Source organism: Onychomys torridus, chromosome 4, assembly GCF_903995425.1.
Source record: "Onychomys torridus chromosome 4, mOncTor1.1, whole genome shotgun sequence".
Classification (NCBI taxonomy): domain Eukaryota; kingdom Metazoa; phylum Chordata; class Mammalia; order Rodentia; family Cricetidae; genus Onychomys; species Onychomys torridus.
The window spans coordinates 131,772,052-131,915,924 of NC_050446.1; the positions used below are offsets into that span (position 1 = coordinate 131,772,052).

Below are 143,873 nucleotides of genomic sequence, written 5' to 3' on the forward strand. Positions count from 1 at the left end.
GAGAGCTCTGACCATGCTTTTGTTTGAAGGAATATGGACCTTGGGACTGTGGATTAGAAAGCAGTAGAATGCTTTAAGTGGAGCTTAATGGACCATTCTAGTAGGAGTAGGAAGACAGTGGTACTGAATGTGATCTGATGAACTGTGGGGTCTGGCTCAAGAGGTTTCAGAGGAGAAGAACATTTGTATGTGGCCTAGAGATCATTCTTAGGATATTTTGGTGATATTTTGATTTTTGCCCATTTCCAAAAAGTCTGCCTGAGGGTAAAGTGAAAAGCTTTGGATTAATCTCAAAACAGCCTAGTATTGACTGTTGTGTGGTTATTAGTGGTCACTCTTATGAAGATCTGTAATGAAAAGGAGCAAGCTGAGCAAGGAAAAGTACAAGTTGTGAAATGGAGCTAAATCATGTGTTCAAGGAGATAAACAGATTAAAGAAAAGCCTGGTGTTAAATAAAATAAAGGGAGTGGTGACCTCAGGCCAAGACCCCACCCAGCTAAGATTTCACTTTATGAGAGTGAATTAAAGGAAGCATAGAGCCAGGTGTAGTGGCGCACCACCTTTAATCCCAGCACTCCTGATGCAGAGACAGGAGAATCTCTGAGTCTGAGGTCAGTCTGGTTTACAGAAGGAGTTACCAGGATAGACAAGCTTGTTGGTAATATAAGTTAGGATAGAAAGTGAATTAGATACATTTTGAACTCACCAAAATAGGATAGATAGTGGAATATTTTCTCTGAATTTGTCAAATGCAAATGGACTAGACATTGTTGATGTATTTATTGCTTGTATATATTGTATATAGTTATTGTACTTACTTTATATAGTTTTTTACATTAATTATAACTTCAAATTTTTTTATTTTTATTAGACAGAAAAGGGGAAATGTGGTGATATTTTATTTGTGCTTTAATAAATAAAGTTTGTCTGGAGATCAGAGGAAATAGCAAGCCATTTTAAGTAAACAAAGAAGTTAGACAGCATACACCCTTAATCCTATCACTTAGCAGGCAGGATCTCTGTGTGTTCAAGGTCACACTAGGGAACACAGCCAAGTGTGGTGACACACACCTTTAATCCCAATACCAACCATAGAGGCCTGGAGGTCTGTACAGACTGACAGAAAGTGACAGAACTCTGTAGGAAGAGGAAGTGACGTAGCTGGGCTAAGAGAGCCAATGAGAGGACAGAACAGCAAGGCAATAAAAGCATGGGTAGACAGGAAGTAACTCTCATTTGGAAGCTGCAGAGTTGGTGAGGTAAGGTTGGCTGGTGGCTTTTCCTATTTCCCTGATCTAAGGCTTTCACCCCTACATTTGGCTCTGTGTTTTTATTTAATCAGACCATTTAGAAATTTGTCTACACAAGCTTAGACAGGGAAGGAAACCATCAAAAACAGAAAGCTGGTGAAGATGTAATTGAATGAGGGGGTCCATGTTCTGGAACCAACAAGCAGCAGGACTTGGCAGCTTCAGCCATGTGCTTCTGACTTTAGAGTCAAGGGTAGAAGAATGGGGTTATGGAATCTCCATCTATGACTAAGGCAAGCTGCTGAGGCCAGGCATGTGGCAGGGTATCCCTCCATGGAGGCCCAGAGAGGCCATTGTGTGAAGCTGTGAAAGTGAAGCCTGGATTGCCTTGGAGAACCCAAGATGTTGGAGATGCCAGAGCCATGGGATACCTGGCCAGGAGAGCTCCTAACAGGGAGTGGAACCAGCCCAAAAGAAAGAAATGTGTTTAAATCAATAAAACTGATAGGAGTTGGAGATCTGAAGAACATTTTGACATCAGACATGGAGTTGCAGAATTTGGAGTTTACCCAGCTGGCTTTTGGTCTTCCTTTGGGCCAATATTTCCTTACTCTGCTTCCTTCCCACCCTTTGTAATGGAGATGTATATTCTGTGCCATTGTATGTTAGAAGTATGTGATCTGTTTTTTTAAATTTTATTTTACAGGGGCATTACAGTTAAGAGATTGCATGAATCTCAGAAGAAACTTTGAATTTTTAAACATTGTTGAGACTGCGATAGACTATGGGAACTTTTGGGGTTGGACTAGATGCATTTTGCATTATGATACAGCTATGAATCTACGGGGGCCAGAGAGTGGAATGTGTCTCAGTCTCTTCCTGCTGCCTTTGGATCTGGACACAGAACTCTAAGCTCCTTCTCCAGCACCACATCTGCCTGTGTGCAGCCATGCTTTGCACCACAATGACAATGGACTGAACCTCAGAACTGTAGGCCAGCCCCAGTTAAATGTTTTCCTTTATAAGGGCTGCTGTGGTCATGGTGTCTCTTCACAGCAATAGAAACCCTAACTCATACAATGCCCAAGAGTGGTATAGCTGAATCTTGAGCTAGATCTGTTCCCAGCTTCCTGAGGAACCACCACACTGATTTCCACGGTGGCTGTACCAGTTTGCACTTCCACTAGCAAAGGATCCCTACATCTTCAACATAAGCTTTTATATGTTTTGTTGATCTTGGTCATTCTGATGGCTTTAAGATTAAATCTTAAGGTAGTTTTGATTTGCATTTCCATGATGGTAAGGATTTTGAACACGTTTTAATTGTCAGCCGCATGTTTAAGTTTTTGAGAATTCTCTGTTTAGATCTGTACCCTATTTTTTTTTTTTTTGGGTTTTTTGAGACAGGGTTTCTCTGTGTAGTTTTGGTACCTGTCCTGGATCTCACTCTGTAGACCTGGCTGGCCTCAACTAACAGAGATCTGCCTGGCTCTGCCTCCCAAGTGCTGGGATTAAAGCCATGTGCCACCACCACCTGGCTATATACCCCATTTTAAATTGGAGTATTTGTTTTGTTTTTTGATGTCTAACTTCTTGAGTTCTTTATATATTTTGGATATTAGTCCTGTATCAGATGTGTAGCCACGCTGTAGGCTGCTGCTTTGTCCAAATGGTGGTGTCCTTTGGTGTGAAGGACCTCAGTCTCATGAGGTCTCATTTATTAACTGTTGATCTTAGCACTTGTGTTATGGTGTCCTGTTGAGAAAGTCTTCTCCTGTGCTAGTGAGTTCAGGGCTATTCCCTACTTCCTCTATTATGTTTTGTGTTGAAGTCTTTGATCCATTTGGACTTGACTCTAGGCAAACATGGGTTTATTTGCATTCTTCTACATGCAGCACCCTGCTTGACTATTTGTTGAAGATACTTTCTTTCTTTTTTCCAGTGTGTATTTTTTGTTTCTGTGTCAAAAGTCAGATGTCCATAGGTGTGTGTACTTCTGTCTGGTTCTTCAATTCAGTCCCATTGATCAGCATGTCTATATGTCAATACCATGCTGCTTTTCTTATTGTAGCTTTGCAGTACGATTTGAGCTCAGGATGATGATACCTCTATCAGTTGTTTTGTTATTCAGGATTGTTTTAGCTATCCTGGGTATTTTGTGTTTCCATATGAAGTTGAGTATTGGTCTTTCAAAGTCTGCAAAGAACTGTGTTGGAATTTTAATGCGGATTGCATTGAATCTGTACATTGCTTTTGGTAAGATGGTAATTTTTACTGTATTAATCCTACCAATCTATGAGCATGGGAGATCTTTCCATCTTCAGATATCTTCTTCAACTTCTTTCTTCAAAGACTTGTAGTTTTTATCATACAAGTCTTCCACTTGGTTGATTGGAGTTACATTGAGATAATTTATATTATTTGACACTATTTTGAAAGGTGTTGTTTCCTTGATTTCTTTCTCAGTCCATTTATCTCTTGTATATAGGAAGGATACTAATTTTTATGTGGTAATTTTGTATCCCACTATTTTGCTGGAAGTATTTATCAGCTGTACAAGTTTTCTGGTGGGATTTTTATGGTCATTTAAGTATAAAGTCATGTCATCTGCAAATAAAGGGAGGCAGAGGCAGGTGAATACCTGTGTGTTCAAGACCAGCCTGGTCTACAAAGTGAGAAATAAGACAATTGAAAGAGATCAAGATACAATTAGAAGAGGAGGAAGTCAACGTCCCTTTAATTTTCTTACCTCTCTAGCTAAGACTTTGGGTACTGCATTGACTGGATGTGGAGAGAGTGGGCAGCCTTGCCTGGTCCCTGATTTTAGTTTCATTGCTTTGAGTTGCTCTCCATTGAAGTTGATGTCGGCTGTGCCCTTGCTCTAAATCACCTTTATTATGTTGAGCTCTGTGTTTTCCTTGCTTTGTTGGGTCTTAGTGTGGTTTAGGTATCAGGGTAATTATGGTCTCTTAAAACAAAGTAGGCAGTGTCTCTTCTGTTTTTATTATAATTTGAAGAGTATTGGGATTAAATCTTCCTTGAAGGTCTGATAGAACTCTGTGCTGAATCTATCTGGCCCTGGGCTTTTTTTTAATTACTGCTTCTATTTCTTATCTAATCTTGATTTAACTTTGGTAGGTCATTTATATCAAGAAATTTATGCATTTCTTTTAGGTTTTGTGGAGGACAATTTGGTGGAGGACAGGTTTTTAAAGTATGTCCTATGATTCTAAGGATTTTCCCAGTGTCTGTTATTATGTCTCCCTTTTCATCTCTAATTTTATTAATTTGGATCTCTCTACCTTTTAGTTAATGTGGCTAAGAGTTTATCAGTATTATTGATTTTCTCAAACAACCAACTCTGTTTCATTGATTCTTTGTATTTTTGTTATTGTTTCTATTTTATTGATTGCAACCTTGCATTTGATTATTTCTTTCATCCACTCCTTTTGTTTGTTATTTCTGCTTTATTCTAGATCTTTCAGGTGTGTTGTCAAGTTACTAGTATGATACTCTCTCTGACTCTGTATCTCTCTGTCTCTCTCTCAGTGTGGGCAGTTGGTGCTCTGAACTTGTCTTGTAGAACTGCCTTCATTGTGCCACACACATTTTGGTGTGTTGGGTTTTCATTTTCATTCAACTCTAATTTTTTTCTTTTTAATTTTTATCTTGACTCATTTTTCATTCAGTAGTGAATTGTTTGGTTTCCATGAATTTATATATTTCTGTTATTCTTGATATCCAGCTTTAATTCATGGAAGTCAGATAAGATGCAGGGTGTTATTTTAATTTTCTTGTATCTCTTGATACTTTATTTGTGTCTAAGTATGTGATTAATTTAGGAGAAAGTTCATGAGGTGCAGAGAAGAAGGTATATTATGTTCTTTTTTGTTTGAGTGAAATGTTCTGTAAATATATCCTAGATGCATTTGATTTATAATGTTATTTAGCTCCAGCATTCTGTTTAGTTTTTGTCTGGATGACCTGTCCATTGGTGAGAGTTGGGTATTGAAGTCTCCCACTATTACTGTGTGAGGGTCAATAAGTGATTTTAGCTGTAGTAGTGTTTCTTTCTTGTGTTCATTGCATAAGTGTTAGAATTGTGAAATCTTCTTTGTGGATTTTCCCTTTGCTGAGTATGTTGTGTCCTTTCCCATCTCTTCTGCCCAGCTCTGTCTTGAAGTCTGTTTTTCAGATATTAAAATAGCTACACCTGCTTGCTTCTTGGCTCTACTTGCTTGGAATATCTTCTCCCATCCTTCTATCCTGAGGTAATGTCTGTCATTTCTGATTAAGATGTGTTTCTGGGATGCAGAAGAAAGATGGATGTTCTTTTCTGACCCAATCTGTTAGTTTGTGTCCTTTTATTGGGGGAATTGAGGCCATTAGCATTGAGAGTTATCAATGAATAGTATTTATTGATTCCTGTTATTTTGTTGTTTATTGTGCCTCCCTCCTTTGATTTGCTGGTCTAGCATTATTTATTCTTTGTGTTTTCTTGGGTGTGGTTAACTTGTTCAAATTGAACCTTCTCTTCTATTGCCTTCTGTTGAGCTGGATTGGTAGACAGATACTGCTTAAATGTGGTTTCATCGCGGAATGCTTTTCTTTCTCTGTCTATTGTGATTGATAGTTTTGCTGGGTACAATAGTCTGAGTTGGCAACTGTGGTCTTCCAGAGTTTGTATAACATCTGTCTAGGCCCTTTGGATTTTTAGAGTTTTCATTGAGAATTTAAGTGTTATTCTAATGGGTCTGCCTTTACATGTTATTTGGTCTTTTCCCCTTACAGCTTTTAATGTTCTTTGTTTTTTGTTTGTGTTTTATTATGTGCCATAGGGAATTTCTTTTCTGATTCAGTCTATTTGGTGTTCCATATGCTTCTTGTACCTTGATAGCTGTCCCCTTCTTTAGGTTAGGGAAATTTTCTTCTATGATTTTGTTGAAACTGTTTTTTTTTTCTTGTATGTCTTAATTTCACCCCTTTCCTCTATTCCTTTTATCCATAGATTTAGTCTTTTCATAGTGTCCTAGATTTTATGTTTAACATTTTCTTTGTCTGAGGTATCCATTTATTCTATCTTGTCTTCAACACTTGAGATTCTTTCTTTCATATCCTTGTACTCTATTGGTGAGGCTTACCTCTGAAGTTTTTGTTTGACTTCTTAAAATTTTCATCTCTAGTTTTACCTTGGCTTGAGTTTTCTTTGGTTGAATTTCCATTTCTATTTTCATGTGTTGAATCATTTTTATAATTTCATTCTACTCCTTGATGTGTTTTCACAGACTTCATTAAAGAATTTATTCATGTCCTCTTTAAGGTCTTTGATCATTTCATAAGAGCTATTTTGAAGACCTTGTATTGGGTTTCAGCTAGATTGCATTTCTCAGTAGGGTTGCTGGGCTCTAGTGGATGCATAGTGTCCTGGCTGTTGTTGATTGTGTTTTTATGCTAGTTGAAAGGTGTCTAGGCATCTGGGGTTGGAATGATTGAGATCATTTTAGGTGTTGACATCTGGTCTTGTTTTTGTTGAGTGGCTGTTCCATTCCTTGGTTTCTGTTGCATTCTCTGGATATTAGGAAAGTGTGAGGTGGTGGGTTGCCTGGTAGGGGGCATTCTGCAGGCTGATGGGTGGCAGAGAGGAATAGTAGGAGTAGGCAATAAGCCTGAGAGGGGCTCCAGGAAGAGCTAAGGGGACCATCTGCACACCTAGAAGCAGGATCCCTAGGGAGCTGGAGGCATGGTGGGAAGAGGGGATCCTGCCAGTATGTTGCAGTAAGGCAATGAATTATTTGGGGAGACAGGAATGAAAGGGCTAGGGGACCCTGGGTCTGAACCAAGAGTTGTAGTCTCCAGGGAATGGAGTTGAGGTGGGGAAGGGGCTCCTGTAATCAGGCCATTCTTGGGCTGAGGGCAGGAATGGAGAAATGTGATAGAGGACAGGAAGGACAGTGTGAGTCATTGACCTGAGTCCCTGCCAAGTGTGGCCACTGAGGATCCCAGGTAGAAAGTGTTTCTAGGTATTGGTGGTTGACACCAAGTATTGGGGGTGAGAAGCTAGGTCCCCCAAGCCACGATAGGAGGAGTCCCCAGGGAATGGCAGTATGGAGGGTGGAGAGGCCCCTGCAGCAGGCTGCTACAGAAGTCAGGAGGAGACTGAGCAAAGTAAAACGGTGAACATGGAGGAGAGGGGAATCACTTTGCTACCTGCAGGGCAGAATACTTAGGTGGAAGCCCCATTTTAGCCCCACTTCTCTCTCTGCCCTGGCTGTGCCCTTGAGAAAGCCCGCCAAGTAGGAATCCACCCCTGGAGTGCATTGAAGGCCCAGTCCACAGACTTCTCTGTAGACAAAACTCTAAACAGTCTTAGTAAATAAGAAACACAGAGCCAAATACAAAGGTAAACAGCCAAATAGATCAGAGCAGTAGCCATGACTAACTTCAGCTCACCACCAGAAGTAGCTTCCCCAGAGACCTCTTTTCTTCCTGTCTCACTTGTCTTTTTATTGACTTTCTGTCCTGCCTTCTCATTGGCTCTAAAGCCAACCACATGACTTCCTCATCACTGCCTGTCTATACAGACCTCCAGGTCTCTATGGTTGGTACTGGAATTAAAAGTTCGTGTCACCACACTTGGCTGTGTCCTTGACCACACAGAGACTCTGCCTGCCATGTGATTGGATTAAGGGCGTGTGCCACCACCACCTGCTTATGGCTCACTATGACCTCTGATCTCCAGGCAAACTATTATTATTTATTTATTAACATACAAATAAAATCACATTTCAGCACAAATAAAATATCACCATATTTCCCCTTTCTATTCTAATAAAAAGAAAAAAGGAAAAAAGTTATTACTAATATAAGTAAAACTATATATAAGTACAATAACTATATATAGTATATACAAGCAATAAATACCTAAACAATGTTTAGTCTATTTGCATTTGACAAACTCAGAGAGAAAATATTCCATTATCTATCCTATTTTGGTAACTCTAAAATGTACCTGATTCACTTTCTATCCTAACATATTACTAACAGAACTATCTTATAATATCTTTTAAATTTATACACTTACACCTCTCTAGTGAGTTTCTTTTCTGAAATTCTTAACAAGGAAAACTATAAATATAACTATCTAATCTTCAACTAACTATAACTATCTAAATTTTCAACTAACTATAACCATAACTATCTAATCTTTAACTCCCTCAGAGACCCAAGAAGGAAATAATATTACCTAAAAAAAAAACAAAAACAAAAACAAAAAACCAGGAAGTGCATGCAAGCGGCTTCCAAAAAAAAAGTGAGTTGACAGAAACAGCCAGCTGCCTGGACAGTCATCTGAGGTTTCCCTGCAGTGTTGGGGCATCATCTTCAGCCTATAGGCTTAGTGTATCTGACAGACTCATTTGTGAAGTAGGGTGTACACAAAGCCTATAGTCGGACCTCACATTTGGTGAGAGCAGTCAATGTACCAGAAACACCTGAATTCCACTAGTGTCCTGTCATGATTCAGGATTTTAAATTCTGGAAATTGTTGTTTTTGGAATTCAGCTGTTCATTCCTCTTGGCTTGTGGCTGGCTTCATCTTGGCATCCCGTTCTTCTCTGCATCCCTTTCTTCTTGGCTTGTGGGTGGCTTCATCTCTTTTATTAAATGCCAGTCTACCATTGAGAGGTTAGGCTCCATCAGCTTAGTTACTCTTTCAAGAATAACTGTTTCAGCTATTGTTCCACAGCACACCAGAAGCCATCGGTCCACTGTCTGTTCAGCTGCCTTCAAAGAAAGGGGTACTGTACCTTTTCTGGATTGCAAAGGCCACTTCAGGGATGGTGCCATATTGTCCTGGCCTCAGAGGATACCTGTTGCTAAAGCCACAACCACATTTATCTTGGCAAGAATTGGCAATTCTTTGTTTCGTATCCTGTCTGTCCATTTTGTCCTGTTTGTTAGCAGTTGATTTGAGGACATCGATTTGTTGTCTAGTGGCTAACTTTTGCCACAATGAAAGTTAACTCCATATGCAGTTTCTTCAATGCCCATATCTTCTCTAAAGTAGATTGGTGCTGCCAGGAGCCGGCATGTCTCATAGTCATAAAAAAAGAAAAAGTTTCTAAGTTATTAAAACATTTAAAATGCCATATTCTGTAGATCTCTGAAAGATTTAAAGATGACCTGTCTCTCCAAAATATATCTGCATGACCTTGAAAACATACCTAATATGACTACATGTTTGGTTGTAATGTCTAACTACAAACTTCATTTCTTTGTATTCTAATAGTTGGTAATAATAACACTCAAGGATTAGCAAATTGCATTACATTGTTAAATGAACTATATAAGTACAATATCTTGAACAAGATTAGAAATATATATACAGCATTTTCTAACAATCTCAATATATATAATTTGTATACAACATACAAAAATCCAATCCAATGTAAAGTATTTAAAACCAATAATTGTCTTTTAAAAGTACATTTAATAATCTATCTTTTTATCTATATTGTATCTATATCTTCTCTTTACTTTTCAGAGTAGATTCAATAATCTACCCTCTATTCTATCATTTCTATATATCATTTTTAAAACAAGAACTTTAAATCTAATCTCCTTTGCTTAACCCTTTTCCTAACCCTTAACAACAACTTGTAACCAACCCTCCTAAACAATGAAAACTCATTGAAAGAAAAAACCATCTGCCCCACACCACCACTTTGGGAATGTGGGCATCATGATCTTAAAATTGCTTCCTGCTGGTTGTGGGTGAAGGCCTCTTTATTCTGAAAAGACAAATTTTGGGTTAATTGTCAAATTCTAGGAAAGGTAGCTATATCCTTTGTTGTCCAGTCTCTGCATGATGCCAAAGTTCAGGGCTTATCTCAAGTTCTTGTTCAAATAGTCTGTGAAACTGGATCATCTAAGCTAGCCATCTCAAAATTGCACTGAGCAGTTTGTAGTCCAAAGCTGATCTGTAGATGATGTTTTTCAGCTTAGTGGTATTATTATTGTCCATGTGGAATCGTTGCTGTGGGGCCCCATCAGCTTTTGGAGATTTCAAGTTTGATGTTAGGCCTGGTTGTGATTCCCTGCAGAGAACTGGTAAAGACTCAAACATAAAAACATGTATAGGCAGCTAGTTGAAGCCTTTTTTTCTAGAATTAGTTAGTATTCTATATGACCATTAATATCTTAACAAAGTTTAAAATATACATATATATTAAATTTTATATCAAAATTTGTACTTTAAGAAAAGTTTAAGAATCAGAATAGAATCAAAGAATTGAGATTAGTAGCAATAGAATAGTCTTTTAATTTTTTTGTTTGTTTTCTCCTGTCCCATATCAGAAGATGGCTCTTTCTTCTGGCATGATACAAAGAGTTTTCATTTTCCTTTTAACAACATGCTTGAGTTTAAAAAAGGAGAGAGCAATTCTTCAACTCCAAAGTCAGCTTTAAATTTTAATTGAATTGGGACTACATTTGTGTTAAATGTCTTTAGAGAAGAGCAGAAACAAACATTTAGGAAGACTTATGAAATTTTATATGTGATATACCAATAGGCCAATTTACTCTTTTTCTTGGGACATTTTTTTTTTCTAGATGATTTTTCCTTTTTCATCAAATGTCTCATTTGTCCAGTGTTCTTCAGATTCCTTAGCCTTCATTCTCCTAAAAGACAAAAACAAAAACCTTTCCCCAAGATTAACTTTGGGGAGGTTCCCTTTTGGCAAGTTATATCTGACTAAAGAAAAGGCATGTGTTAATGGTATAAGTAAGTTTAAATTGAATGGTCATGCTGGTTGATGAACTATCATCTCTTCTAATTAAGAGGTCTCTTTTATTCAAATAAAACCTTTATCAATTTTGATGGTATCCACAGCTTATCTTCTCCTGTAGAAACAAAAGCAAAACCTCATCCCCAACATAACACATTATCTTGGATTCCATTCTGAAGTCAGCACATCCTTAAAATATATAGGCTGATTTAGTTCTGTATTTTTTTCTGTTATTCAATGTCTCTCTGCTGCTGTTGTTCCTTTCTCATTAGCACTGAGAAAATTCAAAGTTAATAGAGCATTGTGCAATCTATTTCTGGGGGAGGGGTTGTTACCCCTTTCTGTTTATTTTGCATATCCTTTAGAGTTCTGTTTGATCTTTCTATAACTGTTTAGCTTGTAGGATTATGTGGTATACCTGTAATATGCTGTATATTATAATAAGAAAAAAAAAAGGTTTCATTTTACCAGAGACATTGGCTGGAGCATTGTCAGTTTTAATTTGTGCAGGTATTCCCATGATGGCCATAACTTCAAGCAAATGAGCGATTACAGAATCAGCTTTTTCAGAACTCAAAGCAGTTGCCCATTGAAATCCTGAATAAGTATCAATGGTATGGTGTACAAATTTCAATTTTCCAAATTCCGCAAAGTGAAACATGTCCATCTGCCAGATTTCATTCCTCTGAGTACCCTTTGGGTTACATCCTGCTGGTAATGAAGTCTGATTGTAAAAGGAACAAGTAGAACATCTCCTTACAATTTCCTTGGCTTGTTGCCAGGCTATGGAAAAATCCTTTTTTAAACCTTTACTATTTACATGATTTTTTAATGAAATTCTGAGTCTCCAGCACATTTCCTATCAATAATTTATCAATCTCATCATTACCTTGTGCTAGAGGGCCTGGCAGACCAGTATGGGATCAGATGTGAGTTATATATAAGGGATGACTCCTTTCCCTGATTGTATCTTGTAATTGAATAAATAGTGAAGTTAATTCTGAAGCATCAGGGATAAATTCTGCAGTCTCAATATGTAATACCACTCTTTCAGCATACTGAGAGTCAGTAACTATGTTGAGAGGTTCTGAAAAATCCATTAATACCAAGAGAATAGCACACAGTTCCAATTTTTGAACTGAATTATAAGGACTTTGAACAACTTTACTTAAATTTTCTGATTTGTAACCTGCCTTTCCTTGTTTGTTGGCATCTGTATAAAATGTACGAACTCCAGATGTGGGTGTTCCCCATACAATGCGAGGCAAAATCCCATCAGCTCTCTTTATAAGTTCAATTCTATTGCTTTTGGGATATTTGCTGCTAATCCCTCCCCCAAAATTATTGCAAGCTCTTTGCCGAGGTTCACTTTCTGCCCATAATTTTTCAGTGTCCTCCTTAGTTAAAGGTACAACAATTTCTGCTGGGTCTATTCCTGCTAATTGATGAAGTCTCAATTTTCCTTTCAAAATCAAGTCAGAGATTTTTTTCCACATAAGTTTTAAATTTTTTTATTGGTTTATTTGGTTAAAATATTCATTCCAATATAATATCTTCCCTCTGCATTAATATTCCTATAGGAGAATGCCTAGAGGGTAAAATAATCAAAATGTAATTCAGCTTTGGATCAGCATGTTCCATGTGTCCTTCCTGTACTTTCTTTTCTATCAAGGCCAATTCTTTCTCAGCTTCAGGTGATAATTCTCTTGGACTATTTAAGTCCTTGTCACCTTCTAAGGTTTTTAAATAATTACTCAGTTCATCATTTTTTACCTCAGCAATAGTTCATAGATGAGAAATGTCTCCAAATAATCTTTGAAAGTCATTAAGAGCCTGTAGTCAATTTCTCCTAATTTGTATCTTTTGGGGTCTAATTTTTTGTAGACCTATTTTATATCCTAAATAATTTATAGAGTCTCCTCTTTGTATCTTTTCAGGAGCAATTTGTAATCCCCAGCAAGGCAAAATTTTCTTTACTTCTTCAAACATTCTTTCTAAAGTATCTGCATTTGAGTCATCTAGTAAAATATCATCCATATAAGGATAAATTATAGATTTAGGAAATTTTTTACATATCACTTCCAATGACTGTTGTACAAAATATTGGCACAGGGTTGGGCTATTCAACATTCCCTGTGGGAGAACCCTCCACTGATATTTCTTAACTGGTTGAGAATTATTATAAGTAGGCACTGTGAAGGCAAATCTTTTTCTTTCTTTTTCTTGTAAGGGTATTGAAAAGAAACAGTATTTTAAATAGATAACTATAAGAGGCCATCCTTTAGGTAACAGAGTAGGCAAAGGAATTCTGGATTGTAGAGAGCCCATTGGCTCAATTACTTTGTTAATTGCTCTGAGGCCTGTTACCATTCTCCATTTACCAGATTTCTTTTTAATAACAAATACAGGAGAATTCCAAGGGCTGGTTAATTCTTCAATATGCTGAGCATTTAACTGCTCTTGTACCAGCTCTTCTAGAGACTAGAGTTTCTTTGTTGTTAAAGGCCATTGCCGAACCCACACAGGCTTGTCTGTTAATCATTTTAAAGGTAGATCTCTTAGTGTCTTTGGAAGATCATCAGTTGTTGTGTCCTGTTCTTGTACAATCTGGATGGCTGGTGTCCACTCATTAGAATAATACCTTCTAATATTTCTCCCAGAAATATGTGCTAGTTTATGATTTGTTTCTGAGGTTGGAGGGATGTTAATCTGAGTATTCCATTGTTGTAATAGATCTCGGCCCCATAAATTCATAGCTATGTTAGCCATATATGGCTTTAAATTTCTACTGTGTCCTTCTGGACCTATACATTCAAGCCATCTTGCACCCTGTTTCACTTGAGGTAATGTTCCAATCCCTGACAGCTGAACATTTATCTACTGAAGAGGCCAAGTTGGCTGCCAAAATTCTGGTGCAATTATTGTCATGTCTGCACCTGTATCTACAAAGCCAGATAACAAAACATCATTTATTCATATTGTTAATTTTGGTCTTTGTTCATTTATAGAAATTTGCCAAAAAAATGCTTTATGGTTTCTCCTGAATTTTCTATTCTCTCTGCCTCAGCTGTCCTATCACCCCGAGCATCCTGGTTTATTGCAATAGGCATTTGGTTATTTAATTGCTCTGAATAGGGTTTTTGTTTTTATGATGACAGGAAAGATCTGAACTGGATTTGCTGTCAGGTTCTGCCTGAGGCCCCTCTGGGAGTTTCCCGAGGACAGAGGCTATGGATCACCCTGTCTGTCCCTTGTTGATCTACATTCATTGGTCCAATATTTACCCTCACCCTACCTTCTGCATACTCCAGAAGGGAGGGGCATTCTGTTGCCATTGCTCCTTGAAGAAACACTGTTTCTAGGAAATTACTTCTCCTATCCACATATCATCATGGCCATGAGACTCAACATTAATTGTGTCCCTGATCCAATCCTCTAAGGGTGCATATCTTGCCTTTAACAGCCTGATTATTCTCTTGCATGCTGCATTCGTGTTCTCAAAAGTCAAAGATTTGATTATTATCTGGCTAGCTTCTGAATTTGGGACCATTTTATTTACTGCTGAAGTCAGTCTTTGTAAGAAATCCATGAAGGATTCTTTTGGGCCCTGTATAAGTTTTGCGAATGACTCAATTTTCTTTCCTGTTTCTTCAATTCTGTCCCATGCATTCATGGCTGCCATGAGGCATAGAATTAAGGTTTTGTTATCATATAAACATTGTCTTTGTATTTCAGCATTTTGGCCTTCTCCAAGATGCTGATCCTGGGATATTTCCACACCTCCAGCTCTCCATTGACTCTCTATGTTCTTAGCCTGCACCACTGCAGCTGTGCTCCAGGTTCCAGAACAGCAGTTACTAATTCTTTCCAGTCTTGAGGGATGATCCTATTACAAGTTGACCAGGAGTTCAACATTTGCTTTACAAATGGGGAATGCATGCCATAAAATGCTGTTGCCTCCTTAAACCTTCTTAAATCTAACATTTCAATTGGAGTCCAATTAGTTTGTACATGCCCTTGCTCAGGTAGTTGATGTATGGTTACTGGATAAATTAAGTTTGATTGTGTGAAGGCAGGCTGTCTTTCTGTAACCTTATAATCCAATCCTAAAATAATTTCACCTTTAAATTCTTCTGTCTGAGTCTTAATTTCTCTATAATTCATTTTAACAGGTTTTTCTAAAGCTTTTAACTTGGCACTTAAATTGACCATCTTTTTAAATTATAAAATAAGGATAAACAAACAAACACGTCTAATTGATGTTACATACATCCCATCAACATTAGTCCTGTCATATAATTGTTCCATTTTCAGACTGCCTGATGTGTTATCAAAGACCAATTTCTACTATCGTAAAGATATTTCCCATTTTTTTAATGTGGGAAAAATTTTCCACGTTTAAGTAGTTTCTCTCTTTATGATATCTGATATCTTAATTGACTTACCAAGTCTGCATCAAACAGTAGAAGTCCGAGGGCTTTCAAAATAGCTACCTAGTGTCCAAGAGAGACAGAGAGAGACAGAGAGAGGGAGAGAGGAGAGAGGAGAGAGGAGAGAGGGAGAGAGGAGAGAGGGAGACAGAGAGAGGGAGAGAGAGAGAGAGGAGAGAGGGAGACAGAGAGAGGGAGAGAGAGAGAGAGAGAAGAGAGAGGGAGAGAGAGACAGAGAGAGGGAGAGAGAAAGTGCAGTCACACAGTCACACATTCTGGCTAAAAGCTAAAATCCAGTCACGGTCTCCTGCTTGAGCTGATTTGGACCTGAGCTGCTAGTAGTACTGGCCCCTTTAAGCCTGAGCCACTTGAGTTAGCGATCTGGCTGCAGGTCGCTCTGCTGCATGTAACTGCTTGTAGATACCATTGAGTGCAGCTTTGACTGCATGCAGCTGGACCAGTAGCTCCAGCTGGGGCTGGGGCCTGTAACCCCTGGCCTGTAAGGCCACCAATGGTTTTTTAATGAAATTTTGCCATGTGGGTACCAAATGTAGATGAAATTTTAAATTTACTAAATTTCTTAGTAAATAAGAAACACAGAGCCAAATACAGAGTTAACAGCCAAAGAGATCAGAGCAGTAGCCATGACTCACTTCAGCTCACCACCAGCAGTAGCTTCCCCAGAGAGTGCTTTTCTTCCTGTCTCACTTGTCTTTTTATTGCCTTTTTGTCCTGCCTTCTCATTGGCTCTAAAGCCAACCACATGACTTCCTCATCACTGCCTGTCTGTACAGACCTCCAGGTCTCTATGGTTGGTACTGGAATTAAAGGTTCATGTCACCACACTTGGCTGTGTCCTTGACCACACAGAGACTCTGCCTGCCATGTGATTGGATTAAGGGCGTGTGCCACCACCACCTGCTTATGGCTCACTATGACCTCTGATCTCCAGGCAAACTTTATTTATTAACATACAAATAAAATCGCCATGCTTCCCCTCATGGTTTCCTCTCATGGCTTCTCCTCTCCCCCTGGCACCATCTGGGAATGCCTTGCTCAGTTTAAATCTGGGCTTATTAATTTGGCCTGATCTGACTTATTACATAGGTGGATTTATTCACTGCCAGGGGATTTTTACTTATCACAGAACTCTGTGGTTAGAGGGTCTCTATGTAGCACCTGAGAAAGCTGTTAAGCTACACCAAGAGACAAGTCCCCTTCCCCAACAAAAAATCAACAATCAAACAAACGAAAACACTGGCAAAAAGCTCTTCTTTGTGTCTTACTCCAAAGTTCCACCCACTGGGTAGCACTCTGATTTATTTTGTTTGGGTTTTTGGTTTTTCAAGACAGGGCTTCTCTGTAGCTCTGGCTGTCCTGGAACTCACTCTGTAGACCAGGCTGGCCTCAAACTCACAGAGATCCGCCTGCCTCTGCCTCCTGAGTTCTGGGATTAAAGGTGTGCACGCCACCACCGCCTGCCTCTAACTTGTTTTTTATCAAGTGCCTGGGTGTAGTTCAGAAATTCTTGATTGGGGTGGGCAAGATGGCTTCACAAGTAAAGGGGCATGCTACAAACTTGACAACCTGAATTTGATCCCTGGGACCCACAAATTGTGCTCTTGACCTGCACATGTGTGTTCCCCAGAACAAAATACCTAAAATGTGATTTAAACATTTTAAATTCTACCACTCCTGCCAGGGAAGCAGGTTGGGAGACTGCAGATCTTCACCTCCCCCCTCTGTGCCCTGACCCAGTGCCAGCCTCATCCCCAGCTCTGCAAGAGGACACCTATGCCATACTTCCTGCTCCATCTCCTGTGGATGCCACAGACTTTCCCTTCTAACCTTCTTCCCAGCAGGGCACCCCCTGCTAACTCACAGGCCCCTCCTGCCAGGGAAGCAGGTAGGCTGAGTGCAGATCCCTTCCTCTCCTTTTGCTCCTTCAGACACAATCCCCCAGTCTCATCCCTAGCTCTGTAGCAGAACATCTGCTGTGGTCTCCTTTTTCTATCTGACCCCATCCCCAGGGGATCATAAATATCTTCTCCTTCAACCTTCCTTCCCCCAACTCATCCCATTACCCCAGCCTCCAACATCATCAGGTATTATCTGGGAACACACCAACTGAATAGTCCAGGGAAACAGGTCCATAGAACATTTCCTACCAGGAAACACAGATATCACACTCTCCTAAAATCCAGAAAGGAAACAGACACCAAGGAACAAAACACCCACCTCTTAATAGTCTGCCCCACCCCTTGGAAACCAATGTTTTTAGTATTCTGACCCGCCCCTTGGCACTCCTGCATCCTGACGTAAAAGCTTCATTTTAAGGAAAAACCTTTCTCCTTCCTCTCCCTCTTCTGCCTTTCTTCCCACGGGGTGTGCACCCCCACCCCTCTTTCCCTCTTCCCCTCTCTTTCATCTCTTCTCCCCCTCTTTCCGATCTTTCTCTTCATCTCTCTATTATAAAAAACTATTTCCACATGGATGCAGTGTCTGGGTCATGGATGCCTGTCCACCATTGCCCTACCTCCATGCCCACATGGTGTGGGTTGCCCGCCAGCCTGCCACTGAATCTGCTCAGCATGCCAGCATGGTTCCTTAAATTTACCCTTCTCAGATTTGATGGTGTTTGATGACTAGGATGTATCAGTTTAACAGCCCCAATAAGCTCCAATGCAAAGATTACAAGCAGCTTGATAGCTCATTAATAAGTTTCCTGTTAAATTACAGACAGGTATGCCTCATTCACAGACTTCATGGTACAGGATAGACTGGTTTCAGATATAACTCCAGAGGTTCAAAGTTTTAATACTGATAAATGCAGCTTTGATAAACTGATAGAACATTGACTACAAAGAGTTCTTAAGAGTCCTTACATTTCTATGGATTTTTAACCCTTTTGCTATGATAAAAATCTGTTCCAGCGGTTTTACAGATACCTACAGGCTCCTGGGGAAAGTTCTGCTACTGTATCAAGAAACTTGGTCTAATGAAAACTAGCACTCTCCAGAACCCATTTTTTTTTTTTACCTCACTCATTTTCAAGCATATTTTGCATTTTTCCTCCTCCTTCCTGGGCCAAGGGGCTCTCCAGATACTCCAGCCCCTGCACCAGCTCCGAGGATGCCAACTGGGATGGATGCACCCCCACCTCCAGAGAAATAGCAGATGTGGTGGCTCCTGCACTCCTAAAGGACACATCACCCCTCAATTCACTGCTGGTACCACCTGTCCAGGCTCAGGCGGGCACCTGCCCAGCAACTGGAACCTGGTTTCCAAGATGTCCCAACAAAGGGCATATTCACTCTCATGTCTCACTCATTCACCCATGCCTCTTCTGTACAACCAGGGCACTTCTCTGTTCCATTCTTCCTGGCAGTGATCACTCTTCCCATGGCTGGCCAAGCTCATAAGGCCAATGATAACAATCTATTTTTTCTCCTAGCAACCTCAAGGAACAGATATCCACAATGACAGCCAATTAATGCTTCTTCACTCCCACATCCCGCTGTGTGTGACTCCCAACTTTCCCCTCCCCACTTTGCCCCTTGTCAGCTTGAAGCCGTCTCGGGAATTCAGTGTCCCTTTCCCCACCACACTATCCACAATTCATCTTTTTATAATAATCGAAGCAGAGGAACGTTAGTATTCTGACCCACTCCTTGGAAACCAATGTTAGTATTGTGACCCACTCCTTGGCGCCACCCTGAGTCCTGATGTAAAAGCCTCTCCTTTCTCTCTCTCTTCTGCTTTTCCTCCCTTGAGGTGTGTACCTTCAACCCCCTCTCTCTTTCTTCCTCTCTCTTTCTCTCTCTTCTCTCCCTCTTTCCTATCTTTCTCTTCATCTTTCTACTATAATAAACCATTTCTGTGCAGATGCAGCATCTGGGTCATGAATGACTGTCTGCTGCTGCCCTGCCCCCATGCCTGTATGGCGTAGGTTGCCTGCCAGCCCACCACTGCATCTGCCCAGCATGCTAGCATGTTCCCCTGCACACACAGGATACCCTGACCAGCTGGGGTCCTCCACATGTGTATATCATAACACCTCCCTACAAAGACAAAACCAGATATCATATCTGTGGTAGTTTGAATGTAATTGGGCCCTATAAACTCATAGGGAGTGGCACTATTGGGAGGTGTAGCCTTGTGGAAGGAGGTGTGTCACTGTGGGGGCAGGCTTTGAGGTCTCTTTTGCCTTGCCAGCACCATGTCTGTCTGCACATTGACATGCCTCCCCTCAACATGATGATAATGGACTTAACCTCTGAACTGTAAGCAAGCCACCCCAATTAAATGTTTTTCTTTATAAGAGTTGCCATGGTCATGGTGTCTCTACAGCAATAGAAACCCTAACTAAGACAAGTACCTAGACCTATAATCATCCCAATCCCAGATGCATAGATGCCAGGGTAAAAACACAATCAATAACAAACAGGCAGGACAATATGTCTCCACTAGAGCCCAGCAACCCAGCAGGCCCTGAGTATTCCAACATAACTGAACACAAGAAAAAGACCTTAAGACAGCCTGTATGAAGATGATGGAGGCCCTTAAAGAGGAAATGGGTAAATTGCTTAAAGAAAGCCAGGAAAACACAATGTGAAGAAATGAATAAAGTCCTGAAAACAGAAATAGAATCAATAAAGAAAAACCAAACTGAAAGAAATCTAGAAGTGAAAAATTTAGGAATTTGAACAGGACCTACAGAGGCAAGCTTCACCAACAGAATACAAGAGATAGAAGAGAGAATCTTAGATGTTGAAGATACAAGGAAAAATGGACATACTGTTCAAAGAAAATGTTAAATCTAAAAAACTTATGACATAAAACATCTAGGAAATCTTGAACACTATGAAAAGACCAAATCTAAGGATAATAGCAACAGAGGAAGGAGAAGAAACCCAACTCAAAGGCCCAACAAATATTTTCAACAGAAGAAAATTTCCCTAAACTAAAGAAGGAGGCACCTATCAAGGTATAAGAAGCACACAGAATACCAAATAGATTGGGCCTGAAAAAAAAGGCCCCTCAGCATATAATAATCAAACCACTAAAAACATACAGAACAAAAAGAGTATTAAAAGCCGCAGGGGAAAAAGACCAAGTAACATATAAGGGTAGACCTATTCGAACTATCTGACTTCTCAATGGAGACTCTAAAAGTCACAAGGGCCCAGAGAGATGTGCTGCAGACCCTACAAGACAATAGATGCCAGCCCAGACTACTCTATTCAGCAAAACTTTGAATTACCAAATAGGATATTCCATGATAAAACCGAATTTAAGCAATATTTATTTACAAATTGAGCCCTACAGAAGGTGCTAGAAGGAAAATTCCAACTTAAGGAGGTTAACTATGCCCATGAAAACACAGGGAATAAATAATCTCAGACCAGCAAAATAAAAAGAAGGAAAGCATACACACTCACACACACACACACACACACACACACCACATGCTCATCACCACTAACACCACTAATAGTAACAATAAAATAATAATAATCAACAATCATTGATTATTGGTATTTCTCAACATCAATGATCTTAATTCCCCAATAAAAAGACACAGGCTAACAGAATGGATATGAAAACAGGATCCATCCTTCTGCTGCATATAAGAAACAAGACTCAACATCACAGGTAGACATCACCTTGGAGTAAAGGGTTGCAAAACGATATTTGAAACAAATGGACCAAAGAAGCAAGCTGATATAGCCATTTTAATTTCTAACAAAATAGACTTCAAACAAAAAACCAAATTAAAAGAGATGGAAAGGAAACCACATAATCATCAAAGGAAAAAAACTCCAAGATGACATTTCAGTTCTTAACATCTATGCCCCAAACACAAGGGCACCCAAGTTTGTAAAAGAAACATTACTGCAGCTTAATTCACATATTGACCCTCACACACTGATAGTGGGAGATTTCAAATAGCCAATAGACTTTCACCAGTAGACAGGTCATCCAGACAAAAACTAAATCATCAACTAAATGGAGCTAACAGATATTTATAGGACATTTCACCCAAAGAATATACATTCTTCTCTGTACCTCATGGAACTTTCTCCAAAATTGACCACATACTTGGACATAAAGCAAGTCTCAAGAGATACAAGAAAATTGAAATAAGTCCTTACATCCTATCAGACCACCATTGATTAAAGCTGGATATCAACAGCAACAGAAATCTTACAAACTCATGGAAACCAAACAACTCTCCACTGAGTAAAAAATTGGTCAAGAAAGAAATAAGAAAAAAATGAAAGACTTTCTAGAATTCAATGAAAATGAAAACACAACATACCTAGACTTATGGCACACAATGAAATTGGTTCTAAGATGCACTTTCATAGCACTAAGTGTTTACACAAAAAACTGGAGAGATATTAGTAAGTTAGCAGCATATCTGAAAGATCTAGAACAAAAAGAAAAAAATAATCACACCCAAGAGGAGTAGATGGCAAGAAATAATCAACCACAGAGCTAAAATCAGTAGAATAGAAACAAAGAGAACAATACAAAGAATCAATGAAACAAAGAGTTGATTCTTTGAGAAAATCAATAAGTTACACAAACCCGTATCCAAATTAACTAAAAGGCAGGGGGAGAATATCCAAATTAACAAAATCAGAAATGAAAAAAGGGACATAACAGCAAATACTGAGGAAATCCAGAAAATCATAAAAATATACTTTTAAAAACTTGTACTCCACCAAATTGGAAAAAAAATCTAAAAGAAATGGATTATTTTCTCCATAGGTACAACTTACCAAAGTTAAATCAAGATCAGATATATACACACACCTATGATCCCTAGTGAAATAGAAGCAGTCATTTAAAGTCTCACAACCAAAAATGTTCCAGGGCCAGATGTTTTTTTGTTTTGTTTTGTTTTTGTGCAGAATTCTACCAGACTCTCAATGAAGAGTTAATGCCAATACTCCTCAAATTATTCCACAAAATGGAAACAGAAGGAACATTGTCCAACTCATTTTATGAATCCCAGTTACCCTGAAACTCAAACCACATAAAATCTCTACAAAGAAACAGAATTACAGACCAAATTTTCTTATGAACATAGATACAAAAATATTCAATAAAATACTTGCAAACAGAACCCAAGAATGCATCAAAAAGATTATCTACCATGATCAAGTAGGCTTCATCCAAGAGATGCAGGGATGGTTCAATATGCAAAAATCAATAAATATGATCCACCATATAAATAAACTGAAAAAAAAAAACCTCCATCTGATCATCTCATTAGATACAGAAAAGGCCTTTGACAAATGTACACCCTTTCATGACAAAAGTCTTGGAGAGACTATGGATATAAGGGACATGACCCAACACAATAAAGACAATTTACAGTAAGCCAATAGCCAACATAAAATTAAATGGAAAAAAAAAAACCTCAAAGCGATTTCACTAAAATCAGGAACAAGATAAGGTTATCCATTCTCTTCATATCTATTCTATATAGCACTTGAAGTCTTAACTAGAGAATCAAGACGACTGAAGGGGATCAAGAGGATACAGATTGGAAAGGAAGAAGTCAAAGTCTGTTTATTTGCAGGTGATATGATGGTATATATAGTGTCCCTATAATTTCCACAGGGAACCCCTAAGCTGATTAACGCTTTCAGCAAAGTAGCTGAATATAAATTAACAAAAATCAATAGCCCTCCTACAAATGACAAATGGACTGAGAACAAAATCAGGGAAACAAACACCATTTACAATAGCCTCAAATAATAGAATATATCTTGGGACAACTCTAACCAAACAAAAAACTTGTATGACAAGAACTTCAAGTCTTTGAAGAAAAAAATTGAAGAAGACATCAGAAATTGGAAAGATCTCCATGCTCATGGATGGGTAGGGTTAACATAGTAAAAATTGCCATTCTACCAAAAGCAGTCTACAGATTCAATGAAATCCCCATCAAGATTCCAAAACAATTTTTATCAGAACTTGAAAGGATAAGTCTTACTTTCACATGGGGAAAAATCCCCAAACAAGCCCAGGTTACTTAAAACAATCCTGAATAATAAAAGAACTGATGGAGGTCTCACCATTCCCAATTTCAAGTTGTACTACAGAGTTATAGTAATAAAAACAGCATGATATTGTCATAAAAACAGACATGTTGATCAATGGAATTGAATAGGAGACCAAGACCTAAATCTACACACCCATGGACAACTGGTCTTTGATAAAGAAGCCAGAAATACACACTGGAAAAAAGACAGCATCTTCAACAAATGGTGCTGGTCAAATTGGTTGTTTACATGTAGAGGAATTCAAATAGATCCATACTTATCACCCTGCACAACAACTCAACTCCAATGGATCAAAGACCTCATAAAACCAGATATACTGAACTTGATAGAAGAGTGTTAGGGTTCTATTGCTGTGAAGAGGCACCATGACCACAGCAATTCTTATAAAGAAAAACATGATTGGAGTTAGCTTACAGTTCCAAGGTTTAGTCCATTGTTATCATGGCAGGAAGCATGGTGGAATACAGGCAGACATGGTGCTGGAGAGGAGCTGAGAGTTCTTCATCTGGATCCACAGGCAGCAGAAAGAGACAATGACACACTGGCATGCTTAAGCATCTGAAACTTCAAAGCCTGCTCCCAGTGACACACTGCCTCCAACAAAACCACACCTACTCCAGCAAGGTCAAACCTCCTAATAGTGCCACTCCTTGTGACCCTATGGGGCCATTTTCTTTCAAACCTCCACAAAGATAAAGTGGGGAATAACCTTGAACTCACTGGCACAGGAAAGACTTTTTGAACAGGACACCAATATTGCAGGCACTAAGATCAACAATTAATAAATGGGACCACCTGAAACTGAAAAGCTTTTGTAAGGTGAAGGACATCACCATTTGGACAAAGCAGCAGCCTGAAGCATGATCATAATTAGTCTTATCAATAAAAACCCAGAGTAAGAAAAGATTATTACCAATTCCACATCTGATAGAGGACTAGTATCTAAAATACATAAAACTCAAGAAATTAGATATCAAAAAATATTAAATAATCCAAGTAAAAATGGAGTACAAATATAAAAAAAGAATTCTCAATAGAGGAAATCTAAATGGCTGAGAAACACTTAAAGAAATGTTCAATATCTATAACCATCAGGGAAATTCAAATCAAAATTACTTTGAGATTCCATCTTACACCTTTCAGAATGGCCTAAGACCAATAACACAAATGATAGCTCATGCTGATGGTGATGTAGGGGTAAGGGGTACACTCTTCCATTGCTAATGGGTGTGTAAACTTGTATAGCCACCATGGAAATCAGTATGACAGTTTCTCAAAAAGATAGGAATCAATTTACCTCAAGATCCAGTTAGAGCACTCTTGAGCATGTATCAAAAAGATGCTTCATCCTACTGCAAGGACACTTGCTCAACCATGTGCATTGCTGCTCTATTCATAGTAGCCAGAAATGGAAACAACCTAGATGGCCCTCAATAGAAGAATGGGTAAAGAAAATGCGGTACATTTGCTCAATGGAGTATTACTTAGCTGTTGAAAAAAAGGCCTCATAAAATTTGCAGCCAAATGGATGGAACTAGAAAAAAAAACCATCCTTTATCAGCTTAGGAGTTTCCTGGTGGAAATTATAGGGACATTATATATACCATCATATTATCTGCAAGTAAACAGACTTAGACTTTTCCTTTCCAATTTGTATCACCTTAATCTTCTTCAGTTGTCTTGTTGCTCTAGCTAAGACTTCAAGTACTATATAGAATAGATATGAAGAGAATGGACAGTTACACATAAGTAATCACTTTTATATAGATGTTAGCCATTACATAAATGATAACCAAGTTATAATCCATAGACCCAGAGAGGTTAGTCATAGAGGAAGGAACTATGGAGGACACATGGATTTCCCTGGGAGGAAGAACTAGAATAGATTTCAGGGGTGGACTGCTGTGGGATGTCTTTCTGTACACTGTGAATATGTGTTGCTACCATTAATTAATAAAGAAGCTGCTCTGGCCTATGGCAATGCAAGTTATAGCCAGGTGGGAAATCCAAAGAAAGATACAGAGGGAAGAAGGGTGGAATCAGGGCAGATGCCAGCCCACTGCCCAAAGGAGCAACATGCCAGCAGACCAATAATACCACAGCCACGTGGAAATACATAGATTAATAGAAATAGATTAATTTAAGACTAAAGAGCTAGCTAGCAAGAAGCCTGAGTTATAGACCAAACAGTTTGTAATTAATATTGAGCCTCTGACTCAATTTGGGTCAGTATTTGAGTACTGGTGGGCGGGAAAGATTTATCCAGCTACAGTGGACTAGGGGTGGAGTAGGAAGGGGAGGATCAGTTGCGGAGAAGGGGAAATGGGGTTCAGGGAGGGAATTGAGGAGCGACAGCTAGAGTTGAGGGTCATTTGAGGGGTGTTATGGAAACCTAGTGCAGTGGAAACTTTCAAAAATATATGAAGGGATTACTGAGCAACCTTCAATGAAACATCACAATATTTAGAGCTGCCAGCTTGGGTCACGCTGGGATCAAGAATAATGGGTCTCACATTTGTGTTCCTGGAGTTACATCCATGCCAATGAATACCCACATGCTCCAGAAGAGAATTTGACATTGCTGCTGCCATTGTTGCTGGTATAACAGTGGCAACTACTGCTATACTGTTTCAGGGATTGCCATTTCATAATTGGTTACTACAGCTAGCATAGTGAGGACCCTGGCAGCAAAAGTAGCTACCACAGTTAATTAATCTTTCATTCTATTAGGCATGACAAATTGAAATCAATAGTTATATACATTTCAATTGGTTTTGAAAGCTATAAATTTACAAACTCAAGTTCCACTTGCTCTCAGGACACCATCTTACAAGGTCTCTAATTTGCAGTAAAACTTGTTAAGGAAAGGAATGGCTCAGTTGCCTTTAACCTACCGGCTATGGGTGGATTAAGACTTCTGTTAGTCTTTTCTGTGTCAAACACACAGATTGCAAGCCCAGTGCCACTTAGAGATCTTTGGCAACAGTCAACTCTGCAGCTCTCACATAATTGAGCCTGTATGATAATGAGTATTCAGAGATGGGTAATGTCTGGGGGGCGCTCACCAACCTAAGATAGAACACCTGTGTGGCCTGGACAGGTGTCTCCATGACGGGTAAGGTGACCTGCTGACGTCCTATGCAACCTAAGTCAGAAGCTCATTTTTCAGTAAAAGGGGGGGGGGACCTGTAAGTCCCTGGCCCCCGTTTTGGGTAACTGTTGCCTTGCTTGCTGACCTTGACTTGATATGACCTCCCTATGCTAATTTCCTGTGAGAGTCCACGCCCCTGAATGCTTAAGGGAAGCTCCTCGTCTGTGAATCCACCATATTGGGTGTTAACTGCTTAGATGCAAGATTGTAAAACATCAGGAGCGGGGGTGCAGATTTAGCTCAATCATAGAGCACTTGCCTAGCAAGTGCAAGGCCTGAGGTTCGATCAGCTCAAAAAACAAAACAAAACAAAACAAAAACAAAAACAAAAAAAACATCAGAAGCAAACTTCTGCCAACCAGGGTTCCCCCATTGTGCTGTAAGTCTGTATTTAAGACCTCCTCCCTCCTTCAATAAATGATGTTCAACATTCCAAAAAAAAGAAGGGGGTCAAGATCATGATGGGGAAACCCACAGAGACAGCTGACCAGTGCTAGTTGGAGTCCACTGACTCTGGACTAACAGCTCAGGAAACTACATGGGACCTAACTAGGCCCGCTGAATGTGGGTGACAGTTGTGTGGCTTGATCTGTTTGTGAGGTTCCTGGCAGCAGGACTTATCCCAGATGCATGAACTGACTTTTTGGAGCCCATTCCCTGTGGTGGGCTACCTTGCTCAGCCTTGATACAATGGAGAGGGGCTAGGCTCTCCTTCAACTTGATATGCCAGACTTTGTTGACTACCATGGGAGGCCTTACCCACTCCGAGGAGTGGTTGGGGGTAGAGTGGGAGGGAGGTGAGGAGACGGGAGAAGGGGAGAGAGGGGGAACTGGGGTTGGTATGTAAAATGGAAAAAAAGTTTTAATAAATAAACATATTTAATAATAAAAAACATTATGAAAAATAGAAAAGGGGAAATATAGTGATATTTTATATATATTGAAATGTGATTTTATTTGTATGTTAATAAAGTTGCTTTGGGGTCAGAGCAAGCCATAGCAGAAGCTGGGCAGTGGTGGTGCATGCCTTTAATCCCAGAACTTGGGAGGCAGAGCTTGGAGGATCTCTGTGTGTTCAAGGGGATACAGCCAGCATGGCAACACATGTCTTTAATCTTAATACCAACCATAGAAGACCTGGAGGTCTGTACAGATAGGCAGTGACGAGGAGGTCATGTGGCTGGGTTTACAACCAATGAGAAAGCAGAACAGAAAGTCTATAAAAAAGAAAAAACACACAGAAGTAGGTCTCTTGCAGAGAGGAAAGACAGCAAAAGCAGTGAAGGGTATGTTTTCAGCTCTCAGCTATTGCTCTGACCTCTTGGCTTTTAACTCTGAAAAAATATATATGAAGGGGATCCAGATGAAGTCTCGAGATAACGAGGGAGACAGAGTCCCAAATGGCCATCTCTTGTCACCAAATGAAGCTTCCAGCATTGTGACAGGGTAACATCCAATTGGGTTGTTGGCCATAGGAATCCCATGAATTCCCAAACAACCTAGGCTGTTGCCAATACCATAGGTTGCTCTCCACAATTGACAGCAAGGCCCCATTGCTGAAGACAACACCCACACAACTCATTGAACATGGAGCAGTTGAGCTGGTGCCTACACGGAACCCTTACCCTCATGTTCTAGTGTCTTTGGTGTGAGAAAGTAACTCTGCACCTACCAAAAGAGAGACATAAACAGAAACCTAGACACAAAACCTTTGACCTACAATCTGACCTTGTGCTAGGGCAATAGTGGCACAGCATTTCTGATAACCAACCAATGTCTGATTTGACTTAAGGCCCATTCAACGAGATGGAATTCATACCCAACACTCCTTGGATGACCAAGAATCAGAGACTAGATATCCCAGAGACCTAGGGTAAAGCCAAATACTACTTGTCTTTAAAAAAAAAGTAACAATAAAATGACTCCTAATGACATTCTGCTATGTTCACAGATCAGTGCCTGATTCAGCCATCATCAGAGAAATTTCCTCCTGCAGCAGATGGGAACAAATACAGAGACCCATAGCTAGACATTACATAGTGAGAGAGACCTTGGGATACACAGCTCTAAATGAGGTGTCTGCATCAAATCCCTCCCCTCAGAGCTCAAAGGACCCTGCAGAAGAGGTATAAAGACTGCAAGAGCCAGAGGGGATGGAGAACACCACAAGAACAAGGTCCTCTACATCAACTAAGCAAAGCTCATATAAACTCACAGAGACTGAGGCAGTAGGCACAGGGCCTGCATGGGTCTGTGCTAGGTCCTCTGCCTATATATTATGGCTTTCAGTTTAGTATTTTTATGGGACTCCTGAGTGTGTAAATGAGTGGGTCTCTGATTCTTGTGCTTATAGTAGAATATTATTTTAAGGTGTATTACTTTTGTTTATGTTGCATTTGTTTAACTTTGTGAATCCTGTCTAAAACATCTGATGGTCTAATAAAGAACTGAATGGCCAATAGCAAGGCAGGAGAAAGGATAGGCAGGGCTGGCAGGCAGAGAGAATATATAGAAGGAGAAATCTGGGAGAAGGAAAGAAAGAAGTAGCCAGAGAAGGAGGAGAACATCAGGGGTCAGCCACCCAGCTACACAGCCAACCATTTACAGAAGTAAGAGAACAGAAAAGCCCAAAGGCAAAAGATAGATGGGATAATTTAAGTTAAGAAAAGTTGGCTAGAAATTAAGTTGGCTAAGGCCAGGCATTCGTATGTAAGAATAAGCCTCGTGTGTGTGTGTGTGTGTGTGTGTGTGTGTGTGTGTGTGTGTGTGTAATAATTTATTTGGGAGTTGGGTGGGGCGGGCCCCCCAAAGGGCCAAAAAACAAATAACAACATATGCTTCTCTGGGGACCCCTTTCCTTCTGTTGGTTTGCCTTGTGCAACCTCAGTGTGATGGTTTTTGTTTTATCTTATTATATTTTATTTTGTTAAAAAATAAACACATATACAAAAACAAACAAACAAAACTCTTGGTTTCCATTTCCCTGCTTGAAACATGGAGAAAGCTTCTGCCTTAGTTTGCTTTCTGTTTCTGTGATAAAGACCATGACATCCAACAATCTAAGGGGGAACTGGTTATTTCAGTTCACATGTAACAGTTCATTACCTGGGGAAGTTGAGGCAGGAACTTAAGGCAGGAACCTGGTGGCAGGAGCTGAAGCAGAGGCCATGGAGGGGTGCTGGTTGTTCTCTATGGCTTGTTCAGCTGCTTTCCTGTACACTCCAGGCCCACCTGCCAAGGCCAGATCCTCTCACGTTACTCATCCATTAAGAGAATGACCAGCAGGCTTTCCTACAAGCCAGTCTGGTGGAGGCAATTCCTCAGTGGAGATTTCCTCTTCCCAGGTGACTCCTGTTTATGTTAAGCTGACAGAAAATGGCCAGCACAGTTTCTGTTACACATTCACCCTGTTCAACCGCTTTTCTGTCTTCCCACATGGCACCTTCCTTCTGTTCCAGGTTCTTCCTGGGACAGGAGCACAGGAGAGCAGCTCCCAGAAGGCACTGGGACCCACTTCCATCCTGGTCTCCAGAGCTCTGCAGGGAGACAGAGAAGGGAAGTGTATGCCACCGTGTGTCTGTGGAGCCATCCTGTACCATCTGAATTCCAGAACGTTCCTGGGCATGACCATTTTTGCTTCTCTAAAGTTTTTTTTTTAAATGATGATTTACTTTTTTATGTGTATGGGTGTTTTGCTTGCATGTACGTCTGTAGTGATATATTGTGTACCCTAATAAAATTTGCCTGAAGATCAGAGAACAAACCACTAGATTAAACATAGAAGCCAGGCAGTGGTGGCAAACACCAATCCTAGCACTTGGGAGGCAGAGATCCCTCTAGATCTCTGTGAGTTCAAAGCTACCCTGGACTACATGAGATTGACTCAGTCTAGGAGAGAAACAGAGGCAGGCAGTGGTGGCACACACCTTTAACCCCAGTGCTTGGGAAGCACACACACCTCTAATGGCTGGGTGGAGAAAGGTATATAAGGCATGAGGAGACAGGAACTGAAGGCTTTTCAGGCTGAGGAGTCCTAGAGGTGAGACATGGCAGTGGCTTGTCCCTTTGTCTCTCTGATCTTTCAGCATTTACCCCAGTATCTGGCTCTGTTTTTTTTCTTTTAAATCAAAACAGACCTATGTAGCAGGAATCTTAAAGGTACTTATTAATAAAACAAACCTGAGGCCAGTTATTGGGGTGAATACTGAAAGATCAGAGAAGCAGAACAAGCCACAGCTACCTCACCTCGCCAGTTCTTCAGCTGATCCTGTTTCCTCAGACTGGAAGCCTCTGTCCTTATCCAGAATGAATCTCAGCTGAACTGCTGCTAGAAGCCTGAAAGCTTAACCAGCCAAATGCTTCTAGTTTCTGGTCTTCACGCCTTATATATCTTTCTGTTTTTGCCATCACTCCCTGGGATTAAAGTCTCACTTCTTGGGATTAAAGGCGTGAGTCACCTTGCCTGACTGTTTCCAATGTGGCCTTGAACTCACAGAGATCCAGAGGGATTTTTGCCTCTGGAATGCTAGGATTAAAGGTGTGAGTGCTACCATTTTCTGGTCTCTATGTCTGTCTAGTGGCTGTTCTGTTCTCTGACCCCAGATAAATTTTATTAGGGTGCACAATATTTTGGGAAACACAATATCATCACATTTCCCGTTTTGTCCAAAATTTAAAAAAGCTTATAACTAATACAAGAAATACTATCCAATAAGTATATACAATATATACAGTCAAGAATTACATTAACAGCATCTAGTCCATTAACATTTGACAAATTCAGACAAAAAACTCCATTAATATATGACAATGTCCAGTCCAGCAACATCTGATAAACTCAGACAAAAAATTTTTCATTACTTATCCTATTTAAAAGAAGTAGTTCCTTTTTAAATGTAGATTCAGGGTTGGGGATTCAGCTCTGGTAAAGCGCTTGCCTAGTAAGCACAGGGACCTGGGTTTGATCCTCAGCTCAAATAAATAAATAAATAAATGTAGATCCAATAACTGGCCTTTTTATCTTATCATATCTATATTCTATCTTTTTTCTTTTCATAATAGATTCAGTAGTCTACCTTTTGTCATTTTTATATCTTGCCCCTTTTCTTTTTACAGTAGATTCAGTAATCTACCCATTTATCCTATTATTTCTTTATCTTTTTTCTCAGAGTAGATTCGATGATCTACCTCATATCTATATTCTCTTCTTTCTTTTTCCTTTTTCTTTTAAACAAAAACTCTGAATCTAATCTCCTTGTTCAGATTTTTCCCTGACCATTAACAATTAACAACTTGTAACCAACCATAATAACAATAACCATTATCCATAAGCCATTGAACGATCAAAACACACCCACCCCACCTCTTGGGAATATGGGTGTTGTTTTCTTAAAATTACTTCCTGCTTTCTGGGGGTGAAGACATCTTTAGAAGATTCTGAAAAGAAAAATTTTGGGTTAATTGTCAAGTCCTGTATCATTTGTCCAGACTCTGCATAATGGGAAAGTGCAGGGCTTGTCTCATGTCCTTATTTGAGTAGTCTGTCAGGCTAGCCATCTCGAAATTGTCCTGAGCAGTTTGTAGTCCAAAGTCGATCTTTCTGTGGTGTTAATCAGCTTAATGGCTTTATCATAGTCCATGTGGAATCATCATTGTGGGATCCCGTCACCTTTTTGAAGATTTCAAAGTCATTGTTAGGCGTGGTCATAGTTCCCTGTAAACATATGTGTGTGTGTGTGTGTGTGTGTGTGTGTGTGTGTGTGTGTGTGTGTGCACCTCCTCTGTGGTTTGGAGCAATCACAGTCTGATAAATGTCTGTCTCTTGGAACCATGAATGTTCTTCCCTAGAAGAGAACATCTTCACAGCAATTTCTCCCCACCATTTGTTTTACCAAACCTTTCCAAACTGACCTTTGCTGATGCTTTCTTGTAACGCGATGGTCCTGGCAATTCTTCTCTGAACAAGCAGCAGTAAACCCTTTGTCCCTGGTAGCAGCATCACGGCAGTCACCAACATGATGAGAAGGAGCCAGCAACTCGGAGCAGCAGCCGCTGCCTCCAAGGTCCCACCGCCACTGTTTGTGGCTGAGTCATGGGCTTAGCTTCTCCTTAGCAAGTCTCCTAGGCCGGCCTCAAACTTGGGATCCTCCTGCCTCTGCCTCCTTCAGTAAATCCAACCAGTGTGCCACCACAATCGGCCGAGTGTAGCTTGGGTCTGAGTTGGGGCCCGCAAGGCCACAGGCAAGTAGTTTTTTTGAGAATTTGTACCACGAACATTGGGCATCAGATGTAGCAGGAATCTTTGTATTAAAAAGTTTATTTGTTTATTATTTATTATGTGTACAGTGAGTGTTCAGCCTGCAGGCCAGAAGAGGGCACCAGATCTCATTACAGATGGTTGTGAGCCACCATGTGGTTGCTGGGAATTGAACTCAGGACCTCTGAGCTATCTCTCCAACCCACTCCCCCACCCCCGTAGCAGGAATCTTAAAGGTACTTATTAATTAAATCAAACCTGAGGCCAGTAATTGGGGTGAACGCTGGAAGATCAGAGGAACAGAACAAGCCACAGCTTCCTCACCTCGGCAGTTCCTCAGCTGACCTATTAGAATTTGTGCAACATATGTCTGTGCATCATGTGCATGCCTGCAGAGATCAGAAGAAGTCACAGGATCCCCTGGAACTGGTGTTACAATAGTTTTTACATGTCATGTGGGGGCTGAGTACTAGACCCCAGTTCTTTAAATATGCACCAGTGTGCTTAATCACCAAACCATCTCTCCAGCCCCCAACTGTCTTAGCTCTGATTTTGGGGTTCCCCCAACTAGTGGCCACCAGCTCAAGAGCATAGAGACTTCTTCTGTATGTGAAACACAGTTGGAAACTGTCCCACTGTGGGTCCTGATTGGTTAAGTATGGGTCACATGCTGATCTTTGAACCAACCAATCAGAGGGTAGAGTTTTTCCCTCTAGAAATTCATAGTTTCCTGTTTGGGGAAATAAAACAGCTTTTAAAATATAATTCACACTTTCCACTTTTGTGCTTGAGCGCCTAGAAATCCAGGCCCACAGAGACTTCACACACACACCCACACACACACACACACACACACACACACACACACTCCCGCCCCCACCTCACCCATTGTTATCCACCTTAGAAGTAAAGCTTTGCTGTCTTAGTGTCATTTCTGTTACCATGACAAAATACCCTGAAGGCAATTTAGGAGGAAAGGGGATTTATTCAGTTTAAAATTCCAGATTACAGTCCATCACTGTGGGGGAGTCAAGGCAGGCACCAGAAGCAGCTAGCTAACCTAATTTCTCATTGATACAGACCTTTTGTAAGCCATGTCTTCCAGTCCTTATGTTATCCTAAAAATGTTTCCTCTTCTGCACTGTGACACTCAGGCTCCCATCCTTGTCTCCTAGGCATCCCGTGCCAGGCTGACTGCCTGTTCCAAGGTGGCACCTTCTGTTCAGTGCACCCTCTCTCTCTGTCACTCCTCTTTCTAATGTCTTCTTTGCTTCTGCCCTTCACATTTTGAGCTTTTCTGAAAATGCCCTTTTAAGGAAATACTCCAAGTGGAGTAGGGTTTTCTGCAGTTCCTCTGCACTGTGTATACCGCCCAAGGTAAACACAGTTGAGTACCAGAGTGCGTGCCTAGCATGATCAAGCGCCAGCGTGGAAAGTGAACCCTCTCTCAAATGCCAGGTCAATCATCACAAATCTCCAGAGTCCTGCAGAGGATACAGAGGAGGAAGTTCTGGTGTGGGACCTGGGTCAGAGACTCAGGGAGGGCCACAGTCACAGGAAGCTATTTTCTGAGCTACTGTGTCCCAGCACCTGCTGTCTCTGTGTAAGGCCTCTGTCCCTCCTGCGCCAGAGCCAGCCTCCAGCCCTGAGCCCTGGATCCACCGGGATGCCTCAGCTGAGCCTGACTCTTTGGCGCTCCTTGGAGTGCCTCCAATTTCCCGCTGCTTTCAAGTGAAGATGTTTTCCCTTTCCTTTAGGAAAGTCTTGCTGTATTCTGAGGGTTTCTAGAAACATCCCCAGCTGTGGCTAGAATGGGCCCTGGTTTCTGCCGGCCTAAAATTGCTTCCCTCTTCCTGGGACACACTTCATAGGAAACTTCACCACCAGGCATTGGATTTGGCTCCACTGGAACCTTTCATTGTTCTGAACTCTGATTGGGTCAAGGGTAAGCATGTGACCTGTTCCCAACCAATCCGAATCCTCTGCGGAACATTTTCTTGGTATTTTTCTACTTGAAGTCTCTGGTAACTGGTGGAGGCCTGCTGTAGGTGGTTGGCAGCCCGGTGGAAAGCGAGACGTTGAGGACAAAGGCTGAACGTATAAGTTGAGTGTCTGGATACAGCCATTCCTAAAGCCCGGTGTCCTGTGATCTCTGGGTACTTGATTATGTATTCCCCTTTTTGTTGACACCTGGGTAAATGAACATGATCCTGGTTCCCTTTCCTACGCTCAGCTTCCAGTGTAGGCTGCTAGCCTGCTGAAAACATGGATGAAGGGCCCCTTGAGCAACTGGAATGCAAAGCCATTTCAGGGTGAGTGGCTCACACATCCCCCATCCTCCATCCAAAGGCCAAGTTCACTCCTCACCCTGAGGTGGGAGTGGGTGGGGAAGAGCAGACGGGCCGGAGAGCTGAGGGCAGAGGACAGGCTGACTCAATCACTTCTTGCTTTTAATGGAGCCTCGTTAATTTCCTCCCCTGAGAGGTGGCTTCGGCCTTCACCTCCAGCCTCCATTAGCCGCGAAGCGCTTTGTCAGCGCATTTATGACAAATTAATTGCAGAGGGGGAAACCGCACCGGGCAGCAAGGACTCTGCTTGGACAGGCTCAGGAGCTGCAGTTTCTTCCCCATCAACTCTTAGCTTGCATTGACAATGGGATACCCTAGGGCAACATGCTCTGGAGACTGCCAGACACCTCTGTGACCAAGAAGACTGTGCCATGGGGCAGGACACTGGCTGACATCAGATCCCACTGCCAGTTGCCAGGGAACGTATTTGCTGGTCAGCTAAGACTTGTGCAAACAACCTGGCCCTGACTCCTTCTCCCACCAATTTTCCATCTCCATTTCCTTTGTTCTGGGCTTCCTTTCATCCCAAAGTGCCCTCTCATCTCTGTTGCCTCACACTTAGCTCCATGCTCTGGTCAGACTGTGTCCCCACAAAGCAGTTTACATCCCAGATTTCCTTCCTCACCTGACCTCAGAAGCCAGACTCTAGAGTCCTCAGCTGCAAAGCATGGCTCTGGGGCCCAGGCGCTGCCGGCCTGAGTTCCACACTTCCATTATCCATTGCAACTGCCCCTGCTGAGGCGTCCAGGGACATCCTCCTCGCCCTTGCCATGCTTCCCTCTCTGTACCTCAGGGCCCAGTGCAGGCTCTAGACCAGCATGCAAAGGCCCCAGAAGATTGAAAGTGAGGAAACCAGGCCATAGCCATGGAAGTCCCCACCCAGGTGACTGCTGCTAAGGCTCTTGCCTGCCCAGCAACTTGTTCCTCAATGCTTCAGAGAGCTGCCCTTTGTCCTTTGCCCTTTGCCCATGCTTGCCCTCCACCCTCCCACAGCCTCAGCTTCTGTTACTGTAGTGGCTTTCTGGCTCCAGGGTAGTCTTCTAACACTAATAGACAATCAGGAAATCATTCTGGCCCACGACTGGTTAGGGAGTGACACATTACTCGAAGCTGTTGTATGTGCCTTTCATTATTGGGAAGGAGGTCTCCATGCACTGGCAGCCATACTGGGGCATGGGGATTAGATGCCCAGGAACCCTCTTTACCAGTACAGAGAGAAGCAGAATGAAGAGAAGGGGGAGGTTCAGTTCTCATCACCCAGAGCACCTGGATGCACATATTCCAGAAGCAGGATCGAAGCCTGGAACATGCTACAGAAGCAGCAGCTCGTCCCCTGTTGAGCAGACGCCCATGTCACAGCTTTCTCTCATGGACAAACAAGCCAGTCTGGTTATCTATAGAGGTGACTAGCAAGCCTAGCTGGGCGAGAGTGGACAGAATTGAGAAGGAAGATAGAGGAGAGAGTGTAGGGTGGGTGGAGGCTGGGGGAGAGCATGCAGGGAGTGGGTGGGTGGGGGAGCATTCAGGATAGTGCATGGGGTAGATCATCTGAAGGTGTCCTGGAGGCTTCAAAGGCCCTAGGTGTGTCTGAGCTTAGAAGCTTCTGGTGAGCAGTAGAGGTCCTGGGTGTGTGGGAGAGATGAGAGGACATGCCGCACTGGATGTCCCACCGTCAGCACTAAGGGACCATTGGGTTTCCTAACAGACAAGTGCAGTATCTCTGTTTCAGGAAGGGCTGGAACGAGGAACAGACACCACATCCCTTCACACCCTGCAGGGACAGCCCAGCCCATCTGTTGAGTGGATGCAGATCTGCCTAAGACCCTCCTGGATGGGCTGGGGAGGACCAAGATTCCCTGAGACCCTGTGCTGAGCTGCACCCCTCCATCAAGATAGGTGTGGCTCAGGGCCATGGCTTCTAAGTAAAGCATCCTCCACCTCACAGGGGAGGCAGAGCAAAGGGCGAGAGTGAGTGTGGCCCTGGGGGGCTACACATAACTTGTGTACAGCAAGAGGCATCTGGTTCCACTCTGGAGCAGCCTTCCTGGCTGGCTGACTCTTCGGCCTCCATTTTCAAAGCGCCGCTGGCTCTCCTCAAGCACTCAGAACCCCAAGGTGGTGGAGTGTGTCACAGGGACCATGTTCCGTCTGCCCCCTCCCAAGCATCTGATGAATCACTTCACCACAGCCATGTCTGGCATAGTGTAAGTAATCTCTGCCTGCTGACTGGCCAAGGCCAGTTGATTGACGACAAGGCCAGCTAATCACTCCCACAGGGCCAAGGATGAAGGAGCAGGACCAATTTGCTCTCGGGAAGTTCAGCTACAAGAGGGAAGATTCTAGAAAGGTCAGATGGACTTGGTAGACCTTGAAAGAGTAGAGGGTGTGCCAACAACCCTGCCCACTCCAGCTGCTATGACCAAACACCCTGGGCTGGATGGTTTATAATGGCAAGACAATTGCTCGCAGTGTGTGAATCCTGGAGGGCTAAGGTCACACTGGCAGGTTTGGGGTCTAGTGAGGCACTCTCCTCAAAAAATGATGCCATAGTGGAAGGAGAGAGGGGACTAGCAAGCCTCTCAGCTTTGCCTAAGGGTGTGGTTCTCAACATGTGGGTCGCGACCCTTTTGGGGGTCCTGTATCAGATACCCTATATATCAGATATTTACATTATGATTTGGAACAGTAGCAACATTACAGTTATGAAATAGCAATGAAGTAATTTTATGGTTGGGGTCACCACAGCACGAGGACTGGATCAAATGGTTGCAGCATTAGGAAGGTTGAGAACCACTGGTGTAGGACATTAACCTGGTGCTGGATCCTAGCCTCTCAGTGGGCTTGCCCTCAGGACTCAGTTTCAGCAGAGGCTCTGGAGGACCATAGATGTTTGGATCAGAGCAAACTGCCATGGTGGAAAACATCTCAGCCCGGGAGCCAATGAAGAGAGCTGCTGGGCTGTGGGCTGCTTGCGCACACCCCAGCTGTCCATATCCTGGAGGCACACACCAGGGGCTGGAGCCACTCTTTGCCCATCTGTCCTGGCCAGGCTGGCCTCAAAGACCGGCAATGCTGGCCACATCAGCAAATGTGTTATTCAGCTGGGTGGATGGGACAAATACCCAAGGGATTTCATACTGAAAGGAGGAAAATGGTCTGAGAAAGCTGGCATAGTGCTGGCCTGGCCTGCATGAAGCCTGGTATACACTAAACATGGTAGTACATGCCTGTAGTCCCACTACTGGAAGGTAAAGGTAGGAGGATCAGACGTTCAAAGGAGTGCTTGGCTATGTAGGGAGTTCAAGGCCAGCATGGGATATATAAGACCCTGTCCCAAACCAACCAACAAACACTATGTTCCCTTTACGTCTGGTTTAATCCAAATAAATGTTTAAAAACTTTTAAGGGAAAGGTTTATTTTCTTCTTCTTTCTCCTTCTCTTCTGTTTTGAGACACAGTCTCTCTACATAGCCCTGGCTGGTCTGAAAATTGCTATGTAGACCAGGCTGGTCTTGAACTCACAGAGATGTACCTACCTCTGTCTCCCAGGTGCTGGGATTAAAGGCGTGCATTATATATATATAATGATTTTACTTTTGTTTATATCTCTCTCTGTGTATATGCACACACATCTAGGTGCCTGTGGAGGACAGATGAAGGCATTGGATTCCCTGGGACTGGAGTTATAGGCCATTGTGGGTCATCTGTCTGTTAGGAACCAAACACAGATCCTCTGCAAGAACAGCAGGTGCTCTTAACTACCGAGCCATCTCTCTTAATTTAAAAAAGAGTTTTGAATTTTCATTTATTTTTGTTGGGGTGAGGGGTTGTGGAGCACTGTGCTTCAGGCACACCTCTGGAGGTCAGAGGACAGCTTGCATACCTGTGTTTTCTCCTTCCACGGTATGGTTCTAGGAATTCCAACCTGGGTCATGAGGCTTGGACACAAGCCTCTCTTGGACTAAGCCATCTCACCTGCCCCTGGTTTAATTCTTGAACTCTGTTTTCTGAGTGACTTAGATGCTCTTCAGTCAAATGAAACACTAGCTGTGGGAAGTGCTGATTTCACATTTTCTTTTTATCTGGGGCGTTTATGCACTGTATGTGGTGCTGGGTTTTGGAGGTACACTTTTGTACATACACCCCACCCCCGTTTCCTCTGCCCCCACCCACCATTCACCCCTTTCATCCCCTGCTGGCTTTAACTCTGCTTTGATGTCACATCCATGTGTGATTCTACAAATCTATGCAAAATCTGGGAGCCACAAATGAGAGAAAACATGATTTGTTTCCCCCTGAGATGGCTTCATTCACTTAGCATGGTGGTCTCTGGTTACATCCACTTTCTAGTATATGACACAGTCTCATTATTTTATGTGGCTGTGCACATACTCAGAATTTCCTCTACCCATCCTCTATTGATGGGCAGCGAGGTTGGTTTCATCTCTCAACTGTTGTGAACAGAGTGCAGTCAACAGGGATGTGCAGATGTCCGTGTGCTGTGTTGACTTGTCCCTTGTGCTGAACACCCAGAAGTGGTAGAGCTGGCTCACATGATTGATTGAATGATTGATCTTGAGGCAGGAAAGGTTGGGTTGGTTCATGGTGGCAATGGTTTCAGTCACGGTCCCATGGTTCTATCGCTTTCTGGTCTGTGGCAAGGCAGATGAGGGGTGTTTGCCTCAGCACAGGCAGGAAGAAGAGATGGATAGAGAGACAGGAAGGGGCATGGCCCAGGCTGTGGCTGTGGCTTCATGGGTAGAGCACTGGTGTACATGCATGAAATTCCATTCTTAGCTTCTCATAAACTGGATGTGGTGGTACCCACCCATTATCCCAGTGTTCAGGAAGTGGAGGTGAGCAGATCAGAAGTTCAATGTCACCCTTAGCTACATAGTGACTCAAAGCCAGTCTGGACTACATGGGACCCTGATGTCTTCAGGGTCTCCTTTCTTTCATCCTCCCAAAGTCTGCCTCTCCATGTTATCAGACAGCAAATCCTTCTAGAGACCAGTGTATGGATGATCTCAGGGCCCTCAGGATCCTGTCACTTCCTAATAATCAGTCTCAGCTTGGGACCAAGCTACCATCACTTGTCAATACATCACATCCAGATCACAAAAATATCTAGTCCAAGCCCTGTGTGCAGCCACAAGAAGCCCCCACCAAGGCTGCTTGCCTGTGCCTTCTCCACCTCTCTCTTCTCACCTCACTCCTGAGTCTGGCAGCTTCCTGTGTCCGAGACTCTGCCCTCCCCAAGCACAGCTCCTGTGGTCTCAGGGCCACTGTCTCCCGGAGTCATAGTTCCCCGCTCAGGGGTGAGCAGCGTGGAATTGCTGGGGGTGTGGGAGCAGCTTCCGCGTGGCATGGCTTTGGAACTTGAGTCTGGAGGGAAGAGAGAAACGGACAATCAAGGAGCAAGTGAGGTCTCAGGTCACTGTGATATTCAGTTCACTGGGGGATGCAGGCATTTGCAGCCTCCTCTGAAGTCTGTGTCCCCCAACCACTGTGGTGGGTTCCTGCCTCCCCCTGTGCTCTATGGCTTTGTTCCCAAAAGTCCTCAGGGAGACTTAAGCTCCCACCACCACATACATTTATTTATTTGTTTGTTTGTTTGTGTGCGTGTGTATGTATATGGGGGCATCAGATGACAATGGGTGGGAATTGGTTCTCTCCTTCAATCCTGTGGGTCCTGGACATCAAACTCAGGTCTTCAGACTTGGTAGTAAATGCCCTTACCTACTGAGCCATCTCGCTGGCCCAGGGAAACTTCAATACTACATCACATGTCTCTGTTCACACTCTCTGGGACTCTGCAGTTCATTTCAGACAAGATGGAGACACTTTGCACATGTCTTCAGGCTCTGAAAGATCCGCAGGCATCCACCAAGGCTTCAAGCTCCTGGATGTCAATCCCTCTTGTTTCTCAAACTACTGTGTTTGTACTGCTCTCACTTCCCACTTCAGGGCCTTGGCACCTGCTGAGTCCACACTTGCAAATCTCCCCAGGACTATGCTTGTTGGCAGGTACCTGTTGATTCCCTACTTCAGTTCTCTGCCAAGCCTCCTTGGCTGCAGGACTCATGCCTCTCCTCTCTGGGAGCAGCCATGACTTATCCATCCTAAAGGGCTCCTTGCCTGGGCCTGGTGATTGTGACCCACAGCTATGGCCTGTTCTCGCTGTGTGAGCCATATAGCACTCCACCATCAGGATGGGGAGGATGGTCCACTTGACATCCACACATCCTGGTCCCTTTGTATTGGTTCTAACTATCCACTTGTGGTTCTGCTCATGTACGATTCTCTTACTCCAAATTCCAGAACTCTGCTTCTGTCCTGCCCAAAGCCCTTCTGTGGCTCCTCCTTACCTTGATATAAATACCTGCATCCTCCCTGAAGCCTGGAGTCCCAGACCAGTGTGTCCTTGTTCCAGACCATTTCCTGATAGTTGGCCACAGGATGACTGTATGAGGTGGGCACTCACACCTTCTGTGCCCTGGCTTACCCGTGTCTTCTTTCTGCTTTTTGCTGTCTCTAGACTCCGTGACTTCACCCTCTGACTTAGTGTGGATGGTCATCTTGTTGCTGTTGCCGATGGTGGCATCCTCCAGCAGGCAGGATTTGATGTGGACTCTCTGGGCTGTGTTCCCCTCAGGGTGAGGGCCTGGCTCAGGTGTTTGCATGGTGAATGAAGTTCCTGGGTCAGCAGTGGTGGCTGAGACTGTGAGTTAACCAAAGAGGAGAGGCAGGAGAAGCCAGCCATTGCACAGAGACCTGGTCCTGACATCAGACCTGTCCATCCCACCCTCAGAGCTGGCTCTCACCAGTGACCTTGCAGATCTGGCCCATGGCCTTTGCCCAGTCACCTAACCTCCATGTCCTGGCACATGTCCTCGCTGGCTTGCAATACCACCTCACCCTGCCCCTGAGCTCACCAAAGCCACTCTGGCCTCAGCTTCTGGGCCTCCGGGGCCCTCCTTCTTGTCTGTGGCCAGTTCCCAGGCAGCTGTCAAGGACATGTTATCCTACTACAGTACATTCCTTTTCTCCCTATCCCACCTCAGCATCACCGGACCCTGGTGTCTCCTCTTCACTTCCACAAGCAACAACAGTCAGAAAATGTCTGTGCTCAGTTTTCCCATTCCCTACCTATAGGCTCCCTGCACTCCCAGAAACTCACAGAAGCCACCACAGAGCCCTGTTTGCTGACCCCCCCTGCTGCACCCTGCCTCAATGACCAGTTCTCTGTGGAGATGCTTCTGTCTGGTTCTGTTGGTCCTCCTGAGACCTCTGACCATCTAAGAATCTACAGCTCCTGGCAGGCCTCTGGCCAGGTCTGAGAGTCACTGTGCCATTTACTGACGGCCTCTTTTCCCATTTCCTCAAGCCAAGACCCAGGCTTCAGCCTGCCCCTGTGACTTTGCTTCCTCCCACTCAACCTTCACTCTGCAGGTGGTGACTGAGACTTGCTGCACATGGGTGCGGAGAGACTGAGAACCCTGAGTGCCAGATCTGAAAGCTCAACATGCTGTTCAGTGGTATCCCTCCCATGGGTCAGGCTGGAATGTAGCCCACGGTCAGGACAAATCTCTCTCACCCGCCAGTCCTGCAGCCGCTCAGACCCAACTAAGTAAACACACAGGACTTATATCGTTTACAAACTGTATGCCCATGGCAGGCTTCTTGTTATCTAGTTCTTCTATCTTAAATTAACCCATTTCTATAAATCTATACCTTGCCACATGGCTTGTGGCTTACCAGTATCTTACATGTTGGTACTCGTGGCAGTGGCTGGCAGTGTCTCCTGACTCAGCCTCCCTGTTCCCAGAATTCTCTTCTCTGCTTGTCCCGCCTATACTTCCTGCCTTCAAACACTTCAAAGACCCACAGAATATGGCATTTTAAATGTTTTAAACATTTAGACTTTCTAGACAATGAGACATGTCTTCTCCCGGCAGCACCGATTTACTTCAGAGAGGAGGATGGGCATCAAAGACACTCCATATGGAGTTTATCTTCACCTTGGCAAAAATAGCCATTTGGGCAAGAAACTGTTCTTGCCTGGACTGCTTTGATTGACTGGACATGCAGGACCCATAGGAAGGTGACCACTTAACTTTGTTCGGTAAAATGGTCCTTCAGGTTCCTGCTTCCCAGAGGAAACTGCCAGACGTTCTACAGGACACTGAGAGAAGTGACTAAGAGACTCTAGCCCTGTGGGCTGAAGACAGATGCCCCAACTTTACAAAGGAACATTAGGTGACTGTCCAGGCTGCCAGCTGTCTCTGTCTACCCTACAAGACTCCCGAAAGTTGCTTGCATCCTTTTCCCAGTTCTCAGGTAATATTATATCCTTCTGAGGTCTTTAATGTAGTTAAAGACTAGATAATTATAATTTTCCTTAGTTATGATAAAAGATAAGTTAGATATGAAACCTTAGACTCACAAATATAAGATAGGATATCTTCTTTAATTTTGCCAAATACAAATAGACTGGTTATTATAAATTGACTAGATATTGTAACTGTAATTCTTGCTTGATAATTGTTTTGCTACATGTAATTTTACTATGTGAAAGTTAAAACCTTCCTTTTTGAAAAAAAGAAAAGGGGGAGTGCTGTGGATATTGCTCTGTATAGATAAAACACTGATTGGCCAGTAGCCAGGCAGGAAGTATAGGCAGGACAAGGAGAAAGGAGAATTCTGGGAAGTGGAAGGATGAGTCAGGAGACGCTGCCAGCCACCGCCATGAGTGCCGACATGTAAGATACTGGTAAGCCACGAGCCATGTGGCAAGGTATAGATTTATAGAAATGGGTTAATTTAAGATGTAAGAACTAGATAGCCAGAAGCCTGAGCCATTAGGCTAAACAGTTTAAATAATATAAGAGTCTGTGTGTTTATTTTGTAAGTGGGCTGCGGGGGCTTGGCAGGAGCCGGAGAGAAGCTCTCCATTCTACAGTGGAATGAATTTCCCATCATGCTTCTTTTCTCACAAAGAGTCTGGCTTCAGGTCCTTTCTGGATATGTGAGGTGGTGGAGGCTATGATACCTGGGGGGCTGCCAGTAAAGCTATAAGCAGGGTGTTCCACTGGCTCCCTTGGGACACTCATCTCGTTGCCATGGCCCAGCTGCACACGTCGGAGCATGGACTTCTCCATGTGGATGTGCTGATCTCCCCAGGCACCAGGTTGGGGGTTCTGAGAAGAGGGATCCTCTGGTACAGGTAGAGGGAAAGGATGGTGGGGCCTGGGACCTGGGAAGGGCAGAACATTAAGGATTTGCTAGAGATGACTCTAGATTGTTCTGTCCCGAGGCTGGGGGACCCAGAGGCAGCTGGAGTTGGATAGTCTGCAGCATTCTCAGCTAGGTCAACAGTATTGTAGGGGTACCAGCAGATCTAGGGAGCACATGCCATCTGCTTCCTGGCTCTCCTCAACCTTTGACTCCCGTCAAAAGAAAGTCCGTTGTGTGGGAACAAGTCCTCCATGCCTTTTGACAAGACAGTTAGGGTCTTTTCCCTGCCTTTATTTCCCTGATGCTCATTTTTAGACTCATCCTCTTTGCGGGGCGGGGCACTTAGAGACAGGGTTTCTCTGAAGACCAGGCTGGTCTCGAACTCACAGAGATCCACCTGGCTCTGCCTCCCATGTGCTGGGATTAAAGGCATGTGCCACCACCACCCAGCTTAGACTCACTTTTTATGATTTTCAAATTAAAGGAATGCAAAAACTTTCAAACACATTTAAATCTGCAAAAATGGTGAGCCACTTAACATCCATAAGTAAAATAGCCAGATAGGATGGCTGCCAGAACCAGGAGCATCATGGTTGGGGAAACTAAGGCCTGGGACAGAGCAGATTTCTCCCAAGGTCATGGGGAGAATCTGGGTTTGGAGCTGATACTCTTGTGCCTGGGTCACAGGGCTAGAGTGTGAGGTGGCCCCACCCCCTCTAAGCTACAATGCCTATTCCAGAGGAAACTGGACAGCACCAACCTTTGTCAAAACCAGGTTGCTAAGACTGGGGGATGGCTGGGAATGGGTAAGAGCATTGCTATGCAAGCATGAGAACCTGAGTTTGGATCTAAGCACCCACGTGAAGACTCAGGCATGGCCACACACACCTGTACCTCTAGTGGTGGATGACACTGAGATGGGATCGTTGGGGCTTACTGGCTGCAAGGCTTGCTCTAGGTTCAATGTGACACCCTGTCTGGGGGGAATAAGGTGGGAATGACAGAACAGGACACCTGGCATCCTCCTCTGGTTCTGCTGAATGGACTTCAGTAAACACACACACACACACACACACACACACACACACACACACACACACACGGGGCTGGGGGCACTGAGTGCATGATGATCTCAATTTTTCATGGCAACAGTTTGAGAGAAATGTGTTCAGAGCAGAGAAAGGAAGTTGCCTGCTCACCATGTCCTGCTGAGAGAGGGAGCTGAATTGTCCTCACACAGACAGACTGGATCTCATTGAGAAGGGCAAAATAAAAGGGGGTAGGTGAGGTGTGATTCAGGCTTCTCATTCTGAGAAAAGCCATGCCTAAGGCCATGCAGGTGAGGAGGTTGCTCTTTCTCCTTGAAGGACCAAGCCCCTCTCACTTTCTTCCTCCACTCAGGCACAGCAGGTGTCCCAGCCAGGCCCCCTCTTACCCCTTTGATCACAGTCTATCTGTCTTAGCATGGCATTTCCATGCCCGATCTGGATGGCTTCTGAATTGGCGATGGAGATGTGGTTGTTGGTTCCCTGTTGGCAGATCATGTTGATTGGATTCTGCTGGTAAATAATTGCAGTGGACTCTTGTCTCACTCCAGAATGAGCTACAGAAAAATGTTCCATTGAGTTTCTTTGTTTCAAGGACACAGGGGCTCTTGTAGGAACAGCACTAAACTTCCCTGGGGTCTTGCCGCAGCATGAGTCCAGACCCCATCCTAGGGCCCCAAGAAAGAAGGTGCAAGGTAAGACTCAGGAGCTACCTGGAGCTGGCCACAGCCTTCCTTCCCTGTGTTTGATGGATACCATTTCAGACGGAGCTTCTCCTGAAATCCCTGCAGCAGGTGCTTTACCTGCATGTCCTAGCCACAAAGGCTCACTGGGAGGACAATGGATACTCCCATTCTCTCCCTCTCTTGCCCGGCGGCCAGAGCCTTCCACAGGCCTCGGTGCTGAACCCCAGGCTACGCTCACTTCAGTAATGGCCAAAGAGACCTCATAGGTTTTGTTGGGCTCTCTTGACATCATTAAAGTGTTAGCTATGTCCCCATGTTTAAAATCTGGCTGCCATCCACACTGTCTTCTTCCGATAGCTGGGGGGGGGGGGGGGCAGGCCGGCCCACACCAGCCAAACCCAGCCACTTGCTCTGTGTGCTCCACATGCCTGCTCAGGTTGGAAGACTGTGGAGCCTCTGTGAATCCCTTTCTCCATAAATGAAAGTAGCCAAGCATGGTGATAGACACCTGTAACCCCAGTACTCGGGAGGTGGAAGCAGGAAGATCAGGAGTTCAAGGGCATCTCAGCTACATGAAAATGTTTCATAAAAGAAAGAAAAACAATTAAGCCATATTTTCTACCCATGTTTGTGTAAAGACAAGCTACTTGGGCTGGGGCATTTTAGACATACATTTTTCAAATGTTCATTTCTTTATCTGGCTTTAAAAGACATTTTGCCAGGTGTAGTGGTATATGCCTTTAATCCCAGAATTTGGTAGACAAGATCTCTGTGAGTCTGAGGCCAGCTTAGTGTACATGGTGAGTTTCAGGATAGCCAGGGCTACATAGTAAGACTATCTCTCAAGAGAAAAAGAGAAGACACTTAAAAAGAACAGAATGGGGGTCCCTGAGATCACTAGGGCTCAGACTTGTAACCATGAAGCCTATGGATGGTAGCCCCGGGGTCTCCAGGCTTCTACCATGCAAGCCCAGCCCAACACTCCCTTTAAAACAACTTATTTTTAGTTGGGGTTTTGTATGACTTTTTTTGTATTTGTAGTTCCAGCAAGCCTTGAACTTGTAACTCTCTTCCCTCTGCCTCCTGAGTGCTGGGCTAAGAGCTCGGCATCATCATACCTGGACAAAGTGCTCACAGAGAGTTGTTACCAAATTCAGGCTGACCCCTGTGTCCAAGCTGAGCAAGTCCAGTGTGTCCCTCCCTCCAGACTTTCTGCACCTGCATCCTTCAGAGCCCCACAGATCCCTCTCCACTGAGCCTCGGGCTCCTGTTCCCTCAGCAGTGACTAGAAGAAGCTTCATATATTTCGTTGGGTCCCACTGACTTTATTAACGATCTGGATGTGTCCCTGGGTCTAAAATCTAGCCGCCACACCCTCATTATCACATTCCCTCCAATAGCCAGAAACCCTATGGCACCATGAGTGAGGCCAAGGCCAGCAGCTGGGTGGCCCTCCCTCCTTAAGCCTGCCACACCCCTCCCTGCTGGAACCCCTCCCAAAAGAGGAGCAGTAAAATCTGACCCTAAGGCTGGAGAGGTTGCTAAGTGGTTAGAGCACTGGCTGCTTTTCCAGAGGACATAGCACTCAGGATCTACATGGCAGCTCACAGCCATCTGTCATTCCAATTCCAGCCAGGAGACCCAGTTCCCTCTTCTGGCCTCTGCAGGCACCGCATGCCCGTGGTACATATACATACATGCAGGCAAACACTCATAACACATAAAATAAAATACATAAATCACAAAACAAAGCAAAACAATCTGACCTTGGACCATCCAATCCTTATCCTTGACTTTTTCAACCTGACCCTAGATGACCCAATTCTGATCTTTGACCTTCCTGACATGACCTTTAAATTTCCCAACCTGACCTCCAACCTCCCCAAACTGACTTTGACCTCTCATACCTAGTTCTTGACTTTTCTGACTTGGGTCATAAAGCATCCATGTCTGCCCATCATAGCTCAGAAGGTGCCTGGCTCTCATCTTGTACAGGTGTGGGTTCACCTCTTTGGCCGTCTTCATCCCCAGAGCCTTGGCGATATGCAAGGCCTTTTGAGGCCCATTGTCCTCGAGGAACCTGAAGACTCTTTCATCTGCATGGGGAGGGCAGAAACTTAGTAGGAAGAGGGTCCTGTGTTTGCATCTGTCCACTACACCAGCTGTAGCCTGGGACACTTATGGAGCCCAGGGGCATGGTCCTGTTTTGTCAGAGGCACATGATCATACTGAGTACAGTGGTCATCTGGAGACCAGATGTGTGAATGAGGCTCTCACCCTAGAGGCTGGCTCAGGCTGGCACAGGTGTGTCAGCATCTGGAAGATAAACCACTTCTTGCCATTTAGAGCCTTTGGCTTCTAACAGTGAGTCTGCCCTCAGAGACTCTTGTGGAGCCTCAGTGGGGTGGACATGATCCCAAGCACCCAAGCCTATGGTGTGCACTGAACTGAAGTCCAGGGCTCTTTGCAGCTGTGCCTATATCTTGTTAGGGTCTTGGGGCTGGAGGAAAAGAGATTCACTCATTGGAGACAGGAGATGCTCTGCTCCACAGAGCACAGGGAACATTTCCATAGGAGAGCTAGGGGATAGGACATTAGGCTGGGGTCCTTGCGTTTTCCATGTGCTTGGGTCACAACTGCTGGCTGCCAAAGGGTGGGGTCTTGAGGCTTCTTCCTTTCCTGTCTCCAGGTATGGGGGTGAGTGAAGGCAAGGGGGCCTTGGGTACAGCGCCAGTGCTTGGACCGTGGGCCCTCTCTGCTCAACGGCTATCAAAGTCACCTGAAGGCTCTGAGTGAACCCTTACCATCAGCAGTCACTGTCACTGTGACTATTGCCTCGACTGTGTCTTTATATTGCTAGTGTCTGTTACACACCTACCATGCACAAGCCCTAGGCCCTACATTAGCTCCATTGGCAAGAAGAAATCAAGAGACTGAGAGAGGATGGCAGAGCTCAGATTGGAAGCCAAGCCTGAACCTGGATTTGCCCATTGCCAAGATGGCTCTTGAAAGGAGTCTGCTGTGCCCCTAACTGACAGATTACCGAGGCTAGGCTGGGCAGTGGGGTCCTCAAGGACTGCAGGGACCTCGTCTCCAGGAGCACCCCTGCCTAAGCACCATGTTGCAGGAGCTTCTAAGGATACTTTGCCCTCCTCCTTCAGATGGTAAAGGACTCTGTTGAGTGTTTTCTTGGGCATGTGACACTTCTTTACCAGCTGGGCAATCTTCACAGGGCTCCCGGCTTCACTCAGCACCTGTAGGATCTTTTGCTCCAGATTTTCTTGGGTGGGGGACAGAGAGAAGAGCTGAGTCAAGCCATGTCCCTATGGGAGGCTAGCATCCAAGCTCCAGAGACAAGAAAGATCTAAGAGGCCAGAGCAGAGGAGGCACCCATGACCCAGGCCAAGCAGAAGGAAATTGAGGGCATCACTCAGAGGCAAGCGTGTCAGTTAGAGTGGACCCTGACCCCACAGCTGGATGGTTGGACGGTCATATGGCAGAGGAGTGTGCAGGCTGTCCTGTGTACTGGTGTGGAACTCTAGATAGCTAGGAACCCTCAGCTTTCAGATGAGCAGGAGAGAGAGCAAGCCTGGCCCGGAAGCCCCTCCATGGTGCCTGATGCCTCTCTCAGCCTGTCTAGGGAGTTCCTTTCTCTTCAGCTCAGCACCCACATGGATGGCATGGGTATTCCCAGGTCAGGAGCCCAACGGACATGGGGCTCCCTTCCCATGCCTGATGGATTACAGCCCTGAAAAGCCAGCTTAGATATTTCCCATTTCTTTTTCTCCCTACCCCTGCCTCACCTTCCTGATGACATGATTCATCTCCCAGGTGACCACCAACTCCAGAAGGGTTCTCTCCAGCACCCTGTACCTAGAGGTCAGATGGACCTCTGCTATCTACCCAGACTCCTCTGTGCCTGACCTCAGGGGTCACCTAAGTTCTACCTCATGCTCCTTTTGGCTCCTTCTGTCTGTCTGCACATCCATGTGCCTGCTTTTATGTCTCTTTTTTCCTCTTGAGACAAAGTCTCACCACATATATCAGGCTGGTCTGAATATCACAACAGTCCTCCTGCCTCAGCAATACCCCCTGGGATTATAGGACTGAGCTTCCATTCCTGGCTTGGCTTTGCCTTGTCTTGCAAAACCTTTTCTCTGCTGGCGTGTGTGCCCTGCAGTGGGCTCTCCTGCCCTCCCTTCCCCCAGAGGGCACATAGGCAGAGCTTTCTCCAAAGGGTGAGCTTGAAGGGCTGGATGGAGGTGACTGGCTGGCAAGGGTACTATTAGGAAGCCACAGGGGCCAGGTGAGGGTTAGTTCCTGGTCTTCTCTGCCTGGCCCTGAACCTCTAGCATGGTGTGAGGATTGAAAGAAGTGATTTTTGGGGGCTGGAGAGATGACTCAGGAAGTTAAGAGCACTGTCTGGCATGCAGGCACACATACAGGCAGAACACTGTATATGTAATAAATTAACAAATCTTTTTTTTTTCCTTAAGTTTCAAAACAAGGAAGAAAAGCAGTAAAGTAAATCCTGCCCACAGGTGCACAGCCTGGCCTAGCACAGCCTGGCCTAGCACAGCCCAGCACCTGCAGCCTAGCACAGCCCAGCACCTGCAGCCTTGCACAGCCCCACAGCCTCGCCCAGCACAGCTAGGCACCCGGGAGAAGAGCATGAACACAAAATCAGAGCCAAACTTCTTATCAAAATGAAGTCACCTCTCAGAGTTCAGAGCCTGAAGCCTGTCATAGGCCTTAGTGCCCTCATCTATGAGGTGAGAGCTACCACTTTTACCTGAGGGCTGTTATGAACCAGGTCAGGGGTCAAGGCATGATGTGAGGGATCTGGGGCACAGGGTCCCTGAAGCAAGCTGGCTTCCTGTGATGCCCTCTTCCTGAGCTCTGATTCCTCCGAGTGCTGCTGCTGTCTGGGCCAAAGAAAGAACTAGAAGGAGCCACAGAAACCACACTCAGCACCAACGCTGCTCAGGGAGCGAAGAGGCCCAGCTTACCTCCTGTGCTCAGGTCAGCAGCAGCTTCTGCCATGCTCACAGCAACCTCAGGGCACCTTTGAGGCTGGGGGTGGCAGGTTCCTACACTGTGGCCAGGCCTGAGGCTGAGTCCACAGGAAAAGAATGGCTTCTGGGACCTGCAGACACCATCTGTTTCTACCCCGGAAACAAGCACCCATCTGGGTCCATCCACCCAGCTTTCTGGGGAAAGCGAAAATGAAACTTGGGTGTGGTTCTCAAAAGAAATGTTGAAATCAAGATGGAAAGCAAGTTGGAGCTGAATTATGTGACATGGAAGAGAGGAGTGTTGGCATCTGGGCTAGGAGTCTTGGACTCCCACTCGGAGAGCAAGACCTTGAAGAGAGTCCCATGAGAGCCTCTGTGAGTATGAAGATGGCGACCGAGGAAAATCTACTGCGAGTCCCCACAGAGCAGAGCTAGTACAGTCTACCTACATACCTTCTAGAAAGAGTCCGTCACTTTCAAAAATTCTCAGAACTGTTCCTTGAACAGTTCAGACATCACTCTGCTCCAATTACAGGCAAAGGGATCGAGCCCACAGAGAGGGCCTTGCGCCCACAACTCAAACTACAATATCCCTGAATCTGGGTCCCAGCCGCAGGTGGGAGGTGCAGAGGGCAGGACCTTGGCACCCCTGTAGCACTGGTGCACAGGGCAGGGCAGGAGCAGTAATTGGAGACCAGCGGAGGTATCGACGTGCCTGCAAAATGTCCACAAAGCAAACAGTAGGTGGCAGGTCCCCAGCCAGCCTCACCATACAGAATTTGAAAGTCACTGGACGGGCCATGACCAGGCCAGTTCCACAGCCAATTTCATGGGCCTGTGCATGGGGAAACTTTAAAATTTCCAAGTGATTTTTATGACTTCCAGGGGGAAAACCAGAGCCTGAAGAAGCAGCCAAGGAAAACAGCAAACTGCACTGCCTGTTGCGGCCCAAAATAAATAAGGTCATCTTTTAAACGCTCTCAGATGAGCCCATGAGAGACATCACTCAGACTCCCTAGAGGAGCTATTTGGAGACTGACCACCAGGTGGCGCCTACTCATCAACCGGCTCTTGCCCGGGGGTCTTGCTAGGTCCCTGGCCAGGGTGGCCCTGGCCTTAGAGCAGTGGGTTTTAGGACATGCCTGCCCTCCTGGTCTCTTTCGTCAGCATCCTTTATTTCCTTGTGTTAGCTGTCCTAAAGGGACCAGAGCCTAGGCCAGTGGCTCTCAACCTTCCTAATGCTGCGACCTTTAGTATACAGTTCCTCATGCTGTGTGACCCCCAACCATAAAGTTATTTTCGTTGCTACTTCATAACTGTAATTTTGCTACCCTTATGAACTATAATGTAAATATCTGTGTTTTCTGCTGATCTTAGTCCACCCTGTGAAAGGGTTGATTGACCCTAAGGGGTTGTGACCCGCATGTTGAGAAACGCTGGCCTAGGTGGGTTTTTCTGTTTGTTTGTTTGTTTGTTTGTTTTTTGTCCAGCCCTGGGAGTCAGCTCCCCACTGGGCCTCGTTCCCTCAGCCCTGCCCTTGCTTGGTGAGGGCCTCTGCATGTTGACACCCCTGGTGTGCAGCAGCCCCGGCAGGGACTTAGGGTTACCTGTTTTGTCCAGGACTCATACATGCTGACAGTGTGTGGATGGCCCTCCCTTCCTGTCTCTGAGGCCCTCATCATGAAGTCACACCATGCCTTAATGTGCTTCTCGGAGATGTTTCTGGGAAACAGCAGCAGGATCCGTAGTGAGGTGGGGTAGGAGGCCCAGGAAAAGGGATGAGCTGGAACCTGCCCCTTGGTTGCTGTGGGTATCTGAGCCTCGGTTCCTTTAACTGGAAAAACAGAGATAACAAGCAAGAAAAGGCATGCTAACCCACGCCCTGTGTGTGCGCTCACAAAATTTGCATGAGCAAAAAATATCTTTGGTGCCTCTCCACAGTCGGATTGCAGGCTCCAGACAAAGGCGAATGCTCTCTCGCAGGAAACAGGAGAGAATGAAGCCTGCCTAGGTCCATGGGTGCTCCAGCCTTCCTGGCGTTCCACCAAGGCAAAACCTGACGTTGGAGCTCCGTCACAAACACCTTAGCATTCACTATTGTTTTTTCTCTTTAGCCAGCCTGACTTCGGATTCTCGATCTTCCTACAGTCACCTCAGGAGTGCCAAGACTGCATCATAATGCCTACTGGAAGTCACTTCTTCCTCTTCTTCCTCCTTCTCCTCCTCCTCCTCCTCCTCCTCCTCCTCCTCCTCCTCCTCCTCCTCCTCCTCTTCTTCTTCTTCTTCTTCTTCTTCTTCTTCTTCTTCTTCTTCTTTGTTTAGTCCCCCAGCCCCCAAGACAGGGTTTCTCTGTATCCCTGGCTGTCCTGGAACTCACTCTGCAGAACAGGCTGGCTTTGAACTCACAGAGATCTACCTGCCTCTGCCTCCTGATTGCTGGGATTAAAGGTGTGTGCAGCTGTCACCTGGCCAGAATTCTTACTTCTAAAGGTTTGGATTATCTTGTATTCTTTGTCTTTGTTTAAGAAACATTTTAAGTTAACTTCCCACACTTGGACTCCCCTAGCCCCCACAGCAGCAGACCAGGCAGATGCACCTTTCTTTCTTGGGTATGCAACAGGTGGCAGGCATCCCAGGCTTGGTACAGTCACCAGCTCTTCTTTTTAAACTATGGCTCTGCTGTTTGGAGTTTCTGTGCTTGGGTTTGCCTTAGGTTTTAGAAGGGCTGCTGGAGTTGCACCTACCACATGTGCACTCCGTCCCACAGGAAAGAGTAAAGGACGGGTGTCCTAGGCAGCTTCAGCTGTCAGCTGAATACAGAGTTACCTGAGGGAGTGTCAGGCGGGGGTCTACTCAGATCTGATTGGCTGTGGACATGTCTGTGAGGAGGTATCATGACTGATGATTGATGGGAGAGGACCCAGACCACTGTGGGTGGCATCATACCTAGGCTGGTTGTCCTGGGCTGTGTATACAAAGCTGGTTGAGCATAAGTCAAAAAGCAGCACCCTCTGTGGTCTCTGCCTCAGGATCTACCAGCCCTTCTCTCTGGGAAGGGCTGTGAAGTGTAAGCCCAAATAAACCTTTTCCTCTCTAGATGTTCTGTTTGTTTTGTTTTTGTCAGAATGTTTACCACAGTAGCAGAACTAAACAAATACAGCAGACATCCCTCTTTAAAGAACACATCTTTCAGGCTCCACATACTTTCCACTTATATCCTAACAGACAGCACTTAGTCATATGGTCCTGACGTCTACAGAATGCTGGGAAAGGTGGTTTGTATTCTGGATCACCGTGTGTCCAGAGAAAATTGAGGTCATGTTGCCTCAGATCACAACAATGTCTATCACAACAGATATTGGCAGAGGCCTAGGTGTCCTTGCCAATTCAAGGCTCTTCCTCAAAGTCAGGGCAAGGCCATGTCCCTTTGTGTCTGCATCAAGGCCATCCTCTGCCACACCAGGCAGTTCCCAGCCTCTCTCTCTAGCAGATGCTACACTGAGTCTGATGAAGCTGTATTCACAGCTCTCTCTGCACTCTCAGAGTCCCTGATGGGGTTCAAGGCCAAGAGTGAGGAGGGAGGGAGGGAGGGGGGAGGGAGGGAGGGAGGAAGGGAGGGAGGGAAGGAGGGAGGGAGAAAGAAAGGAAGGAAGGAGTGAGGGAGGGAGGGAAGGAGGGAGGGAGAAAGGAAGGAAGGAGGGAGGGAGGGAGGGAGGGAGGGAAGGAGGGAGGGAGAAAGGAAGGAAGGAGGGAGGGAGGGAGGGAAGGAGGGAGGGAGGGAGGGAAGGGAGGTGCTTCCTCCTCCAGGCTAGGAAGGGCTCAGAGGTGGAAGATGACATGCTAAGCTGGCCTCTTTTTATCCTGGAGAGCACACTCCTTCCAAATGGCTCATGTTTTTCTAGAAACTATTAGAAATCTCCTCCCAAAGCAGGGGATAATTACATGTTACTGATCTCAAGTCTTCAGGTTTTGTGATCTCTCCTTTAAAAGAGATATATTTTTACCACATATTGTGTTGGCAAAACCCATCTCCTTCCCTCCCCATAACCAGACTCTTGGAAAGAAGGAAGGCTATGAACTAGCTTTGGTCAGAGACTGCAAGGGGATCTCCATGTGTCTCTGGACCTTGCCTAAAGCAAAGAAAAAAGATCTTCTATGGCAGGTGTGTTGGGGTGACAAGCCCCCTCTTTAAGTCCCTGGGAGTGTGGGTCCTATAAGAGCAACCAGTGGGCTTCAGTGTCTCCCTCTATCCACTGGCATTGGGCAGGCTTGGGCATCTCCACTTCTTGGCTGTGGGCCTTGAACAAACCCTCCAATGTATGGGTCTGTTTTCCCTTTGGCAGTGGGATCCCACAGTTCTTAACCTGGGACTGGTTGCATCAGAGGTCCCTTCTGAGAGCTAAGGATGCTGTGCAGGCCTTCTTGTCCCTGTTCCCAGCTGTCTCTCTGTGTTGACAAAGCCATATGTGTCTGCTTGTTGACCAGTCTAGACCATAAGCTGGTCACTTATCAGTTTAGACATCCGGTTTGTGTCAGTGATGTGTGACGCCCTGGGGTTGGAAGGCCAGGGCCCCACCCAGGCTCTTGGAGAAACAATTTCCCAGGCCTCTTCCTCGTGAGCTGGGAATTGGGAAAGGTGGCCTATCTTGACTGTAGGGATAGCCCATCTGAAGAGCGTAGGCCAGAGGACAGGGAAGGCGGCCATGGGCCAGCCGCAGTATCTGGGGGAGGCTTTATCCCCTCCCTCCCCACTGATCAACGTGTTTTAGAATCCCCTTTCCACCCAGACAACTGCCCTGGGCTCAATTCACATCTGACTTTGAATTTTATGGTTGCAACATCATGCTTTATTTATTTTTATTTTTCATTTTGTTTTGAGACCAGGTCTCTCTCTTCTCCGGTCGGGCCTCAGCTTTGCCTCAAATCTTCTGTCACAGCCTCCAGAGCCCTAGGATTACAGGCATACACAGCTGGACCTCACTGTGGGTGAGTGTGTGCACTGAGTGCCAGGTGTCCTCCTCTAGAATTCTCCACCTTATTTTTGAGACATTGTCTGTCACTGACTTCAGAGCTCACTGATTTGGCCAGGCTGGCTGGCCAGCAAGCTCCAGGATCTCCAGACTCTGCCAGCCCCAGCGCCGGAGTACTGGAGCTGCCGACATGAGTTGCCACACCTGGCTTTTATGTGGGTTCTGGGGATTGAACTCAGGTCCTTGTGCTTGTATGACAGGCACTTGACTGTTGAGCCCTGCCCCCAGACCCTAGATAGACTTAAACAAACAAACAAAAAAGTTATTTTCCATATTATATGCCCACAAGAAATTCACTTCGTCAAAGCTGGCCACAGTCTCTTTGCCAAGTATCATGCTTGGGAATGCTTACTGGGTGAGAATATTTCACTATAGATTCTCTTCAACTTTAGTGAAGTATCATGAAATTTTCATGACAGCTAAATGGAACAATTAATGAATTTGACACGATGCTCGGGTTTCCAGACAGTTAATTAAACATTTACTATGGTATTTTTTTTCCCTCCTCTCCATAGTTTGAGGCCCAAACTCCTCCCTCTGTTTCCCACTACCAGACTCTAACTTGTGGGTGCTGTGGGCACTCCATCCTAAGTTACTAACTTAGGCACGTAGTAGGCACACAGCCAGTACCGACTGCCCTTGGCTAGGTCCTGGCCCTGCCTTAGTGTTTGTGGCTCTCAATGAGAATGATCCAGAGGCTCAAGGGCCCCCTGGTTACAGAGATGCTGATGAGGGTGGTGCTGATGTGTGTGGGGGATGTGGGGTGGTGTGAGTGGCGGGGAAGCAAACTCTTTAGGCTCCTTCCTAGGTTCTGCAGAATGCTTGAGTGCCGGAAGGTGGGTGGCCCAGTGCCCCAGGTCCAGCAGGTGGCCATGGCAGTTCCCAAAGAACTGAAATGTTCACAAAAGCTTAGGTAACCCTGAGCTGAAGCCAAACTGTAGTCACCCCTGGGGCTTCCAGCTCCGTATTGACCGATGGTTTTAAAAACCCTGGGCCTTAACATTTGTGTAGTGTGTGTGTGTGTGTGTGTGTGTGTGTGTGTGTGTGTGTGTGTGTGTGTGGTGATAAAACCATCTTGGAGCTCCTTTAGGGGGTCTGTGTGCCCCACCGCCAGCATCCATCAGCCTTGTGTTCAGCCTAGCACTCAGAGGTGGGGTACCCATGTGCTGCTGGGACCCTTCTCTGCTCCACGTTTGGGCACTGAGGGCCAGGAAGGCTTGGTGCCTAGCACTCCTGGGTACAGCTTACCCCACCAACCACACTGCGCTCAGCCTGAGGTTGGGCCTCACCTGCAAACAGCTTGCAATCCCCTCCAAGGTCGGGGGTGATACTGCACCTCTTGCACACAGCCTGTGTCTCAGAATTCACAGAACTTCCTTGAACTCTTCTCAGGTAATGAGTGATTGTTTCCCAAGAAGGAAGAAACATTGCTAATATTCGGGGCAACTCTTCTAAGCCCACCAGCCCCCTTTTATTGGGGCCACTTCTGGGAACAAGGGCTTCCTCTGACATGCCCCCCTCCCACAGCACCACCTCATCTGAAATAGAGGTTGAACAAACTGTGTAAGGGTCCCCAGCAGCTACTGTAGCCTGTCTTCACTCCATGGGTCCTGGATTTTGCAGAGAATGGGAGTGGGTGGGCAGAGCTACACAGCAACCCCTGCCCTCCAGAAAGGGAGAAAATTCACTCTCCAAAGAACTGTAAAATTTATTTCATATTGCGGCTTTTCAGAACGCCATCATTGGCACCAGAGATTATAGATACACAAAGAACAGCTTCCCAGGCCTGGGTACAGTCTCCCACAGTGGTGAGCTCGAGGCATGGAGTAGAAATCACAGGTGTTGACCAGAAGGTGGGGTATGGATGCAAAGGAGGGCATCCCAAAGCCAAGCAGCAGTGCAGCAGGGCAGTGTGCTGGGGGAGCGTGTCAGGTGACACGGGTGCTGTAGCCACTAGATTCTGCGGTGCGGTGACATTTTCAGCTCTGAAGTCCAGAGGAGGTACATGGAAGTCTGTCACGGTCACAGGAATGACCAAGACCAGAGAAGGGGTTTGGTTTCCCAGCCCTGACTCCTGTTACAGGTTGGGTATGGAGTCCTGTCTTAAATTTTTGCTAAAACAACAGACTTCTGAAAAGGCAGCAGGCAAAGCCATGCAGATCCAAGCTCTGCAATGCTGTCCCACAGCCCTGGGCTTTGCAGGGGAAATGACTTCTCTGGAGTAAGCACTTGAAACAGGAATGTGGGGCAGAGGGAGTCAAGGGCTGTCACTTTCTCAGAACCTCATGGAGCAGCAGACCTCCTTCTCCCAAACCAACCAGGTCGGTCCCTCTCTGACCAGCCACTTCCTGGGACCTGCCTAACTTCCCATGGGAAGACTAGCATCTATAGAGCACCCAGCGCCTAGGGTCCCGCAGCCAGCAGCCTGCATGCTTGCTGCTTTTGCATGAGTTTGCATATGTCCTAACTTTGACAAGCTCCTCCCTCTTCAAGCTCCTCCAACTCACATCCAAGGGACCCCACTTTTCAGTTCGGGGATGTTATCAAAGGGGGTGGGCCTGCCCCTAAGCCAGATGGGCCCTGCAAGCTTCCGCAACAACCTATACAAAGAAGCAGTCCAGTCAGTTTTGCTCTAGAGGACAGTGGGCACATTTCAGCCTAGCTTTTAGCTAAAGCCACATACGCAAATGAGGTTCACTTGTCTAGATGTCCCACGCGGACAAAACCGCACGCAGTATTCCACAGGAAGGCTGCAGGGACGGTAGGGGCCTCACCAAGCAGGGCACATCTGTGGTGTAGAAGGGAAGGGGATGAGGACAGCTGGGCTCCAGCAGTAGCCCTTGATGGCCCTGTGAACGAGACACTTTACAGGAGCGCCCCACCCCGAGCCCAGAGGGAGATGCTTCCTCAGTAAGGCATCAGACATTATGCACACAGGGCAATATGGGAACTTGGTGACAATGGAATCTGATATCTCTATGTGACATTTCAAAGAATCCTCTTTGAGAGAGGAGCCAATTTTAGGTCAACCCCTCTTGGAAAAGCTGGTCTCAACACTAACAGGTTTTTTTTTTTTTTTTTTTGCCAAGCAGGTCTGCAGAGCTCTGGGCTCAGCATTCAGCAAGGCATGGTGGGGGTACCCTATATTTTTAAAATGTGTATAAACAGGTGTGATAGCCTGAACTCCAAAAGATTTTCAAGTAATAAAAAGTGCGGTATATAAATTATTGCCTCTCATCTCTTGTTTATACCTCTTCAGGGGAAGAGTGTAGGATGGGAAGGAATGAACTCCTGCAGATCCTCCTGAGGAGGGATGCTCCTGCCTCTGCTGCGCGCGCGCGCACACACACACACACACACACACACACACACACACACACACACACACTTTTTCTCTTGCACTCACATAGGACAGAAGAGCAGTCCTCCTAGGGTTCCCATCACACCCCATGTACTAATTAAACTTTGGACATGAGATCCTAAGTTCCTCCAAGTGACGAAAACAGACAAGCGCTCCCATCAGAAACAACCACTTCTGGGTGGAAGGGAACGGTACCAGCGAAGAGAAGAACAAGTTGTTCTAGAGCCTGAGGTACGGGCTGGTGTTGGTGGTAATCTTTTCTAACCCTTTTGGGCTTCCTGGGAGGGGACAGTTGGGCGACTGTCCCTTTACATCTTGGGTTGACTACTAATTGGCTTCTTGAAGTGAAAATCAATATAGAGTGGAAATAGATTGTCTGAGGTCAAGCAGCTAACACCCTGGACCTTTCCTACATGTCAACTGCATATACCCCAACCTTGGAACGCTGGTGTCCAAGCCCCTTCTGCGGGAAGCGAGCTGCTGGGTCCCCCTGGCACCAAATGCAGGCAATAGCTTTGGCTTTTGGAGCACACCTTGCCCCTTCCACTGAACCTTCAGTTTTTGTGTTTTAAAGAGGAAGAAAAAACTAAGATTCCTTCGGTAACAGTTTATTTTCATAATGGGAAAGGCATCTGGAATCAGCTGCCTCTGTGGGGGCAGTCCTGACTCAGCTATAACCCAGAGGGACAACATGGGTCCCCTTCGGCAGGGAATGTGTAACTGCTCACAGCCTATCTGGACAGAAGCATCCATTGGCTTGCAGGTGCATGGCCCTGGGGAGCCCGCCATTCTTACTCTGGGGGGGCCCTCTGAGACCCGGAGGAACATCCCCACTGTTCTGTTCAGGCTGAGCTCAACATTTCTCCTTCAAAGTCTCAACACACTCTCTAGAAGTTTCCATCAAACAAGCACTGATATATTATATTAAAAAATAGTGCAAAATCTCAACATTTATATAAATAGCTCTAAACCCCTGCTTTGTAGGATTTTTTTTCTTTACAAGGTAATACACACTTTTGGAGTTGGCACTCAAAAAATTGCCATTTTTTTTCTCTTCTAGTTCAGAAAACAACTTTTTTTTTAATAGGCCTCTTCTAGTACAAAAATACTCCTGCTCTCCCACATACAGTGTCTCTTATTTTATATATATTTATATATATAATATTGCAGATCTTAAACAAAGGTTTTGTGCAAATATGTCTTTAAAGTTAAGTGAAACCATCATAAACAAAAGAAATTAAGCATTCACACATGGAGCTCAACTAAGAACAATGAGAAAAGACTAGTGGAGGATTTTCTCTTTTGCCTTCAAGACACGGCTCAACAAAGAAACGTGGTATTTTTTTTTTTCTTTTTTTGCAAGCTTTCTGAGCTTCTGCATTCAGACCACACAGAACATGTAAATATTTATACACAGAGGAGAGCTGGCACGCGCCACAGGGCCTGTGTGCCCCTGCCTTCCACTCTCTTCTCTCTTAAGTGCGGAGTGTTTTTCGCCTACAGGTGCCCTGGCCCCGACTCTTAGAGGGGGTGACCTTTCTGCTTCTCCTTCTCCTTGTTCTCCAGGGGGGCAATGTGAGGGTGATGGAGCCGGGTCCCCTCTAGCAGGGAGGGTGGCCCGTTACTCTGCTGGTGCTGGAAGGAGGACCCTGGGTAGTGACCGATGACCTCGCTGTAGGTGGGGGGCGGCCCCTCCATGCGCCCACCACTGCTGTAGCAGGTAGCGCTGATGCCCGAGTTACTGCTGGGAGGACAGGGGCCGCCCAGCACGGTGCCGTCCATAAGGTCGCTGTCGAAGATGGTCCGGTTGGGGGGTGCACGCACAGACTCTCGGTTCAGCTCCAGCTGTTGCTCAGGGTCCCGCAGCTGGAGGGTGCAGGGACCCTGGTAGGGTGGGGGCTCCTCCCCATCAGACAGTGAGATGGTAGGTGGCAGGGCAATCTCCTGCTGCAGGTAGGGGTAGGTGGGCTGGAAACGGCTCCGCTGGACGAAGGGGGGCACAGCCAGGCGGTCAGTGGGTCGAGGCGGGGCATAGACCTGTGGCTGGAGGAGTCGGAGTAGGGTCAGGGAGGGAGGCAGACTCAGGCTGGGTCCCCAGATCCAGAGACTGAGCTGTGGGCTCAGAGGGGCTGCCCCAGGTGGACCCCTGGGAACTCCTAGAAACAGGGCCAGCTGCAGATGCTGCAGGCGGCGCCCCTGGAGTTGGAGTGTATGTGACCCTGGACAAGGGCCCAGGCTCTGAGAGCAAGGGTACTTACTACAAGAGGGAAGGTGGGGGCCTGTTCTTACCTCTGGCATTCCGGCTGACACCGTACTCTCTGAGGGCCAGAGGCATCCTTCCTGTAGAGTGGAAAGGGATACAGGGTTAACAGTGGACAGGGCTGTTGACACAAGGTTCCACCCATCCTAGACACAAACTTTTCATTCTGAAGTCTTGGGCCCATCCACTTCTCATCCTCCACCCTCCCCACATCTGTGTGGTCATGGACAAGATCACATCGGCCTTCTTGGCTTCTCCTGCAGCTTCCACTACTGTCCTGTCAGGCTTCCCAAAGCACACATGTCATCTGTGAGACACCCTCTCTCAAAGCCTACAGGCAGCTCCCCTGGGCATCGGAGCGAATCTGTAACTGGCTTATAAGGAAGCCCATCATGGCCTTCCCACCGGCCTTCTCTTCCAGAACTGCTTGCTCCCTGTGTGATCTCACCCAAAATGTTTAACTTTGACCTGGCAGGTTCAGCATCCAGACATGTGGATACTTACATTTGGCTGGAGATACTAGCGAATTTCATGCTGAACGTCACAACCACTTGACCCCCAGGATACATGAGAAAGTGACAGGTGCTACCACTTCCCCCACCCCCAGACTGACAGAAACCAGGTATGACATGTCTCAGCATGCTAAGCATGTACCACAGGGCCTTTGGATTAACTACTGTGGGGCCAGTTTCCTGTTGATGTTCAGTGCCCAAGTCTCTACGGAACAGTGGTTCTCAACCTGTGGGTGGTAACCCTCTTGGGGGCCACATATCAGATATCCTGCACATTAGAGATTAATATTACAATTCATAACAGTATCAAAATTATAGTTATGAAGTAGCAATAAAATAATTTTATGGTTGGGGGTCACCACAGCATGAGGAACTGTATTATAGGGTTGCAGCATTAGGAAGGTTGAGAATCATTGCTCTAGAGTCTCAAAGATCTTTATTAATAAACAGACATGGAGTCATTTGTGCGATGACTGTCACTCACGAAGCTCATGTCCTCTGCTGTGGCATCCCAAGAGGGAACTGAGCTGCCCAGAGTGACTCTAGGTATAACTCCCAGCCTGGGGAAAGGATGCCTTAATTTCGGCTTCACTGAGATGTATCTATAGAAGTAATACACTCGAACATTCAAGGCCTACAATCTGGTCAAATACGGACATCCCATCACCACAATCCAGATGAACACATCCTTCTCTCAGTCAAACTGGTCTGGGCTGCTACTTCCGTGAGTTTGGAGAAGAAGGCTCGCAGTTCACCCAGTGGCCACTAGGCGGTTCTGAGACTGCACCTGCAGGTGGAGACTGTCTCTCCCATACAATGGCCCAGCTGCTTTTAAGTTGTACAAGCCAGACCCACAGGTGTCTCCTGCCAGCTCCTCCTGCTGTCCTCACCCCACCCACTGGAGTCTCCCTCCACTCTCCCTCCCCCACACAGCCACCCAGTCCACTTGTCTGAGCACCTCTGCCTGCTGGATAGTGAAGGCCTGAGCTGGTCATATTAAATCAGGCATGCACTTTGGGATATGGGCGCTCTTCCACAGGGGAGCCAGCAGGGCTTGCAAGGAGATTCCCACAGGCCTCATATGCTGCCCCCCCCCCCCCCCCCCCCCGCCACACCAGGGTCCTGCCTCTGCTTGCCTCTGCCCCTGCCCACTGGGCCCAGTCCTTCCTACCCACGCCCTCCCCCAAAACTGCTTAGATTCTTTTGCATTTCCTTCAGCCTTCAGGATGAGCAGCCGGGCAAATCCTGCCAGCAAACCTTGCAGCCCTCACAAGTGTTTCCTTGCCTATATATAGCACATACGACGTACACCTCCCTACCTCCGATCCCAGCTGTCCCGGCTAATTTTTATTGTCAGTTTGACGTGACCTAGAGTCACCCAGAAGAAGGAATCTCAACTGAAAAATCAGATTGGCCTATTGCCAGCTGGTGAGATACTGTCTTGATTGATGACTGATGAGGAGGGCCCAGCTCATCGTGGGTGACGCATCCTTGGGCAAGCTGGCCTGAGCTAGCTGAGCATTCGCTGGAGAGTGAGACAGCAAGCAACGCTCCCCCATGGTTTCTGCTCCAGGTCCCTGCCTGAGTTCCTGTCCTGACTTCCCTCAGTGATGAACTGTGACCTGGAAGTGTAAGCTGAAGTAACCCCTTCTTCATCTAAGCTGCCTTTGGTCACAATGTTTGATCACAGCACCCGAAAAGCAAACCAGAACACTAGCCCTTCCCTCCTACACAATGACCGGTCTACACGCCTCACTCTTCCTGAAAAGCTGCAGTTTTACCGGGAGGGGCTACCATACCCCCCCCCCCCCCGTGGTTCACAGCACATGCTTAAGGTATAGCCCTCAGCCGCCACTTAACCATCACTTAGTGTCCCCAACCCTGGGGCTTCAGGCAGCTGCTGTGGGGAGGTGGAGGACAGCCCTTCCCTCCTTTCTTCTAAACTTTGTGTTCCTTAGCCTATTGTGGCTCTGGGGCTCCTGACACCGGCTGGGGTGCGGCCCCTGTTCTGTGATCACTTCTCAGTTGGGTTGCCCAAGTTCACCACGGCTTCCATAGCCTCTCCCCGGACTTCCCAAAGCAGGAATCTGCCAGCCATTTCCACAAAGGGTCAGAATAACATTTCTGTACGCGTGAACTCTCAAAGAAAAACCAAAAACATTATATATAAAAAAACCAGTTTCTGCTTTGTTAAACACTAATAGTTCACAGATACTAACAGGCATGGTTGTGTGCCAATAAAACTTTATTCAGAAATCCAGGCATACAGCCTTTGGGCCAGGCCAGTTTGTTGAGGTTTGATGATGCCCACCTGACTCCAACTCCAGATGGAGAGCTACTACCTGCCTGGAAAGTCCCTTCAGGCTGCTTCCAGGCAGGGATCTGACTGTCCCCTCAGCTCCACAGTGACAATAGTCTCTTCCCTAGGGGCAAATGGTCACCATCAAATTCTGCAAAGCAAACCTCTGGCAGATGGAAAGCCGGGACCTTGACACAGGCTAGAAAAGGCCCGAATCTCTTTGAAGCTGGGTATAGATGGAGGCCTTAGCTCCCACTCTGGCTGACCCCGTATCTGCTTTTACTATAGTCCTCCCTTCGGCCCCAGAACATGAACTCTTGGCAGGCTGGGCTCCACGGGAAGCAGGAGGCCTAGGCCAAGGGTTGATGAGAAGGTAAAGCGTGGCTTCATCCCAGGCCCTAGCTGAGCTCCTGGTCTGAAATGATCTTGGTGACAAACCATACGCCCCAGGGGAGCCACTGGCGAAGTGGTGCATCCAGCCAAGTCCAATGGGAGCAGGCACAGGCTATGAGGAGTGGACAGGAAGTCAAGGCAGGGACCAACGGGTGCATGCTTGGGAGTGGGCATGTGTGCCCCCCCCCCCGACCCTCATGTTCATAACTTCTTCCTGTTTATCACATGGGAAAAGCACCCCAGAGAGAGACTTAGCCAGCGTGATATAGCAAGGGAGATGGAAGCTGAGGCCTTCAGCCAGGCAGTTTCTCACCTGCTGTTCTGGGTCTAGGGAGAGGTGACCTGCACATGAGGCAGGTGTACTGAGATGAAACTGTAGCCTACTCACACCAGTAGGAGGGAACCTCCAACTCCAAGGTCTCCTTGAAAAATAGCCATTGCCAGAGATCCAAGGGCCAAGGGCTGGATGGGCAGGTGAGCCTAGCGTGACACACTGAGCCCAGGCAGACACTTGTATCTAGGTCTCTCTGGGAGGTCACAAGGCAGACATCTTAGATGCAGGAAAGAGAGGGAGTCCCAGGGGAATTGTCACCTCCCCTGGGCCCCTGTTTATCCAGCCAGGTGGGGAAGAGGGCCATAGCCTTGTCTATCTTAGCGGCTGAGTTCAGGTGTCCATGCTGAACAAGCTCCTCCCTCTCCACCGTCTGCACCCAGAGCCTCTCTGTTTTCTCATTCCACACTCTTGGCTAACTGCACCCCACAGTGGGCTGTGGGGTCTTCACATAACCCTGACACGAGAGCTGGTTGGCCTTAGGCAAGTGCTCCACCTCTCTGAGCTCTAGTTTCTCCTCTAAGGAAGTGAGCCCCGGACGTGGCTCATGGCTGGTGCTGTGGGAAGAACACTTGCCAGGCAGACGGCAGTGCCCCGTTGCTAGGTAACAGAGATAACAAATGAGCCAGGTGAGCCAGGGCATGGCAGGCAGGATTCCTACACAGCAGGTGCCGGCTTTGCCCTCAGGATGTGTCTTGGGCTCCAGTCAGGAGTGCCTGTGTCTCTGTCACAGTTCTTGCCCCGATGAACTCGTGACTCCCTGAAACTGGGCCTGACGCAAGCGGAGATGGCCAAAGCTGCCAGGGACAGCCCTGCTGTCTCAGGCAACGGGCAGTTCTGTCTTGGCTTAGCCCTTAGCCTCTAGGTGCCTCTGCCAGCCTGGGCCATCCCCCAAAACTGGGGCACTCTGCCCAGCATGGCCCATCTCATGCCATCCTCCAAGCACCTGCTGAGCCATCCTGGAGCCGTTCTGCCCCCCTGGAGCTGCACACGTGCTAGCTCCCTCCTGCCACTGCCTGCCTGCCCAGAGAGCAACTTTCTGTCCTGCACTGTGAGCCACAAAGAGACGGTCAGTGACGGTGAACACCTGAGGGCAAGACAGAGGTTCCCAAAGGGGCTCCATGTCACAGTCAAGAGGGCAAGTGATTCTGGAGTTCAATAGGGGCGCTGTTGAGTCCCAGGAAGTCCCTGATGCTCACAGTGCTTATGCATCAAAACACAAGCTTATGTCAGCCAGGGTCCTCTCAGGCGCAGTATGACTGCTCCTCAGTACTACAGAGGGCAGTTTTAGGATCCCCAGATGTACCAAGACCAGTTTTGCTCAAGCCCTTCGTGAGTGTGTGTGTGTGTGTGTGTGTGTGTGTGTGTGTGTGTGCGTGCGCGCATATACTTGCTCACTTGCATAGAGGCCGAGCGGCCCCTCTGGGTGCATTAAGGTTACCCTAGGTGACTGACCCTGGTAGGAAATAAAGGACCTGTGACTAGTTACATACACAGTGTCACTCTGCCCCTACGCCAGAGCCCCTGCCTCTGTATGGTTTTCTGCCACCCACAGTCCTGGGATGGTCCTGGCTGTCTCCTGTGCCAGGGGAGCTTGGGCACAGCAGAGAGCTAGCGGGTGAGAGATCATGTGGATGAGGCAGCCTTCCAGTCAGAGATGGCTAGCTTACTATGTCAAGCCTGAATTACCCAGGAGGTGCTTCTGCCGGCTCATCATACCTGAGAAGCCAGATGAGGTTCAGGCCCAGGGAGAGGCTCTTGGGTGTCCAATTGCTTCCATGGCCTCCCAAGGCACTTAGACTACATGGCCCAAGTGCTGGTGGCGAGAGGATAGGACTGTCACCTCCTTCTATCTAGGTCACGGCCACGGGACTGGGGGCATCTTTCCCGCACCCCTGTCCCGGTGGGCACCCAGTCAGGCACCAGCTGCTGTCTCTAGCTTCTCAATGGCCTTGGGAGGCCTGACCTGCCACCACATACCCTAGTTGACTCCCCTTAAGGGTCTCCTGTCTCCCTGCTCCCCCCAACCCTGTTCCTACTCAGTCTATAACAACGGAGGTTAAGATGAATCCCAGCCCTGCCTTGCACAGTGGGGCTCCTCGGAGAGGCTCTGAAGCCCACAAAAATCATACCTGACACCTCCCACTCCCTCTGGGAAGAGAGCAGAAGCCTCTCTGCTGCTGTAGCTGTCCCCAGGGTAGTGCTGGGTACTCAGGCTCAGGCACATTGTCACTTCTGCCCTGAAGGTGTACATTCCTTCAGCCCAAACTTTCAGTCACCCCTGGGCCTCCGGTACCTCAGAGCAGGCCGAGCATACCCACGAGGCAGTTCCTGTTCTGCTGACTGCAGGAAGCCCGGGTTTCTGGGCCCATATCCCGGTTCCTGAGGCACTCAAGTAGGGTAACGTGCTTGTTCAGTCAGTGTTCCATGCGTCTGGAAACCCAGGCGGCAGCCCCAACAGTCACTTACTGAAGATAGTCCGTCGTCTCTCCTCCTGGCCTGGCTGTGCCGGCTGATGAAGGAGCGGGCTGATAGCTTGTAGTGGCTCAGCAAGCATGTGATCATCACCACCATCACCATCATCACTACCACGATGACCACTATCTGCACGAACTCCAACTCCGCTGTGGGGCAGAGAGATAGGTGGGACTTTAGGGCCAGCCTTCCAAGGCTCCCATCTACATAAGGCTCAGAACTCAGGCAAGGGGAGAAGGCAGCTCAGAGAGCCTGTCCAGAACATGGCCTGGTTCCAACCATGGTCATGCATGGAGACACAGTCTCAGTCCTCAGATATGCTAGGCACGGCCTGGCTCTCAGAAGGGAACTTGTGTTTTAGATCCCTTGTGGCTGGAGTCCTTTTACTTATGGGGCCTGGAGAACAATGTGGGGAAGAGGGGGCTCGTGGGGGCTGAGGGAATGCTGGAGTAGGGTGTGAACAGAAGCAGAGGCAATACATGGGCATGTATGTACACAAGACCAGCCCAGTGCAAGGGTCTCCAATATACTAACAGTCACATACCCCAGCAAGCAACATTTCAACCTTCCTACCCACAAACAACAGCCCAAAGCTCTTACACACCCCACCCTCCCTGCCACCAACATTCCAATCTATCCGCCTGTGTATCTCAAAATAGCATCCCAATACTCCTACACACCCCAAGTCCCACCAACTTCCCAACCCTCCCACACCCTTGAACAGCCCAATATTCCAACACTCTAACACTTCTTCATTCCCCAAACAACAGCCCAGGGTTTCTATGTCAACATTCTGACATACACCCAAACCCTCCTAAACACCCCAAAATAACAGTCCTATGCCCCCATGTTCTTCTTCATCTCAATTTTCCAACTCCCTTACACTCCCCAAAACAACGGCCTAAAGTATGTTCATCCTGTACACCCCAACACTTCATGATGGAGTGACATCTTAAATACCCCAACCCTTCCACACCCCTCAAAATAGTCCACTACCCCACACTTCAACACTCCCATATGCACCCTCCAAGCCACACCTCAATATTCTGACACTCCAGAAAATACCTCAGTAAGCAATGGGCCAACCCTGCTTCACACCTCAGACATCCCAGGAAACACAAGACAACTCACACACACAACACACAGCTACATAGATAACCCCTAAGCCCACACACCACACAGATAACCCATAAGCACACCAAAACACAACCACACAGATAACCTGTAAGCACGCACACCACACAACCACAGATAACCACAGTCACACAGCCACACAGATAGCCCACACACCACACAACCACAAAGATGACCCGTAAGCACACTCACCACACAGGGTCATGTTTAGAGGTTCCTCCTAGTGAAGAGGCCTCAGACACATCCCAGGTACCGCACATATTGGGATCCTTATTCTTTTTTCTTCCTGTTTTTGGTTTTGGCTTACTTCTTCCCTAGAAAGAGGAAAAGCCTTCCAGTGCTGGGAAGGGAAGAAGCTATTTTGACGCTGCTTAGGCAGGTGGTTCTGCTGAGTCCAGTGGGCTGAGGCTCAGCAGCTGGCTGCATCTGGTGCCAGCAGAGCCCCCAGCAACAGGCAGGACTCCAGGAGCCTTGCAGGGCACTGGATTGGGCAGACAAAGGTCAACCCCAAAGGCCCTGCTGGAGGTGGAGGCACTGTGATGAGTCTTGGAGGGAAGACCTAGGGGGAGCACTCCCTAATGCAAAAGAGGGAGGGGACCCCAAGGCAACATTGCAAGAGTAGGTCAGCTCTGTGCTAACCAGGGACAGGAACTGAGGAGGCGGGGCTGAAAGACACCATCGGCTCAAACCTCAAACCCTGGCAGGATTCCTGGTTTCCTCATTGTCTTGAGCAGGGCAACAGCACACTCAAGGTGGGCACTGTACTGTGAATGGGTAGATGCCCACAGGGCCTCCCACCGTCCCAGGTTAGCCCCTCGGCCCCAGCCAGTCTCCAGAATACCGGCTTCCCTTTCTGTTGCCGACACTCCCTCTGCTGCTCACCAGACCCACGGGTCCGTCACACCACTGGTCACTGCATGGGCAGTGAAAATCATCTAGGCGGGACCCACCCTGCTAGTGAAGACCTGTGAAGCTGAGACTGGCCTTCCCCGGATGTAAGTGCTTTCTCAGGCCCCATCGCAGGGCAGTCCTCAAGCTGAAACACAGAACCATGAAGGAGAGGCTCACAAATTCCAAGCACTCACAGCTGGGGCTCCGACCCAAGTCTGGGTTGCAGCTGGAGTTCCTGAACGAGGATCAGTCTCACTTCACCCTGAAGGAGCCAGGCAGGGTACGGTGGGGAGGGTCAACTAAAGGGTTCTATTGGGATTCACCCATGCCTCAAACAGGGACCCCTTTTAGTAGGGTACAGAGCCTGAGTAGAGCCATGGTGAGGGACACCAGGTCAATGCAGCCACACTCCTGTCTCCCCAGCAGAGGTGGGGCTGGGGCTGGGGCTGGGGCTGGGCAGCTTGGCTTGAATGTGCTGGGTACTCTGGTCTGGCTGTTGGAACCCAGGATAAAGTGCAGCATTCAAGGGATACAGGGCCCGCTTTGTGCAATAACACCCACACTCCCCCAAAGGGCCCTCAACCCCACCCCCTCGACTCTGTGTACTCTTCACCCTGTCCTGAGACACCCCCTCTGGCTGTTTCCAGGGCTTCTGCCCACATCAGGCCTAAAGGGAACAGGGAGGTGTAGACAGTCTTTGTTCCTGGCCTCTGGCAGCCTTAGGGACTGGATAAGCGGCCACACTCTTCTTGGGGTGGTCTGGGGACCTGGGAAGACTAGGGAGACAGTTGAGGCAGCAGGGCTGGCAGGAGCTGACAGGATGTGGGGACAATGGAAGAGGCCCCTGCAGGGCCAGTTGGAGTTGACAAGTCTGGGTTCCTGTGTCCAGGAGCAGAATTTGCTCCCCAAAGAGAGGGGAGGACTCTGTACACACAAATGTCATCACTTGGTTCCAGGATTACCCACTTTAAGCAAGACACAGACCCAGAAAATTCATAAGCCAGGAGGAGGAAACATGGATCCAAAACATGAAACCAAATCCATGGAGATGTCTAGCAATGGCCTATGTTGAATGTGGCTGGCCATTGAGCAGGACAGGAAATGCCTGCAGCGAGGATCGAGGCTCTCACGACTCCACAGGGTGCCCAACAGCCACTGAAGCTGTTGGGTTAGGAAGAGTCCTGGTACTTCCAAGGCAGGCTACAGATAGACAAACCTGGTGTACAGACAGCCTCCTCAGCCATTCATGGAGGCCAGGTTCAGCTGGACCCATCCCTGGCAAGGCTGGACAGACAAAGCAAAACCGTGCCACAAGGTCCAGGCCACATTGCCCGCAGCAGAGCTGAGAACACAGAGTAGAGCCAGGCATAGTAGCTCATGTCTGTTGCCCCAGTACTTGGAAGGGTGAGGCAGGAGGATTGATGCCAGGTCAAGAGCAGCCTGATCTACACAATGAACTCCAGGCCAGCCTGGAGGGTGAGATCTTGTCAATAAATAATAAAAGGAAGCCAATGACATCCTAGCACAGTTATCAAACTTTTAGGCAGGAGTGAGAAGGGAGCCATTCTGTGTGGCAAGAAAGGAGACCTCCACAGCTGGTCCCTGGTGCTGACAAGGCTAGTCTTGGCTACAGCTATATGAGAACCTGTCTCAAAACAAAACAAACTGGGTGTAGTGGCGCTCATCTTTAATTGAAGTATGGGCCAGAGTTTGCCTTTGTCCCAGGGAAGTGGCACTTGAGTTCCGGCTGGTTAAGGTAAAGGTGGCATCCTTTCTGTCAACATCTTTGGTGCCTACTCTAGATGGCAGAGCTATATATACTACACGGAAAAAGAACTGGGTTTAAATCCTAGCCCATAGCTCCTTCCCAATGCAAACTGGGGGTGGGGAGCAAATGGGTCCAAGCACCTGGCATCAGGGTAGATGTGCTTCCAGTTAAGAGTGGATTGCAGTGGGGGCTGGAGAGCCGGGCAGATCCACCTGGCTCCCGCTAGCCTTAGTAGGTTTTCCTAGACCAGATGCTCTCCGAAAGCCTGGCCCTGGGTCTACCTCAGGGGAGGGTAGCAGCCTCCTTCCTAGTTAACAAGCAGCCAGCACCCGGCCCTGTCTGGCCTCCTGGCCGCACACGGAGGAATTAGGAATCGGCACCGTCTGAAATTTATGAAAATCTAATCTCGTTAGGCCCGCCTGGTGGAGACCCAGCGGGCGGCCTCATTGTCATTCTGAGGAGCCCTAGTCGCTGGGGTTCCGGCCACACCATCAACATCCCTCCCCGACGGCCTGTTGTATTTGAATATGAACTGGCTCCCCCATGCCCTTGAATTCAAGTAAAATTAGACCAGACGTCAAAGGAATAGCTTTGCCATCTCTCGGGTGCTGTTTCAAACACCCCGAAGGCGCATTTATTTCTTAGTGTAAGAACTTTCATGATTTTTTTTTAATTGCTTTTCCTCTGAAGGATTGGGGAGCAGGCAGCAGGTTATGCTGCATTTTCTGGTTTTCAGGACAGATTTCAGGTTCTGCCAGGTACCTAGCTCTGGCCAGATGACCTTGAATGTCACAGTGACACCCCCCCCCCCACACACACACACACTGTCACTGCTACCATGAGAGCAAGAGGAAAAGACACAGCTGGGGTCAGGAAGGCTTCCACTCTAGGTTGGCTTTTCTGCCTTTTGGTCATTGTTTTGTCTTGTTTTTCCCCCTGCTAAGACAGGGTCTCATTTTGTAGCTCAGGTTGTCCTGGAACTTACTATGTAGACCGGGCTGTCCTCAAAACTATGAGATCCACCTGTCTTTGCTTCCCAAGTGCTAGGAGTTAAGGGCCTGCACCACCACTACACCTGGCTTGTTTTGTTCTGAGACAGGTTCTTATGTAGCCAAGGCTAGCCTCAAACTCAATATACAGTCAAGGATATTTTTGACCTTCTGACCCCTGCCTCTACCTCTCACTGAGATTACAGACACCAAGCCAGACATAGGAATGAGGTCTACACTCAAGATCCTGGGTTCCAGTCCTAGCCCTGTCACTTAACTCTCAGGGGGAAGCGAAGGGGTTAACAATCCCAATGGATGATGTTCATACTCATTCTCTGCTATCCACTTCTCATGTCCATTTCTCCTGATAGCCCACTCTGGGACTCTCTCCTCTGACAGGTTTTCCGTTGCTAGGCAGCAGCCACCACGTGCCCCCATCAGGACCCTTGCTGCTCCTGGGAATGACTGTTTTTAAACACTCACATGCTTGTTCCCATCAGTACTTCCTGGTCTTTGCCCCAACACCAGCAGCTCAGGGAGGTGTCCCCAGGGCACACTATCTATAAAACAGTCCTTTGCACCCAAGCTTGAGGACCCCATCCCTTCGGTTTGTTTTTCTCTGTAGCATTCATCTAGAATTCTCTACACGACCCACAGTTCTTGCCTTGCTCCCTAGAACATTGATCTGAGCTTATTTACTCTCTGTGGTGCCCCCAGTATTCAGAAGAGTGTGTATAACACATGTGTTCAATCAATGCACATGTTCTCTCTTGTGAAAGGGTTAGTGTGCCTCTGTGGGTCTGCAGAAGAAGTGAAAACCAACTGGGATCCAGATAACAGCCAAGGCAGCATGAGAAGCATGCCACGGGGCCAGGAAACACCAACAAGAGGTCACCAAACAGGATGAGCCCACTTAGCTTTACAAACTGGGAGATGGCTCATTGGTCAAGTGCTCAACCCTTGAAGAGCCAGACAGGATAGCACACATCTGCAATCCCAGCTCTGATCCCTAGGGCTCATCGGCCAGCTGGCCTCTTGTAACTAAAGTGCCTGCCTCAAAAAACTCCTGAGACACAACACCAGAGGTTGACCTTTGGCCTCTATGCCCGAGCTTACACACCTGCAGGCATACACGAATGTATTCTGTTAAAAATCAAGGTAGACTTTCTAACAGATTCTACTTCCGGGGCGGGGGGACACAGAGATCAGGAGGTACACACAAAATGACCATTATGGGAACCCAGATGTCCCCTCCATAGATACACTTCTGCATATGACAGTTATGAACATATACAGTTACATTTTAGTAAAAGAGGGGACAATTAAGGAACATGTCCATTTCCAAAGTAACATGACCTAATCTCTCTGCTGAAACCTTCACCCCTGTGTGATAAAGACTCCTGAGGGGTGATGTCTGGGATTGAAGGTGAAAGCAGGTTAGCTGCTGTACTTTGGGGCACTGGGCATCCCCAGGATCCCACGGGTGCACTGAGACAGTCAGCTCTTCATTTCCCTTAGGCCTCCCCTCTTTATCTGGCCACACCCACATCACCATGCTATGAGAGCCAATGGCCCATGGCCTAGCCTCAATGCAGAGAAGATTCCAGAGACAAAGGTATCCTTTCCAAGCCTTCACATTCTACACATCATGAGGATAAGAAGGCTCTGAGAATGTTGCTTCTCCACCATGTTTCACACAGAGGTCGGGACCCACCTGGCTTTCCATATTTCAGTATTTTTTCCTCAATATATCTTCCATCTACCACCCCCCCATCTATTATCCGCCCATCCTCATCCACCTACTCACCCATTCATCCATGTTTACATCTGTCTGTCCATCATCCAACCATCCATCTATCCAGGCTCTCATCCACTCTCCATCTCCTTTTCCTTGCTAGAATCAAGGCTGGCATTTGGGGCCCCAAGAAGCTCTGCTCTCAGACCATGCTGCCTGCACATCCCTGTACCTCCTTTCCAGGCTCAATCCATTCCTCAAACTCCTGGAGTGACTGGGGAGCCCTGGGCTACCGCTCTTCTGGGCAGGAACCTTAAAATAGTCAGGCACACCTCAACTCCGCAATCCCTCTGGGCAGGAACCTTAAAATAGTCAGGCATACTTCAACTCTGCAATCCCTTCGGCCAGAGCCCAGCAGGGTGTGGACAGCAAAGGCTCCTCAGGGATCTGCCCACTGGAGGAGGAAACACCAACAGGCACTTTAACGAGCCACAGAATGGAGACAGAATCAGCTCTACACTACTAGCCTGATCTTGCTTGCTTCTCTCCTGGCTTACAAAAGACTGTCAGGTAGAGGTGGGTTGCCTTCTCCCTCAGTGGCAGAGTGCAGCCCAGGTTCCCCACTTACTGCAGAGAAACAGACCTCCATGCTGAGCTGCTGAGGCATGCAGGAGGTGGCCACTCAGGAGGCCAGCATTGAGCACTGAGACTTTTATGTGCATGCAAGGAACAGGCCTGTGAAATAAGGAGTCCCAGGAAGGTGACAGGCCTGTCTAATCACTCGAGAGCCTTGTGATTAAATGCTGCTTCAGTAAGGGAAGGCAAAGGCGCGCCTTTTATCTTTCTTGCTATTACCCAAATGGAAAGAACTAATGGGCTTTTTTCCTATTGTCACTGGCATCGAACATCTTTAAACACCCGCTGTCAGCACGGCGTCAATCCTTTTCCTGAGTTATTGGCAGGGCAGAGAAAATTCACAGTGAGAGAGTGCCTCCGTCCATGTGACTGGGGCTGTACCCAAAAGATAGTTCAAATAAGCCAGATGGACACGGTTCATTGAGCAAAGGTGGTAGGAGGGCCCAGGACAGGAGCCTGTCCGAGGGTGGCAGTGTGCTGGCCACAGCTTTGGAAGGGCACCCTGGCACTCACTGTTAAAATCAAGCATGCTCATAACCTTCCAACCTTGCAATTCCAACTTCCAAAGTGGCATCTGACAGAATTCACAGGAGGGTCCTCTGCTGACAGCAGACGTGGATGTGTGTGTGGTGGGGTGGGGGGTCATACCGCATGGAGTATTTCTGAAGTGGACAGCTAGATGTCATCCCAATGTCACCCAACAAACCTGGCGCACACCATTAATGACACTAGTCAAAAGATGATATCTGTCTGTCTGAGGGCCACTCAGTCTCAGTGTGAGATGTCTGGGGCTGACAGTCCCCACTGTGGGGCTGTTCTGTATATTTAGGAGTGCTGAGCAGCGTTCCTCGACTTTGTCCGCCCATTAGATGCGACAGGCCCCATCACCTCCCAGGTGACATCTACATGTGGTTCTAGATGCTTGTAGATGTGACCTGGGCACAGGTCACTCCAGATGAGAGCTGCTGACTCAGAGCTGCCATGTGAAGGAGGCAGTTATGGTCAGATAGGAAGAGAGGGACGTATGACAGAAACCCATTTTACAGAAGAAAAAACGGTAAAATATCGAATAAAGAATGGTGCCTTCTGAAGCAGCAAGACTGCGTTTTTGTCTCTTGTATGTGCCCATTTTTTGCATTAGTGCATGTGTATGTGTGCAGCTGAGTACAGGTAACCTTGGAATCTATAGGCGCTGGACCCCCTGGAGCTAGAGTTGTAACAGGCAGTTGTGAGTCACCCGACCGACCGACATGGGTACTAGGAATCAACTGAGTCCTTTGAAAGACCAGAGCACACTTTTAACCACGAAGCCATCTTCAAGATTTTTTATGTCTGACTTTTTTATACGGGCTTTGGGGTCTAAACTCAGGTCTCATACTTGCCTTCTGAGGCATCTCTTAAGGCTCATTGTTGGCCTTTTTAAGAGAAGCATTCATAATTTATTTATTTTCTCTCTTGAGACAGTGTCTCCCTATATAGATCATGCTGGCCTCAAACTTAGAGAGATCCACCTGTCTCCCAAGTGCTGGAATTGAAGGCCCATGAACCACGCCTGTTTATATTCATCATTTTAAGAAATCTTAATGACATACTCAAAAGACCCCTTGTACGTAACCCATGTCTGTTTGTGGATGTGAGTTTCTGAGTGCTGGCCAACAACAGGACACATGATGCCCTCGCCCGGGGAGGCGCTGCGTTCCCTGGGAACCAACATGTATTTTCAATTACTGACCTTCAAGGGCCTGGTATTTCCCAATGTAAGTCGAGACTTCAGCACCCAGGAGAAGGGAAGTAAATCGGAGTCCTGTTTCCAAGGCTTTGGGACAAAAGGCTCAGCTCTGAAGCCTGGGCACAATGCAGTGTGTACTGAACCTCTTCTCAATGGCTCCTCATTCAGTCCCAGGGGCCTCATTGATGCCTGCCGCGTGCAGAGGAGCCAAGGGTCAGCTGGGAGGAGTCTTAGCACTCACCCAGGGGTGGCCCTGCCTTTCAGGATCAGAGAGGGGCAGCTACTCTTGGCCCTGCCTGGGACAGAAGTGGGGAGATGAACTGACCAAAGTTAGACATCCGGGAGTTTCGAGGGGGTGTGGCGAGGAGGGGGCATGGTGAGGGCCTGCCTCTGTCCTGACTCCAGATCTCTCCTGGTGGCCAAGTGCATGATATTGCAATTTACAGGCTCCTCCTCTTTAACAAGGTTCCCCAAGCACCTTCTCCACAAGGCTGCGGTGACGATGCAATATAAAGTGCATTGCTGCCATTCTTGAGGGGACCCAAGTTCAGTTCCCAGCACCCACTTGGGACGGCCCACAACTACCTATAACTCCAGCTCCAGGGGGACTGGATACTCTTTTGACCTCCTATGGTACCAACACAGATATGCACAGACAGATACACACATACACAGAGGGATAGATAAACTTTTAAGTGCAAGGAATGAAGCTCTACATGTCACTGTGGGTGACAGGATCAGCTACTTAATGAGGGACACCAGGAAGGCAGGCCTAACACACCTGCCCAGTGTCTAGCCAATGAAGGCAAGCCCCTGGGGTTCACACCTCTCCTGCAGCCTGGGCCACCCTCTCCCTGCCAACTGGCTCACCCTGTACTGGCAACCACTTCTTTGTTTTGGTTTTCGTTCCTCCTGGCAACTTTAAATTCTTCCATGAAGGGCTTAGTTTTGTGACCGCCACCTGTTTCATCTGCTGGGACTTCTAAGAAAATGGTTATCCAGGAGTGACAGCCTCTGGGCCTGTCTGGTGGCCTCTGCTAGTGGTGCCAGTCAGCATGTAATCTGGTCCAGCAGGCACCCACAACTGGCATGAGCCTGGCAAGCCTGAAACATGCTAACTAACAGAACTTCTCATCACCCCTCAAGGCCCATCAGTGGCTGCCCAACAGCCACGTCGTATGACCGCTATGGCGCAAAACCAGACCACTGCAAAGAGACTCTCAGAGTCCTCTTTGCCAGGCTCTCCTCAGTGCTGGGGGTTATAGTGCTCAAATGGCAAGGCGAGGCGCAGCAGCCTATCTACACACGGTCAGCCAAGCAGCAAGGACCTGCCACTTCTGAGCACTGCAGGACTCACAGACTACACCTATCTTGATGCTGCTGTTCACTCTGTGCGATCCTGAGGACCTCACCTTCAAGGGATTGTTTTTCCAAGTATAAACACTTTCCACCCTGGACCCCTTTTTAAGAGAAAATTTTAATACATTTCTTTTATTTAGTGGGGGTGGCACGGTGCACACGAGGAAGCCAGAGGACAACTCGCAGGAGCTGTTTCCCTCTGACGCCTTGTGGTTCCCAGGGACTGGACTCAGTTCGCATCGGCTTGGCAGCAAGTGCCTTGACCTACCGAACCACCTCACTAACCCCGGAATCTTCCTTTGTACAATAGAGTATTAGGAAACTCTGGGCATAGAGGTATATAAAGCCAAGTATACAAATCAAGCATTTATTGATAATAAATTACAAAGGAATTTATTTAAAATAATTCTTTGGCATATGTACAATTTTGCTATCTATCAAGTATGACAGCAATTTGCATATTAATAGGCATGTTTATTTATTTTACATAAAGAATTAAATCCTGGATGTATATCTGGTCCTGGAGGATGGAAGCCATCTTAAATGCTTTCTGGAGTTGACAGATACTTTGATTTTATAATAGTAAACACTGAGAAGGCAGATTTGCATGAATACGTACTATCAAATGGTAGACAGATTTTGGGGCCATTTCTGAAATTATTGGAAATCCTGTCCTAATACTGAATCAGAATTCATTTAATGACTTTTTTCTTTTTAGAGAAACTTAGGGGCTGGAAAGTGGGCTCCATGGTTAAGAACACTGCTGCTCTTCCAGAGCACTGGGGTTTGGTTCCCAGCACTCGTAACAGGTGACTCAAAACTGTCTATAACTCCAATTCCAGAGGATATGACATTCTCTTCTGGCTCCACACACACAGTGCACACAAACAGAACACATACATACACACAGATGAAACACTCATGCACATAAAATAAAAATAAATATTTTAAGTCTTAATAAAATCCAAAGATATACTAATTTGATACATGCTGAGGAATGATGGTAAGGAAATACTGAAAGTCTTTGTTTTCCATAATTAAGCTATCATGTTTCAATCAGAGCAGAAAACAGTATGTTCAGTAAAACACTGCAATCCATGACATACGATAGTCTCACATCTGAATTGAAGCGTTTTCAGGCAGTGTCCACTGGTGACACATGGCACAAGGGGAATCCCAGTGTGAGCCAAGGCCACAGTGAGACCCAGTGGGGCAACACAGGCGAGCACTGAGTGACACTGAGATTCATGACACTCTGACCGTGTTAATTTTTGGTTTCTGTGTATTCAGAAACCCATTCCTGTTGCCAGATTTTTCACAACCCCCAAATCCAGTTATGCAGCCCCATATGGGGTGATGAACCACAGCTTATGAAGCTGTTCCCCCACCTCCAGACCCCATGACCAAATGGTGCTCCTCGTATTCAGTAGGCGTGAGAATCGCACAGGAAAATGGACTGCATGCTGCCGGGCTCACAAAAAACTTCACACAGCTTACTGCTGGAAAAGAAGACCACATATTATCATGCGGCCCTGTCTCCCCACCCCCGAGGTGTACTTGGAGGTAGGACTACAATGTTCCTAAGGCTACAATGTCCCTGACCCAACAGGCTTAGTGCCTTCTTAGAGATAAATCCCAGGGATCCCTGCCTCTCTTCATTTATGTACACCACAGAAACGACAAGCCAGAAATCAGTCCTCGCTGGGACCCGAATGTTCCAGTGCCCCAGTTGTAAAGTGCCTCTGTTCTCAATACCTCAAGGAGAGTCTAGTCTGCTGTCTGAGTCACACAGTCCCCAATGTATTGGCCTGGTAGCCCAAGGTGACCGGTGCACTGTGCAGACAGAAGGGTGGCCATCGACTGGACTGTGGATGTAGGAGCCCCTGCAGAGGCAGACTGAAACAGGCCAGGGTACCTTTTGGAGACAGGGCATGTCAACAATCTGCTTCAGCTTGCATGCATGGATGCAGAGAGCTATCTTACATGAAAGACTTCTTCCCGTTGACAGGTCTGTCCTGGGGCCCTGGCTGTGTCACCCACTCACCTGAGTAGCTCTGACTTGTTACCAGGAGTAGTCCCCAGAGCACAGCGACTCAATGTTGCCCCAGCATCCCAGCTGGGCTCACTTCTGGTTAGATTCATTTGGATATACAGTCAGTGGTCTAGAATCGTCTACAGCTATGACAATATTAAAGTGTGACAGGAAGGTGGAGGGTCACCGTCATTTCACATGATTGATTGTCCCTTCAGCTCCTCAGGATCTGCCGTTCTCTTCTTGTTACTTCATTTTAGGGATAAAGAGTCTGAGACTTAGAGAGGCTTGTCCCGAGTCACACGGTTTAAAGGGGACACCGGGACCTGGTGGTGCAGTCACGTGCTCTTTAAGGGAGCATGTGATGGGGAAGACAAGGCATATTGCCGACTGCCTCACCGTGATCACTTCCAAGCCAGCCTCGTCCCCAGCTTTCCCACCTTCGGTCTCCAGAAGCGGCAGCAGGAGGGCAGTGGCCCCAGTCTCCAGAAGATTACTGCACTGAAAGGCCAGGTCATGGTGACATGTGTCCTCAGGACAACCTGCTGACCCAGGCTGCACCTGGCTCAGCCCCTTACGTAGGACTCAGAACCTGAGGAAGTGCCTGGGGCAAAGGTTAGCCCTTTCTGTCTGTTTTACAGGTTTGGGGGGGGGGGTGTCCCTTGGAAACAGTGTAGGCTAGACTGGTCGGCCCACCATCAAGAGACTCAGAGATGCCAGCCACAGAGCACATGGGAGTGTTTCCAGAGTCTGTGGGTCTCTTCCCTCCCAGAGCTGCTCTGTCTGTCTGGGAGGTAAACCTGTGGAGCCCTCCCCCACACCTCCAACTGTCTGTGTCCCTTCCTGTTCCTTTCCAAGCAACTTGCAGAGCCAACCCCAAGAAGGAAGTGGTCTCCCAGCTGCCCGTAACTCAGGGCCTCTCACAGCCGGCTCTCAGGGTCCCAGCTGCAGCTTCCTTTCCACAGAACTCCATAAGCAGGAAGTCCCCATCCAAGCCAGGGCAAGGCTCTCTGCCTAGTGTCTCCAAGGAAAGTGGGAAGCTGCAGAGATGCCTTGCTGGGCGATGGGGAGGGGGGCGTGAGCAGTGTAGGCAGGTAGCACAGCTCTGGGTTCAAATGCAGACACAGGTACCACCCCCTGGGGGGGTGGGGCTGTGAGTAACCACTCTGCCCCACTGCCCTAAGACAAAAAGCTACTGTATCAACCTCATGAATGGCTTGTGGAGTATCCAAGCTAGACACATGTACCGGCCATCCCAACGCCAGATGATACACAGAAGGTGTATAATAAATGCATTAGGTCAGCTTGACTGCCTGAGAGGAGACATGAGTGACAAGAATGTCAGCTACATGTTTATTAATGACCTGTGGTGGCTGGTACAGGACAGGCAAATTCAGTTTACAGGATAATGGCTGGTATGGGCAGTGAGGAAGAAACTGACAGAAACTAAGAACTGAAACATTCCATCTCAGGACAAACCCACTTGGGCTCAACAATGGTGGAGGTGACCTTTCCTGATCTCAGGACTCAGAGCTGTGGATCCAACCACAAGGGGACTCCACCCTCCACCCTGCCCGTCATGGCTTAAGGGCCCGGTGAGGGCCCAGGCTGTGGAGACCTTGTGGATCACCCCAAGAGCCAAGGCTTTATCTCTAAGTCTGTCATCCTCCTTTCTCTGTTGACGTACCCCGCTTCCCTCCTGATCCCTCCTCCAACAACTACTGGGATTATGAACAGCCATGGGTGGGACTGTTGATGACTCCTCATGGCACATTAAAACCCTGGAAGACCCTCTCATCTCCCATGACTGCACTTCTCAGTTCCTTTACTGCTCACACCTTCCAGCCCTGCTGGCCTGGTTGTTGCCCCCAGGACCTTTGCATGTGGTTTTGCCTGCTAAGAGCATCCTCTTTGGGTCTCCCATCCCAGCTACACTCTTAACCCTCAGCCCTGAGTCAGCGGGAGGTCTGTTTTGATTAGGGGGGGACTCCACAATGTCTGTTCTGGAGTTTCTTCATATCTGACTGCCCCGCTTGAGGACTGAAAATAGCCAGAGAGTAGCCAGCACTGAGGGAGCTTCACAGGCAACAGCTCACCTGACAGCCAGAACTATCTATCCCTCTGCCTGCCTGGTTACTGGGCCCGCCAGCAGGCACTCTGAGAGGACCCGTCTGTCTCACATGCACTGTACCCAAAGAGCTGAGCATCAGAGGCTTTACAGAGCGACTTTGACATTAAGGGATCCACCTCCAAAGTCCCTGCACCAGGAGCCCAGAAGGGTACAGTGGGGAGGTAGGGGTGGGGAGGGGTGTTAGCGAGAAGCTAAAGGGTTTTCAAAAGCAAACCCGACGTTCACACTCCTGGGCATTGATCCCAAAACATAGGCTTCCATTCACCCCAAACCCCACAGACGCTTTATCTGCAGCCAACAGCCCGACACAGGCTAGTACCCTTCAACAGTGAAGGGTCAGCTAAGCACCCTAAAGTCACACCCTGGAATACTACTCAGCAATGAAAAGGAACCAGCTGCGGCTTTGCCTGGTAACCTGGGTAAACCTTCAGGGAATTACACAGAGTGAGAAAGCTATCTCCGAGAGCTATATACCGTATGATCCCATTTATGTAACATCCTTGAAATGACAAAATTATAGAGATGGGGAGCAGATTAGATGTTGTCACAAGAGGAGGAGGCGTGTGTGGCTATAAAGGGAAGGACCGAGTTTCTGGGGTGGGACTGTCGTGGGGCTCAACTGTGGCGGTTACACAAATCTACATGAGATTAAAGGACACTGAAGAAACACACACACCTCAAAGGATAGCTGCCCAGTGTAGAGCTGGAAGGGTGGACCCTGGCCTGGCTGTTATAGCCACAGAAGGTGCTGGAAGCTGGATGATATGGCCACTGCCATCTCAAAGGAAGATTTTGGGTTCTTCCCCCGCTAAGTGAATGGTCTGGGAAGGCACCAACCCTTTATGTCACTAGGACCACCCTGCAGAGCCAACCCCAGGATGACTGTGTGCTATACAATGTGTGCTGTGTAAGAATAAATGCCAAACAGAACCCCCTTCCCCTTTGTCCCATCCTCCCCACCTCCATCTCAGCCTCACCCCCCTTCCCATCCCAGCCTAGCCATCTCCATCTCAGCCTTCCCCCTTTTCCTTCCCAGCCTCTCCCTCTCTCTCTATCCCAACCTCTCTTCCCACCCCAGCCTCCCGCTGTGCTCCCCTCCCAGCAGCTGCCATCTGCAGGCTACTGCAGGCAACCGCATGGGAACAGCCCTCAGCCGTCACCCTTCAACTTGAAGTCTTGCTCCCGGGTTTGAAGACTGAATTCTAAACACACCATTTAAAATTTAGAAATGAAGAGAGAAAATTCCAAGTCACCTGGAGTTGGTGGCTCTTAATGTCTCTCCAATGACAGAAGAGCCTTCAACCTCATTCCTAAAGGTGGACAAGAGACTGAGGGCTCCCCTCAGCCATCGCCCCCTGGATGCAAACAAGTATTCAGATGCCAAGCAAGCACATCAGCCAGGAAGGCACTTCAGGTGTGTCCAGTGTCCGTGCACTCAGTTGCAACAGTTACAGACAACACTGTGTAGCAAAATGTGCCAAGTGACACTAGAACACTGTCAGTGTAACCCTAGCACAAGCAAAGCTCCCTAAGTAACTCAAAGCCCACTTTGCACCCTCCAAGGACAGATCTTCCCCTGGCTTCCAAGTCATCTCTCAGGGCAAGCTCTGACTGTGAGCACTGTGGAGAAAGGCTGGACCAGGGTGGTGACCAGGGATGGCCTCTCTGAGCCAGTGAGGAAGAGAGCAAACTCAGATCTGGAAGTGCAGACATCTTGAGGTGGGAACTCCGAGACAGGGAGACTGCTTGGGGGCTGGGCAGGTGGCATCAGGGTTTCCTGGTGGGGAGTGTGGTCCTGTGTGTAGTCAACGCAGGCAGCACAGAGAGCTGGAAGGATTCGGACAGGACCTTGTAGTGAATGTGAACTCGAGTCTAGTTTACAGCTCAGTACTGCTAGAAGTCTCACACCCAAAGCCCAACCCACCCCTCAAGTGTCTGCTGCGGCCTGCCTGGACCCCACCAGGCCCCTGTCCTCTAGCTCAAATGTTAAGAGGACATGCTGCGGCCAGCTGACATCGGGAAGTGTTGGACGTCCTTCAGGGATCCCAGGGGAAAGCATGCCTCCTCTGTGCCAGGGTCTCTGGGGTCAGAGGAATCAGGAGAGACCAGAGAAGGGAAAGGAGTTGCTTGGAGAAGTCAAGAGCTCAGCAAGCAGAGCTGGTGCCTGGATACGGGGATGCCCATGCTGGCATCCACACTCGCACACAGCACAGAGCCTGGCTCATAGCAGGGAACCCAGCGGGGGCTTCTGCTCAGACACACCCGTGCAAGGCGCTGCATCCAGCAGGCTCTCTAGATGACGCCTCCTTCCGACCTGTGATAGACAGACAGGGACCAGGCCGGCAGGTGTGCTGAGCACTCCACCTGCACCCAGGGACTGCCTCAGACAAACCCAAAATGTGTGTGCTTTCAAGATACTCTGTTTTATAAAGGAGGGTCCTGGAAGCTGATCAGTCCCTCTCTAGGGTAACACGGCCAGCTGAGTCTTGGACACAGTCATCACAAGAGTATTAAGAGACCCCCTTCCTTTTGACATCTCACTCTATGGGAGATGATCTTCCTACTCCAGATGCTACCCCCACATTGCCTCCTTAGCCCCTACCCACAGTTACCCCACATGATGATACCCGAGACTTCTCTGCCTTTCCTTTACCTTCAGGTCTTAGCAGTCCAGGGACAAGGGCTCCTTCATCACAGGCCCACCTCCAGCCCCTTCAGCAACACACAGGGGTTCATTTATCTGACAAGGAAATAAATATGTGATGGCCCAGTCCCCCAACACCACCCCATTTCCTGGGCACTCAGACACACATGGCTAGGCTGAAGCAGAGGCTCCAGTGTTTAAAAGGTGATGCTTGGCATGGGATCTGAACACTTGGGCAGGAGGCCAGCTCAGCCATCAGACCACCGTGGGACCTCAGGCAGGCCACACTGGCTGTTCTCACATGAAGTGAGAAGTGCCAGTCAAGTTCCCTTCCCAACCTCAACGCACAGTCTCTGTGGACTAGAGGAGTTCCGACCTGCATCTTTCCAGATGTTGGGGGGCCTGGTGCTCACTAAGTCATTTCCCCAAGTTCAGCTTTCAGCTGATAGACAGCCCCACCACCCAGAAAGCAAAAGGATGGATAGATGATGTGTCCCCATGCTCTGATTTCTGAGATGTTCCTGAAGCAGCCTTCACCCCACATCCAGAGTCCAGGTCCCCACACCAGCAGAAAGCAGCCCATCCCGGAAGAAGGAAGGTTCAGTGGAGCTATAAATACTCTGTTAAAGGCTGCCGGGGAGCTGGGCTTTCTGCACGAGCAGGCCCCACGAAAAGAAAGGCGGCTCGCCAGATCTGTTCCAAATTATGAAAATAGATGTTGTCTCCCCGCCACATCTGTTTTGCCTGACACATGAGCAGCAATTCGCCTCCTAAATACGGCAGTGCCTAGAGCCAGCTTCAAACCCAGCTTCTCAACTACAGAGAAGGAAGGGGGGAGAAAGGGGGAAAGGGAGGGGAAGCCCAGTCATCCCGGACTTCGCCCAACTCCTCTCCTGGGATGTCTCTGTGCTGGGGTGGCCTTCAACTCTCCTTGAAGGAGAGACTGCTCATGTTAGAGGGAGCGGGGGTCCCTTGCCACTTAGAAAGAGGTCATTAGACATGATTATTAAAAAGTGCAAAAAAAAAAAAAAAAAAAGTCCCTCTGGCCTCCTGACTCCACCTGAGCGCACCAAGTTTTTAATTATTTATCTTTACATTTTATTTACTTTATCGACTGGGGTGAGGGAGTTGCCATGGCACACCCGCAAGCAGAGGTCAGGGGACAACTTGTAGAAGCCGGTTCTCTTCATTCATCAAACTTGGGCCATCTGTCTTGGTGCCAAGCGTCTTTACCTGCTGAACCATCTTGCCTGCCTGAGGGAGCATTTCTGATGTGGTGAGCAAAGCCAATTTAGGGAGAGGAATAGCCATACTATCCCAGGTTGGCTTGGTGACTGGTCCCTGACATCCTGCTCCACTCCTGACTCCAGGGCAGACAATTGAGGCACAGTCATGGCTGCCAGTGGAGGATCCAGAACTCTGGGTTGCCGAGCCTCCTAAGGTGCATGCCCAAGGGGCTCCTGGGGACAGAGGGAGAAGTGTGGGCACACATATGCCTTACAGACTAGCAGATGCTGTCTGTCTGTCCTGGGCTTTGTTCCCTATGTCTCTTCCCCTCAAAATACCTCCTTTTGGCATTTTTCACCTGAGATATTATAATATGGGGAGCAAAAGAAAAGCTTCAGGCTCCAGACTCAATTAGAGTAAACTGGTCACCCACCACAGTGCTGCCCAGGAATCTATTGGCCTCTGAGCTGGGAGGGTGTGTGTGTGGGGGGAGGATCAGGAAGAAGAGAAGAGGAGGAAAGGGCTCAGCCTGGGAGCACACTGATGTGACAAGCTGGCTGGAGCTGCCCCCAATGCCCCAAGTCACACCCATAGCTGGGTAGTAAGCAGGCACCTCCTGCCTGAGGCCCTGGGAGTTAGGGTGCAAATATAGGGTTCAGGCCCAGGGGTGCCTGCAGACACCTGGTGGCCTGAAATCCTCCCCATCTTTTGTACCCCCAGCTGTGTATAGAACAGAGGTGAGATCCACGATGCAGGAGGGTAGGAATTTATGCTTCACCCGCACTGAGGACAGTTTGGGGAGGGAGTGAAGGTCTGGCTGGAGCTGGACAGGACAAGGCAGGTCTCGATCCTCAGCCTTCACTCCAGAAGAGGCTTGTAGGGCCAGCTACAACCCAGCCCTGGGCCCAGAGAGACAGCAGAGCCTCAGCTCTACAGGGCTCCCAAGTCCGCAGGCTGCGGCAGCCTCGAAGGGAGGGGAGGGGTTGGAAGGCTCTCCTCTACACAAAGAACTGGGGAGAAGGGCTATGAGGGAGGTGCAACCGCGCTGTTGTGGCACTGAGGGACTTGACGGGGTGCCTGCGTTCTTGTGGGAATGGGTGGCTGAGGGAACCCAGAGCCTCTCCACCAAAGCACTCACCCCTTTTTATCCTGGCAACAATAACCCAGTCGCTATGGCAATGAAGCTAATTAATGACTTTATTTGTCAGAACAAAGCCTCAGGCCCATTTAAGTAACCCCAATATTTACTTCCTTCTGAAGCCACTTTCTGGTATCTGTGCAAAGAAGAGAGAAGAGAAAGCGAACAGAAGACAGGCAAACAGAATCGCTGAGACAAGTTGCAGAGGGGGATGTGGGCTCTGCTCACCCTCAGAAAGGAGAACACTTAGGATGTCCTAGCATGCCCCCCCAATGCCCCTGCCCCCGGTATAAAATTGGCACAGGTCGAGCAAATGTGTTATAAACACAAAGACCCTGCCAGGAGGCAAAGTGCTTTAATTTAGGGGGGTAAGAAGAGAACATTCTGGGGAGGGGCAGCCAGCCCACCGGGAAGCGTGGCTTCTGCAACCTTCCACTTAGTGTGGGCAGAGGGAAAAGCCATTTCCCCCGAGAACACGCATCTGCGGGACGTCTAGACAGTCATAAAGAGGACAATTACACAAGAAAGACGCTGTTTAGCGCGGTCCCTTGGCCCTCGCCAGGGCACCGCTGCACCCGTTGCTAACTGCAAAAAAAAAAAAAAACCAAACCCGACAGAAACAAGAAAGGCTGGTGTGGGCTGGCGGAGGCCAAGCCCACGATGCTTTATGAGCCAGTGTTCTGAAATCCCACTTGAAATAAGCCGGTAAATGAACCCAACCAGGTCTCTCCCCTCACACAGACCAAATATTCCGCCGGCGTGCAGTCTAGACACACAACAAAAGACTTTTTACAGCTAGCAGAGACGCGCTGACAAAGTAGCCATTTACAGACCCCGGGTTGCTTTCTCTGGCTACAATTTGTCAGATGGACTTAAATGAAATGCTAAGTTATGGGTCTGGTTTGGGTCTGCTGATGGGTGAGGAGGGGGAGTGGGCGGGAGAGAAATAGAAAAAAAAATCACCTGACTGCTGTTTTCTGGACTGTTCTCCTGGCAAGGCTCTGACTAACCCAGCTGTGCTGACAGGGCTCTTCCACCTAGAAGCCACAATGTCGGAGGTGGTGGTATTCACTTGGAAGTGGGTATTAAGTGAAGGGTTCTGCTGGAATGCACAGGAGAGCGCTTACCTGGCTTTCGGTGTGCACCTTCCAGTCTGCATTTTTGCAGACTGGGTCCTTTCTTATTCTATTGTCAACAGTCCCTAGAAAGAGTTGTCCTTCGTTTCCAATAAGGGGGGCAGACTTATGGTGACACTAAGCCCCTCTACTTGCTCATATTAGGTTCAAAGTGAGCTGGAACTACACCCTGGAGGAACTGGGCTCCAGCACGGCCCATAGCCACACACCACCACCACTTCCTACATAACAACCTGGCAGTCACCAGGGACAGGGTCCCCCAATGGGGACCTCTAATTTCTTCCCCTTGGGGTTGTGGCTCTCTGAACAAGACTTGTGCCTGCCAGGTGCCGGGGTCATTCTCTCTTGCAGCCTCATCCACCTCCTTTGCCATGTGCCAGCCACATGGCAGTCTACAGGAAGTGGCCTCTGGGCTTTGTGTTTTCTCCTTCCTTTCCCTCCCAAATGTTGGCATGCAGACATGAGACAGATGCACAGATCAAAGCCCCACTCCACCACTCATAGGCTGTGGTCCAAAGTTCAGTTACCTCTGAGCCTCAATTTCCCCACAGGGAGGCTCAGTTCCAGCCACCAGACTATTGTCACAACTGCTACCCTCTCACTGCCAGCCCCACATCAAACAACCTTCCTTTTAGAACCAGGCACATAGCCCTTTGGGGTCACATGTAAGGCAGGTGACACGAAGTAGTCCCCTGAAGAGGAGGCAGGAACACAGGGCAACCCAGTGTGGTGAGGGCTGGTCTCGGCGATGAGTGCTTCAAGAACTTCCCAACCCTCAGGCACAGGATCCCCCAAAGAGGCTACACCAAGCCACTGGTAAAGGAAGTCATGCCAGTCCTAGGGACCCTCAGGGAACCACTTCCGGGCAGGCCCTGCTAAGGAGAGCCACAGCCTCCATGTTCTAGGATAGAGCCTCAAGAGCCTTTCTGGGTTTTGTTTTTCTGGGTTTTGTTTGGTTTCCATTCTCTCTCTCTCTCTCTCTCTCTCTCTCTCTCTCTCTCTCTCTCACACACACACACACACACACACATACACACACACACACACACACACACACACACACACACACACACACATTTTCGAGACAGGGTTTCTCTGTGTAGCCCTGGCTATCCTGGAACTCACTTTGTAGACCAGGCTGGCCTTAAACTCAGAGATCTGCCTGCTTCTGCCTCCCGAGTGCTGGGACTAATGTGTGCCACCTCCGCCTGCCTACCACACTCTCACTCCTAGTGACTGTTCCTCGTGTGTTCTTCCTGCATCCATGGCTCTGCTGTCTGGGGAAACCACCCAGGCTTATCTAGACAGATATGCAGGTCCCTAGAGCATCCACCAGGGAAGGAAGGGCACAGACGGGACCTGGAACAGCAAGCTCGGCTATTTAGGGACTGAGCAGGAGTGAATTCCTTCTTATCCTGATTGGACTTGCCCCAAGCTCTACGGTGATGCAGAAATCAGCTACAACGCCCACTTCTTAGCAGCTGGACCCCAAAGCCAGAGCAATGAGGACTTGCCCAGGGTGCTCCAGGAATGATGACAAAGAACTCACTTACCCTTCGCATCTGTGAGCCCCACCACACACACACCTTGTCTAGTCACCGGGTAGACAAAACTAATCAATTACCACACCTTTCTCAAACAGCCCAGCCCTGGCTTCAGAAGTTTTCCCTCACCATGCCCTGGAAAGCTCTTGGCCAATCAGGCAAATAAAACCTGTCTGGCAGGGTTATCCTCCAACACAGGGTCTCTGGCCTGAAGGGAAATGATGAATTATTCAGGGGACATAGGAAAACCCCAAAGGGACGAGTTCAGGGTTCACTTTGGAAGCAAATGAAGCAGTGGGCTCCAGGAGCCATTCACAAACCCCACAGCACCCTTGTTAAGCAGGATCTCACTGGTCCATGTCTCCAGGGACCAGCCTCTCACCTCGTATCCACCCATGTTCCGGCTCATCCACGAACACTAGGGATGTTACCCTGGGTGGCCCAGCTCTGTCTCTGGGGCCTCTGCCTTCACCACAAGCTCAAACTTTCCCTTGAACCTGGCCCAGTGGCCCATCACTCGGCAGATGGCTCCTCTTTGCCCCTTGCTGCCTCCGACTGTCAACCAGCAGCTGCTACCCTCTGCTCCAACTGCGACAAAATTCTCCAATACCTAAGGGACCCCAAGGCCTACTGAGACACTGCGGTCAGTCCCATCCTCAAAATCCTGCACCTCCTTTTCTTCCCAGAGGCCAAGACAAACTTCCACCCCAGTGTTAATGGATCCTACAACACTTACTTAGATGGTGATGAGCCCCTGTAACTCTCCAGCCCTAGGGGCTTCTCCTGCACACAGAAGAGCTTCAAAAGGATAGGTGTCTTGAGAAGACAGATGGCTAAGGACTTCATACAGCACGTAGCCACAGCTCAGCTGAGTCCCACTAGTTTCTCCCCACCCTCTGCCTCCAGGTAGCCCCTTCACTTTTGGGAGCTGCTCTTAGGGCAGCTAGACATGGCACTGTGGCCTCAGAACCTATTTGAGGGCTGCGGGTCTTCTTCATCCAGTAGCTTCACTACTTTCCAGCCCGGCTCAGACCAATTAGTTTCATGTCTGCCCTTTTTTAATTATGACGGCATTACACTGGTCTCTGTGCCTGGACTACATTAAACCCCAATTCCTAGGATGACTGTCCTTAGGGTATAGTGGTACAGGCTAGACCTTCTTGTCACCAGTGGGCCTGGGGACTCGGCAGAGTCACAGTTCCTGTCTCACTAGTGACTTTTTCCACTTGCCCTCTCTTGCCAAGGCCTCAGACATCCTGGCCTCCCCTGACTGGGCAAAGGCAGGCACAGAGTGCCTGGGGTTCCTCTGGCACAGCTCTGGCCCGACACTGCCTTTGGGCCTTTGTCTCCACTGGCAGCCTGCCCCAGACTTATTGGCACAGGCCGTGGGGTTTTATTTGGCCAGTGTCAGCTAAGTAGTGCTGGGCACTCAAACCCAGTGGGCGTCAGCTGGATTGGGCTGCAGAGGGCGTCTCTGTGGGGAGAGGCCTGGCTGCACGCTGGACTACCACCTCTTTTGAGGCCAGATTCTCCGGCCCACTACCCCTTTCTTGTCTCAGCCCAAATCCCACTTGGGCTCGCCCCTCTCCCCCCAAACGCTGACCCTTCAGAACTAAAGGAAAGATGTCTAGACTGCCAGACTCAATGTGAAACAAGGTTGTGTGTGGTGGGGACAGGGCCTGGTCTCCCTAGGGAGAAATGTTGGTTGGGGAGCTCGGCATTATGGGAGATGACTGGACCACCTCTGGGACACCACACTCAGCCTGTTGCTTCCAGGGCAGACACAGCCTTAATCCAGCATAGGGACTCGGACCTGGGACTTGGTAAACTTGGAAGCTTGGGACCCTCTGTCTGCCAGTCAGTCCTCAGAACCAGAACAGTATCCATGCTCTCTCAAATGGCCACACTAATCCCAGTCAGTTAAGTGCAGCCAGGCCACGGTGACAGACCAGGCCGGGAGTCTCCCTCAGGGAAGAAGCCACATGATGGCCCCTATTGACCCTCTCTGGGCCTTGGGAATCCCGACCTGTAGAGTCAGGCTAGCATCGTATGGTGTTCTCACTTGCTCTGCAAGCCTTCTGTTTAAGATGAAGGCCTACCCAGATGGCCTGGCTCGGATGTAGGAGGGGCTCCTCTAAATGATGGCCACATTGCCCAGCATCACCTAAGGTCTCCCCAGCTGCTCTAAACCTGAGACTCACCCCTTCCTCAGCAACCTAAGTACGAATACTTACACTACCCCACGTACCAGAGAAGGAGGCTGAGGCCCAGGCCAGCCTTCTAGCACCACCAAAGCCTTGTCCACCCTGCTTCCAAGATAGGGGCCCCCACACCAGACCCTCTGGCCCAACCAACCCAATGGAGAGTGGATCCATGGAAGTCCCCGGAGAACCTCCAACCACACACATTCAAGGGAGCAGTGGTTTCTGGGACACTGACAGCTTGGTGGGGCCATGTTTACCCCATTAATTAATGACCAGAGAGGGCTGGAGAGATGGCTCAGCGGTTAAGGGCATTGGTTGCTCTTCCAGAGGACCCCAGTTCAATTCCCAGCACCCACATGGTGGCTCACAGCCATCTGTAATGGGATCTGGTGCCCTCTTCGATCATGCAGGCACACATGCAGACAGAGCACTCATATACATAAAATACATAAATAAATGGCCGCAGGGAGAGGTAGGTCTGTGCCCATTCCCTGTGCCCCACCTCACCCTCACTTCCCATAGTCACTTAAACCCTGTGGCAGCTCCTTCGTTCCCTGTGGTGACTCAAGGGGGCAGCCTATTTCCCATGGCTGCCCATGTGACTGTTTGTTCCCTTCTTAAGGTCACTCCCTCCCTGAGGCAGCTCACATGGAAGCCAGTTTCCCTGTGGCCAACCATTCTCCATGGTGGCTCATGTGGCTCCCAATAACGGTCAAGTGACAGTCTGTTTCCCCATGGCCACCTACTCCCCACGGTTACTCACTCCCACGGCTATCTACTCCCTGTGGCAACTCAAATACAGCGCACACTCCGTGGTCCCCCTACTCTTACGGCCACTGCCAAGCCCAATCCCCACGGCCTGCCCTCCCCAGCCCTTGGGCAGCCACACCTGTGTGCAGAACAGCCTCAGCTTCACTTGACAAACAACAGGGACACTGGGTTTGGTCCTTGTCATTCATCAAATTCTTTGAATTTGGAGTCAAATAAGGAGCTCTCTGTTGTCTTCACAGTCATAAGAATCGGGCTATTGTCACTAGGGACTGAGAAACACATGAGCCAGCTCTGACTGGAGTCTGTCCTTTGAACGGTCACTTGGACACACTGTGCCCATGTTCACAGCATCACGCTCTGGGTTCTTTTATAACACACACACTTCAGTAGGGAGAGGGCTGGAGGGGTTGGGGGTAGAGTGCGAGCTAGGATCCAGGGTACTCAAGCTCTAACCCCAGCACAGATAGAGCCCAAGGCAAGTGAGTGCTGTATGTAACTCTGACCTACTGTTCAGGGGACAATGACAAGGATCAAGGAGTCTTACAGTCACCAACACACACATTTTCAAATGTTTTCCAGCTGCGTGGACACCAGGGGCCAACTGAGCATCAGGCATATGTGCAGCTGGGGAGTCTACTGCTCCGTCCTATCCTAGGACACACTCACAGATGGGGTGCAGATCTGGCTTTGAGGCTCATTAGTTACTGAGACACCAGCTGACTCTGGCCTCGATGCCTGAGGAGTGTGCCTGCAGCCCTGTGGCTCCTCCCTAGAACCTGTAACCTAAGAGAAGGGCAGTTAAAGTGAACGTTTCAGAGTGCCACATCTCACTACCACATGTGAGCTAAGAACATGTGCTCCCCGAACGGTGGCATACTCCCAAGATCACTTACAACACTCATGGGAAGGGGGGATCTGCAAAGAGACAGACCGAGAGTCCCGGCCTTCCCTGAACGACTCTGAGAGCTGAAGTACACACTCACAAGTCTCCTCATTGGCTTCCTGATGTCACACTGTGTGTGAACCTGAAGGTTTAGTGCACAGTAGGTGTTCAGTAGTTAAAACACAATCCAAGCACAAAGCAGTCCAGGATGGGAGAGTAGCATGTGCATAAAGCCACAGTTGGCACAGATCCCTCCCTCCTGGGGACCCTCCCCAGCTCATCTGGAGAGGTCCTTCCACACAGGGGTTGAGACTGCAGGGGGACTCTGTAGGAGCAACAGACTGATTCTGGGACAGAGCTAAGCTGCAAGGGTTGAAGGGGCTCCTCCTCCTCGGATGAGCCAGCCAGCCAGCCCAGGGTAGCGTTCTGAAGAGATGTCTGCTGCCTCGTGGGTCTGCTCCCTTGCTGATGCAAGCTCCTCCCCCTGGGGGTAGGGTAGGGCTGGGACTGTTACTCAAAGGTGGTCTCTACCCTTCGGGGGAAAAACTGAACAGATGCCTCCTGCTATCCCCTCTGCCCCCAGTGGAGAAAAAAACCTACCCACCACCACGTAGGCAGGAGCCAGCCATGCTACCTCCATTTGGCCCACTTGGAGCTTAACGTCCTGGAGGCTCAGAGACATCTACCTCACTAACCCCAGAGCTTGGGTGCTGGCATCACCCCCCTCACAAATGAGGACAAAGGAATCCTAACATGACAGGGAAGGGTGCGGGCCTGCAACCTCATGAAACCTGTTTCTCCCTAGGAAGAACTATTCATACCTCTGAACCCTTTCTAGCACCGTCCCCCCACCCCCGAAGTTAGAGATGTCTCAAACATTCTCCAATCCTCCTTCAGTCCAATCCCCAGCTTTACAAAACAGACTCATCTCTTGAGCCACAAGGTGCCCAGCACCAAGCCATACATTCCCTTCATCTAATCCCCCCAGGACTCTGACAAGAATTGCCCCATTTTACAGACAAGGATGCTGCCTCTGAAGGGACATTCTCCTTGGGTGGAGACAGACTCAAGCCCTTTAGCTCCAACAGTGGCCCAATGGTACCTCTATCTTAGGTCTCAATTGCTCCCCAGGGGCTCAGTGGGCATGCCCTTGCCTGGTAAGGACTTCAGCAGGTGGTGCCTGGCTCTGTTTAGACCAGCCAGTACTTGTGAAATCACGGAGCTGTGGAGCTCACCTGCGCCTGGGACCCCTATACCTAGCCTTGTTCAGACAGCACAAGTGTCCCTTCAAAGGGACCAGACCACACAAGGCCTGTGGCAGGGGGATGGACTCTTAGGTGGAGAAGAAAAGAAAAAGGCCTGTTCTGGAACACTGGCTCAGCACCTCTGGCCAGCAGCAGGTTCTAGAGCGGGGAGGTTCTGGAGCCTGAGTTTCTGTCAGCACTCCTGGCTGGAGAGTAGAAGATGACCCTGTATCACCTTCTCCAAGAAGTCCTGAGCCACCACCTTTGTTCCAGACCAACACTGATAGTTAAGGTCAACTCAAGCTGGAACTCTCCACTGACCAAGTACATAGCCCACTCTTGCAAATACAAGAGGGTGCTGGGGCCGGGCTGTGGGGACCCTGCCACCTACCAGGCGTGGGGTCTAACAGAAGAACCTCCCAAGTGTCATCAGTGTCCTCACTGGTAGGAGGGAACCACTGACACTGAGTCCTATCAGAAATGGTGGGAGCCAGGCACCCCCCTCCACCCCCTCCCACCCCCGCCTACATAGTGCTCAGTTGTGTCTCAGGAAGCCAAGGGGCTGCCTAATGTAGACCTCAAAGCTTATTGTGGTCAGCTATTCAGCACGGCCTCCAAGATCACCATTGTCCTGTATGTGGCTAAACAAACTGAGATCAGAATTCACAAGACAAATATCAAAGCACGAAGCAGTGTCCCAATACCCAGAAAAGCCCTGAGCAGCACACCCAGGATGCCCCTACTGGGCCTGAGAGCAAGCCAGGGGCCCTTAGCCAACATCTGCCTATTCAAAGTCGGCCCCATGCCTGCCAGATCCAGGCGTGCTAGCATTCCAGTCAGCCAGCCTCAGTGCCCCTGTGGGCTGCAATAAAAATTCCTAGACAGGTAGTCAGGGCAGAGGCCAGCGGGATGAGCAGGGAGGTGAGGAAGTGTGGGAACTCCCACAAGGGCTGGGATGCCTATTGCCTGCCTGGGTGCTCTTCTGGGTCTGGACTAGAGTGCAGGATCCCACACTTGGCTGGGAAAAGCCTGCACAACCTGAGTCTAGGCTGGCTGATGCTGTCCCCACAGAAAGGGGACCTGAAGATCAGGTTCAAAGTAACAGTGGGGAGCTCAGGGCCATGCAGACATCTGCTTCATTTCTTCCTAATAGGCCTCAGCACAATGAGCATAAGATTTTTTTTCTACTCCAGAGAGAGGAACACTTGGGATTTTACACAGCCCTATTCTGGTGTTATTGCGAGGCCACATGGTAGGGTCCATGGACCCTGAGCATGCAGTGAAAGCCTGCTGTGGTATTTAAGGCGACCCCAAGCATCTGTAGGAAGCCTGTGCTTTCCCTGTCCCTCTGCAGGTGAGAGGGGTCCCACACCATCCACATCTGCATGGGTCTACAGCCCCTTGCCCTGGCCCGGGCCACTAAACTCCCTCCTTCATGAAGCACAGACACAAAGCACAACCATTCCCCTGGGATCTGACCTGGTGACCTTGACTTTTCTCATGGCTGGGTGACCTGACCATAGAAGACCAAATAGCAAAACTTCCATTTAAAGGGGAGCCCTGCTTCTTCAAGTTCTATGCGTTCAGTCAGGGTCTTCTAGGTAGCCCCAGCTGGCCTTGAACCACAGAGAACGGCCTGCCTCTGCCTCCCACATGCTGGGCTTAATGTAGGTGCTTCTAAAAGACCAGGAAGTGCTTAGCATCCTGGACATGGCTCCCACATGTCACTCGCAGCCTTCCCAATGTTTGCCATTTCCAAATACCCTATGGAAGGAATTAAAATTGCTTAATATTTCCTAACTGGAAGAAACAATTCACGTTTACTTGGTTGCTTTTTGTTTTGTTTTGTTTTGCTTTGCTTTGAGACAGGGTCTCGTGTAGCCCAAGCTAGCCTCAAGCTCCCTATGTAGCAGAGGACGACTTTGAACTTCTGATGCTCCTGCCCTTCGTGTGCTAGAATATGAGATGCAACACTATACCACACCCAGTTTACCCAGGGGAGCATGCTAGGCAAGCACTCTTAACTGAGCTACAGTTCCTGACCACAATTAGATTCTTTTTCTCAGCACTGGGAACTGAACTCAGAACCATATACTAGGCAAGTGCTCTACCAACTGAGCCTCACGCCCAGCTCTCCACTCCTTTTAACCCTTTAGCCTTTCCTTAAACATGGAGCCTCATGAAGTCAGTACATGTGAACTGTGTTTTCCTTGCCCACACCTAGTAAGAAAAAACCCCCAAGCACAGGCCTGTTAAGTGTAGACAATATTGCCCAAAAGCTTCTCCAGGGGACCAGGCTGTCACGTCTCTGAAGGCCTCTGGGGACTTCCTTGGTTGGGTAGATACCTGAAAGCTTCTGGAGCCAGGCCAGCCATCAGCAGCCACTTGCTCTTCTCCCCTGAGCCTCAGTCTCTCCATCTGTAAAATGGATTTAGGGGCCCTCGAGGGGTAGCATCTAACACCATGCCTCATACACCAGGCACAAGTTGCATGCTGTCTACATGTGGGACAAGCCAACACATCCATTTCCCAGATGACAAGTAGAGGTCTGAGAGCCACACATCTGAAAGCCACATACCCTGACTTCGAGGCCACTGTGTCATTGTCTTTTCCTCCTCAGAAAATGCTGGAGTAGAATGTTGGAAGGGGATCTTAGTCTGTCAGAATCATCCTCGAAAGTACCTTGGACTATCTGCTTGGACAGCCAGGCCCCAGCCCAACCCCCACAAGACAGGCAGCTCCATCCTGTGGTCTAGGCTGTCTGGGAGCACAGTAGCTTCTGAGTTCACCACCTCTGAGTAACCGCTTCCTCAAGACATGACTCACACCTGTCTGGGGTCACCCACATCCTCATTCCCTGCAGAGGCATGCAGGCCAGGTGAGGGGGCACAGACAGAGGTGCTCTGGACTGTGACCTGTGACGTTTGGAGCTACATGGTCCCAGAAGTGCCAAACCTACCATGACCACAAGGATTCTGCCCTGTGAGTACCCCAGGTTGAGATGGAGATGGAGGCCTTGGCCTCAGGCATGGAGCTCAGATGCAGGCTGTAAAGTGTCCCTCATCTAGAGGTCTGCTGAGCTTATTCCCTGGGGCCCAGCCTGGCTCTTGAAGCGCTTCTATCTGCCTTGTCCGAAGTGGCTGCTCCCTGGGTCACCCACACTGCAACCTCAGGGTCTCAGAGTCACGAGGCTGTGGGAGAGAGCTGAGAAGGTGGTGAGTGCAGGGCCGTGGGACCCACAGCCACACCGCCTGGGGACAGGTGCAGTGCAAGAGGGATAGGGGCCTTGACAGAGACAAAACCTGGCCAAGGGAACATTTTGGTATCTCTACTTCCTGCCCTGATGAGTACCACAGCAGGGGCTCAGGCTGGACTCTGTCCCCCTCCCCCAAGGCGTTTAGTCTGTAGAGGTGGCTAGAGCCCTCACTTACTCTGACAGAGAAGGAAGCTAAGGAGGGGGAGATAAGGGAGGGAGGGGGGAGGGGGAGGGGAAGCCCGGACTCTGGGTCCTGCTTCTCCACAGCTCTGAACTTTCAGGATAGACTTGCAGGCACCTTGCCGGCTGCTCCAGGGTGATTCTCTCTCCGCTCTGTCCCCAGCACCCTATGGGTCACAGTGACCCCTTTTCCTCCAGCTGCAACCCAATACCGGACAGTTCCTGTTCTCTCGAGCCACAGGGATCACTGCCCGCTGGCTCAGTGACCCTTCCAAGGGAAGGGTGTGGCGGAGGGGAAAGCTTTCCCCGGCCAGCCAAAGGGGACACAGCTGGAAAATCAGAGAGGGCGAAGGGAGAGAGAGGCCTCAAATCAGCCACACCCCTGACACCAGACAAGTGGCTCTAATGCTTGGCTCTGCCTGGGCAAGCGAAGCCCAACTTTGGGAACCCTCAGCCCAAGTTCAAATCTGCCTTGCAACTCTGCGCTGAATGATCTTTGGCAAGTGACTTGGCTCCGCCTCCTCGTGTGCACTGAGGTTGCCATGAGGATTAATGAGGCGGGGCGTGCCAAGTGCTGTGAGCATCTGCCACTGCTAGGGTTTAAAAAGCCACCGCTCGCTGTGCAGGGAGTGCCTAGAACCCCCAAGCAGACAGAGTGTGAGATGTCAGGGTTGTTCTCCCAGGATCTCCCTTTCTCGCTCTTATTTCTGAAGCTCTCTGCTCCCCTCACCCCAGCCCAGGCATCCAAGCCTATTCCAGAGCAAAGCCCTCAAGCTTCTCTCTAGACTGTAAAGGGTGGAACTCAACATCTGTGGGAGAAGCAGGCAAGATGAAACAGAAACCTCTGCAGGCTCAAGCGTGGGACGCTGGTTTAAAGAAGGCCAGTGTTATCGGGGCATCATTTCACCTGGTGGTATCTTACTCCAGGTCTCGAATACATATCAGGGGTCTGGAAGACCTAAGAGCTGAAAGTAGGGCTATGTCACCTGCAGGGAGGGACTCAGCAAAGGACAGCCTGTGAGTTGCTAAGTGGCACAGGAGACTATTGACAAGGGGAGGTCGGTGGAAGGGCCTGCTGGCTTCTAGAGGGAGCAATCCCTTGTCCTGCCAGGAGTCTACAGCCTCCAGGGCTCGGCACCACCCTGGAGCACCAGTGCCATCACTGCTTAAACCCACTCAAGAGCACATCAGGAGCACCACTTGGGTAAGGATCTGAGCCCAGCAAGAAGATGCTACAATTGATTAGCAATGTCTGCCAGGAGCAGCAAGTGGAGTACTTAATCGAATGGCAGGTACTATAGACAGTCCTGATCTATATTTTGAAAGTCACAAAGCAGGTCAATAAAGTCACCAGCAAGTCTCACACTACCAGGCCAATAACTGGACAGATATTGTTGATGTGCTCCGTGCCTGGTCTGCCCTAGAAGCTGTGGACTTGAGAATACCCAAGCCAGGAATATATAATGCGCAGAGTGGGTGACCCAGTGAGAAGCTGTGCGGATTAGAATTCATTGAGAGGAGATCAGCCAGGAAAAAAATCACATAGGGAGAGAGAGAAATACTCAGGTAATTATCAACCCTTGGATCTGAACTTATACTTGGAGCCTCGATTCAGGGCATCGGAAGCGGGCTGTGTAATTACACCTCTGGGCCACGTGGGCAAACAGCTCTAACTGTCTCCTAGATGGGACCAAAGTGACCATTTTAATCTAGAGCCCAAAGCAACTTATAAAATTAGACAGCAGTAGCACCATGTGCAAGTTCACATGCCTGACAACTGTGCAAAGACCCCACCGCAGTAGACATCTAATAATTACAGTCAGGGAAATGGGGCGGGCAGGGCTGGTGACTTCTTTCACAGACTGCACAGAGCGCCAGACCCACACTTAAGAACACATTGAGTGAGTGTCCACCATCCTCGCTAAGACAATGGCACCATTCAAAGCTGGGTTCCGACACCCCTCATCTCCTACCCATCCCATAAATAGATGAGAGGAATGGTTCTCTCCTATGGCCGTGACCCCAGGGCCACTGAGCTTGGCCTCGCATGAATCACCAGTGGCTCACCATGACTGCATTCCCAAGTGACTGAGCGATAAGGAGGAGGCACAGACACCAATAAATGAATCACACCTTCCACAAGACCAAACCTTTGGCTTTTGCAGACACCAATTACAAAGTAGAAAGAAAAGAACAAAGAAATTACTCAGGGTGTTTGCGCAAAGTTGATTCATAGGTTCACAGAATTATTACCGACTAAATTGTTTGTGGAAAGGCAATTAGAGTCATGACCAGATAGAGGAAGTTCACCAACTAGGGAGCTAGGGACCTGCAAAATGGGAGTGCACGTGTGTAGCTACACATGTGCACATTCGGGGGGGGGGCTTCCAGGTCTGGGGAGTCCTCTCCATTTTCACCATCTGACCTTTAAGTTTTGTGGGTGAGCAGGCAGTCACCCGGAGGGTGGGGGAACTCAGAAATTTGCTATAAAGTGTGAGCAAGTATAGACATACTGGCAAAACCCAGAGACTGCCTTTCTCTGGTTGGAAGGCTGAGCACCCAGCCACCCAATTCTAACGTGCCACCTCAATCACCACCCATAGGAGGAGGTTTAGATCAAAGAATCATTATTACCTGTTGTAGAAAAAGGGGTCTCCAGAGAGTCAGCCCATGGGCTGGGGTTAGAATCTCACAAAGCAGCTTGTGCAGTCCCTGTGTCAAGGGTGGCCCGCCCTGGTGGGGGCCTGGTTTGGGAGGGCTAAATTTATCTCCCACCTGTCTCCTACTCCCAGGCAGAGTCCCACCTGGCCCTGGCGCCGTCACCCCCAGGCCGTCACTAAGCCCTTCTTGTTGAAGAGCCTAATGATGGCTTCTCAAATCACTTCAGCACAGGAACTCAAGGCTCTCACAACAGCAGAAGCCACGGCAAGGCAAGAGCGGTGAATCAGAGGCCCTGTGGCTGGAGACTGCAGAGAGCTCTGGCCTGTGGGACACCATGGCCTGGATGGTGCTTTGAGGGAACTGGGGCAGGTGGGTTCCTGGTGCCTCTCTTAGAGTCTCGTCTCGGTGGGTAGGGGTACTAGGTAGCCATGACTGCTGGGACTGAAAGCCCTCTCAGGAGGAGAAGGATGGATTGTTTTGCCCAAATTTGCTGAAAAATGGATGTGGCTGTTCACTGCTCTTCTGCCTAGGACAGCCTGGAAGCTGGCTTTACCCGGCCAAAGCTAAAAGCAATCTGAGCTGAAAGAAGGCTCAGGCCTGGCAGGAACCAAGCAAGGGATTCCATAGAAACCCCTGGTGGGGGATTCATACACTTTGAAACAGACAGCATATGCATATGTTTGTATACATACATTATAATGCTTTTAGGACTATTTACACACAGGAAGATATGTGTGTGAGGGCCAGTCAGACGGCTCAGCAAGTAAAGGAACTGCTTGCCACCAAGCTTTAAAGCCCTGAGTTCAATCTCCTGGGACTACAGGGTATAAGGTGAGAACAGATTTCTCCAAGTTTGTCCTTGTATTTCTGTACTGTACATCTGTACCGTGTTGAGCCTAGATGAACACACAAACACACATCTGGATCCATCACTTCTACCGTGCCCTCTCAAAGCCAAGGAGGAACACCTTACCCTAGATCCTTTACGGACCAACAGAACTCTCAGAGCCCTGATGAATGAATGAGAAACTATGCCACCAGCAGGGGTGACAGCTGCCACAGGCAGACCCTTGCATGTCCCTTTACAGAACACTGCCCCCACACTCCTGGGAGCCACGGGAAAACTGGTGGCCAGCACAAACCCACACACTTTCCTGCTGGTTATCCGTCTGTTGTCCAGCTCTGTACCAGTATCAATCATGGGTTCTACCTTCAGTCATACCTGCTCAGTTGGGGCTAAGCACAGCCTACTGCCACAACAAATATGTGTACTGGGGACAGGCAAGACTCGGCTGTTTCTCTAAACCTGAGTCATGTGACTCTCCAGATTTGGGCTGTGCCTGCCCATCCCTGGGGGAATCCAGTGTTACTACTAAGGAGAAGAGGGGAGGCAGATGGTGATGTTCCCCCAGTGACAGAGGAGCCAGAAGGTTCTTGTTCCTGCATCTGATGGCACAGGACTATCATCCTAGTTCCTCAGTAGGCTAAGGCAGAAAGGTCACAAGTTCAAAGCAGGTCTAGGCTACAAGGCCACCTTGGGCAACTCAGTGAGATCCTGTCTCAAAAACAGACTTTTTTTTTTTTTTTTAAAGGGCTGGTGAATGTAGCTCAGTGGTAGTGTTTGGGATTGCCACTTGAGTAAGTCACAATGGCCCAAAACTTTCCTCCAACTCACAGAGATCCAACGTCCTCTGTCTCCTGAGTGCTGGGATTAAAGGTGTGAGCCACCAGGCCCAGCTCCAAAACTTTGGTCCAGCCAAAATGGCCAGGAACCAACTCCACCAGCACTGCCCTAGGAGGTCAGCGGCTCTGTCTTATTGGTGAAATTATTAAGGCCACTCCACGTAGTTAAAAGGGAGGTTTATTTTATGGGGTAACTTACAAATGAAGGGGTAGGTTGCAGGGTCTGGCAAAGGTATAGCGCAGTCCGGCGGTGTTCTCTGGAGAACTCTGCTCGGTCTACCTCCTGCGTCCAGGGTCCCCGAACCAAGAGAGCGACCTCCTCTTGATCCTCGGTCTTCCGCTCCCTCCTCTGCCCCGCCTTGTGGGCGTGATCATTACTGAAGCCTCAATGGGGGTTGGAACTTCCAGGCCAATGCTGGGATGGCTATCCACTACACTGTCTCCCAGGGTCTTCATGCAGGAGACACTACTGTATCTTGGTCAGTCCGAAACCTTTAGTGGGACCGCATCGACGGTGGCTGCTTAGCCCCAGGTTGGGAGACATTTGGGTTGTGATGGGAAGGCACGGTGCTGATTTCAGCTCCTGCACCTTGACTCAGCTTTGACATCTCTGAGTTGGTGGGGAGGAGGCGAGGGTAAAGCTTCCTGCCCCAAAGACTAGGAACTTCTGAGCATTAGAAATAATTTATGCCAGGGAGCGTATAGCACAGGAACTATCTTCACAACCCCACAAAGTGGGCGTCTGCCTCCCTCCATCTTACAGAGGGGTAAGAGGGGACACAGGAGGGGTCTCAAGTTTGCCTCAAAACTGAAGGTCTTCAAAGCCTGTACCTTGACCACATCCTGATCTGCCTGGAATATTCTAGAAGCCTGCTTTTTTCAAAAAGGCAGGAAAAAACACCTCAGCTCTTAGAAATTTCAGGGGCCAACACAGACTCTCCTGACCCTGATTAATAGGAATCAGTGACGATTTGGGATGAAGGGTATCATGAACAGACTCTAGCGTCTGCCACTCTTTACAGCATGTCTTCCACCCTGCCTAACCAATGTTCCCTGTGGGGGTGGGGGATATTACAACAAACAGACACGGGCCGCAGGCCCTCTGAGATGGGTGAGCAGCAAAACAAGACACCAGATGACTAGTGCACAAACATCGAGTGGCCACCAGGTCAGGTGTGAAGGTTCAAAGAGAGGGGACCTGAAGCCCAGCCAGGGCTTTCCTGATTTCCTCAGCCCCAGGACTGGCTTATGCCTTCCGGCTAGGCCCTTCAGTGGAACATTCAGCAGCTATTGTACCATTCCCAACTGTCACATCACCTGAATGACACAGGGCACAAGCGTGGGACAAATGCTATTAAATTCCAGAAGGAGTCCTGTGTCCTGTGATGTTCCCAATAATGTCAGGATTTGGTCCCTCTGGGGACATTTGTCAGTCCTGTGTCAAACTCAGTGGTAACACGTGCTGGTATCCCAGCAAAGACTCTGGCTCCCCACACAGCCCAAGGAGCAAACACACTTCCAGGGATGTGGAGCCCTGGCCAAGCGGAATGGCCCTGGCAACTTAACTGCGGCAGTTGACTGACTAGCACTCTCAAATAATACGACAGAGGCTTGCGCTCTTAGGGTTACAAACCTTTGCAGAGAGCATGGGGTGTGGTGTAGGAAGGTAGAAAATGCGTAAGTGTGAGCAGCAGGGCCTCAGGGTGGAGTCCGCTGAACACGAGGTCCTGGCTGTGTGACCTGGGACCAAAGGCTTCTCCTCTCAGACCCCACTTTTCTCTCTGCAGGGTGGTAGTAGCAATCTCACAGGGTTGTTCCCAAGACTGCGGGGAAAATCTGTCACTGGTACCTGGCACACAAAATCTCTGCCAGATCCAACCAGTAAATGGAAAGGAAGTAAACATCTACCAGTCACCCTGGGAACAGAGAGAAGGCACTCTGCAGCTCCCAGAAAGCTGACGCCCCAAACTTTTGCAGGTCCAACCCCCATCTCCGCCCATGGGGCTGAAGCCATGCTATGAGCAAGCTGCCCTGGGAATTTTCCTCAGCTTGGTGACAGTGGTTTCTGCTAGTGACTAACAAGACCCTGGTGAGACCCCCTCTTCCCCCACCCAAGGTGTCAGGGTTTAGCTTTGTAGTCACCAGATGGGAAAATGAGGCTGTCAGTGCTCCGGGTTGCCATGGCTTCCTGAAGGGGCGCAGCCCACTTTGGGAAGAAAGCAGGGGGAAATAAACCAGAGGCTCTGTTCCTCCCACCCATATCACCAGCAGGGCAGTGAAGACCAGGCCTTTGTACCGAAGCCAAGTGTGGACCCTGACTTCCCAAACTGTGGGCCTCTTGTCTATGTGCCCTAGGCACCAGTCTTAGTTAGGAACCGGACCCAGTGAGTATCTGGATGTCACAGGGTAGCGTTGATTTCATGGCTCAAGTTTGTGCCTCCCCACTGCCTCTGCCCCAGCATCTGGGCCCCAAAGCTGCCCAGATTAAGAGACCCCTGCTGGCAAGCCCTAAAACACTGTCTGGGCCTCCTGCGCCAGGGAAGGCATGCTGGGGTTTTCGCCAGCTCTGTCTGCGGTGGGCCTGGCAAAGACAGGATTATGACACCAATATTCAATTACCCACATTCAAGGTCAGCCTCCCAGGTGGGCCTGTGGATTCCAACATTCCCAGCTGGTCTGAGGATGGGGAAACCTGTCCTTGGCAAAAGCTTTCTAATCAGGCAGAGTGCCAGGGTGGGACCACCAGAGGGCAGGACAAAATAGTCACAGCTAATCTGAGCCCACCACTGCCCTCAGCCCAGAAGAGGCCACTGTGCCAATGGCCTCCAGATCCTTGCTCAGTCCCAGTAAAAGGGGGTGCTGCGACACCATGTTCTGACAGGTCACATGACAGAAAGCAAGACAGCAACAACTCTGGGCTTCTCTGTCCCTTTGGTCCTTGGTCACTCTGCAGGACAGGTCACTCAAAGGTAGACCATGTCTGGGGTGAGTTTTGTAGGTTTTCTTGGTGAGAGAAGGAGAAATATGATAAAAACTGCCGACTGTTAGAACCCAGGAGCGGCAGAGGTGTGGCTTGGCAGCAGAGTCCTTGCCTGGCAAGGTCGTGGGTTCCACTCTCAGCCCAGAAAAGAATCAACCCCAGAAAAGAATCAACCCGTCAATCAATCTAGGAGTTTGACAGCTACATTTCACCACCTGAAAGGTCTGGTTGGCATGGACATGCACCTGTGGTAACTTAGGTAGGCTTGGGGGAAGGGAGAAGCCTTCCTTTTCATTATGTATTTATTCTGTAGTGCTGGAGCCGGAACTCACAGCCCCTCACACAGCAGGCCAGTGCTCTACCACTGAGCTATGCTTCCAACTCACGGTGGTGGGGATGTGCATCACAGCTTCCTGAGTGCACCTCGGGGTGACAGTGACTGCCCTCAGTCCTATCAGCCTCTGATAGCCCCTCAGGGATGGCGGCAGCGTGGTACCGTCTTCAGGGTTCCCTAAGACACACAGAGAGCAGACACACAGACACGCAGCTCCACATGTGTGGGCCACACCTGTGTTATGCTATGACTTTCAGGAAGCAAACGAGAGGTATTGACCTCCTGCCCTCACTTTGGGCATCTTCAAAGAAGTGATGCTGGGGAGGGGAGGGACTCAGCCCCCAGGCCTGCCCATGGACGATGACACCCCAAGAGAGAAGGCACGCCACAGGGCACCTCGCTTTGACTTCCACCAGCACCAGCATCCAGGACATTTCCTTACTTTTAAAAACTAATCAGTTGCCTGGGCCACCTAGCCAGGGCTCTGGGTTTGCCAGCCTCGGTCACTCCCTCCCCCAAAGCCCCTGGCTGCTGACAACCTCTCTTTCTGGGTTTACCATGCCAATCTGCCCCCTAATGACACCACCTCGCTCTCCTCTTTACAAGGACAGCAAAAAAAAAGTGTCCAACTTGTAGGATGAGGAGAATTCCCTGTTCTCCCCCAACTCAGAGGGAAGGCAGCAAAGGACAGCAGCTGTGCGTGAAGCTCGTGCCCACATGCGCGAGATCATCCCTACGAGTTACTTTGCACCTTGACAGTCACTAAACAGTCCAAGACCACGGTCACAACACACACTTGCTGCCTAATGACCTAAAACCCAGACAGCCGGAGACCTGTGGGTTAAAAGTCCCAGTGCAGAAGCCCACGAGGAAGTAGATGCTGTCCAATGCACACCATTCACCCTGGACCCAGAAACACCCTCCTGACTTGAAGCCAGAACCTTGACCCAACACACTCAGGCTGAAAAGCAACTCCACAGGAGACACTGTCTTCCTCCCCCGTGGTGCACAGTAATGGGCACTCAATAAAGCTAAGCGGATGAGTGGCAGGTGTCAACTTCAAGGACAAACGGCTAACTTCCGAAAGGTCCCCCTCCAGCACCCAAGTGTCTTTGCTGAAGCCAAAAGTGGTTCCCAGCAGAGCATCTGGAGATGGACTGTGTGTCATAACTAGAAGAGAGAGAGGTACCAGCATCTGGTGGGTAGAGGCCACGTGCATGGGTCAGTCTTCTCCCTCCCAACAGAGAATGATCTGGCCCAGTCTGGAGGCCGAGTCACCCCGATTCAAACAGTGTTAAATACAAACGGTGTGCACCAGACAAACCAACGGAGGCAAAACTGGATGTCCTATGCGTGAGTGGCTAAGGGTTCAGAATGGTGTGTGCGTAGGGGTGGAGGTGAGGGCATGTTTATGTGGGTGCATGTAGGTACACAGGCTTCTGCCTGTGGAGGCCAGAGAACAACCAGGAGTGTTGGTCCTTGAGTGCTGTTCACCTCACTTAAAAATGTTTTTCAACATTTAGGCATTTATTTAGAATGTGAGTGTGCCTATGCATATGTGTGCAAAATGAAAGGCAATCAGGCAGGACTAGTGGACCCCGGTACCCAGTCAGTCCAGAAAGTACTCTGGGTGTGAATCAGCCTGCTCTGCAAGCCACGGGTAAAGCAGGCATAGAAAGTCAGGGGTTCCACTCTGAGATATAGATTTGGAAAGAACCAAGAAAAATGTGTATGTGGAACAAGGGGTGGGTTCCTCAAAGCTGTGGGTGGACTCAGGTTGGTTCCCAAGGAATTCTTTTAGGCTCTAAGCTTAAGGTGGGTCTGCTTTGGCACCCAAGTTCCAAATTCAAGGAGCAGGACACGGGATCCAAGGGAAACAACTCCCACCAAGGACTAGAATGGACTGGGGACCTTAAGTCAAAGGTCCCTACCTTCATTTCTCTCATTTCTACTTGAAACACAAGAGCTCCAAGCTCACTCAGCCCCTCCCACGTCTGAAACATAGAACATCTGAAGAATACAAAGGGGGATGGACCAGGGTTCCCAGGAGGAGTCACTAGTACTGGATCACAGGGGTGGAATCAAGACTGTGGGTATGGATTCCATGGCAGGGTGCACTCTTCCAGTGAGGAACTGCAGCCCAGGATAGCTTAAAAGTCCCTTCTAGACTGTCCTGAAGAGGACCCCCCCCCCCCCCCCGAGAATGCCCTTGCAGATATGAACTTCCAACCTGTTAGGTAAAAAACAAACAGCCTTGCTGGTCTCTCCTAGCAGGGGCTTCCAGGAAACACCAGGCCTTCGGGCTTCCTTTTAGGGAACACTAGCAACAAACTGTTACATTGTTATGCGACCCCCACCCTATTTTACTCTCTCTTTTAGTAAACAGACTATGCAGATACAATGTGGGGACAATTCTGAACTAACCCGGGTGGGTGATGGGGGATTTCCAGACACTAACCCTGTCAGTCGGGGAGAACATGGGGTACCACCAAGAGTTTCAAGCCATTCTGGTCTCAACGAAGACATTATTAGGGCCAATTATGAGTCCATTCTCTCCTTTCAGCATGTGGGTTCCCGGGACTGAACACCGGTTGTCAGACTTAGCAGCATGCTACCGGCACTAAGGTTGATACAATGAAGGGCCAAAATTAAGAATGATTTGTTTTGTTGTTTTTCAAAGTCTATAAAGCAGAGAAAAGACAAGACCACAAAGTCCTACCTTTGGAAAGTGGTATCACATGAAGTGGGTCCCTCATTTCTGTAGGAGGGCCCCTAAGGCGATGGGAGGAGGGAAACCAGGCAAATCCACAGAGCTGCGGTCAGCCTCTCCCCAGACATGTGTAGACTTATTTTAATAACATCCCGGTGAATTTCATGAACCTCCCTAGATCACACAGGGGGCTCCTGGGAAGCAATAGGGTTAGATGCCAAGGGAAGACCACAAACACTGGCTCTCTTGACACCTCCTGGCTGGCTGGGAGCACAAGAAGGCTGGGGAGAGGTGGGACACAGAGAGTTGAGGGCTTTCCAATCGAAGACTGGGAGACAGAGAGTCAAGGTAGGCATGGGGACCCACCACCAAGCCTGCTTCCAGGGCGCAGGTGGAGCTGGTCGTAGGTTATTTTTACCCCTTCTGCTTTACTGTACATACTGGGGGTTGGAGGAGGGGGTGCACAAACTGTAGCAGCTGCCTGTGAAACCAGCCCATGAGTCACCTAGCGACTACTCTGTTCTGTGGCAGTTGCCCCGGGGCTCCCCTAGAGGAAGGATGTCTGGGTTAGGGAAAGGCTGGGTGCCCTTTTGCCTGGAATGCTTTGGGAAACTAAAAAACAGAAAAGGGAGTTAGGGGAAGGGTGCAGATTAGAAGGCAGATGGCAGAGAATAAGGTTTCAATTCTTTAACCAACGCAACAGCCACCTGGGTGGGCCACAGAAGGAAGTAGATGCTTCCTGATCTCAACTTGTGGTGGTTCAGATGTTGACAACGGCCGGCGAGGCTCAAGCATGGCACTCACCACCCTGGGTCTACCACCTCCCAGGAGGTCCCAACACTCACAGCCCCAAAACTTTGACTCATCTGTAACCACCATCCCAGCTAGAGTGAGCCAAGCAGTCCAGACAGAGGCTATTTATAGGAGTCCGGGACAGACATTCACAATGACACACACTGGGGATCCGCGGTGGGCTAGACGCACCAGCGCTGAGCCCTGGATTCAGACACCTGGACACAAACGGTCCACAGATCTGGCTGGATTCACACCATAGCGACCACACGCATACACCAAATCAGACAGCCAGTGGTGCAGGGACACATACACACACACACACACACACACACACACACACACACACACACACGGCCGGCACCGCGACTCAAATTCAGACATTCAGAGACGCGCCGAGACTCAGACAGACAGACCAGCGCACTCCACAGACGCACGGAAATCCGGGACGCATCCCCACGGTCACTCCAGACACATGCCAGGAGCCCCAGACACCTCCCGGGCCAGACAGTGTCTTCTTCCGCCCGCTGCCCCCCTCAACCCCCGTCCAAAGTTGATAAAGAGCCTAATTGCTCCATCGCCTCGGCCCCTGGGGAAAACGAAATGGAAACTTCCCCGGCCCGCCTGGCCTTCCTGCGCGGCACGACGTCCAGGCCGAGCCCCGGGTCCGAGTCGGGCCGGGCGGGGCGAGCGCGGCGGGGACCGTGCCAGGCTCGCAGCGCCGCGGGACAAAGCCGGGCCGGCCGCCAGCTGCCGCGAGCCTCCAGGAGGGCGCGCCCGGGGCGCGGCGGGCGCAGCCGGGGAGCCTGGGCGAGGCAGGCGCGCGCCCCCCGAATCCCCACGCGATCGCGACGTCCCGGGCTGGGGATCCCACGGAGCTGTCCCGGGGGGAAAGGGCTCACTCACTGATCTCCATGCTGGGGAACAAAGAGCGCTGGCAGTTGCACGCGCAGGAGACATTGGGCTGCCCGGCGGCGGCGGCGGCGGTGCCGTTGACCCCCATCAAGCGGTCACGGGCGGCGCGGGGCGCTAGGCGCGGGGCGCGGGGGGCGGCTCCGGCCGGCGCGCGGGGCTCGGGCCCCGCATACAGCGAGCGGCGCGGCGCGGGCTCGGGGCGCCGCCGAGGTCCCCGGGGCGAGCTGGGTCCCCCGGCCGCCGAGCGGGAACCCCGGGGCGGCGGGCCGTGGCCGCGGGTGGCGTGCGGGGCACGGGCGGGCGGCCGGGGCGCGGGGCCGCCGGGCTCAGCCTGCGCGCCGGCCGATCCGCAGCCGAGCGCCGCCGCCCGCTCCTCATTCAAGTCCAAGGAGATCGGGTTGCGCCGCGCGCCCGCGGTCGGAGGCAGGCAGACGGTCTGACGTCAGCGCTAGACGGGGCTGCCGGTTCCCACCGCGCGGGGGCCGCGGAGGGGGCGCGCGCTGCGCCAATCCCCGCCGACGGCCCCCGCACCCTCCTCGGCCCGGGGGGCGGGCCCGCCGCGCACGGGGCGGGCTCTTAAAGGGCCCGATCCCTGTGCCCGCATAGACCCGGCGCCCTCGGGACTCCCCAGTCAGGTCCCCGGGGGTTCCCAGTTCTAAGGCAGCCACAACCCAGAACAAGACTCAAAGCGAGAAGTTAAGGTGTTCTTCCCCAAAATCCTGCCCCTGGGTCAAGACTAAGAGGTTTCTGAGGGAGCGTTGAGGTGTTCAATACATGGAAATCAGAGCATGATGAACCCCGGGGTAAAGACCCACCGGTGGCCGGATTTCTCAGGAGACTCTCCATTTTCCATTCTGCAGCCACACGAGGCTCCAGCCACCCCACCACGCCCCGGAACCCCGGCATTTTAGCTGGGTTTTGGATAGACTGAGACTCCTGTAGACACGCCCTGGATTGCTCCTAGAAGCGCCTTCCGGACCTAGTCTTGTAAATTAGTGCCCAGGACTTGAGGAGGGGGGCATTGTCATGGGGCACCCCAGCAGTTACACACCCTCTATCTGCTGCCCCAAGGGCCACCTCACGGGCTGGAGTGTGTGGCTCAGAGTGCAAAAGGGGGTCACGGGAGTGTGCTTTTTGTTCATGAAGTTTTAATTAATTACTCGAGAGCTCCGGGAACCCATGCTCTGGGTACAAAGATATTAAACTATTACGTAAGAGGCCTCTCATCCCAAGTGCAACTCTAGCCTCAAATGTAAAGTGCGCCTCTTTGACCCCTTCCTGAACTTCCACACTACCTCGTGTGGTGTGCCTACTGTGTGCCAGAAATGCACAGATAGTAATGCCACCCCAAAATATTATTTGATTTGGCTCCATTTTACAACCAGGGAAAGTGGTCAGCGAAGCTCGGGTTGAGGAGGAGGTCACAGGAAGTTGGAACCTGAGTTCTGCCCAAGTGGGGTGGGGGGGTAGGGAGGAGTGGGGGTAGGGGGTTAGGGGGTAACTGTTCCCACACATGGCCCCCCCTTTTTTTTAAGTCTCTAGAGGTCTGCCCCCTTGTCTTTAGGGAGGGGGGAAGTGTTTACAGCTTATTGCTATTTTATTTTTATAGACTGCATGGAGGAGGAGAAGGTGGAGCTGAGAATAGTCTAGAGTTTGCAGAGCAGCCCAGCAGGAAGTGGGTTCCTCTGCCCTACCTTGGGGGACTTTCCTGAAGTATCCACCCTGGAGCCCAGTCCTGCCAGAGGGAAATTCCAAGATGCTCCTGCCCATTTGTTTGAAATAGCAGCTCAATCTTGGTATTTATATATGTATGAATTTTTGCCTATGGACAAAATTTCGCAATGGACAGAAGAAGGCCATGGATTGATCCCTCTGGAACTGAAGTTACAGATGGTTATGAGCCAACATGTGAGTGCTGGGAACCAAACTCAGGTCCTCTGGAAAAGAAATGGTAAAGTACTCTTAAGGGCTGAGCCATATCTCCAGCTTCAAGCAACTTAGTCTCAAAGCCACTATCAGTTCAGGACAGGGGTTATGGCCTCACCATGAGAGAGGCTGCTCTGCCTGAGCACCAGTCATATCCATCCACTTCTCCATCCCACCCCACTCGACCCCACCCCCACCCCTGGCTCCCTGCAGATCTTTGGCTTGGCTAAGTCTGGCTGAGATCCAAATGGAAGGGAAACTATTCTTGTCTGGGAGGGTCCTGAGAAGCTGGGCTGGGTGGTAAGGTCAACCCAGGCCTGCTCACCTCAACTGTAGGGCCTGAATAACCTCTGAGTTGCACCAAGAAACAAATTGGAAGTAACTCCCAAGGCATTTTTTTCCCCAAAAAAACATTGGTCCTTGACCCAGACTGGGCAGGCTGTTCACTTAGTTCTTATTCTAACACAGGTGCTAACTGTGTTGTTTCCCTATGGGCAGGGCGGGGAGAGGGAGGGGGGTCCAACGTCATACTCTTTCAAGATTGGCTAGTTTTAGGAGAATCATGGCAAAGGAAAGGAAGAGGGATCGGCTGCTCCAGGCCCATAGAAAGGTGTGTGTGTGTGTGTGGTGCTTTGAAAAAAACCAAAGGTGGGAAGTTTACATAACATTTTTATAAATTGGAGGGATTTAAAGGTCTGAATTCCTTTGCATAAAAGTGTCTACGAGGTGTATGTGTGTGTATGGGGGGGGTTGTGGAATATTGGCCGTTGGCAGGCTACCTTTTACAGAAAAAAAGCATTCTTTCTGAGGCCAATGGAGACTGCTAGCTACACCCTTCTTTCAGGAATCATTCAATCCACAAACTCCCCTGGGGCTTGGGACCTTGGCAAAGGATTTCAGGAGTGTAGCTGCACCTGTCTTGCAGAGGACTTCTTGTGGGGAATCTGGCTTGTCCGTCCATGGGGAATGTCTTGACCATTGGTTGTATTGGAAATAAGGTCTTTTTAAATTTAATTTTTATGTGTGTGTGTCTGTGTGTGTGTGTGTGTGTGTGTGTACATGTGCACATGCGCAACACACATGTGGAGGTCAGAGGTCAGAGAATGACTTGCAGGAGTTGATTATCTGTCCATATGGGTCCTGGGAATGGAACCCAGGTCCTCAGGCTTGGCAGCCAGAGTTCCTTTAGCAGCTGAACCATCTCACTGGCCTTTTATGTATAAAAAGTGTCTGTAGGTAGCTGGGGAGTTCAGCGGGGCACATCAGACCTTCTGCATCTGGAGTTGCAGGTAGTTGTAAGCTGTTTGAGGGCTGCTGGAAACTGAACTCAGGTCCTCCAGACCAGCAGAGAATGCTCCAGACCATGTGGTAGCTTTTTCACGTGGAGGTTGAATGGCAGCAGGTAAAAATAGCCAATTAATTCAGTAAATTAAAAAGCAACCAAACTTCCCACCGTTCTCACCCCCCATTATTGGGTGCTACAGTGTGACCCTACTATGTCGATCCATTACTTGAGACTGGATGGCCCTACTTGGAAGGCATAAAACTGAGTGTCCAGCATGATGGTTGGAACAGACGCTCAAAGACTAAGTGGGCATGGCTGTGTGACCTCAGCTGAGTGTCTTCACCTCTCTGACTTTGGCTTCCAGCTCCACAAAATGGGGCAGCTGATGGCACCAACACGAGGCAGGATCATAATGGGAGAGGAGTTCAGGGCCTTGAGAGTGGGTGGGTGGGTGGGACATGGCAATTATTACTCCTTGAATCCTCTGGCCACCCCAGGGGAAGAGAGGAGACTGCCATCATTAAAGTCCATTTTACAGGCCAACAGACTGACAGCTTGCTTATAGACAGGCCCTTGGCTAAGGCAGACAGTAGAGAAGGGTAGAACATCTCTGGAAGGAACATTGGCTGTACCACCAGCATTTGTGGTAGCCTTTGGGTGTGAGGGCTGCTGGAGAAAATCCAGGACAGGTAATAAAGTCTGTATCAGGTAAAGCATGTCCGGCATGAGTATATTCCACAAAGTATTTGGGATATATCTATTCTAAAGTGTGTGTCTCAGCTGAAGTTCAAAGTTACCTGGATGGCTGGATGGTTTTTATTTGCTGACCTTGGCATCCCTGAATGTGCTGAGAATTTGTCTGTGAGAGGTAGGGCCTACTGTCAAGATGGCACATTCTGCCCAGAGGGACTGGTGCAGAGTCAAGGTGATACTGAGTGGAGGTGGGGACCCTCTTTCTGCCAGGAGTGGTGTGCTCCTCATTACCAAGCTGAGGGAGTTCTCCCTCCCTCCCTCCCTCCCTCCCTCCCTCCCTCCCACCCTTCAGCTCTGGCTCCTTTCCCTTTATTGGGTACCTGGGGTTGATTCTAGAGCCTTTCCATGCTAGGCAGGTGTGACACCTGAGCTACATCCATACCCTTCTTTTTATTTTATCTATCTGTCTGTCTGTCTGTTTGCTTGCTTGCTTGTTTATTTTGAGACATAGTCTAAGATGTCCTGGCTGATCTTGCAATCCTCCTGCCTCAGACTCCTGAGTAGTTGTACCATCATGCCTGGTTTGTTTATGTGTTCTTCCTAACTGCCCTCTTACTCTATGCTGGGCTCTGTGTGGCCCACTGGCTTAGGGCTGAAAAGCCGGACAAGTTGGGACCTCAGACACAGGCGCTAAGCTGGAGCCAAAGCCTAGAGAAGGAGTTCATATGTGGAGGGGTCCTCTTGCTCTGCAGGCCAGGTGGAAACCAGCCTGTCGTGGGCCCTGGCCCTCCTGAAGTGAATATTCTTGGAGGTGACACACCAGACTGTACCTGTGTGAACATGAGTCTGGTGCTAACTCAGAGAGACGCTGGAAGATTGGACAGCAGAAAGAACTGTGGCCAGGAAGTTGGGGCAGCCTTTCTGGGAAGGTGGGAGCTGGGGATGAGTGACAGGGAGGGGCAGCAAGTGCCAAGGCTAAGGCCATGGCTGGTATGGGAGCTGAGGGCTCTCTTGGTCTCAGAAAGTCTGGAGTTTGGGATCTGTTTCCCAACTCCAGCTTTGGTCACAGGATTGTGAAATGGGTCTGTGTCCCCAGGCAACTGCTGGGACAGGCCTTTCAGGGACTCCAGACAGCATGGCCCTGTGCCCTACCCCTGGGCTGGATCTGCTCCAGAGGAACATTCAGAGAGAAGAGGGCTTGTCCTGGCTGTAAGGGGACTTTGCTTTGCTCTCAGCAGCAGTGTGAAGCTGGCTGGGGTGCAGGATCCTTCTCCGAGCTCTACATGCACACTCTCCCTGGACCCCAGGCTCACCCCAAAGGCCTCAGGCTCAGTTCCCTGCTTTGCTGTTCAGCATTGTCTCAAACTGTATGATCATTAATACTTTTTGAGCAAAGGCCCTCAAAACTCCTGTGGCCAGCCTTGTGCAGATGCCAGGTCCAAGCTGGCTGCCAGATGAGGATGGGTAGGAGACAGCATGGGTTTTGGCTGGAGTTGGTGGAGGCTGGCAATGTCTTCATGGTGCCCCCTGGCTGCCTATGGTTGGGCAGTCACTGTGGAAAGTCGTAGCTCCTTCAACAGAGAGCCTGCTTTGAGAAAACTCCCTGGGGCTAGCCCTCCCCCACCCTCTGGCCACCACCCCCTTCCTGGGGTCCAAGCTGCCTTCAGAGAAGCAGTCCCAGTCAGCCCTAAGTCTGGTGACACACCAGTTCATCTCTTCTCCTGGCTGATGACCTTTGAAAGTCCCTCTGGCTGAGGCATTTCCCCCAGGTCATTCCCAGTATGCAACTGGCCCTGCTTAGCCTCTCTAGACTTCCTGAAATCTTGCTTTACTTAATGTTTATTGGGGCCTTGAGCTGGGCCTGCCTGACCCTCACATTCTTCCTTGTAATCTCACAAATATTCCTCAGGGTCTTACACTATGTCCCCCAAAACCTGAAGTCCCAAGTATTATTGTTCCCATTTGACAGGAGGGTTACTGAGGTTTGAAGTCTGAGTGAGTTTGGGAAGAGGTGTTAAGACAGGTACTTGGGTCCATAACCACAAGGGGAGGGGTGCACCTGACCTCTGTGGTGCTGGACATCTCAGGCCACCCCAGCCCCTGGACCCCAAGATCTACATTCACCCTTCTTTCTACATGGTTCTCCTTCATACAAGCTTGTCTAAGGGGCAGGATGTCTGTGTCTACAGAAGTGAAATTTGCCAGAGCAGCTGGTGAGCTGAGAGACAGACACTTCTGGATCCCCTGTGGGTGACCTCATCCAGTGACCTCACCTAGCCGAACCTGGGTGGTGGTGGGATGGAATTTCACAATGAGGATGAGAAATAGTGACCAGTAGTAGCAGCCTGTGAATGCCTGTGAGGTCATGATTGCTGTCACGTGATTGCTGCCCCTTGCCTGGCCACTCCAGGAAGACAAGCCCATGTGGCTTGTTCCCTGCTGGTTCCCATGGCCTTGACTGAGCTCTGTGGAGCATAGGGGCTCTGTCATTCTCTGTGGAGGAGAAGCCTGAGGATCACATGAGCAATGCTGACCATACTGGGAGCCAACTGCATTCCTTGCTAGCCATTCTTTCCTCCCTGCTCACTCATCTCCATTCCCCTCCATTCCCCAGTGACTGCTCACCAAGTACCCCGAAGCTTGCTCTGCACCTACCAAGAACAAGTACTTGCCTGGAGCTAGATCCAGAGTTCTGGTCCGTGGAGTGGCATGGAGTGTCTATGTGCATGTGTATTCGTGTGTAGGTGTGTATCTGCAAATTCAGTAGCCAGTTTTCTTGGTTGTGTATTATGCATTAGGTGTGAACACAAGAACTTACAGGTTGAGTGCATGTCACTGTGGCTGAAGGTCCCAACAGTGAGCCAGATGGGCTCAGTTCAATTGCTATAATGTCCATGCCCAAGAGTGTCACCTGTCTGCCCCTGTCCTTCACAGTGTCTCCACTTCAGGGGAGAACTGATTCTGCGAGAAGGCAGGATTTGGAACCCCATCAGGAGGGCAGATTAGAAGGGAAACTTCCAGTCAATCCTGTCTTCAGCCCTGAATAAACTGAGGCCCAGGAGGGACAGGTCAGGTGTTTATGAAAACCAAAGCTGAGCCCAGGCTTCCTCCTGGCTCTAAACCCAGACCCTCAGGCTCCTTAGTGACCTTCAGTAGCCTAGTGCCTATACCTGTATAGCACAGGGTGAGCCTGAGGCCCGCTGGAAGGGTCCAGATATTCAACCTGCATCTAAATCACTCCCCAAAAGAACTGTTTTCAAGCTGCTTTCATGAGTCAGAGATACCTGCCAAAACATCTGTGTCTATTGTCAAGAAAAATACTGTGAATGGCTTCCTCCCTTCCCTCCCTCCCTCCCTCCCTCCCTTCCTCCCTCCCTCCCTCCCTCCTTCCCTCTCTTCCTTGCTTTGAGACAGCGTCCATCTCCAGGCTGGTCTCAAAGTCTTGCTCCTTCTGCCTCAGTTCCACAAATGCTGGGATTACAGGCATGCAGGGTGCAAGGTCATGGCTGGGGCTTGGCACCCTGTGTATGGCTGTTTAAGGAAGCTGGTGGAAAGGCCTTGAGTGTGCCCAGTGGCAGTCAGCCACAAAGCATGAGGTGGGGCTGTACTTTATACCAGGTCTGCCCCGGTAGAGTCCACCCTTGGAGGGACTCACATGTTCACGGGCTCGTTTCTCAGACTCTGATTCTGGGTTTCCAGAGCTGTGAGGTTATGTAAGTATCTGTTACTAACAGTTTGTCCTTATTTGGGGACATTGGGCCTCAGTTTCCTCTCTTAAATGCACTCTGAAATGTACCTACTTGGCAGGGCCACTGTTAGGATCCAGTGGGGAACTGACATAGGACATAGTTGGCCAGCCTGGCTGGGAGAAGCTCTGGAGAAAGGTCTCTCTGAGACATACAGCCCCATACAAGCCGCACTGAGCCCCCACATCCCCCCAGCCCTTTGGAGACTCTCTCCCACATTTGTCATGTGCTTTGTTATGTGTCTTTACTCCCAGCTGGCTGTCCCTGCCTGTCCTTAGTGTCTGGTCCCAGGAATAGCTGCTTCAGTGTTCCCAAGGTCTCCAGAATGCCAGAGGAATCTGGCACACCGGCACCCCACAACCCCTTCCTCCCGAGTGTGTGGTGCCAGGTCAGCTTGCCAGGCCCTGCAGCTGCAGCTCTGAGCCAGGCTGGAGGGACCTGTCAAGTCCTCAAATCTGCAGCAGGAGCCTCCTGCAAAGGGACTCTGCCCTCGGTCACCGGGAAGGAATGTCCAGACTTTTGTCTCACAAAGAAACCGGTGCTGCATTATGAAATAGAGGCGGGCAGCTTCTGCTTTGGCCTCTGCTGCCCCCGAGGCTCCCCACAGTGCCTAGCACAAGGCAGTGCTCAGTAAATAACAGCTCACTGAACGGATGGAAAGAAGCACCATGGGACCAGGCCTGCCAAACGTGCCAGCAATCCATGTTTTCAGGAGGAGGATTGTAACAAATCTGAGGTAAGCCTGGGCTACAGAGAATTCTAGGCCAACCTGGGCTACCATGTGAGTCCCTGTTTCAAACTGCCTCCCTCCTCTAGAAAAAAGCAATGTAGACAAGGCCCTGACTATAGCTTCACTTCTACCTCAAATACAAGAATGTTGATTTTATTCATTTGTAAAAGAAAAAATGCAAAAAAAAAAAAAAAAAAATGGGGAGGGTAGGCAAAAGTTGAATAAAGAAAGTCAAAGATAAAGCCACTGGCTGGGTATGGTGGTGCACACTTGTCCAGTACTTGAGAGGTGGAGCAGCGGGGTCAGGAGTTCAAGGCCAGCCTCCACTACACAGCGTTCCATGCCAGCCTGGGTTACACAAGACCCTGTCACAAGCAAAATAAAATTTGAAAAAATAGAATGATCAGAATTAGGTCTCTCAAATATTGTGTTTGTTCTGTTTTCTACTACAAACAATTTTAAAAGTGGTAGAGGAGCCGGGTGGTGGCCGTGGTGCCGTGGCAGTGGTGGCGGCCATGGTGGCGGTGCACGCTTTTAATCTCAGCACTCAGGAGGCAGAGGCAGATGGGTAATTTCGAAGCCAAACTGCTATACAAAGCAAGTTCCAGGACAGCCAGAGCTGAAACACAGAGAAATCCTGTCTCAACCCGCCCCCCCCCCCAACCCCCCGGCAAAAAAAGTGGTAGCAAGTAGGTCAGGTGTGGTGGTCTGTGTCTCTAGTGTTCTAGAGGCAGAGGCAGGAGGATCTCTGCAAGTTAGGCCCAGCTTGGTCTACAAAACAAGTTCCAGGCCAGCCAGGGCTACACAGTAAGGTCCTGTCAAATAAAATGTAAATAAGTGAGAGAATTTTTGCCTAGCATGAACAAAACCCTGGATTCCAGCTTGATCTGCACAGCAAGATCCAGGCCAGCCAGGGCTACATAATGAGACAGTGTCTTTATAAATATAAATAAATAAATAATAAATGTGGTAGAGTACTTGCATGCACAGAGCCCTGTGTCCAATCCCCAGTAATGCATAAAAGTGGCATAGTGGTGCATGCATGCCTGTGATTCTAACCCATGGAGGACAGAGCTGGGAGAATGATCAGGAATCCCAGGTCATTGCAAACAAAAACTTCAAGGCTGCTTAACCAAGCTGAAGCCCAGCCTCCTCCTCCTGAGGCTCCTTTAACAAGGGTGGGGTGCTAGACACCGATGACATCACAGGCTGGCCCTAAAGACCTGGGAAGGACCAATCCCAAGTTCGGAGTCCAGAAGCCGCCCGTTCAGTTGGATGCAATTGCTGCTAGTCTGGCCCAACAGAGGAAGAGTGGTGGGAGTGAGTGCCAAGTGCATGTGACAGCAGGGCAGCCCGAGGCGAGGCGGCTGTGGGCTTTGTTCCCTTCCTGAGTGTGGGTACATCCCCCCTGCATGGCTTAGGATCTGAGCCAGGTGACTCAGCCTAGCTGAGCCTGTTTCTATCAGCAAGGTTTTCTGAGGACCCAGGAATGGCTTTTGGCCCTCACAGAGCACCTTCTTGTGTGTAGTTCCAGCCAGCCTTGAACATGTGACCCTCCTGCCTCGGCCTCATGTGTTCCAGGATGACAAGCTTGTGCCCTTGATTGTAACCATGGCATTGCTCTACATTTTTTAGAGCCCTAGAAAAAGTTCTAAGAAACCAACCCGAGCTGCTAAGACTCGGGAAAGCAGCTGCTTGGAACTGCCTGGTTCTGCTGGGTGATGATGCTCAGGGAAGTGTGAACAGACTGGCTGCCCCTGGGCCACTCCTCCCACAGTCGGGCCTTCCACAGGGCCAGGCCTGTGCTGGGCAGAGTGGACACATAACTGGCACACAGCCTGTCCCTCCCCACCAGGTGATTGGCAGTGTCAATTGGCAGTCACCAGCTGGTGCCTGGGGACAGCCTACACAAGTGCTTTGCATTTGGCCTGAATGATTTTACAAAGTCTTTTTCCAGGCTGGGTGTGGTGGCACATGCCTTTGATCCCAGGATTTAGGAGGCAGAGGCAAGTAGATCTCTGTGAGTTTTGAGGCCAGCCTGGTTGACATAGTGAGTCCCAGGCTAACCAGGTCTACATATTGAGATTGTTTAAAATACATATTTCTTTTAAAATTTTTCCAAGAAGCTGCCACTGCCCCATCACACCTATCTATCTTCATTAATTGGCTTGAGCACCTCTGGATGTGGCTGTCCCTGCAGGGTCCCGGCACCTGTGTCGATGCAGGTGACTGTCTGAATTTGTCCTCTGTCGAGACCTGGAATTCCAGAATGTCCACTGAGCTCTGAAGTCCCGGTTAACTTTCAGCTGGGCCCTGCTGTCACATGGGCTCCGCTTAACTATGTAAGAACTGGAACTGGCATCAGATACTCTTCATCAGTCAACCAGCTGGGGGATCTTGGTCAGGGTAACAGGGCCCGCTGAATGAAAAGTTTCTGCACCCCATAAGCCTCTCCTTTGACGCAGCAATCCAAATCAGACCAAATCAAACCGAATTAGAAAAAGCCCAGGTTTAATGAGTAAAATGTTCCCTATGATTTTCTGGCCCCCCAGAAAGGAGATGGGGAAGAGAGACCGAAAAGCCACGTGTCTGTTTTCGGGGGGGGGGGGGGGAGGCAGTTTAAATACCCTATGGGAGTGGCCTTGAGCTTCTCTGGGGGAGGAGCCGTGTTTGGAGGGCTGAGAGGAGGTAGGGTTTGGAGAGAGAGGTGGGGGAGGGGCTGAGGTGGAGCTTCCTCTGCAAAAGGAGTGTCTTGGTTTTGCCCTCGTGGGCTTATTGGGAGGAGAGAGGTGGTATTCCATGATGGCTGCCTGTCTTTCTTCTGGAGGCAGCAGGTTTTGAGCAGGGAAGAGGCTCAAAACCAAGGTTTTCCTTAGCTGGGGTGGGCTAGGCCTGCTTTGTAGCTTCTGTAACTTTGAACTCCTAGAGACATAAGTGTCTCATTCTTCCACAGAACAGTTTGGAAACTGAGGTCCTAGCTCAGTATTACATTTGTGGAGCTGCATAAGCAGAAAACAGTGTGGGCTCTGTTCAGAAATCAAAGGGTAGGCTGTGGCTTTGTTGGCAGAGTGTTCGTGGAGCATGTAGGAGCCATGGATTCCATCCCCAGCACCACATACTGGGCATGGTGGCTCACACCTGTGATCCCAGTGCTCAGGAGGTGGAGAGAGAAGGATCAGGAATTTCAAGTCGTTCTCTGCTACATAGTGAGTTTGATGGCAGCCTGGGAGACATGAGACCCCATCCAGAAAGGAAGGAAGGACTTCATGATGGTGATGCAGGGATCTGAGGGCAGAGCCCTGTGTGGTGGCAGAGACCACACTGCTCCCATTCTTGGGCAGTATCTTTATCTTTCAGAACAATAGACTGAATGGGGCCAGCAGTATGACAGGGTGAGGCTGTCTCCCATGGGCTCAGAGAGGCCACCAGAGCACTATGCCTCGGTTCCTGTGGCTGTATGTTAGGAGGGACTCCTGCTTCACAGGACCATCACCTCAATGCCATTTACGTCTGTGGTTGGTTCCTTCCCTACTTCAGCCTTTGCTGTGATGAGACAGAGCCCAGAGTGCAATGCTACCTGAAGTCACATCAAAGCACAGGACATATCCACTTGTCGGAAAGTTCCAGTGACTCCTACCTCGACGCTGAGGCAGTAGTAACCAGGATTCTGATTTCTTCCCTGTGGATAGCTCTCCTGCTCACGAGCTTCACAGTCAGCTCCCTGGGGTTCTTTCAGCTCCACTTCCTGTAAGGCCCAAGTGAGGGTCATGTGGCTGGACCGGTGTCTGTGGCCTCTCTGCTGCTCAGGAGTATTCCTTCGTGTGGCTGTCCTGCCATCCTCCCCATCTCCCACTCATGCCCTTGGCTGGCTGCTTTAGCTGAGCCTCCATGAACATTTTTTGGTTCTTCAGTGTCCAGGCCCCCAGGTCACCAGATTGTGAGAGGAACAGCCATAAACTAATTATGAAGCTTTAAGTCCCCAGATCAGAAGGGACTTCACTTCTGAGTGCACACATACACAAAAACACACACTCATGCACAAACACACACATACATACAAACATACACTCATGCACATACACACAAACACACACTCATACATGAAGGCACACAAACATACACTCATACATGATGACACACAGAGACACACAAACATACACTCACACACACGTGCACACACATACACACACATACACTCACACACACACATACACCCCCACACACGTGCACACACATACACACACAATACACTCACATATACACGTACACACACATACACACACATACACTCGCACACGTACACACACATACACACATACACCCACACACACGTGCACACACATACACACACACACACACTCACACACACACACACATACACACAGCCTTTATCCTTCTGAGAAAAGAGACTAGAGACTGTCAAGAAAACAGACAAATTTAAAACTGCCTGCTGCAGACTCAGTTGAAAATGCTCCCCCTTTTTCTCCTCACCCCACTCAATTGAAAATGCTCCCTCGCTTTCTCCCCACCCCAAACCTGACCAAGCAGCTAGCAACCCCATTACCTCTCGACCTCAGACAAGAAGGCCACCTTCCCCTACTGAGAAACAAACCAGGCTTGACCAACGTTGTCTGGGAGGCATGAAGGCCTCCTTTCAGCAAAACACCCCCAGGTGACCCCAAGAGAGCCAGGTTTCAGAGCTGTGGGCCTTGTCCTCTGCCCCCAGGGTTTGAGTGATGTCCCTACCCCATGCCTGGGGCTCAGGGTGCAGGACCCAGACACCACCTAGACACCCTGATTTCCTCCCCTCCTCCCTCTTAAGTAATGATGATGGCTGCATGCCGTTACATACGGCCAGCTTCCTCCCACTCCAAGATATTTGCTTCTGCCCTGGAGAGTGTGCCTGGAATGTTCTTATTCAAGCAGCTGTTCACATGTGGCTGGCTTGGGCTCCCCTTATCTTTCTTTCCTCTTGGGGTGCTAGAAGAAGCTGTATTCATTCACACATTTGCTGTCCTTCCTCACCTGACTGAGCCCCTATGGAGACAAGAGCCTGTCTGCCTTACTTGTCACCCCAACTTCCAACACAGCACAAAGAAGGCTCCTTGGGGGTGCTGTGGTGTGGGATGAGCAGAAGCCCATGCCTCCAAGGAGGGGCCGGCCCTTCAGGAGGCCACCTCCACGTACAGTCCTTTCCCAGAGGGTAGACCTTCATACTCCACATTTACAGCACCATTTGTCAGCCCCTTTTGGTGAGGTCCAGGTTCAAAGTGACCAGGGCAGCCTGTGTGGGGAGACAAGAGGTAGCTGTTCAAGGTTGGCAGGGCGGCAAGTGTCTCTCTGCTAGGAAACAGCCTCTTTCTTTAGAAGTGAGGTATCAAGTCTGGGCTGGTAACACAGGCCTGTGATTGCAGCTACAATGGGGGTGAGGCAGAAGGATCCGAAGTTCAAGGCCCACCTGGGCCATTTAGTGACATCCAGTCTCAAATAAAATTTCAAGAAAAAACAGAAATAGAAGGAAGACTGGGATGGTGTGTGGCCCAGTGTCTGAGCACTTGCCTAGAGTGCTTGACCATTTGGTTCCATCTCCAGGATAAAAAAATTATAACAGGAAGGCAACAGCTCCTAGTGTCCAGCCAACAGTAATGCTTTCTTGGTTCATTTGCGGGAAGGAGTTCCCAGCATTGCAGGGGCAGGTGGTCAGGGCTCCCCTTGTGGCATGAGGTGTGCTGGTTTTTTCCTAGGAAGTTCTCCGTCAGTCTATCTAGAAGCTACATTGCATCAATCCACACAGCCATGCCACCTCTCTGTTCATGGCCAAGGACAGCTGAAGCTCCCGAAGTCATTCAGTCCACAGACTTGGAAAAGGCAATGCTTCCCCAGAGACTGTGTGTGACACATGGAAGAGCCCAGGTCTGCATCATATGTGGGCCTGTGGAAGGAGCAACAACCACACCAAGGCAGTGGAAACTCAGACTCTGTCAGCACTGTGCGCAGCGTGCAGTAGGAGCAGACCTTCCCCTGCACTGTCATCTAGACCTTCCCAGATCCCTGTAAAGTAGATCTGATGACTGGCCCAGGGAGAGTAAAAACCGAACTAATTAAAATATGGAGGGAGCTGGGGTGGGGCTTCAGCGGTAGCATGCTTGGCTGGCATGCACAGAGTTATGAATTAAGCACTACAAAAATATTAAATATACAAATAAACACTTTCAGTAGATGTGGACGCCCTTATTTGTTAATAGAAGCTGTAGATTTGGAAGCAGATCACCAGCGTTAACGATGACGATAGCAGTCATCGGTGGAGGGCAGCCCAGCCTGGGTAGCAAATGGACCCTAGAACTGAAATGCCACTCTGCAGGCCTGCTCTGCTGTCTCCTACCCTCCAGCAGCATCTCATGGCCAGGGCAGCTCTGGGAGGTGAGTCCACTCTACCCAGCTACCCATGGTGCCTGGAACCTGAGCACACAGGCAGATGGCCATTCAGCAACGTCACATATAAACTGAGAACAGTGTGTGAGCTGGTCTCAGTAGGAACCCCGGCAATAGACAGTCAACAAAATAGCCAGCTCAGTGCAGCAAAACCTCATTTACAGAATGAGACACAGAACAGATGCCACGTGCCCCAGAATGTTCTTCATTGGACTCTTAGCTGAAACTGTGAGCCAGCCCCAGTTAAACGTTTTCCTTTATAAGAGTTGCTATGGTCATGGTGTCTCTTCACAGCAATAGAAACCCTAACTAAGACACTCTCTCATAGACATCTCCAGATTTTTGTTTTTATGGTGTGCTGGCTACTTTTTGAGTCAACTTGACACAAGCTAGAGTCATTTGGGAAGGAAGAATCTCTCTTGAAAAAATACCTCCACAATATTGGCCTGTGGGCAAGTCTGTGAGGGCATTCATGGCTGATGATTGATTAGGGAGGGCCCAGCCTACTGTGGGAATGCCACCCGTTGGTGTTCCTGGGTCCTATAAGGAAGTGGGATGAAAGTAATGGGAGCAGATGCAGAGACCCACAGCCATACATTAGGCAGAGCTCAGTGAATCCTGCAGAAGAGAGGGAGGGAGGATTGGAGGAGCCAGAGGAGTCAAGGACAGAACAAAAACCAGCCCACAGAATCAGTGAATCAGGGCTCACAGGGGCTCATAGAGACTGAATTGACACCTGGGGAGCCTGTATCCGTCTAACCTAGGTCCTCTGCATATATGTTGTGGCTGTTTGGCTTGGTGTTCTTGTGAGACACCTAACAGGAGGAATGGGGAGGGGGGCAGGCTGTCTCTGACTCTTTTGCCTGCTTTTAGGACCCTTTTCCTCCTACTGGGTTGCCTTGTCCAGACTTAATATGAGGAGATATTGCTAGTTTTATTGCAACGTATGCCATGTTTTGTTGATATCCCTGGGAGGCCTGCCCTTTCCTGAAGGTAAATGGAGGAGGAATGGATCTGGGGGAGAGGGGAGGTGGGAGAAGGGACTAGGAGGGGAGGAGGGGGGGAGGTGGTTGGGATATAGTATATGTGAGAAGAATTAAAAAAGAGAAAGAGAGAGAGGGAGGGAGGGAGGGAGGGAGGAAGGAAGGAAGGAAGGAAGGAAGGAAGGAAGGGAAAAGAAGCAAGCAGGCTGAGCAAACCAGTAAGCCAGGTTCCTCCAGGTTCCTTCTGCAAGTCCCGCAGTGATGGACTACAAGTTGTAGGAGGAAATTAACCCTTTCCTCCTAAGGAGAAGGTTTGGGTCATGGTGGTCATCACGGAAACAGAGACTCAGAGACGTGTGGTGATTCTACATCCCACCAAGGTGACAAAATTAACCAGGACAGCATTTAACTCCAGGGTCCCACAAGGGGTGTGGCTAGGTATTATCACAGTGTGCTAGTTTTCTCTTTCTTTCTTTCTTTCTTTCTTTCTTTCTTTCTTTCTTTCTTTCTTTCTTTCTTTCTTCCTTCCTTCCTTCCTTCCTTCCTTCCTTTCTTTCTTTCCTTCCTTCCTTCCTTCCTTTCCTCTCTCTCTCTCTCTCTCTCTCTCTCTCTCTCTCTCTCTCCCTTCCTCCCTCCCTCCCTCCCTCCCTCCCTCCCTCCCTTCCTCCCTCCCTTCCTTCATCTCTTAATCATTTATTTTATTTATGCACATTGCTGCTTTGCCTATATGTGTGTCTGTTGGATTTCCTGGACCTGGAGTTACAGTTAGCTGTGAGCTACCATATGGGTTCTGGAAATTGAACCTGAGCTCTTTGGAAGAGCAGCCAGTGCTCTTAACCTCTGAGCCATCTCTCCAGCCCTACTTTTTTATTGCCATGACAAAACACCATGACCAAGGAAGCTTATGAAAGAAAGCATTTAATTTTGGACTAACAGTCCCAGAGGGATAGAATTAGAGAGCAAGAGGGGGTGTGGGGGGGCATTTGAACCCTACCCTCCGCGACACTTCTTCTCCTACAAGGCTATACCCCCTAATCCTTCCAAAAAAGTTCTACCAGCTGAGGACCAAATATTCAGATATACACATCTATGGGGACTGTTCTCATTTAAACCATCATACAGAGGGTGTCTATAGTGAGGACCACATCACCTCGGTATACAGTCACTCCACCATATGCTGAAAACTGCCAACCCAACACTGAGTCCAAATAAGAAGTTAGATTTAGGTGACTGTCATGCCAAACTCTCCTCCCCTTCAAGAAGGTCCTCTCCGTTGCCACTGCTAGCCTTGTGCAGGGCACTGTGATGTTACAGAAGGAACCTGGATCTGGCATCAGAGTCCTGCCCTGCTCTGAGGTCTCTCTCCCCCAAACTCCTCCTCTTCAGGGTCCCTACTATGTCAGAGAGGAGCCATTTGAGTCCAGAGGTGACACAATGAGGAGCAGGACCTCAGTTGAGTGGGACCTGTCCCAGGAAACCAGTCCTACTGTGGGAGCTGGGACCATCTAATTTTAACAGTGATGCTGGAATCAGGGCCCCTCCAGACAGTCACCCTGAGCCTACCAATGGAGCTGGGCCTGCCTCTAGACCTTTGAGAGACACTGGCTCACTTGGCCAGGCCTGCAGGTTCTTTCCCCAGAGCCAATCACAGGGTGTCTTTATATCATTATTTCAGCCATGGGACATCCCGCTGTCAGTGTGATTGAACATCAGCAGCTTCCAAGGCTCTGTTGTTATCCCTGCTTGTGTGTTCACATCACTGCCACCACAGGTCTGCTTTACACAAACACACATCTCCCTGCCTCTCCACAGCACCCCTCCCCCACCCCAGAGATACCCAGGTCACTGGGACCTGGGTTGACACTGCTCTGAATCTATACCTTCCCTACTCCAGCTTTGGTGGTGGAGAGGGGTAGCTCCATAAAGACATCTCAACCCACAGAACTTAAAGCATTTTTATTCTCTGGCCCTTTATGGAAAGCTTGCCCATTCTCCAGCTAGACCCATAAGGCATATGTGCCTATACACAGGAGTCACCACGCCTGGTATCCGTGGTCTGGTAGCAGAGATTCTTACTTTGTTGCAAGAGTGCAGCCTGGACATGGAATGTAAAGAGCTTCCGGAAGACTCTAGTGGATGTCTAGGTTAGTGGATGCTACTTCAGAAACTGTGGAAGCTCTGGCTCTTCTTTGCCATGGGCACAGTGAAAGTGTGTGTAGGGTGCCCATGTCCCAATGAGCCCTGTACCAGAGTGACAGGTGCCTGAGCTGTGGATTTACTGAAAAAAAAAAAAAAAACCAAAAACCAAAAAACAACCCACCAGACATGGGTGTGGTGGGCGGGTGAGCGGGCACAGGCTTTCTCAGGCCTCCCATTTCCTCAGCGTTCACACAGCCAGCATGAGGGCAGGGAGGTGTCTCCATGTGGGCCTACAGGCACTGTGTACAAACCATGGTCAAAGCTCCCGCATCCTGGATGCTTGCTCTGTGCCCACTTCCGGTGTCCTTCAGCTGACTGAGTTTCCCTTTTGCAGACCTGAGGTGGCTCAGTAACCTGCTGCTCCCTGCCACCAGCCACCTCAGGCAGGAGTCCTCACCCAGGATTTCTGCAACCCCAGGCTGGGTTATGTATTCATGGCTCTCATTGCACCCAAGGGCTCCTCATGTCTGTACTTGGTGCCCAGAGAAGAGACCCTGGTCTGCTTGGCAAATGACAAGTGTTATAGCAGTGGCCACAGCAACGTCCTATGGCTTTTCTCTCACACAAATCTTTTATTTTTGTCCCAAGACAGCTAACGTGTGGCCAATGTCTCCAAGGAAACCAGGACGCTCAGAGCAAGCTGTACCCAATCTCCATGCTAAAACCATTCCATAGCTAATCCTGGCCTTGCTGGTTATTTATTTAATTGTTTTTAGACCCTGAGTATCATTTTACACACTTTCTAGACACACGAGTGCAGACCCGCAGTCATGTGCCTGTTCCTGCATGTGTGCTGTGTGCTGTGTGTTTCGCCTGTTTTATATGCACACAAGGATTGTGTGCATGTGCTTTTGGATATAGATGCATATGTTGCATGTGTCTCTGACTGTAGTGTGTGTGGCATGTGTGTATGCTATGTCTGTCACTGTATGTTTATATGTGGCTATGTAATGTGCTATATGCTTTCATGCTGTATGCTGTGTGTCTGTGTACAGGTAGCATGCCTTTTTGTAGGTATATAAGTTTTGTATGTATATGTATTGTATATGTATGTATTGTTGGCATTGTGTGTGTATCATATGTATGGTATGTATGTGGATTTTGAATATTGTGTGCGGCATGTCATATGTGTGATGTATATATTGTATGTGTGCTGTCTGAATTAGGGTTTCTATTGTGAAGAGACATCATGACCATGGCAACTCTTATAAAGGGGAACATTTAATTGGGGCTGGTTTATATAGTTTCAGAGGTTTAGCCCACTGTCATCATGGCAGGGAGCATGGCAGTGTGCAGGCAGACATGGCACTGGAGAGGGAGCTGAGAGCTCTGCATCTTGATTCACAGGCAGCAGGGAGAGACTATGTACCTACCACACTGGGTACAGCTTGAGCATAGGAGACCTCAAAGCCTGTCTCCACAGTGACACACTTCCTCCAACAAGGCTACACCTCCTAATAGTGCCACTCCCTATGGGCCAAGCATACAAACACATGAGGCTATGGGGCCATAGATGACCTCTCCAGCACCATGTCTGCCTGTGGGCTGCCATCATGCCTCCTGCCATGATGATAATGGACTAAACCTCTGAAACCGTAGCCAGCCCCAATTAAATGCTTTCTTTTATTAGAGTTGCCATTGTCACGTGTCTCTTTTCAGCTTTAGGACAATGGTTAAGAAGTCTCTTCCCCGTCCCTGGGTCCACAGATCCGGGGTCCTCCTGACACCTCCCTCCTTTCCCCTCTTTCTTAACCAGTGTCTCTAAGGCCCTGTTCACCTCTACCTTGCACAGTGTGGTAAGTTCTGATCTAGGCAAACGCTCACAAACTCATCATCACGGAATGAGCCCATGCACGGACGTTACGTCCAGTAGGCTGTATCCTCGATGGCCTGCTCTGCTGCTACCTGATGCTCCCAGCAGCCACTCTTTTGCCCTCATGCAGCAGCAGCTGACTCAGTCCCTAGAACTCAGCAAAGTGGGCTTGTTCAGTCTGCACAGCTTGGGGTCTGGCTCCTCTCTTCTCTATAACTGTTTTGAGCTCTGTTCACGCTGGTGTATGCATTTGTTGCTTTTATTTCGAAGTAGCTTCCTGTTGTGAGGGTACACCACAGCCACCTGCTGATTTATCAGAGTCTAATATCCATACAGGATAGTGTGTAACACACACACACACACACACACACACACACACACACACACACACACACATACACAGAGCCAGGTGAGCAGATTTTCTTCAAGTGACTCGAGGTCACTGATGCTCAGAGAAAGAGACAACACAGGAGGTGGGGAGACAGCTCAGCAGGCAAGAGTGCTCTGTGTGTAAGCACAAGAACCTGAGTAGAGATCTCCACACCTACACAGATGCTAGGAGCATCCGGGTGAGCCTGTAACACCAAGGTTGGGTGGAAGGTGGAAACAAAATCCCTGGGGCTTGCTGGCCACAAGCCTAGCTCCAGATTTAGTGAGAGAGCCTGTTTCAAGGAGAAAAGGCAGAGGTCCGGGAAAGAGGATAATTGATGTCCTCCTTTAACCTCTGCATGCACATGCATGAATATGCACCCCCCATGTGTGCACACATGCACACCACACAACACACACATAATTTAAAAAAAGAATTGGACCAGTAAGATGGGTCACGTGGGGAAAGGTGCTTGCTGCCAAGCTTGATAACCTGAAGGTCCCAAGACCCACATGACAGAAGAACAGACTTCTGAAAGTTGTCCTCTGGTTTGACTGTCACACCAATGTGGTATGCACGCATAGGAAGACACACACACACACACACACACACACACACACACACACACACACTTCGAATATTTTAAAAATAGAACCAACATGACCAGTGTCCTGTGACACCTATGTCCATTCCAGTTTCTGTCTCCCACACCAAGGTAATGCTCATATGCTCACTCTGAATTTTAATACCTGGGAGTTAGTATGCACACAGCACATGGTATCAGTATTGCTTCAAAGTCCAGATGTAAAACAACCTCGTCAACTTGGTCACCCAAGGCCACTGGACCCAGGTAAAGAGCAGAGCCCAGTTGCCATCCCTTGACATCAGGGTCCAGCTTCATTCTTATCACATCCTCACCAAATGTCAGCTAGGATGAGGCATGACAGGATTGAGAAAACTAGAAAACTGTGACTTTGAGAAGCCGGGGTCCTCGGGCTGCCGGAAGTGAACACACAGAGAGTGGCGAAGCAGAATGCACACACGGGTTAGGCAAGATCTGTTTCTCATCACAGACAGGTGTCAAGAGCAAAGGGCAACCTAGCATCCACGTGAACCACGCCTCACAACTCAGGAACGCAGCCCCAGGGGCACATGGCGTCTGGCCTGTGTGTCACCACAGGCTGAGGGACTCTGAAAATACCCTGCCTGCTTTCTGTCCCATGTATCACCTGATTCACTGTGCAAGGTGTTATAGAACATATTAGTACACCAGGGAGGGGAACACAGGCAGGCTTGTTCTAGAATGTTCCTCCTGATCTTAGACTGCATTCTGAGCATACTCTGTATTATTTTTAGAACCACATGGGGACAGCAGAGCAGAAAGAGCTGTGTCTGTGGAGACTGTCTGAGGACCTAGTAGGACAACAAAAGATAGAGCTGTCTTGACACACTCCCTAGGGCCAAAAGGAAGTTTCTTTTTCAATGGCCAAGGCTCAGGGCTGGGAGGCACTGGCTTGGTTTGACTCACACACCCACTCCTGACCCACTTACTAGTTGTGGGGATGGTGTGTCTTGATTGGTCAATCGTTAAGTCACACCCATTTCCAAAGGAGGTATGGTGAGCAAGACCCAGCTCAACCTCAAGGACTGACTGAGCACTGATGGCAGTGGTTGGGGTCCCAAGAAAAATGAAGTGCTCTTAGTAAAATGGATGTTGACAGGCATGGCATCAGTGACCTCATCCTATCTGTGGGTGGATGATTCCTCCAAACTATCCTATACCCCAAATCCATGTTTGCATCTCAGACCCACAGTCCCAACTCTGTCTGGCAAAGTCTGTTTAGACATCCCACAGTGTCCCTTAACAGCACTGCCCCGTCTCCTCCTTACAGGGAATTACTGTGCTTGTGTGTCCCCAGTGGAACCCTGGCTGGCCTGGAAACTCACAGAGATCCACCTGCCTCTGGAGTGTTGGGATTGAAGGCATGCACCACCATACCCTTCATTTTTCTGGCTCTTAAACCTTGTGGAGTTGCAAACTAGGCCACAGGTGCAGTGAAGATGCCTGATGTCCTGCTGTTGCCCTTGGTACCAACCCCAGCCAGCAAGTGTCCAGGCTTGAATCCTCAGTGCTTGTGTGCCTTGGGGTCTTGTTGAAAGGCTCTTGTCCTCAGTGGTCCATCCTACTGGCTCATTGGCAACGATGTGCAGTGTCTAGCCCAGAGGCACCATGGGTATCTGCAGAGGCCTCTGATGTACCGTCTGCACTCCCTTTGTCTTCTCCAAGTGAACATAACCCAACAGCATCCATTCTTCTAAACCTTGTGGTTCAGCAAGGTCTAAGAGCTAGAAGAATGAACCTTTGGGTATATTACTAGTTCTGCTAAGTAAGAAGACATCACTTTACCCATCCCTTCTCCAAGAAGTGTCTGCTCATCTGTCAGCCTGGATGTGTGCTGTTCCCATGATGCCCTGAGAGAAGCAGAAGTGTTTGTTGGCCCTCTTTTCCCTTCCCTTTCTCCTTCTTCCTCCTCTGTTCTTTTCTTTCCCTCTCTCCTTGCCTGTCCTCTGCTGGGTTGTTTGCCTGTGAAGGATAATTGTATCTTATTCACCCAGAGCTGCAGCTGTAGGCCTCTAGAAGGTATGTAGCTGTGGCCAGCTTATTCCCAGAGGACAGAAGAGGGCTGTGTGGGCAGCCCTCGGCTAGGAGTCCCAGAAATCCAAACTGTAGATAATTATCCACATAAAGATATGGGCATGGTGCGCTTTCCCAAAGTGGCCTGTACCGTTGCCTTTAGGGTCGTTTGCAGTATCCACAAGAGCGCGTGGGCAGAGATGGCTCTCTAACCGCTTGGGCGTCTTGATCAAGAGGTCTAGTGGTGGAGTGATTAAATACCAGACACCAAGTTAAATTTGACTTTTGGAGAAACAATGAGTAATTTATTTGTGTAAGTATGTGCCAAATAGCACCCAGGAAATGTTTATACTGAAAACAGCTCCTTGTTAACCAAAACCCATAGGTAACTGGACATCGACGGTTTTGATTGGCTGGCTCTGGCGGCCTTATACAGCAGAGAGAAATCAGACAAACCTTCAAGTATGCGTTGGTATCAGCTACCTCCTGCTGTGTAACAAATTACCATGAACTTTACAGCTTATAAAACATGATCTTGTGGTCTTAGAGCTCCTGAAGTCAGGGGTCAGGGGTCAGGGGTCAGGGATCAGGCCGATGAAGCTCCTTCTACCAAGCAGAGTGAGATGGTGTCTGGGGCTGTGGGCTTCCCTGACACTGAACTATAGGACTGGAAAGAATCAACCTCTAGCTTCCCTGGGTTCTTGGCAAGATGCTGTCCCTATGGCTGTTGGCTCATCCAAGGCCACCGAGGGACAAGAGATGCTGGGCATGTGTGCAGCAGACAGGATCTTACAGACATGCAGTGTATACTATCCCATCGCATTGCTGCATTCAGCAGCTGAGTAGCAAGCCTCAGGTCACTTGACCACAGGGGGCAGGAATCTGACCAGTAGGAGACAGGACCTTAGTTTCTGTCCTGCCCAGAGCTGTGTCCCACTTCTTCACCTTTGCCTGCTCTAGCCAGAAGTCTCATTTTCCTTTCTCTGAAGCTCAATTACCCACTCCATACAGCTGGTGAGAGAGCAACACCTGCTTCTGTCTCGCTCACTCTCTACTCTCACCATTTTCACTGATGAGGAACTTCTGGGCCACAGGGTCATGTTGTTGGTCATTTGCAGGAATGCTAGGCTTCAGGAGGCCATTCCCCTTTAGACTCTGTGATAGTCCATCTTCATGGTCAACTCCACTGCATTTGGAGTCACCTAGGAGACACAGCTCTTGGGATGTCTGTGAGGATGTGTCCAGAGATTCTTCCCTGTTGGGATTGACTCATTCTGAATGTGGGTAGAACTGTACTGTGACCTGGGGTCCTGGTCTGAAGGCAACTGAGCCAAACACCAGTATTGCCTGCTCTCTGCGTTCCAGTCTGTATAGATAGAAGGTTGCTAGCTTCACTTTCCTGATGCTGAGAATTCTGCCATGCCTTTCACACCATGGAGGACTGCACGCTTGAACACTGGGGAGGACTGCACATGTGGTGATATATTGTGTATCCTAATATAACTTGTCTGAAGATCAGAGAACAGAACAAACCACCAGATTAAACATAAAGGCCAGGCAGTGGTGGCACATACCTTTAATATTAGCACTCAGAGGGCAGAGAACTGTCTGGATCTCTGTAAGTTCAAAGCCACCCTGGACTACATGAGATTGACTCAGTCTAAGAAAAACAAACAAACAAAAAAACCAACAAAAAACAGAGCCAGGCAATGGTGACACACATCTTTAAACCAAGTACTGGGAAGCATACACACGTTTAATCCCAGGAGGTGATGGCTGGGTGGAGAAAGGTCTACAAGGCGTGAGGAGACAGGAACTAAAGGATTTTTGGCAGAAGCCCCTTTCAGATAGAAGCTTTTTTGGCTGAAGCCTTTTCAGGCTGAGGAGGTGGTGAGGTGAAAGGTGGTGGCTGTGGCTTGCTCTGTTTCTGATCTTTCAACTTTCACCCCAATATCAGGCTCTCGGTTTTTTTATTTTTCTATTAAAAGACCTATTAGAATTCATGTTACATGCACACTTGAACTCCTGAGCCAAAGTAAAATCCTTCCCTTAAGCAGTTTCTATCAGATATCTGGTCACTGTGAGGAGAAAAGTAACTAGCACAGAAAGTTGCTACCAGGAGTGGGGCTGTCACTGCAGCTCATCTGACCAAATGGTTCACTGGCCTTTGGAGATGGCTTCTAGGAGGCATGCGGAAGAGTCTGGAGCACTGGACCACAGAAGCTATTAAACAAGTAAATCTTCATGGCTGTTCTGGTGGGAGTCTGGAAGACAGGAAGCCAAGAGAAAGGAGGGCAGAGGAGGTAGGGTTTGGGAGGAGAACAAGTAGGCAGGATCTGAGATGAAGTCCAATCACTTCTGTTCTGGTGAAGACCATGACTGTTCCACATACATCCTAAAAATCTGGTTGAGGCTGAGCTCAAAGTAAAGAAGGTTTAGACAGAGGAAATTTGGAGGCTGTGGAGTGCATGGCTACTGTTCACAGGGTTTATGGAGCTTACAGTGACAATTCAAAGCATGAAATTCGGTGAGCAAGGGAGCAGGGGTGATATTAAAGAAAGTCTTTGATAGGGCAGGCAGACTGGGTGCAGATGGAGCAGATCTAGTTGTTAAAAACCAACCAACCAAACAAACAAACACTCAGATACCATTAAGGGGAAATCTTATACTCTGCATAGAAATAATGAAGGTAAAACTATCCAAAAGAGGGTTCCAGCTTGTAAAAATGTAGATTCATTTAAAAAGAGAACTTGAAATGAGAATAATATCATAGGATTCTCTGCTCCCAAACGGCAACCCATGAGAGTGTTTTCCTTGGTTTGGTGGTGAAGGTACCCACAGGTTTTTGCAGCTATGGTCCAAGGGGACCAGACTGCATCTCAAGCAGCAAAGAGTCTCACTTTCCATGGGGTGTCAGCTTTACAGACATACAAAAATGCCCTGGACTTCTAGGGTCACAGAAACTTGCATCAAGGCTCTAGAAAGTGTCTCAGGCCAGGACATCCGTGACAGGGCTGGAATCCCTACGGGAGGTCCTCGTGGTCACTGTGTGAGGTTGTGAAGGTAAAGTCCAAGTGGCGGTGGGAACCCTGATATGTGGAGATGCCAGGACCCTGTGATATCCACTGAGGAAAGCTACAAGCATGGAAGAGAGGTGGCTCAACGTGAAGACCACGTGTGCTAGAGCTGTGATGGCACTGAGGGGTGTGTGTGTGTGTGTGTGTGTGTGTGTGTGTGTGTGTGTGTGGCAGGCATCACTGACCAAGCCAGCTGGTACCCAGATGGTGCCTCTATGGTCCTCAGGATGCTGGCATGGAGTTACAGGGTGCTGTGCTTGCACTGCTTTGGTCTGAACTTTCCTTGCTCTGTCTGTCCCCATTCCTCTCTTTTGCGATGGAAATACTTATTCTGTGCCATTGTGTACTGGAAGGATGTAACCTACTTTTTGTTTCTACAAGGGCTCACAGTTAAAAGACTGCCTTGGGTCTTTCAAGAGACTTTGAACTTTGGTGCAGTCTCCAGAGAGCTTCAGCCCATCTGCCACCTGGTACGAATCGTCAGAAGCAGCTCTGAGCAAGAAACCATCTAGCCACACCACCCTGAGTCCCTAGACACAGAAACCATAAGAACAAATGGCTGCCGGTTGAAACAGCTGTTTCAGGGTGTAATACCCGAGTTCCAGCGTTCATCCTTTAAGAGAATGGCTCCAACATGAGACACCACAGGTTGCCGTTAGGCACTGCTCAAGACAGTGGCTCTCCTCTCCCAGCAATCTTAGAGTAATCTGCTGGACTTGTAGAGATTGATGGGCGGAAACCACGAGACTGAGCCTCCTGCTTGGGCCTTGCTGGCACATTCGGCCCCACAGTCAGGCCTACTCCTCCCACCCGCCCATCTGCTCCCTCCCTTCCCACTCCTCGCCCCCAATCACCCTCTTGCCTCCTTAGATGGGGGAGCATCTCACAGCTCCTCCCCTTCCCCCACAACTCTGTCCTCAGTTGCATAAATAAGGGTACCACCATGCTGCAGAATGCAGAACAGTGAAGATGGGGAAGGTCTTGCCTGCGCCCTGTGGTTCTAGAGAGGCCATGATTTGTCCTAAGTGCAGAAAGTGAATTGCACATTTCTGAAAATGAAAATAGCTGCTTTTTAAAAAAGTCTCCACCCCGCCCCCAAATATAAAAGCAGTACATGCTTGTGGCAAAAAATAGACAAAACAGAAAATTATAAGGAGAAAGAGAGTGGAAAGAATCCAGAATCTCACTGCCCAGCGACGCTACTTTTAACATTTCATTGCATTTCTTTTCTCCGGGCTCATTTCTATGCAGCTTTGCACACACGGGTATCTCTCTCTCTGTGTTTAAATATATATTGAAGCAAAAATAGAACCGTACTACGAACGCTGGTTAGTGGATTGCTTTTTTCCCACTTAACTATCACAGCTTTGCACGCCAGTGAACACAGGTAGATAGTCATCTTTCAGGACAGGAGCATGCGCATTTGGCAGCAGGGGTCCTGAGGGCAGCCACCCACTGCGGCCAGAATGTCCTGGTATTGGGCTGTCTGCATCAGGGCCTGACTAGGATTCTGCTGCAAAGGACATGCTCAGATCATGTGAACAGGCGGTCTAAGTATTCTGAGTTTCTGGAGCCCAGGATGTGGAGTGGGTCCGGGCTGGTCTCATCAACTGTCTTGTCTGGGGCAGGTTTCTCCTGCGATCCAAGCGATCCAAGCCTCGGTTCTCCTTATCTATCCAGGGCATGGGTCGGGTAGGGAAGACAGCTCGGTGGTTAAAGCATTTGTAGTGCAAATGTGAGTACCGGAGTTCAGATCCTCCCAAGTACAGGGTGGGTGTAGTGTCCCACTTGTGATACCAGCCTTGGAAAGTGAAGACGGGATCCCCAGAGCAAGCTGATCAGCCGCATCAGCAAACTCTAGGTTTGATTCAGAGACCCTGCCTCAGTGAATAAGGCAGAAGATTAATCAAGTAAAATTTCCAACATCAACCTCGTGCTCCCACACTCCCGTGAACACACACACACACACACACACACACACACACACACACTCGTGCATGCACCCACTCCCCATTTGTGCCCATTCATATGCAAACATGCACACACACACACACACACACACACACACACACACACACATACACACGTACGCACACCACACATACACATGCATGAAAATGGAAAAATAAAATAAAATAAATGAGTGGGTTGATTGAGTTGCACCATGGAGTCCATAAATGGGGATGCACTTAGGATGTTGAGAACGAAAGCCAGCCAGCATCTTGAAGACTCAGAGGTTCCCAACTGGCTTTCCTGTTCAGAAGGAAACCTTGTACCTGCTAGGAAGGAGATGGAGAAGTGCGAAAGCATAATGGTGGCCAGTGTGTCACAGGGTGTTGTTTGGGACTCAGCACTGGTTCTGGATTGCTGTTCATACACTTCTTGCCTGAGCCCAGGAGATGGGCCTCATGGTGGACATTCAGATGAGGGAGAGAGAATACAGAGCCAAGGGTGTCAGGTCTGCTGGAACAGAACTGTGGGCCACGTCCAGGGTTGTGGCTGTTCAGTTTGATCTCCATTACAGTGAGAGAAAAGACTTGCCGGGCCAGAGGGACACAGGGTCAAATCCTCACTGCCTCTTCAAATGCTGTTGTGGAGTCAAGTGAAAATGCAGGGGGATTGAACAAACAATACACCAGCAAAGGGGAAGTAAAGTAGCTGTGAGTCATGGTACAGTTGGGGCAGTCTGAGGGAGGAGCTAGAAGGGGAGGGGTCACACTTCGTGTTGGCAGGTCTGGGAGGGTCTCCCTGAGGTCAAGCCCTCTCAGCTGAGACCAAAGCCTCAGACAGTGTCTCCTTGGCACATACCCTGGTATGTACAAAGGCCATGCTGGTGAGGCCTTGGTGAGGAAGCAGCGGCGGTAGAGGAAATACGAGATCTCGGCATCTTTATGTTACTGCAGAGAAACTGAGTCACGGTACTCTGTCCATGTGCATGGGGCTGGTTAGCACAGCAGGGCTGCCAGGGCAGGCCTTACTGGATGAGTCTGAGCTCTTCACAGGGATGTGAGCCACACTTCTCAGCCTTCTGGATATGTAAAAGAAAGCAGAATTCTGATTTATATGTGAAATGTCCTGATATTTCAATTTTGGCAACCAGTTTAAAGTAAGTTAAAATAAATCAAGTCTGGAGAGCCAGATCCGTGGGCCAGATGCAGCCCTGGTCTGTGATTCGGCAAGTTCAGTGGGACCTTTCTGTTCTCCACCTCTGTGGGAATGCAGCCAGGTGTAGTTAATTAAGACAGGGTACAGGAGAAAGATGGGACCCTCCTCATCTCCCCGCAGGGAGCATGGCCCTTTGTTAATTACTTTGCTATTGCTGTGACAATAGATACTGACAGCGATATCTTAGGGAGCGCAGGTTTTATATTCCCACTCACAGTTCCAGGGCACAGCCCATCATGGTGGGGAAGCTGATGCTGTAGAACCTTGGAGCAACATCACATCCACAGTCAGAAAGCAGAGATCGATGAACACACGCCACCCAGTTCCCTTTCAGTCCAGGATCCCACCAAGGGAATGGCATCACCCACAGTGGGCAGGTCTTCCCAGATCAATTAATACGATCATAATAATCTCCCCCAGGCATGCCCATAGGCTTGTCTCCCAGGTGATTCTAGGTTCTATGAAGTTGGCCATTGACACTAATTATTTTTCCCTACACATCACATCTTGAGGGGACCTTGAGAAGGCCATATTTCTGCAATAGCCTCTGCTTTGTTCAAGCAGATAGGTCAATGGATCTCTTTCTGTCCTTTTTGCCTTCTGTTTTGTGCATCTGCCTCCATGCTACCAACCATAACCCATGATGACATTGGTGCCCTACCTAGCATCCAAGTGGGAGGAGCACATCTACCTGGCACAGGTGTCCAGACACCTGGACCAGTGTTCTAGAAACACATTTGAAAATTCAGGCTTGGAAAACAACTTAAATGTCCACCACTAGGGTATGGGCATGGCTAAGTGCAGTATGAGGGAATGGTGGGCACTAGAATCTGTCTATAAGAGCAGAACTAGAGCTGACCCCATAGCTGTGGCTCTCAGCTCTGTCTTCCCTTCCTGCTTTTGTTGATAAAGTTTTATTGGCACACAGCTAAGCACAACAGTTCATATAGAATTTAAATAACTTCTAGCCCATGCAGTGACAAGTGTCCATAGGAAAAGTAACATGAGGGCAGGAGAGATGGCTCAGTAGTTAACAACACTTACTACTCTTCCAGAGGGCCCCAGTTCAGTTCCCAGCACCCATGTCAGCAGGCTCACAACCCCTGTAACTCTACCTCCAGGGGGTCTGAAGCCTGTCTCTAGCTTCCAAGGGCACTTGCACTTGCATGCACATACCCACACACCCACACCCACACCGACACACACACACACACATCTATACATATAATTTAAAATTATTTTTAAAAGAAAGGTAACATGGGTGCAGAGGCTAAATAGTTACTCTCTGATCCTTATAGGAAAATTTTACTGACCTATAAATAACAGCAATTATTACCAAGATGGAAAGTGCTGCAAAACCTGCTGTTATTTGTGGTGGTATTGTGTTCCCCAAAATATTGTGTACCCTAGTAAACTTATTTGGGGTCAGAAACAGAACAACCACAATATTAAACATGAGGATAGGCAGTGGCAGCACACACCTTTAATCCTAGCATTCCAGAGGCAGAAATCCATCTGTTCAAGGATACGGCCAAGCATGGTGACTCCCTTTAATCCCAGGGAGTGATGGTAGAAAACAGAAAGATATATAAGGCATGGAGACCAGAAACTAGCAGCATTTGGCTAGTTAAGCATTCAGGCTTTCGAGCAGCAGTTCAGCTGAGATCCACTTGGATGAGGACACAGAAGCTTCCAGTCTGAGGAAACAGGATCAGCTGAGGAACTGCCGAGGTGAGGAAGCTGTGGCTTGTTCTGTCTCTCTGATCTTCCAGCAGTCACCCCAATAACTGGCCTCAGGTTTGATTTTATTAATAAGAACTTTTAAAATTCCTGCTACAGTTATTTGGGAGAAAAACCAAAAGAAGATGATGGAGGGAAGGGAGGTAGGAAGGAACAAGGGAAGGAAAGAAGGAAGGAAGGAAGGAAGGAAGGAAGGAAGGAAGGAAGGAAGGAAAGATGGAAAGATGGAAAGATGGCAAGAAGAATTGCAGACTTGGGCATTGTGAGCAAAGAAGGCAAATAAATGCAGCTCTGCATGCTGCTGTTTTGACAGGCATCTCAAGACACAGCAAACCTTGTTGGTCTTCCCTGAACTTTGAGACACTGTGAACACACAGATTCTCTTAAAGTCACCAGATGAAGGTCTTTTCATGGGAGGCCCGAAGAGGCAGTCATTAGCCTGAGCTTACACAGCTTTTACATAGTGAGCTGGAATTCCAATCCAGGCCTCTTAGGGACAGAGAAACATGTTTTAGTTTACAAATATCCGTATGTTTGGTAAGTATGAAAGCTAGCTACACACAAGTCCAACTGCAGCACTCTCTGCCACCCCCTAAGCCACCTCCTCGAGGTTATCTTTACCCAGCGAGCTCTGCTGCAATCTTCAGGAAAGTTCCCTTTTGGCTTGGAGTCTGCCAACCTGAGCTGGCACACTGGGGGTCTGTCAACCTGAGCTGGCACACTGGAGGCCAGCCAACCTGAGCTGGCACACTGGGGTGGTGGAGTATTTTCTGAGACACTGTGTTTTACGGGTTCTCAACACGCGGATATTTCACAGTACAAAGTCTCGCGGTGGCTGCTAATGCAACTCTAATGGCTAAGGTGATTAGGCCCGACAGGCTTTTAGACAACGTGCTCATGAAAGGTGTTAAGAACGTCTTAAGCGCCTTAATAATATTCCCACCCATCACAGGCTGCTCCCAATTAGGCTGCTTCACTTTGCATTGCCCAAGAAAAGAATGAGGAATCTACTAGAAGGTGGATGGAGTGCTCTAGAACATACAAGGAGCTGTTGTCAGTTTGGGCAAATTAAAAGGCAAGGAAAAGTGCATACACCCTGCAGAAAGCCCACTTCTCAGAGGGAGGATCCTGGTCTCCAAGCAGAAGACTGCGGGGGAGGGGTGGGGCCCGGCTCTAGCCCTCTGGGGATGCAGGATGCATTTTGTGTTCCAGCATGTGTCAGCTCACAGCCAGCAGCTGGGCATGGGCATAGGCACTATGCAAAGCGCCACTGTGGTGACCCCTGTTGGTTACTGAGCTTTGAGAGGGTGATGGTGAGGGCACTTCTGAGCTTGGGCCCCGTGTGACTGTGTGGGTCACATACTTCCAGAGCTGCCTCCTGTCCTGGCCCACTTTCCGGGCCCTCAGTGTCCTTGTCTATAAAATGGCCCTAGACACATTTGCATTTAAGCATTTCCAGTGACCTTGTTAAAAAGAAAAGTCATGCAGCTGGAATTCATTTTAATAATGCCTTTTAAACTTACACTTTAGGAGGCAAAAAGCCAACCAACCAACCAACCAAACAAACAAACAAACCCCCAAAACAAACACACAAACAAAAACAGTACTAAACCAAGTAACCCCCTTTCGAGTTGTTGGTCAGGCTAGCCCAAAAAACTCAAGGCGCTCGAGCTATTGCTCTTGCTCCTGGCTGCCTCCCTGAGGTGGAAGCTCAGCTCCTACTGCTGAAGACACCATGCATTTCAGACTCTGAGGAAGAAACCCGCTGGGTCTGACCTGAAAGCCTCCCCGTGAGGACTAGCTTTTGTATAGCTCTGAAGTTTCCAGCCCTACCCAGTAATGCCCAGCATGCAGAGATACCCTTAAAGGTGAAGTAGTGGCACTACTTATCTTGTGGTAACCAACAACTGTTCATTAGACTAAGACTCGTCTAACATGAAGGAAACCACACATGGTACTGGAAACTTAGGCAGCTACCTGTGGGTTAGTGAGGTCATGGATCTTAGATGAGCCTACTGCTGACATGTTAATAAACCAGCATTATTTCTAACACATTCTAAAACTTATCCCTATGCCCACAGATAACTGTAGCTCTCGCCCCTAAGCAAAGAAACTTCTCTTTGCAGCAGAGACCATTATGGAAAGTTGTAACTGGGCAGAATGCAGCGATCAATTGATTGTTATGTGACCAGCCCCAGTGGATATATCTACAAGGTAACTGTACCTAAGGCTCAGGGACTGTTGTGGAAGACAGGGCAGAAAGACTATAAGAGCTAGACAACCAGGAAGTCTGATGTGAGATTGTGTCTCCTAGAAATGGCTGGGAGGTGACACACAAGATACCTCAACAATATGGCTGCCCAAACAAGACCCACAGCTCACAACACCAGTAGATTTACACAGGAGGAGGAAATCTCAACAGGTTC

The 143,873-nt window shown here is 48.7% G+C and overlaps 2 protein-coding genes across 3 annotated transcripts; both read right to left on the reverse strand.

Moving 5' to 3' along the window:
* Window positions 1-47,059: 47,059 nt before the first annotated feature.
* On the reverse strand, window positions 47,060-51,314 carry Zbp1 (Z-DNA binding protein 1). Its single transcript, XM_036183071.1, has 4 exons — window positions 51,281-51,314; window positions 49,315-49,551; window positions 48,179-48,367; window positions 47,060-47,106 (listed from the first exon to the last, which is right to left on the reverse strand). The coding sequence occupies exons 1-4, from the start codon at window positions 51,312-51,314 to the stop codon at window positions 47,060-47,062; spliced, it is 507 nt and encodes a 168-aa protein (XP_036038964.1).
* A 6,692-nt stretch (window positions 51,315-58,006) lies between these two features.
* Window positions 58,007-111,095, reverse strand: Pmepa1 (prostate transmembrane protein, androgen induced 1). 2 transcript variants are annotated; one of them, XM_036185352.1, is made up of 4 exons: window positions 110,645-111,095; window positions 67,942-68,096; window positions 61,967-62,017; window positions 58,007-61,720 (listed from the first exon to the last, which is right to left on the reverse strand). In XM_036185352.1, the coding sequence occupies exons 1-4, from the start codon at window positions 110,739-110,741 to the stop codon at window positions 61,199-61,201; spliced, it is 825 nt and encodes a 274-aa protein (XP_036041245.1). In that variant the 5' UTR covers window positions 110,742-111,095; the 3' UTR covers window positions 58,007-61,198. The 2 variants fall into 2 exon arrangements, with proteins under 2 accessions (XP_036041245.1, XP_036041244.1); XM_036185351.1 differs by lacking the exon at window positions 110,645-111,095 and adding an exon at window positions 69,274-69,292.
* Between the last annotated feature and the right edge of the window lie 32,778 nt (window positions 111,096-143,873).

Excerpts from the sequence above, each read along its gene's own strand:
- Zbp1 (XM_036183071.1), bottom strand. The coding sequence starts at position 51,314 with ATGGCAGAAGCTGCTGCTGACCTGAGCACAGGAG. Across the intron at positions 49,552-51,280 it reads TGCTGACCTGAGCACAGGAG|AAAATCTGGAGCAAAAGATC; the intron begins GTAAGCTGGGCC and ends CCCCCACCCAAG. Across the intron at positions 47,107-48,178 it reads TCAGAAAAGTCAAGAACTAG|TCTTACTATGTAGCCCTGGC; the intron begins GTATGAGAGGTC and ends CTTGAGAGATAG.
- Pmepa1 (XM_036185352.1), bottom strand. The coding sequence starts at position 110,741 with ATGGGGGTCAACGGCACCGCCGCCGCCGCCGCCGGGCAGCCCAATGTC. Across the intron at positions 68,097-110,644 it reads GTTCCCCAGCATGGAGATCA|CGGAGTTGGAGTTCGTGCAG; the intron begins GTGAGTGAGCCC and ends TCTGCCCCACAG. Across the intron at positions 62,018-67,941 it reads GAGACGACGGACTATCTTCA|GAAGGATGCCTCTGGCCCTC; the intron begins GTAAGTGACTGT and ends TCCACTCTACAG.